The 143,562-nt window shown below is 34.4% G+C and overlaps 3 protein-coding genes across 4 annotated transcripts; 1 reads left to right on the top strand and 2 right to left on the bottom strand.

The window, feature by feature from the left end:
* Positions 1-26,643: 26,643 nt before the first annotated feature.
* LOC101887898 (protein lethal(3)malignant blood neoplasm 1) lies at positions 26,644-52,560 on the top strand. 2 transcript variants are annotated; one of them, XM_011293536.3, is made up of 7 exons: positions 26,644-27,149; positions 27,231-27,351; positions 45,894-46,031; positions 46,366-46,632; positions 51,196-51,606; positions 51,678-51,797; positions 51,874-52,560. In XM_011293536.3, exons 1-7 carry the CDS (start codon positions 27,117-27,119, stop codon positions 52,326-52,328), a joined length of 1,545 nt encoding a protein of 514 aa, XP_011291838.2. In that variant the 5' UTR covers positions 26,644-27,116; the 3' UTR covers positions 52,329-52,560. The 2 variants fall into 2 exon arrangements, with proteins under 2 accessions (XP_011291838.2, XP_005181967.2); XM_005181910.4 differs by lacking the exon at positions 51,196-51,606 and having other exon boundaries at positions 26,655-27,149.
* A 13,898-nt stretch (positions 52,561-66,458) lies between these two features.
* On the bottom strand, positions 66,459-66,938 carry LOC105261722 (uncharacterized). The gene has a single exon (XM_011293541.2). It carries the CDS (start codon positions 66,936-66,938, stop codon positions 66,459-66,461), a length of 480 nt encoding a protein of 159 aa, XP_011291843.2.
* Positions 66,939-66,995: 57 nt separating this feature from the next.
* LOC101887735 (DNA-binding protein D-ETS-3) lies at positions 66,996-126,146 on the bottom strand. The gene is made up of 7 exons (XM_059119570.1): positions 125,082-126,146; positions 120,043-120,093; positions 113,845-113,928; positions 101,066-101,113; positions 87,936-88,125; positions 74,791-74,999; positions 66,996-67,141 (listed from the first exon to the last, which is right to left on the bottom strand). Exons 1-7 carry the CDS (start codon positions 125,158-125,160, stop codon positions 67,008-67,010), a joined length of 795 nt encoding a protein of 264 aa, XP_058975553.1. The 5' UTR covers positions 125,161-126,146; the 3' UTR covers positions 66,996-67,007.
* Between the last annotated feature and the right edge of the window lie 17,416 nt (positions 126,147-143,562).

Genomic DNA, 143,562 nt, shown 5'->3' with positions numbered 1-143,562 from the left:
TATCACAGGCTATAGTACCTCCTACGAAGTTCAAATACGACATTTAAAACAATTTCGATAAATAAGATTGTAGTACCCAGTGCGAGGTTCAAATAACAAATTTGAAACAGTTTCGGTAAATAAGGTCGCTAAAATCATCAAAATACGGAATATCGGAGGTATCGTTATATGAGGACTATACGAAGACGTGGCCCTGCATAGACTATTTTCTGTCATAGGTTGTAGTACCCAGTGCGAAGTTAAAATAAGGAATTTGAAACAGTTTCGGTAAATAATTTCGCTAAAATCATCAAAATACCGAATATCGGGAGGTACCGTTATATGGGGGCTATAGGATATCGTGGACCTACATAGACAATTCTCTTCCAAGGGGTAAAGTATTTAGAAGGAACTCTTTATGTGAATTTTCAGACAATTCCATTAGTAAAATCATCAAAATACGGTGTATAGGGAGGCTCCGTTATATGGGGGCTATACGAAGACCTGGACCTGCATAGGCAATTTTCTGTCACAGGCTACAATACCTACTACGAAGTGCAAATATAAGAAAAAACAGTTTCGATAAATAATACCGCAAAAATCGTCTAAATACCGAATATCGGGGATATCGTTATATGGGGGCTATACGATATCCTAGATCGATATAGGCCATCTTCGAACTTGACCGAACTTGATAAAAGTCTAAACTGTGCAAAATTTTAGGATCCTATTTTAATTCGTTTTGACTCTAGCATGTTTACGACAGACGGATGGACGTACGAGCGGACAGGCCTAAATCATCTTAGAATTTTACGCTGATCAAAAATATATTACTTCGTTGGGTCTACAATTATTATTTCGATGAGTTACTAACGGAATGACGAAATATATTTCACTCCCATAAAAATTTCAAATATAATACCACCAACATTTTATCCATCAAGGCCGATCCCTTCGAAATTGATTATCAAGGTTTCAATCGTTTTAGAATTGTCCCTTCGAAATCTTTCCCTTCGATCTCTTCGAAATTGATTATCAAGGTCTCAATCGTTTTAGAATTTTCCGCTGATCCCGAATATATATACTTTGTTGGGTCTTAAATGATTATTTCCATGGGTTACCAACGGAATGCCAAACTTATTATACCCTCCAATAATTATGTCCTCCAAAACAATTCTCTAACCACATGACAGGCGTTTCGTATTCCCAAAGCTCCGATGAAAAGTTGTTGCCTGGAAGATCACCTGCCACCTCTCACCACCACCCAGCACTGGTGTCAATAACTCCATCAATCTTTCAAAATCTCTATCAAAACAAATGAAATAAATGACCATTGGATAATTGGATGCGGTGGCGATGGTCATTGCCATATTTGCAAAACATGATTTGATGGCAATGATTTTTAATTAAATGCCATTTAACTAAGTTTGTTTAGAAATACGGATGAGTAGTTGTTGCGACTAAAAGTATGTTCGAATGTGAGTAGGTATGTATGCGTGTAGTTAGCATAGAAATGCAACTGAAAGTGCAATAGCGGAGAGTTCCCGCAAATCACTCACCATTGATTCATTGCTCATCAATCATGACAATTTTCTGTAGATTACATGTATTGAAATGTCCGATAATTGCAATAACGGTATAGTTAGTGGGTTTTCCAGGTTTTTTTTTTTCAGAGAATCAAGTTATTGTTTTGCTGTGGGCCTGATATTTTTAATTTTAACAATAATTTGCAATGGTGGCAAATTATAGGTCCATAGTTCCGAAAATCATAAATTCAGCAGATAGTCCCAATAATTCAATTGCTCAATTTTCAAAAAATCTTCTCCAAATGTTGTTAGCATTTACTGGGATAAGGAGAAGACTGCCATTTTTTATACCCTCAGCTATACGGCTACAAAGGCTGTATATCATTTAAAACAGCCAAAACGCGCCTCATCGAAATAACCGCTTTAGACCCTAGATCTCTTTGGACCAAATCCGTTTCAGGACATTAGGAGTCGATCTAAGGGTGTCCGTCCCCCTGTCTGGCTGGCTGGTGCACACAATTAATTTTAAAGGGAGTATCCGATTTTATACAAACTTGGTACATCGTAATATTGTTGTCAAACTTAGATCGAGTTCAGAGATGGGCAATATCGACCCGCTCCTTCTGGTACCTCCCCCACTACAGCTAAAAATGTTCGTAGAAAATAATTTACTCCATAGAAAGAGAAAGTATCATACCATTTTGTGCAAACTTTGCAAATCCCAATAATTTTGTCACTGCTAGGTCAGGTGCGAAAATGGACAATATCCACTCCATCAAGTACCTCCTTCACAAAGGGTCAATATTTTGAATAATTAAATCTCTCATAAAATTCGAAATAAGCATCCGATTCTCTTTAAATTTCACAAAATCCAATATTATACCCTCCACCATTCTATGAAGGGTATATTAACTTTGTCATTCCGTTTGTAACTCCTCGAAATATTCATAAAATACCCTACAAAGTATATATATTCTGAATCAGCGCTATCTAACTAACGAATTGAGATAGAAGGCTAAAATTTTGCATACATGCATAAATTCGTAAATGGGCCATGTCGGTCGACGTTTTCGTATAGCCCCCATATAACGGTACCTCCCGATATTCGGTATTTTCATGATTTTAGCGACATTGTTTACCGGAATCATTTAAAATTTCGTATTTGAAGTTCGTACTGGGTACTATAGCATATGACAAAAATGTTTGTATGCTGGTCCAAGTCCTCGTATAGCCCCCATATAACGGTAACTCCCCAGATTCGGTTTTTTGATGATTTCAAACTGCAACAAAGTCAAACGCCATCATTTTTATTTAATTGAATGAAAGCAAAAATGTGTCGGAAATACCATCAAATTTTAGAATAAGTTTAGATATGCCCGAATTGGTCACCTTTGGCACGAATTATGGCCTTCAAACGGCCAATGAAACTGTCACAGGCTGCCCGAATGTTGCTCTGCGCAATTTTTAACCCATTCCCTACGAAACGCTTGCTTGAGGTGATCGACACTTTGGTATTTTTTACTGCCAACCTTGCTTTCCAAAATACTCCCGACACCATAGTCCAACGGATTGGTATCCAAAGATTTTGGTGGTCATTATGCGCTGAAAATGAAGCGAGGAACCTCATTTTGTAACCATTCTTGGGTGGCGCGTGCTAAGTGCGATGTTGCTGTTTTCCTGTCCTGTTGGAATATCCCAGGGTTGCGGCAAAATGTTTGCATGTCCAAGGCTGTAATAAACCTCCAGAATATTTTCGCGATAATATTCGCCATTTTTTTCTGATGCCACGGTCGATTAATACGAGCGAAGAGCGACCATCGGCTGTTATGGCGACCCACACCATCACCATGGCCGGCGCTTGAGTTCTGGTGGCCAACCGAAGGTGCACATTTTCAGTTGACCTCGTTGGCAAGTAAACACGATCATTTTGTTTGTTTACAAACTGCTGGACAACGAATGTTTTCTCATCGAAGAAAACCAAATTCGGCAGTTCACAACTTTCGACCAAGTGAAGCACTCTTAAGCTCTTTTGAGTCTATTTTTATACCTTCCACCATAATATGGAGGTACATTAAGTTTGTCATTCCGTTCGTAACACCTCGAAATACACATTTTAGACCCCAAAAAATATATATTTTTGATCAACATAAAATTCAATGTCGATTTAGTGATGTCCGTCCGTCTGTCCGTCTGTGGAAATCACTCTAGCTTCCGAACGTATTGAAGTAGATTTATAAAATTTTGCTCAAATGTATGTTATGTCTGCAGGATTTTTGGTATTGAAAATGGGTCATATAGGACAACGTTTTGGTATAGCCCCCACATAACGGTATAGGCCCATATAACGGTACCTCCCGATATTCGGTATTTTAATGATTTTATGGACATTTTTCACCAGAATTGTTTCAAATTTTGTATTTCAAGTTCGTAATGAATACTACAGCCGTTGACAGAAAATTGAGGGATCCACGTCCTCGTAAAGCCCCCATATAACGGTACCTCCCTATATTCGGTATTTTGATGATTTTAGCGAATTTATTCACCGGAATTTTGTATCTGAAGTTCATGATGGATACTACAGTCTAAGACAGAAAATTGTCTGTGCAGGTCCACGTCTTCGTATAGCCCCCATATAACAGTACCTCTCGATATTCTGTATTTTAATGATTTAAGGGACATTTTCATAAGATTTGTTTTAAATTTGGCATTTTAAGTTCATGATGGATACTACAGCCTGAGACAGAAATTTGTCTGTGCAGGTCCACCTCTTCGTAAAGTCCCCATTTAACGGTACCTCCCAATATTCTGTATTTTAATGATTTTAGGGACATTTTTTACCATTGTTTCAAATTTGATATTTGAAGTTCGTAATGGATACCTTAGCCTAGACAGAAATTTGTCTGTGCAGGTCCAGGTCTTCGTCTAGCCCCCACATAACTTTACCTCCGGATATTCGGTATTTTGATTTTATCGACATTATAACCGATTTTTTCATACCCTCCACCATACTATGGAGGGTATATTAACTTTGTCATTCCGTTTGTAACTCCTCGAAATACTCATATCAGACCCAACAAAGTACATATATTCTTGATCAGCGTAAAATTCTAAGTCGATTTAGCGATGTCCGTCTGTCTGTCTGTCTGTCTGTCCGTCTGTCTGTTGTAATCACGCTATCTTTCGAATGATTTGAGATAGGTGGCTAAAATTTTGCACACATGTTTATTTTTCCAGTAGGCAGGTTAAGTTCGTAAATGGACCATGTAGGTCCACGTTTTCATATAGCCCCCATATAACGGTACCTACCGATATTCGGTATTTTGATGATTTTAGCGACATTATTCACGGGAATTGTTTCAAATTTGGTATTTAGAGTTCGTAATGGGAACTACAGTCTGTGACAGAAAATTGTCTGTGCAGGTCCACGTCTTCGTATAGCCCCCATATAACGGTACCGCCCTATATTCGATATTTTGATGATTTTAGCAACATTATTCACGGGAATTGTTTCAAATTTGGTATTTGAAGTTCAAAATGGATACCACACGCTAAGACGGAAAATTATCTGTGCAGGTCCACGTCTTCGTATAGCCCCCATATAACGGTACCTCCCTATATTCGATATTTTGATGATTTTAGCGACATTATTCACGGGAATTGTTTCAAATTTGGTATTTGAAGTTCAAAATGGATACTACACGCTAAGACGGAAAATTATCTGTGCAGGTCCACGTCTTCGTATAGCCCCCATATAACGGTACCTACCGATATTCGGTATTTTGATGATTTTAGCGACATTATTCACGGGAATTGTTTCAAATTTGGTATTTAGAGTTCGTAATGGGAACTACAGTCTGTGACAGAAAATTGTCTGTGCAGGTCCACGTCTTCGTATAGCCCCCATATAACGGTACCTCCCTATATTCGATATTTTGATGATTTTAGCGACATTATTCACGGGAATTGTTTCAAATTTGGTATTTGAAGTTCAAAATGGATACTACACGCTAAGACGGAAAATTATCTGTGCAGGTCCACGTCTTCGTATAGCCCCCATATAACGGTACCTACCGATATTCGGTATTTTGATGATTTTAGCGACATTATTCACGGGAATTGTTTCAAATTTGGTATTTAGAGTTCGTAATGGGAACTACAGTCTGTGACAGAAAATTGTCTGTGCGGGTCCAGGTCTTCGTATAGCCCCATATATCAGTACCTCCCTACATTCGGTATTTTGACGATTTTAGGTACAATACCCACCGAAATTGTTTGATATGTGGTATTTGAAGTTCGTAATAGATGCTACAGCCTGTGACAGAAAATTGTCTATGCTGGTCCAGGTCTTCGCACAGCTCCAATTTAACGGTACCTCCTTATATACAATATTTTGATGATTTTAGCTACATTATTCACCGTTTATTTCAAGTTTCGAATTTGAATATGGTAATGGCGTATGACAAACAATGCCTATGTATGTCCACGTCGTATAGACCCCAAAATAACGGCTATATTCGGTATTTTTAAAATTTTAACAGAATTGTTTAAGGATTTTATTTTTTGAAAATTTCCAAATTCGTTGCAAATGGTGGAGGGTATTAAAAGTTCGGCCCGGCCGAACTTACTGCTTTTTAACTTGTTAAGTTTCGCATTTGAATATTGTAATGGCTTATGACAAATGTTACCTACGCAGGTTTATGTCGTCGTATAGACCCTAATATAATAGCTACATTCGGTATTTTTAAGATTTTAATAGAACTTTAACGGTTTTTATTGTTTTGAGAATTGCCAAATTCGTTCCAAATGGTGGAGGGTATTCAAAGTTCGGCCTGGTTTTTTACTTGTTTTTCTTTCTTTCTATAGCGGTGTAAGTTCATGCCCTTTTTGGAATTTCAATGGCTTTATCGAATGGAATATTGCTTTATGTTCAGCTCACGAGCCATTTTTCGGCCACTGCGACGCGGGTTTCGGTCAAGAGCCTTTTTAGTTTTCGAACCATTTCTGCTGATGTTGCTGTTTTTTCCGTCCCTTTCCTTGAGGAGGTAACTTCAGTCCGTCGAACTGTTTCCCTACTTTCTCTCTCTCCTCAGTAAGTGTGTGTGCTACGGGAAGGATTAAGTCTATATATTTCATATTCATATCAGATCTCTAGTTGAGAAAGGTATGTTAATACACCAAGTTTGAAAAGAATAGCCGACTTGGTTCGTAAGATATGAAAATTGTGCACCATTGTGGGAGAGGTAGACCGACATCTATCATCTTCACACCATATCTTGTGTTAGTAGATATATTGGGATGATCGTGTTTACTTGCCAAAGAGGTCAGCTGAAAAATGTAAAAATTGTAAAGGGTATATTTCGAGGTGTTACAAACGGAATGACAAACTTAATATACCCTCCATACTACGATGGAGGGTATAAAAAGCGAGATATGTTAATTCAGTAAAATTACCTTTTAATGGGGAGGAAAAAATGATTATATAATCCATAGCATCAGATGTTTATGTTTATTTACCAAGTTTGTCGAGATTCCTGCACTCTGCTCGGTCTCCCTCATTTTCAGGTCATGTGTTCTGTTTAATCCCGTTTATATCCAGCTCCTTGTATGTTGCTCTCTCGATACTTCTCAGATGTAATGTAACATCTTCTCTCTCTCTCTCTCTCTCTCTTTGTTCTATTTTTTTTATTATTCCCGAAAAACTCACATTGTGTCTGAAATTATATTTCGAATTTCTCGATTGTATTAATTCTTCGTTTATAAATTCCCCAAAAATTCTCCATCCATCCCACTGTACCAACTTGGTTTCACAATTATAATTATTAATATATTAAATCTTTCAAAATCTCTCTCTGGGTAAATCAAATGTCAATACAATGATGAATATGCAATTTCTATGGAACCAGGAAACGGTTTAACTCATTTTCCCTGCAACACTGATGACCTTCAGCAGTCGTGTGTGCATGCATCATCATGAATGTTAAATTACAAAACAACATGTTCGGCAGGTAAGTATTTTACGATTTTTGCAAGAATCTCATTTGTTATTGAAATCTGCAGTAGAGATTGTTTAAATTAGCCATATGTTAATATAATTAACATAATAACAGATAATAAATTGTCAAGCCAGGCATTTGACAACAACAATGGGTATTTGAATCGTCATCTGCATCAGCATCAATAGCATAATTATCATTAGGAAGATAGTTAATGACTGCTGATGCTGGTGTCAGCGATGACGACTGTGACTCTATAAATGGCACACAAATTAATTCATTAATGCAAATGACAGACAACCGAGACATGTAAAACAAGATTAAACGAAATGTAGCTGAGGCAATAAAACGTTGTTAACCCATTGAGGGGGCACAAAATTAGATTTATTATAAATATTTTTTTGTTTTTTTTTTTTGGTTTGAAATATAAGAATGTAAGTGGGTGTGTGCGCAGCAATAAACTGCACAGTATTTTGAAACCGTTCAAGAGCGAATATTTCCGATGACTTTTTAAAGACTACACAGTGCAAAATATAATTTTAGGAAAAAAACCAATAGATTATGAAAGAAGAGCTAAACAAGTAATAAAGCTTTAAGTTCGGCCGGGCCGAGCTTTGAATGCCCTCCACCAGTTGGAACGAATTTTAAAAAAATATTTTAGAGGACCTATAAATAGTCGTGGATTTTTTAAAAAATATTTTGGAGGACTTATAAATAGTCGTGGATTTTTTAAAAAAATATTTTGGAGGACCTATAAATAATCGTGGATTTTTTAAAAAATATTTTGGAGGTCCTATAAATAATCGCGGATATTTTAAAAATATTTCTGAGAACCTATACATAATCGTGGATTTTTTAAAAAATATTTTGGAGGACCTATAAATAATAGCGGATTTTTTAAAAATATTTCTGAGAACCTATACATAATCGTGGATTTTTTAAAAAATATTTTGGAGGACCTATAAATAATCGCGGATTTTTTAAAAATATTTCTGAGAACCTATACATAATCGTGGATTTTTTTTTAATATTTTTGAGAATCGTGGATTTTTTAAAAATGTTTTTGGAGGACCTATAAATAGTCGTGGATTTTTTTTAATATTTTTGAGAATCGTGGATTTATGAATAATCGTGGATTTTTAAAAACATTTTTTCGAGGACCTATAAATATTCATGGATTTTTTAAAAGTATTTTCGGAGGATCTATGAATAATCGTGGATTTTTATAAAATATTTTCTGAGGATCTATGAATAATCGTGGATTTTTAAAAAAATATTTTCGGAGGACCTATGAATAATCGAGGATTTTTATAAAATATTTTCTGAGGATCTATGAATAATCGTGGATTTTTAAAAAAATATTTTCGGAGGATCTATGAATAATCGTGGATTTTAAAAAACATTTTTTCGTGGATCTATGAATAATCGTGGATTTTAAAAAACATTTTTTTGTGGATCTATGAATAATCGTGGATTTTAAAAAACATTTTTTCGTGGACCTATACATAATCATGGATTTTTTAAAAATTCCACAATCGTGGATTTTTTAAAAATTCCACAATCGTGGATTTTTGAAAACATTTTTCCGAGGACCTAAAAATAATCATGGATTTTTTAAAAATATTTTCGGAGTATCTATGAATAATCGTGGATTTTTATAAAATATTTTCGGAGGATCTATGAATAATCGTGGATTTTTAAAAAATATTTTTGGAGTATTTATGAATAATCGTGGATTTTTAAAAAATATTTTTGGATATTTATGAATAATCGTGGATTTTTAAAAACATTTTTTCGAGGACCTACAAATAATCATGGATTTTTAAAAAGTATTTTCGGAGGATCTATGAATAATCGTGAATTTTTAAAAATTATTTTGGAGAACAGCACGATGGAGTGCGTAAATATTGTCCCTGGCCAAAATGCTAAGGGTAATATATGGCCAGTGCTCTATGACATAATTTCAAATGCGAAATTTTCCAAAATTTGAACATAATGGGGCTTCTAACATATTGTTGTTTATCGGCCCCGCACGACAATAGCCTTTGCTTACTTGTTTTCATATACAGTAGAAAAAACCTTTCTTTGGCGAATATAAAAAATTTCAATGTACTTGACATCTGCATGTATTTTAGTAAGTTTTCGATGTAAACTTTCGATACTCGAAACTTTTTTCTCTACTTTCATAATCTGTTGGATTTTCCCCGCGACTAACACATTTAAGTCACTCTTCTCTCTATCATCATAATATTCGTAATAATATCCCCATGTCATGTCATCATTTTTTTTTTCATAACAACAAAATATGTTTAATTAAACAATTCATTTGAATTGGTCACAACAATCATAAAAATAATGACAATTTCCACTTTACTTCACAATTAAATTATTTTTAATTTACATAAAATTTTGTAATTAATATTAAGTAATTTTAGAAAAAAAAAATAATAAATAATTTTGCAATGCCAACAACGCAACACTGTGCCTCCAGGCATCCATTATTGCCTCTGATTTTAATTTTATTTTCTTTTGTTTGCATTTTTTTTCTTCATCTCTCAATTGAAAGCCAATTCAATTTGTCAATAGACCAACACCAACAACAAATAGATATGTTAACTGCTTTATTCGTTGTTTAGCGGCACATTAACTAAATAAAATACAAGATTATCGATAAAAACAACAATAATAACAACAACAGCAACAACATCAAAAGCAATAATAACAATAAAAACAAAACATAAATAAATAGCTGATCAAGTCAATTGTACGACTTTTGTGAGGTGAATTGTGGTAGTGGTGCAGTTTTAAATATTGGTTTGCTGAATGCACAGTGGTTTCTTGATTAAAAAAAAAATATATATATACGAGGTTTAGGTCGAACTGAGTATTAAATTTGTTCTGAATTTTGCAAAACATAATATATAGGAATAAGAAAGTTTAATCGAATAAGAAGATGGGGAACTTAGCAAAAAAAAAAAAATAAATAAATAAATAAAAATTGAACTTCCTCAGCAATATAAATTTCCTCTGATAAAATTCTGATAAAATCTTAAAAATTCCGAATATAGCCTTGATATTGGGGTCTATACGAAGACCTGAACCAGTATATACAATTTTCCAGTGAATAATGTCTCTAAAATCGGGAAAATACCGAATATCGGGAGCTACCGTTACCGATATGGTACCGATTTTCAGAAATATGAAATATTAAAACTAGTCTAAAATTATTATTTCGATGAGTTACTAACGGGATGGCGAACTTAATGTACCCTCCATACTATGTATGGTGGAGGGTACAAAAAAAAAAACAAAAATCTCATGTTTAAACTAAGCCTATGGGAAACTTTCGGAGGGGCCAGTAAGTAACCGTGCGAAATAATAATTTTAGACATAACAAAGTATATATATATATATATATATATATATATATATATATATATATATATATATATATATATATATATATATATATATATAAGTTAACGTTAACTTCTTTATTTCTGTTTCTGTTGCGCGTGCAAGTTCAATGGCACTTAAATATGCTTGCAAAATGCTTACAATGCATTCATGTCATTCATTCGTATAAACAACAGATAAATGCTTACATTTTAAGAAACCTAACTCTAAGAAATAATTAAATTAAAAGTGCTAACGTTGCACTAAATACATTGCCCAACAAAACTTAATTTTAAGAATAAAGGAAAAATAAAGTTAGTCCCATTTTGTCACTCGAAAAAGAACGTTATGTTTAATTGGCGCCCAACAAAAAATTAAAAGCACCCAAACGGCTGCAAAGTTAATAAAGGCACCTCATGAAGCTGCAAACTGTCAACTAAAAATTAAAGCACCCAAACGGCTGCAAATTAATAAAGGCACCTCATAAGCTGCAAACTGCTAACTAAAAACATCAAAACCTGTGGAAGAAGGCACCTCATAAAGCTGCGTACTGGTAACTAAAAACATCAATAACCTGTTGAAGAAGACACCCTATAAAGGCTGTAAATCAACACTAAATCCCCAAAAGCTGTGGGAAAAACTTGTGGAGTACGAGAGAGTCAACGACATCCAGCCGGCTCAAAAGATTGAAGACACCCCCTTAGTAGCAGAAGCAAAAAGGAATACGGAGAATCAACAGGAGACGGCATGCTCTACAAAGTTTTATTGTAAGTTTAGAAAAAAAAGTGATAGTGTTTAAGTGAAGAAAAAAAACTAAAAACATTGATAAAAACAACTTCCCTATTATTAATTTTGAAAAGTTAAAACAAAACAGACGGCATGCTCTATAAAGTTGTATTGTAAATTTAGAGATAAAAAGTGATAGCGTTTAAGAAAAAAAAACCCAAAAACTAAAAACATTGATAAAACAATTTTCCTATTATTAATTCTGAAAAGTTAAAACAAAACAAAATTGTAAAAATATAATTTGTGTTCTAAAAGGTTAACAACTAAATAGTGATCGTTTAAAATGTCCAACCCAAATAACCTTATCCGACCACCCATCCTTAACGTCAATAACTCCGACGGACAAAATAATAACGGACAGAATAATAATAACAATAATAGCGCAATAAATTCAGCAAACATGGAACAAACCATTGCCAGAATCTGTGCACAGCAATGCCAAATTGCCATAGCCCAATTTTTAAGACCTAGTTCAGACATAGCAGGCGAAGACGAAACTATCGACGTCAGATATAGAGAGAACTTGACAGATTTAGATAAAGTACCCGACGTAGTGAGAAGCTTGAGAGAATTTTCAGGAAAAGCATCGGAATTCAGCTCTTGGAAAAAGAGTGTCGAAAGGATCCTTAAGTTATACGAATCTACAAAAGGTACCCCAAAATACTTTGCCATCCTTAACACCATAAGGAATAAAATCATCGGTAATGCCGATGCGGCCTTAGAGTCTTACAATACACCCCTTAATTGGAGTAGTATTTCAAAGTGTCTAACGCTTCACTACGCAGATAAGCGTGATCTTACGACACTAGAATATCAAATGACAACCTTAATACAAGGTAACAACAGTATCCAAGATTTTTATCAAGAAGTGTATTCACACCTTACGCTTATTATGAACAAATTGTCATGTCTCGATGTAGGTAAAGAAGCTCTAGATATCCTAGCCCAAACTTATAGGGATAAAGCTTTAGACATTTTCATAAGAGGACTAAAAGGACAAATGTCAATTCATCTTGGCATGAAAGAACCGACGGATCTCCCACAAGCACTACAATTATGTCTCAAAATGGAAAATCAATTCGCTAGAGCACAATTTGCTAACTCACACAATCCAACAATTAAAAATAATAGACTAAATTTTCAGAAACCACCCCATCCAAAAACTCATTTTCAAAATACGAATCAGATGCCATTTTACCCACAATTGGCATATTTGCCACAACACTCTGGTGTTCGACAAAATAATTCTAATCCTCCTATTTATCCTCGTAATAATTATAATCAACATAATTACCCCCAAAATCAAAATTTGCAACCACCAAGACCAACAGCACCAAAACCTCAGCCCAAGCCTGAGCCGATGGAAATAGATGCTTCCATGCAATCCCGAGCTGTTAACTACATGAATAGGCCAGCACAAAATAATAGATTTTATGGAAAGAGACCATCAGAACATTCTGACCAATTTAGGAGACCTGATAAGGCACAAAGAAATTTTCATGTAGACACAGATGAATTAGGTCCCACCGCCGAAGAATACGAAACAATGTTAGAGCAGTATGAAAATCAAGAACAATTATCTGATCTCAATGATTACATAAAAAATCAATATGATGTTCTTGACAACGATGACAAAGAAGATACACAAGAATTCGTAGATATTCATTTTTTAGATTAACGAATTCGTCCTTACCTTATTTTGAATGTAGGACGAATTCAGGGCAAATTCTTAAAATCTTGATTGATACGGGTTCAAATAAAAACTATATCCAACCTGGACTTATAAAAAATCCTTTAGAAAATAAAACCCCGTTTTTTGCAAACTCAGTAGGAGGAAAAACAGCAATAACACAACACACTTTTATTAATCTTTTTGACAAAAATTGTTGCCCTCTACAATTCTTCCTTTTACCAACCCTTAAATCTTTTGACGGAATTTTAGGAAACGATAGCTTAAAAAAATTATCTGCTGTCATTTATACGTCAAAAGACTACATGCTTATAGACAATAGAATAAAAGTGAAAATAAAGCAGAAATTATCTAGATCTGTGAACACTATCGACCTTAGGACAGACCATTTAACCCCACAAGAGAAACAAAAATTAGATCTAGTGATCCAAAGGCATAAATCACTCTTTGGGGAACCAAATCAAAAACTTACTTACACTACGACAGTAGTCGCCGATATTCAGACTACCAATGTCGAACCAGTTTATTCAAAATTTTATCCCTACCCTATGCATTTGAAAGGAGAAGTAGAAAAACAGATAAAGGAACTCCTCGATCAAGGTATAATTAGACCTTCACGGTCACCATACAATTCACCCATCTGGATCGTGCCAAAAAAATCGGATGCATCAGGCAAAGTGAAATACAGAATGGTGATAGACTATAGAAAATTAAATAAGGAGACAATTCGAGATAGATATCCCATCCCAGAAATAAATGAAATCCTACCACAAATAGGAAAAAATAAACTGTTTAGTGTATTAGATTTAAAAAGTGGATTTCACCAAATATTACTTAGGGAAAGTGATAGAGAAAAAACTGCCTTTTCTATTAATAATGCAAAATACGAATTCACTCGACTTCCATTTGGTTTGAAAAATGCTCCGTCCATATTCCAACGAGCCTTGGACGACATTCTTAGGGAGCACATTGGCAAAATATGTTTCATCTATATGGATGATATAATAATATTCGCAGAGGATGAAGATTCACATCTCAAGAATATTTCAACCATATTCGAGACATTAGAGAAAGCCAATATAAAGGTACAACTCGACAAATGTGAATTTTTGAAAAAAGAAGTTGAATTCCTAGGTTTCATAATATCCGATTCCGGTATAAAAACAAACCCAAAAAGGGTTGAAGCAATAGAAAAATTTCCACTTCCGTTAACACTAAAAGACTTAAGATCATTTTTAGGACTTTGTAATTTCTACAGACGCTTTATTAGAGATTATGCCAAAATTTCTAAACCTCTGACAATATATTTAAGGGGGGAGGCAGGACGTGCGTCCAAATACGTTTCCAATAAAATGGCCATAGATCTCGATCAAGAAGCAGTAGAAGCTTTTAATAAATTAAAGAGAATATTGTCATCGGAAGACGTAATATTGGCATATCCCGATTTTAATAAAGAATTTGAACTTACTACTGACGCTTCGCACTATGCAATGGGCGCAGTGCTTTCACAAGATAATAAACCAATTGTATTTTTGTCTAAAACTTTCAAAAAGGAAGAGGAACATTATGCAACAAACGAAAAGGAGATGCTTGCAATTACTTGGGCTCTCAAATCCCTCAGAAACTACCTTTACGGTTCTGCCAAACTTAAAATTTATACCGATCACCTTCCACTGACATACGCATTGAATAATAAAACAGCTAATTTCAAGCTAAGAAGATGGAAAGCCTTCCTTGAGGAATTCAATTACGAATTACTATACAAACCCGGTAGTACAAATGTAGTTGCCGATACACTATCAAGACCTCCTAAAGAACCAGAAGAGATAAATGCTCTGACTTCGACCCAACACAGTCATGAAAGCTCATCTCATAATTTAATACAATACACTGACGCTCCGATAAACGCATTTAAGAATCAAATTCTCATCTCTTCAGAAGATGATGAACCATCTTATAAATTTGAAATTGTCTTTCCAACTTATCACAGACATACTATAAATGAACGAAATATTACACCAGAATTTCTCAGAGACATTTTGAAGAAATATTTAAACCCATCGGTAACAAACTGCTTAAAGACTAATGACGAAATCTTGGGAGTATTGCAAGAAGTGTTCCGTGATAATTTCACACACTACAAAGTCAAATATTCAAGACAAATGGTAACCGACTTGAAAAATGATGAAGACCAAGAAAACAAGATTATTGCTGAACATAATAGAGCACACCGAAATAGCGTAGAAAATAAAGCACAGTTATTGACAAAGTACTACTTTCCCAGAATGCAAGCTAAAATTAAGAAAATAGTCGATCAATGTAAAGTTTGCAAAGAAAACAAATACGATAGACATCCTAATAAGATAGGCCTACAGGAAACACCTATCCCACAAAATCCTGGACAGATTGTTCACATAGACATTTACATAACCGAAAAGACATCCGTATTGACGGCTATAGACAAGTTTTCTAAATACGCTCAAGCAAAAATTCTGAAATCAAGATCAGCAGAAGACATTAAAGAACCACTTAGGGAATTAGTCATATCCTTTGGAATTCCTGAAATAATAGTTATCGACAACGAAAGATCTTTTAATTCCAAAGCAATAGTTTTCATGTTAGAAAATCAGTACAACATCAAATTGTTCAAAATCCCGCCGTACAGTAGTACTGTAAATGGGCAAATTGAGCGGTTCCACTCTACACTGTCAGAGATAATGCGATGTCTAAAAGCACAGAACTTACACAAATCCTTCTCAGAGCTTTTACATAGATCCATTTACGAATATAATAACACAATACACTCAAGCATTCAAAAGAAACCAGTTGAAGCATTTCTTGGAAAAAGGGCAAACATGAGTCAGGATGATATAGAGAAAGAAAGATCCGAAATTGCCCAAAGGCTTAAAGAAAAACAAGCAGAAGATATTAACTACCACAATAAGAAAAGGACTCAACCAAAAACCTATACGCCAGGAGAAATCATATTCGTAAAAGAGAATAGGAGACTTGGGACAAAGTTAAGTAAGGCATACAGACAAGAAATAGTAAAAGAAAACCAAAATACAACTGTTATTACAGAATCAGGAAAAACCGTACACAAAAACAATATCAGAAATTAAGAAATCAAATATTTTCAGATTTTTATTCGCCACGGCGACCGCCTATGTCAAGATTTTGGACTATACAAACTCTCAAATTGTTGCGTTTGATTCCGGTTTGGCAAAAATTCAAGATGGTAACTTCAGGATAATTCATATCATTGACATCGACAAATATCAAGAAACAATAAATTCCCTACAAAACATCCTTTCCCAGAACATAACCAAACACCATTTCCTTCATCCCTTCCTAACCCATGAGCTGACAGAGATTCAAGGATACTTGGACCGTTTGAAGCCAAACGTGAAAAATAAACGATCATTGAATTTTATAGGTTCAGCGTGGAAATGGATTGCTGGAAATCCAGACCACGATGATTTTGAAATAATAACTCAGAAAACTAATGAAGTTCTAGAAAACAATAATAAACAAGTTGTAATTAACAAATTGTCATTGAGAAAAATTAATGAGTTAACACAAATAACTAATGAAATAATAAAAAGTATAAATTACAGTGATGTAAACAGAGATAGATTAAGTTCAAAATTAAAATTTAAAATAGAAATATTAAAACAAGAAATTGTAAATATTCAATACGCTATCCATTGGGCAAAAATAGGAATTGTAAACTCATTCATACTTTCATCTGACGAGATAAATATTATTAAAAATATAATTGAAAAAGATTCAATACCGTTTGTTAATGTAGAAGAAATTTTTGAATTTGCTCAAATAAAAATCGCAACTAATAATCAATCTATCATTTATATTATTAGAATACCAATGACAGACAACAAAGTTTGTAATAGATTATTACTGAAACCTATAAAATTTGAGAAGTTCGTCAATAAATTAAAATTCGAAAATGTAATAATGTGCAAACAAGATTTAAAATTATACGGAATCAAGAGTGAATGCATGAAATACAATAATATAAGTATCTGTAATAGCATAAACTTAGAAGCTATAGAGAATAACACCTGTATTTCTAATTTGTTAAATAGCAAGACATCGAATTGCACGGTAACTGATAACAAAACAGTACCAACAGTTGAAGAAGTTTCTCCAGGGGTAATCCTGTTAAATAATTTCAATGAAACAATCCTAATAAATAATGTTACACAAAGACTTATTGGATCGTATGTCATCCAATATAGCAACACTACACTAAGTATTTCCGACAAATCATATTCCTTTTTGAAATAAGCCATATTCAACCATTACCGGCGATTCTGCAACCTAGGGAGTCTGTTCTCAGTATAGAAGAGACGCTCTCTTTAGAGTCAATTAAAGAAATTCAAATTAGTAACACAAAAGCCATAAATTTATTGGGAGGCAAATACGAGTGGGGTCAAACCACAAATTTTGGACTTACCTCCTTCGCGATAATATTGATAATCGTTTTCATTATAAGGTCCAAGATCTGCAAAAGGGGAAAAGAAATTATACTCACCCCGTCTATAGCAGATTCATGTCCGTATGACGCACGTAATCGTGTTCCTATGCCGGAAGTAGTGGAATTGCCGGGAATACGAAGAATTTCTCATATTCCCTATTTTTGACCGATCGAGGACGCTCGGTTTAAAGAGGGGAGGAGTTAACGTTAACTTCTTTATTTCTGTTTCTGTTGCGCGTGCAAGTTCAATGGCACTTAAATATGCTTGCAAAATGCTTACAATGCATTCATGTCATTCATTCGTATAAACAACAGATAAATGCTTACATTTTAAGAAACCTAACTCTAAGAAATAATAAAATCAAAAGTGCTAACGTTGCACTAAATACATTGTCCAACAAAACTTAATTTTAAGAATAAAGGAAAAATAAAGTTAGTCCCATTTTGTCACTCGAAAAAGAACGTTATGTTTAATTTATATATATATATATACAGGATGAGGTGAAAAAACTGCAGCCAACTTCAGACTGCTGTAATTTCTAAGTCACTCATCCGACAGCTGTTAAAATTATTCTAGTAACAGCTCATTATATTATTTACCAGTGTACAAAAGCATTTTGGTGAGAATTTTCCAGAAAAAAAAAGGTATTCGTGATGGAATTCAAGCGTGATATGATGTGATTTCTTTTTATATGGCTGGTAAACCACAAGTGGCTATCGTTAGAGCATATAAATGTAAATAAATCTTTTGTGTCTCGTACCATCGCTTGCTACCGTGATACTGGTAGCGTAGGCCGACGCCAAGGAAGTGGATGGAAGAAACCAGCAACATCAGCAGAAATGGTTCGAAAAGAAAGGCAAAAAGTAAAGTAGCGACTTGATCGAAACACGCGTAGCAGTGAGCTAAACATTTCGCAATTTTTCATTCCGCAAATGTTGGCAAATGAGCTCGTGGTAAAGCCATTGAAATTGCAAAAAGTGCAAGAACTTACACCGCAACAGAAAGAAAATAGACTCAAAAGAGCCAAATAATCGCTTGGTCGAAAGTGGTGTACTGCCGAATATGGGTTTCTCCGATGGCCCAGCAGTTTGTAAATAAACAAATGATCGTGTTTACTTGCCAAAGAGGTCACCTGAAAATGTGCACCTTTGGTTGGCCACCAGAACTCAAGCGCCGGCCATGGTGATGTTCTCCGGTCATATTAATAGACCGTGGCATCAAAAAAAAAATGGCGAATGTTATGGCGAAAATATTCTGGAGGGTGTATTAAAGACTTGGGCACGCAAACATTTTGGCCGCAGTCCTTGGACATTCCAACAGAACTCAGCACCATCGAACTCAGCGCGCGCCACGCAAGAATGGTTACAAAATGATGTTCCTCGCATCATTCCACCAAAATCTTCGGATACCAATTCGAAGCAAGCGCTTCGCCGGGAAGGGGCCAAAATTCCGTAGAGCAACATTCAGGCAGCGTGTAACGGTTTCATTGGCCGTATTAAGGTCATAATTCGTGCCAAAGGTGACCAATTCGAACAAATCTAAACTTTTTTAAAATTTGATGCTTTTTACGACATTTTTATACCCTCCACCATAGTATGGAGGGTATATTAAGTTTGTCATCCCGTTTGTAACACCCCGAAATATACATTTTAGACCCCACAAAGTATATATATATATTCTGGATCAGCATAAAATGCTATGTCGCTTAAGTGATGTCCGTCCGTCTGTTCGTCTATCCGTCTGTGGAAATCACTCTAGCTTCCGAACGAAATGAAGTAGGTTAGTAAAATTTTACTCAAATGTGTATTATGTCTGCAGGTATTGAAAATGGGCCATGTAGTATTGGTATTGAAAATGGGCCATGTAGGTTCACGTTTTGGTAGAGCTCCCATTTAATGATACCACCCTAATGGCATTTTGACGATTTCAGCAACATTATTCACCGGAAACGTTTCAAATTTGGTATTAGAGATTCGTAATGGGTACTACAGCCTATGACAGAAAATTGTCTGTGCAGGTCTACGTCTTCGTATAGCCCCGATATAACAGTACCTCCTGATATTCGGTATTTTGGTGATTTATGCGATTATTCACCAGAAATGTTTCAATTTCAGCCTAAGTCAGAAAATTGTCTGCACAGGTCCAAGTCTTCTTATAGCCCCCATATAATGGTACCCCTCGATATTCGGTACTTTGGTGATTTAAGTGACATTATTTACCGGAAATGTTTCAAATTTGGTATTTGAAGTTCGTAATGGGTACTACAGCCTAAGACAGAAAATTGTCCGTGCAGGTCCAAGCCTTCGTATGGCCCCCATATAAACGCTCCACCTGATATTCGGTATTTTGATGATTTTAGCGACATTATTCACCGGAATTGTTTCAAATTTGGTATTCGATGTTCGTAATGGGTACTACAGCCTAAGACAGAAAATTTTTGGTATTTTGATGATTTTACCTACATTATTCACCGAATTTTTTTATTCAAGTTTCGCATTTTAATATTGTAATGGTTGATGACAAAAATTGCCTATGCAGGTCCGCGTCGTGGTGTAGACCCCAATATAACGGCTATATTCGGTATTTTTGAGATTTTAACAGAATTTATAAATGATTTTTTTTTTTTTTTTTTGAAAATTGTCAAAAATCGTTCCAAATTGTGGAGGGAAATTAAAGATCGGCTCGGCCGAACTTACTTCTTTCGTACTTGTTTGCTTTCATTCAATAAAATTAAAAAAAATGTAAAAATTATGGCCTTTGACTTTGTTGCAGTTTTTTTTTATCTCACCCTGTACATGAAATGCTCGGATCTCGAGAGGTCTTTATTCGAAAATTTCAAAAAGTGTGGAAAAGGGGGTAACTTGCCCCCTCCCTCTATTTTGGGTACTTTTGGACGTAAACTTTCAAAATGCCTATTCTTTAATTATTAAAATTTAAAAACAAAATTTGATTTTCGCACAATTTTTTCAATTTTTTCACACAGTGTTATATTTTCACCTGCCATGCAACTCCCTATATAAAACGACCATAACATCCCACCCTACTCCAAACCACTGTCATTGTCATCTGGATCCGGTTGCATTTTGTTATTTACACAGCCCCCACAAAGTCCACGACCAGCAGCAGCTCATCTTTGAAATGTTGTACCCGCACTCAGAAGACAAGGCATGCGTGCAACCATTGATGCATGCATGCATGAGTTGTGATGTACAGCTGTGTGTTGTTTGTGTGTTCGCTAAAATCTACATAATTTTGAATAGATAGACCATAAATTTAGGAGCGAGTGAGAACGTGTGAAATATGATGTTTGAATGCTGATGACTTGGAGTGAGATAAATCATGCGTATGAGTGGATGGATGGTTAGATGGATGGCTGGTTGGTTGGTTTGCAGGTTACAAGTCTGAGGTGTTTTCGTGGTTGTCATCACCCAGAAATACAAAATGGATATTTTGTTTTTTTAAATTTCCGCATATGAATACCTCAAAAAATTAAAAAAACCCAAACACATTTTGACACTAATGACGTTGAGCCTTGTCAAAATATATTTAGCAGCCTCCTATCAGCTGTGAGATCAATCAAAGTGATTTGTTGTCCACCAGGTTGTTGTGTATCTTGTTTTAGAAGCTCCATTGCGATCATTGCTCAAGAGAGCAATGTTAGACATTTCATTCTCTTCATGTCTAGATGATGCTGATGTTGATGATGACGACGGCGGCGATGTGATTGACTGATAGAATAATAAATTCGAAAAATGTTGTTCAGGAACTTTACTTAAACAAGTGCGGAAAATAATATCTTTATTTGAGTTCATGTTTTGATGTCTTAATTAGGAGATGGTTTTGAGTTTAAAATTGAAATCTTTTGCAAAATTAGTGTAAGGGAAATAAAAATTGAAATAATTATCTCGGAAGTTAAACATTCATAAAAATAGGTGAAATGTCGAAGGCTTTTTGAAAATTTGTACAAAATTATTATAAATAACTGTAGTTTGGGCTTAGTTAGATACTAATCACCTAGGAGCAAATTTTATATTAGATACAAGAATTCAAAAATTTAATTTGAATTTTTTAGCCAAACAGGACAGGTCTCCCTGGTTAACATAACAGTCTTGGCTGATTCGATATAAAACAAGTTAAGTAGTATCAGTCGGTTTTGCCGACAGATGAATATCCCCAGCCTTGAGTTATGATTATTCTGGCTATATCTGTCCTAAGTCTGATATATATATTACAACTTGCCATATTTGGACCATATCGTCCAGTTCCTATACTTTATATGCGGTATGTGCAAATTTTGGGAAAATGTGGAAATATGCGAGAGGTACCAGATATAGCCAATCGAACTATGACAAATATAAGTATTGAAAATTGGGAACCTTGAAGTACCGGGTTGGATTTTGCGTTTGCAAAACTGTTTGGATGTGTGAAATTTGAAGAGAATTAGAGGTTAATTTCGTGTTTTATGGGCGTTTTGTTTTTCAAAATTTTGAAACCATTGTGGGGGAAGTATCAGAAATACTGCACCGATATATCCTATTTTCACAACAGATAATGTGTTAAAAAAATAATAGAATGTGTGAATTTTGAAGAGAACCGGATGTTTATTTCGGATTTTATGATCGTTTTGGATATTCAAAATTTTGACACTTTGTAGGGGGAGATACCAGAAGAAATGTTTCGATCTCTACCATTTCTATAACAAATCTTGTGTTGATAGAAATATTGAGATGTCCCAAGTCTGAATGGATTCGGATGTTGATTTCGCGTTTTATAAGCTTCATGAATATTCAAAATTTTGTCCCTTTGTGGGAGAGGTACCAGAAGGAGTGGAACGATATTTTTACACCAGACATTGGGTAAATAAAAACATTGTTATGTGTGTTATTTGAAGACAATCGGACTCTTACATCACATTTTATAAGAGTTAAAAATATTCAAAATGTTGACCCTTTGTGGGGGAGGTACTTGATGGAGTGGGTCGATATTGTCCATATTCTCGCCTGACCAAGCATTGATGCAAATATTAGGATTGGATAATCATTTCTCTTTCTTTCTTTAAAGTATTATTATTTTTTTTTTTTTTTGAAAATATTAGCCCTTTGCGGGGGCCAGGAGTGGACCGACACTGTCCATCTCTGAACTCGATCTATGTTTCTTATTAATATTACGATGTACCAAGTTTGGATTAAATCGGATAATCCGTTTGAGAGTTATCGCGCGCACCAACCAGACAGAGAGACGGACGGATGAAAAAATATCTCTAGTCCGATTCCTAATGTCATGAAACGGATTTGGTCCAAAGATACCTGGGTCTTAAACCGTTATTTTGATTAGGCACGTTTTGGCCGTATCAAATGATATGTACCCTCTGTAGCCATATGGCTATGGTGTCTACGAATTTTTTGAAGATTTTTAAGATTCCCGGGGCAAATAAAATGTTGTGGAAATTTTTTCATGTTCCACATTTGACGGAACATTGTTAATAATGTCCGGAATAATCATAATTTTTAGCCCATTCGAACTTGTAAAAATAAAATTTAATAATATTTGTTAAATACCTTTCAAACTGAAAATTTAAAGAACATTTCTCGGACCCGTGGTTATTTGAGGCCTAAAATTACTTTTATTACAACTTATGGAAACCCGCTGATCCTAAAAATTTTTCAGGACCCCAGCCCCTTACAAATATTGTACAGAACATTATTAAAAGACCACAGATTTGTTTAGACAATGTAATGAAAACAATTGGCCTAACAATTGAAACTATTTTTTTTTACGAATTACACTGTGCGACAATTTTAGGATCATGATATGGGGTGGTGGGAAATTCCAAGTGGAGGTGATGGTATCTCAGCACATCTCAGCAAAATATAGATTATGTCGGTACACTTTGTGGTATAGCCCCCATATAAGTGTATATCCCGATTTCAAGTATTTTTTTCATATTTCTATACCCTCCACCACACTAATGGAGGATATATTAAGTTTGACATTCCGTTTGTAACTCCTCGAAATACTCATGTCAAACCCAACAACGTAAAATTCTAAGTCGATTTAGCGATGTCCGTCTCTCTGTTTTTATCACGCTATATTTCGATCGAATTGAATGATACGGCTAAAATTTCGCACAGATGTGTATTTTGCCAGTAGGCAGGTTCAGTTCGTAAATGGTCCAAGTCGGTCCGCGTTTTCGTACAGAGTTCCTCCCGATATTCGGTATTTTGATGATTTTAGCGACAGCATTCACAGGAATTATTTCAAACTTTGTATATGAAAGGGTTCCAAAGGGTTCTACAACCTATGACGGAAAATTGTCAATGTAGGTTCTCGTCTTCGTATAGCTACCATACAATAATTTATTTTTTGACGGAATTTTTTTAAAATTTTTCAAGTTCCTTCAAAAGGGTGGAGGGTATTACAAGTTAGGACCAGCCGAACTTAGCTGCTTTTTTACTCTTTTTATACTTATATCGGCAAATTTTGGTAATTTGAGTTATTTGTAAGGAACAATCCTTGCAAAAAATGATCAATTGGTATAAACCTCGCATGAAGGTATCACCTGATACCAGATAAATCCGGTGTCTTGGCAACACATTTCAAATGATTTGGCCATTATTTGGCATCTTGTTTTTTAAGAGGGTAGAAAACCTATTCGAAAAAAAAATTTCAATGTAGTTCAATATTTTGGAGTAGAGCCCAAATAGAGATACATCCAGATTTTATCCGTTATGAGGGTCTTGGCCATATTTCTCTAACAATTTGGCTAAAAAATTGTATTTAGTCTACTTTAGGAACATTTTCAGAATAGGTATATATTTTGCTATAGTCCCCATATAACGGTACCTACCAGGCCCATTTCCCAACCAATTTTGTCTGGAGGTTGAAAAATTCTAAGTGGAGGTAATTCCAGCGAATTCCTTAAAATACCTCAATATCTAGGGTTATATAGATAGCCCAACACATATGACCAATCTTCCGAATTTTTGGGATTTTTTTTTTTGAGTTTCATATTTGCTTCCACTTAAAAAGGCCTAGCAAACAACTGGCCCCAATATCTATTCTGTTCCAATTTTTGTACCCTCCACCACAGTATGGAGGGTATATTTAGTTTGTCATTCCATTTGTAACACCTCGAAACTCAAATGTATATCATGTCTGCAGGACTTTTGGTATCGAAAATGGGCCATGTAAGTCCACGTTTTTTTATAGCCACCCTATAACGGTATCTCCCGATATTCGGTATATTGACGATTTTAGCGACATTATTCCCCGGAATGGTTTCAAATTTGGTATTTGGAGTTCGTAATGGATACTACAGCCCAAGACAGAAAATTGTCGGTGCAGGTCCCCGTCTTCGTGCAGCCCCCATTATAACGGTGCCTCCCGATATTCGGTATTTTGGTGATTTTAGCGACATTATTAACCGGCATTCTTTCAAATTTGGTATTTGATGTTCATAATGTATGCTAAAGCCTATGACAGGAGATTGTCTGTGCATGTCCTCGTCTTCGCATAGCCCCCATATAACGGTACCTCCCGATATTCGGTATTTTGATGATTTTAGCGACATTATTCACCGGAATTGTTTCAATTTTGGTATTTGAAGTTCGTAATGGATACTACAGCATGGGACAGAAAATTGTCTGTGCAGTTCCACGTCTTCGTATAGCCCCCATATGATGGTACCTCCGGATTTTCGGTATTTTGATGGTTTTAGCGATTTATTTCTATTTTGGTATTTGAACTTCGTAATGGATACCACAGCCTATGACGGAAAATTGTCTGTGCATGTCCCCGTCTTCGTATAGCCCCCATTATAACTGTACCTCCCGATATTCGGTATTTTTATGATTTTATCGACTTTATTCACCGGATTTGCTTCAAATTTGGTATTTGAAGTAATAGATACTACAGCCTAAGACAAAAAATTCTCTGTGCAGGTCCACGTTTTGTTATAGCCCCCATATAAAGGGATCTCCCTATATCTTGATGATTTTAGCTGAATTATTCACCGATTTTTTTTTTCAAGTTTCGTATTTGAATATTGTCATGCCTTATGACAAAGATTGCCTATGCAGATCTACGTCGTCGTACAGATCCTAATATAATCGCTACATTCGATACTTTTAAAATTTTAATACAATTTTAAACGGATTTTATTTTTTTTAATTGCCAAATTAGCTCCAAATTGTGGAAGGTATTTAAAGTTCGGTCCGTCTGAACTTACAGTTTTTTACTTATTTTTACTCATAGACTTCCCTGCCTCTATAAAAAGGCCTAGCAAACAACTGGCCCCAATTAATTTCATCTCCAATCATAGACATCCCTGCCTTCTTAATCTAATTAATTCATAATTTCAAATAAAAAGTTCAAAACGCTTATTAATAAACAAAAACGAAAATCGAATTCAAATGACAACAAATTGGAGACCTGGTATTAACCAGGTGATATTCTCTATCGGACGAATAAATTATCTGCCGGAGAAGAGAAAAGAAAATTATTCAAAAATTTTGCAGCCCATAAAATCTCTCAAAGTTCTAAGCTCTGACAGACGTACTCAATGAGTTATCAACGACGATTTCCATGTGACAGCAATACGTTATGCACAATTATCGATGTATGCGTGAGTTTTAATGCTAAAACATTAGAGTAGCCTGACATTTTTGCTAGCCAGAACCGCTAAGAAAAAAACAGTAAAAAACAATGGCTGGGGTAGGCGGTATGGTGGCATCTGCCATCATAGACAGCCTGAGATAGAGAATCTCCACCACACCACCCGTTTGTGGGGCTGTTCTGTGGTGGTGCTGGTGTTGTGTGAGGAGATGTTTCGCTGTTTAAGAGGCTATAAACAGATTTTTTACGATTCTAATGTTTTAAAATGTTTACCTAATGCTCTGAGCCCAGTCAATATCGAAACGGCAGTCGTAAGGTGTGTTTCACAAGTGGCCAGCTTCCAAAAAGGAATAACGAGACAACAAACAACAACAAAAAAAAGAAAGAAAATATTTATTAAAATTATTACAAAAACAAACGAAACGTAATAAGTGAATCAATAAAAAAACAACAACAAAAGTGAGGCAGATTTGTGGAACCTAGACTTAAACAAAAATAGAAAACCGTGATTTTTAATTAAAACTTATGTTTACGACTCGGAATTAAAATTGCAAAAGAAAATTGAAAAAAAAAAAATCTAAAAATTCCAAAAAATTCAGAAAAATTTCCAGTTCTTTACATTTAAGCCGAGATTATGCAAAGGCTTTACCTAAGCACTGCCAGTGTTGTAAGTCTCACAAACAAAAAAAAGAAAACAAAAATCATCCTCCCCTAATTATCCTCTCAAATTTCATCGTCTCATTTCAAGTTCATTGCGGCAGTGTGCTGCAGTTTTCTGCTGCCTCAATGCTCAGCGCAATCGACAACAGTGCGTCCTTACAAATTTGGCTTTACCATCGACGAGCAGCAACATCGGCGTGAACAAAGAGGTTCGTATGAAGGCCATTTGGGCCATATATAAAATTAAGTTTTTTTTTCAATTTTGGCAAATCTCTTACCGGTCCGAAATATTGTGACACCGCCAGCATGGGCCAGCGCCATCATCATCATCATCTGAGGCAGCAAATGTTGCATGGTAATGGCCATATTGGCCAATAGGTTAAAGTGAATAGCCAGCGTTTATATTAAGTGTCATCATTATAGTAAAACAAAAACAACAAACATTACCGTAAAATAACAACAATAACAAGAAATTCAACCCGGATCATTTATGACCAAGTCATGCTGCCGACTGGCGGATTGGCTTGTTGGTCTGACAGATATTTCCATAATTATCAATGGTCAAACTGGCTGGTGGCAAATGTTGCATAAATATTGTTATTTTTTGTCAATATTTGCAGCAACAAAAAAGTTTATAACGCCAGTCATTTGTTGTAATAATACGCACAGTGGGTGATATTTTATAAGAAAAACAAATTAAAAAGCAGAAAGTTCGGCCGGGCGGAACTTAGAATACGCTTCACAAAAAAAAAAAAAAAAAAAAACAAAAAAACAAATATGAATCCATTTAAATATTAAAAATACCAAATACAGAGAGTTAGCGTTAATTTGGGTGGAAGACCTGGACCTGCATAGGCAATGTTCTGTTATAGGCTGTATTACCCACTAGAAACTTCAAATGCGAAATTTGAAAAATTGTGGTGAATAATTCCGCTAAAATCAGTAAAATAGCGAATATAGGAAGACCCCGTTATAGAAATAGACCTGCATGCCCAATTTTCTGTCACAGGCTGTAGTACCCATTATGAACATAAAATACCAAATTTAAAACAATTGCTGTATATAATTCCGCTAAAATCATGAAAATACCGAATATAGGGAGACCCCGTTATATAGGGGCTATAGGAACCTAGACCTGCATACCCAATTTTCTGTAACGGGCTGTAGTACCCACTAGGAACTTCAAATAAGAAATTTGAAACAATTCTGGTGAAAACTGTCCCTAAAATCATTAAAATACCGAATATCCGAGGGTACCGTTATATGAGGGCTATACGAAGACCTGGAGATGCATAGACAATTTTCTGTCATAAGCTGCATTATCCGTTACGAACTTCAAAAACCAAATTTGAAACGATTCCGGTGAATAATATCGCTAAAATCATTAAAATACCGAATATCGGGAGGTGCCTTTATATGGGGGCTATACGAAGACGTGAACCTTAACATACAATTTTCTTTCTTAGGCTGTAGTATCCATTTCGAACTTCAAATGCGAAATTTGAAACAATTCCGGTGAATAATGTCGCTGAAATCAAGAAAGTACCGAATATCGGGAGGTACCGTTATATGGGGGCTAAACGAAGACGTCGCCCTGCACAGACAATTTTCTGTCATGGGCTGTAATATTCATTACGAACTTCAAATTCTAAATTTGAAATAGTTCCGGTAAATAATGTCGCTAAAATCATCAAAATACCGAATATTGGGAGGTACCGTTATATGGAGGCTATACCTAAGTGTGGACCTGTAGCCCATTTTCAATACCAAAAATTCTGCAGTCCAAAGACACATCTGAGTAATATTTATCAACCTACTTTAATTTTTCCTTGATATTTCGAGGTTTTACAAACGGAATGACAAACTTAATATACCCTCCATACTAAGGTGGAGAGTATACAAATCAAGTGGTTTGGGGGGGTATGTGTAATGATATTGTGTATGCGCATCAGTGACAACATTTAACAAGTAGGGAAAGGACAAAAGTCAGCAGGGGCCAACAATATTTTACCCTACCCCATTTTGCATATCTCGAGGAGATTTCCGTAAATAAAATTGAGCGCTAATATTGGAAGTTTGTGTAAAGACAATCATTGAATGAAAGAAATACCGCTTAGCAGGTCGGATAGTATTTCAAAAATTTTTTTACAAATATTCACACTGTTGACTTTTATAGTCACTCATAAAATATTTATAGTTAAAAGATATTCTTAAAGAATCCACGTTTCTGGCTTCAATAGTCCCTTAATATGTTCTCAAAGGATACACGTATGTGGCTCCTCAAGAATATTCTTAAAACAATAAAAGTTTCTGGCTCCGATAGTATTTAAAAAAATTTTAAATTTTAAATAATCCTCGTTCGTGGTTCCATAATATTGTCTAAAATATCTTTGAAAATCAACGATTCTGATAGTCTGATAGTCTCTTTGAAAATATTTTTAAGAACCCTTTCCATAATTATTCTAAAAAAATGAATTTCAAGCTCTAATAATCGCTCAAAAAATATTCGTGAAAAATTTACATTTTTATGGTTGATAGGTCGCCAGAAAATATCGTTAAAAATCCACAATTCCGTCTTTAATAGTCCCTCAAAATTTTTTCTAAAATCCCCTCCCAAATTATTCAAAAAAAAAAAAGTTTATGGCTTTGAGAAGTTACTTAAAAAATGTTCTTTAAAATATTGAGAGTGTCAAAAAAACCAAAAATATATTCTTAAACGATCGACATTTTAGGCTTTAAAAACCTTTTTGAAATTACTCTGAAAATCCTTGCTTCCTTGAAAATATTCAAAAATATATTCTAAAATAATATTTTTAGCTTTTTTCCCATTCAAAATTATTTTCAATAAATTATTTCAAATTGGTCCTAATTTGTGTCATAGGCTGTAGTAACGGTTCCGAACTTTATATGCTAAATTTGAAATAATTCCGGTGAATAAAGTCGCAATATTCATGAAAATACTGAATATCTTGAGGTACCGTATATGGGCGCTATACTTAAACGCGGACCTATTTAGACAATTTTCTTCTAAGGGATAAAGTACTCAGCAGGAACCCTTGTGTGGATTTTAAGACAATTCCATTGAAAAACTTGGCTGAAATCAAAAAAAAATACCAAATATTGGAAAGTGCCGTTATATGGGGGATATACGATGTCGTGGACCTATATAAACAATTCTCTTCCAGGGGGTAAAGAAAAACTCCTTGTGTAGAATTTCAGACAATTTCATTGAAAAATGTGGCTAAAATCATCAAAATACCGAATATCGGGGGGTACCTTTGTATGGGGGAGATACGGTATCGTGGATCGATATAGTCCATCGTCGAACTTGACTTGACTGCACACAAAATACAGATCTGTGCAAAAATTTAACTTCCTTTCGTTTTAATTGTAGCGCGATTGCCATAGGCGGACAGACGGAAAGGGGTAAATCGTCTTAGAATATTACCCTGATGAAGAATATATATATATATATACTTTGTTGAGTCTAAAATTATTATTTCGATGAGTTACAAACAGAATGACGAGCTCAATATACCCTCCACTATGTATGGTGGAGAGTATACAAATATATATCGGAGCCGAGTTTCACAAAATGGAAATGTACGTCCGGAAATGCACTCCATTTGGGCAGATAATAGCCATTATTTGCTCAATTAACCTGAAATCGGATTAAGGATATATATATGGGAACTATACCCAAATCTTAGCCGATCTCGATAAAATTTGGCAAAGATATTTCTGAGCTCTATAAGATATCTGGTACGAAATATCATTGTTGACAAATACATATTACGAATGTGAGGGACTTAAACACCAAATCGGATGAAACATATATATGGGAGCTATAGCTATAGCTGGACCCATTTTGTACCCAATTTGATTTACTTGCTTCTAGACTGAATTCGGTCGGATGTTTAGTTTTTTAGTTTGACCCTCCCTTTTATTCGGTATTGCGACGATTTAACGACACTATTCACCCCCTATATTTCGCACCGTTTACAATAATTAGTTATGTCGCTAATTTCATCCAATTCCACCCCATTATTAAGCATAGACTTTTTAAGAAAACTATCAGAACTATAAATGTGAATTCTTGAAAAAAACATGTTATTGAAGATCGCCAAAGCTAAAAATTTTGAGGATTTTTTAGAATAAACTAAGAGCATGCATTTTTGTAAAAACGTTTGAAAAACAGCAGAATACATAGATTTTTAAGAACACATTTTAGAAGATTGTGACATCTGCATATATATCAGATCAATAAACCTGGATTTTAGAAGAACGTTTTTAGAGAACGTTCAGAAACCTAAACTTGATTTTTTTAAAAGGACTATCAGAGCTTTTAAAGCGGATTTTTGAAGGAAAATTAAAAAAAAAAAAACATTTTTTGAGGAACCGAATTGGTAAAAAATATTTTTAGACTGACTATTAGGTCTATAAAAGTGGATTTTTGAAGATTAATTATAAGAGAACCAGGATCCTTGAAAAATTTCGATTATAAATGATTTTTTAGAATATTTTTGGAGGAATATTCAAATTATATATTTTTAAGAACTGTCACATCCACAAATGTGGATCTGACTATCACAACCACAATCGTAGCGTTTTAGAATATTTTCTAGAGATTTTTAGGAATATTCTCGATTTCCAAGAATTCCATCGAAGTCATAATGTGGATTTATAAGAACTTTTTAGAGATTATCAGAGTTGCAAAAGTGAAATTTCACAGCAAGGAACGTGGGTTTTTGAGAATATTTTTTTGAATTTTAAAGAATGTATGGAAAAAACAAGTTAAACAGCAGTAACGTCGGCCGGGCCGAACTTAGAATACCCTTCACCATTTGGAACGAATTTAGAAAAAAAAAAATCTGTTAAAATTTTAAAAATACCGAATATAGCCGTTATTTTGGGGTCTATACGACGTGGACCTACATAGGCATTGTTTGTCATAAGCCATTACAATATTCAAATTCGAAACTTGAAATAAACGGTGAAAAATGTAGCTAAAATCATCAAAATCATCGGAGCTGTGCGAAGGCCTGCACCAGCACAGACAATTTTTTGTCACAGGTCTATTACGAACATCAAATACGACATCTCAAACAATTTCGGTTTGTATTGTACCTAAACTTGTCAAAATACCGAATATACGGAGGTACTGATATATGGGGCCTATACAAAAACCTGGACCTACATAGACAATTTTCTGTCATAGACTGTAGTTTCCATTACGAACTTTAAATACGTAATTTGAAACAATTCCGGTGAATAATGACGCTAAAATCATCAAAATACCGAATATCGGGAGGTACCGTTATATGGGGCTATACGAAGACGTGGACCTGCATAGACAACTTTCTGTCACAGGCTGTATTTCTCATTAGGAACTCTAAATACGTAATTTAAAACAATTCCGATGAATAATGTCGCTAAAATCATAAAAATGCCGAATATCAGGAGGAAAAATAAACATGTGTGCAAAATTTTAGCCTTTTATCTCAATACGTGATTACAACAGACAGACAGACGGACATTGCTAAATCGACTTAGAATTTTATGCTGAGTAAGAATATATATACTTTGTTGGGTCTGACATGAGTATTTCGAGGAGTTACAAACGGAATGACAAAGTTAATATACCCCCCATAGTATGGTGGAGGGTATATAAATGGATTTTTGAGGAATTACAGACAGTTTTTTTAAGAGGACTATGAGGGCCATATGCGTATATTTTAAAGAATATTTTTAGAGAACTACCCGACCTGTAAATAATTATTCTTAGAAATGTCCACTGTATTGCGGAGAATTCTCCCTAAACAAATTTGATTTTTTTGAGAGGATTTTGTGGAGACAAAGCTTTAACAATGCATTTTTAAATTAAATTTCCAATTTTATATTTTTTATACACTATTTTTTAATATGAAAGTAAAATTCAAATTTGTAAAGTCTATGACATTGAAAACATCAAACACCCCTTTAATCTACCTCAGAACTTCACGCTGACCATCATAAGAAAAAATCTTTAGTTAATAATCCCCCATTGTCCAAACTCCATACCTTGAGACTGTGCAACTCGTGGACATATCATGATGACAAACATATTCTTGATTGCTTAGCAGATCATGTGGCTTGGCATCGGTCATAATACTTCGGCTCAATGGAAAATGTTGCGAAACAAAATGATCGCCATAAAATAAAACGTACCCAACATCATCAATGCGACGTCAACACTGCCGTTGCTGTTGTTGTTCTTCTTGTCGGTTGTTGTAAATCATTGATATTAAAGAACTGGTGAACTTAGAACAAAGTCTGCATTCTATCGCCAGTGGCATGGCACTCGTCTGCCATCTGACTAACAGACTGACTGACCATATACTCTTTGAAATAATAATAAGATTTTGATTCTCGTAATTTATCTCCCTCATAGCAAACACCTGTACCTGTACATAACTAAATGCCAATTAAAATCTATGCAGATATAGAGATTCGTATTGGAATCTATGATCGGAAATGTCACTAATTCATGTTTTCCAATTACGTGTCCATTATGTAATCTTTAATTTGATGCTGATGTTTGGCACGGACCACCATAAACGATTGAATATAAATTGCAATCGAAGGCATTTCAATTGGGGGGTTTTCATAAGGCGGTTATGCATTCATTTATTTTTTAATAAACAATTAGCGGTGCTTATATGTTGGTTGTGAAATATTAATTCTCTAAATTTAATTAACACTATTTGCTTTTAGAGGAACTATGTTTTGTCACCAATGCTAAAGAGCTCCGGTAAACGTCAGTACAATCCGGACCTTAGAGATAATTAGCAGCATAACGTTCAACCTCTGAGTTATGATGGTGATGCTATTTTAAGAATATTTTTGGATGAACTATCAGGGATACAAATGAAGAATAGTTTATAGAGGGTCGGTCAGAGCAACAAATTTGGGATTTTTAAGAATTTTTAAGGACTATTAGAAGTTCAAACGAGGATTTTTTACGATTTTTTAAGATTTCATGAGAATACTTTTTTCAGGGTCTGCAAAATCCTGAAACATAGGAATAGGAATATTTTTAGGAATATTTTTAAGGGATTGTCAGAATTTTAATCGTTGACTTTTTAATAATACTTTTTAAGCCGAAAATTGGATTTTTTTAACAAATATATTTGGGCTCAACTGAATCGATTTTCCAGAGCATTTTTCTGGGATTGTCAGAGCTACAAAATTGGATATTTTCAAGAATACCTTAAAGAGAGAAACGTGGACTCTTATACAACATTTTGAGGGATCATTAGGGTCTCAAATGTGGATTTTTAACAACATTTTAAGAGACCATAAGAAAAATATTGTAAAGACTGTTTAGGACACAAATTCAGATTTTTGCAGACCATTAGAGCAGCGATTACAAGAGATTATTCGTCGGAGAACTTCCAAGTTGGATTTTTTAATAAGATTTTTTGAAGTTCTAACAGACTATCAGATACACAAATTTTGATTTTGCACAATATTTTTTGCAGCGACTATCAATGATTATTTTTCGAAGGACCATCAGAACTTCAAAGTAGAATTTTTTAATAAAAATTTTGCAATACTAACAGAGGCACAAACACAGACCATCAGAGCTTCCAACGTTGATTTGTTTATTTTATTTGTAATATTTTTTTAATAATTAATTATTTAATAATTACCTGAGACGCAAATGTGGGATATTTAAGAATATTGTTTAAGGGACCATTAGAACTTCCAATGTAGATTTTTTAAGATATTTTTTTGGAAGGGACTATCAGAGCTGCAAGCGTGGATTATTGAAAAAATATTTTAAGAACTATTGGAGACACAAATTTTTACAGAATATTTTTTGCAGCTACTATAGGAAATTAATTTTCGAAGGACCATCAGAACTTCAAAGTTGAATTTTTTAATAATACTTTTTGAAGTATTAACAGAGACACAAATATGGATTTATGGGGGAGACCATCAGAGCCTCCAATGTAAATATTTAAGAATTATCTAAGACACAAATGTAGAATTTTTAAGAATATTTTTGAAGAGACTCTCAGAGCTCCAAAAGTGGTTTTAAGAAATAATTGGTTGTAAAATCTGAGAAATAAACATGGATTTCGGGGAATATTTTTTTTTAAATTATCTTTGACACAAATTTGGGTTATTTAGGCTTATTGCATGAGAGGCTATCAGAACTACCAATGTGGAATATTTTGGAATTACCTAAAAAAGCCACAAAGGTAGATTTTTGAAGAATATTATTTAAAAACTGTCGGGGCGGGAATAGGGGATTTTCAGGAATATTTTTTTCTGTGGAAATCACTCTAACTTCCGAACGAAATGAAGTAGATTAATAACATTTTACTTAAATGTATATGTAAAATGTATAAATGTATGCAGGACATTTGGTATTAAAAATGGGCCATGTAGGTCCACGTTTTCGTATAGACCCCATAAAATGCAACCTCCCGATATTCCGTATTTTTATGATTTTAGCGACATTATTCACCGAAATTGTTTCAAATTCGGTATTTGAAGTTCATAATGGATACTAATGCCTAAGAGAGAAAATTTTCTGTGCAGGTCCACGTCATATTATAGCTCCATATAACGGCACCTCCCTATATTCGGTACTTAGATGATTTCAGCGACATTATTCACCGCAATTGTTTCAAATTTGGTGTTTAACGTTGGTAATGGTTACTACAACCTATGACAGAAATGTATCTGTGCAGGTCCACGTCTTCGTATAGCCCCCATATAACGTCACCTTCCGATATTCGGTATTTTGATGATTTTAGCGACATTATTCACCGGAAATGTTTCAAATTTGGTATTTGAAGTTCATAATGGATACTACAGCCTAAGAGAGAAAACTGTCTGTGCTGGTCCACGTCTTCATATAGCTCCCATATAACGGGGTCTCCCGATATTTTGATGATTTAAGCGACATTATTTACCGGAACTATTTTAAATTTAGTATTTGAAGTTCGTAATGATTACTGCAGCTTATGACAGAAAATTGTCTGTGCAGGCTTACGACAAAAGTTGCGGATGCAGGTCCACGGCGTTATATAGACCCTAGTATACGGTTACATTCCGTATTTTTAAAATTTTTAAAGAATTTTTAATGGATTTTAATTTTTTGAAAATTGCCAAATTTTTACCATTTAAAGTTAGGCCCGAACGAACTTACATCTTTTTTACTTGTTTTTTTATACCCTACAACACTATGTGTTGGGGGTATAATAAGTTTGATTGGGCCAGGATTTATGTAACACCTCGAAATATTGGTTTCCCATATAGGAAAGTATATATGGATCTTCCTAGCTCGCCGAGCTGAGTCGATCTAGCTATGTATGTCCGTCTGTCCGTCTGTCCATGTTATTTTGTAATCACTCTACAGGTCGCAATTATGGCCCGATCTTCACGAAATTTAGTATGGAGGTGGGGTTAATGTCAGAATAGAACCCTATTTCTTTTGGAGATGGAAAGAAATGGACCAAATACTGTCGGATTTTGCAGTAGCTATACAGGTCGCATTTATAGACCAATTGACGCGGAATTTCGCATGTATCTAGAGTTTAGGGCGGGGAAGAAGCCTACCAATTTGGGTGGTCATCGGATAATATTTAGTGGGTAAAATAGACCATATCTTTTGTGTTGAAAAAATTCAAAATTTTTCATTAAACCGCGAATATTTTAAATCCCTGCGAAATCACGAAGCCATGACAAGGTTACTTCTGACCTTTACATTGATGTTAACATCCAACAAATCGGATATATAGCAAAATATGTGCGATATATATGTCTATCAAAGAAGATATGCTTGAAAAATCTCTTATATGTCGAGAACGGCTGAACGGATTTCGACAGTTCTCATTAATTCAGAATGGCCTCTTGGCAGGAAAGAAACAACGTCTAAAAAATCGCATAAAAATATCTCTCTAAAGATGAAAATATTGATTTTGTACAATTTTCTCATATTTTTTCAATTTTGTTATATTTTTGGCATATTTTCATTTTGAATTAAACATTTGGTAATATTTCTACAGCTAACAAAACTAAGTAGGTAGGATATCAGGATATCATATACAGATCGCATTTATTGTCCTATCCTTATGAAATTTTGCATGGGGATAAGATGAGGGTCAGAATAGAAGCCTACTCTTTTTGGAGATGATCGCCATATATTTAGGGGTTGAAATGGACCAAAAAAACTGCAAAATTGTCAGCAGGTCGTAATTATTGCCCGATCCTCACGCACATTTGAATGGGGGTTACCGGGCATTGCAAAAGCCACGCAGTTTTGGATGGCCATCCAAAAATATTCGATGTGTAAAGGAGTTTGCCAACTTTTGTAGACAAAATACGAAAATATTCATTCTAGTTTTTTTGTAGAATTCACAAATACAGGAAAGACGCACTTCTGACTATTTAGTTAAGGCTGATTTCGTTGAAGAATATAGTCAAATGTCTGTATCTCATATAGATGCGTTTTAGTCAAAAACCAATAATAAATGTTAATCTTTTGCCACTTCTGAGAGATTATAGGTCTTTGGGAAAGATCATCTACCTATAAATTGGAAATGAGCAAATTAGTTCAAGTTTCTATTATTCGAAAATAAGAGAACGAAAGCTGATGGTTTTCTTTTATTATTTGTCACAATATCTTGTGGAATTCTTTCGAGTATCATTTATTATAGTGTTATAGGGTATTCAACGGTCGGCCCCGCTCGACTGTAGCCTTTGCTTACTTGTTTTTTTTTTTTTTTTTTTTTTTTGAACATTTACAATTTCTTTTTAAATTTGTGAAGGGTATTCAAAGATTGGTCCGGCCGAACTTACAGCTTTTTTACTTGTTTTAATTGTTCGAGGTTACTTTGCGATATATACTTTCAAACGGCAATATACTTGCCTTCTATTTGTAGTATTTTTCCTGCAATTGTGAGAAAAAATTGTCGCATAGTATTTTCCAAGGATTCTCAAGCTGCAATAATTCACTAATTAATAGCCACGAATTTTTCAAAAATATATATGGGAGTTCCAAGTGGAATTTTTTTTCGAGGACATATCAGAATTACAAACGTGGATTCCCTTAGCGCAATTTTTCAGAAATGGGCAGATTTTGAAGGGTGCATTTTTTTGACAGGCTCCTATAGCTCTCGTGGATATTTAATACATTTTTGCGGGTCTTTTACAACCGCAACCTTGGATTTTAAGGACCTTCGTGTGGTGAATTTTAAATTCATTTTTGCGGATTTTTTAAAATTAATTTCAGTGCACTCAAAATACAATTCTCAATTCTCCCTTATTGTTGTTGTTCTTGTTTTTATTTCGTGGGATTATATCGACTCACTGATATTATATAAATCAAACTAATTAACTGCCATAGAATTATAATTCAACCATTTCTATTCGCAATAACCAGTGAATTTCAAATTTGGAACCTGTATTCAAATTTGAATATTAAATTCTGATGCAGTGCATGGTCTCCAAGTTCAACTGGGTTGATAAAATATATATCTCTTTGTTTACATTTTCTCGTGTATAGCTTCTTAAGCGATCCTTGGCAAAACGAGAAACATGATTTCGAACTTAAAAAAATTGGTTTTGGCAAAAAATTGTTGGTTTAAAATATAGTTTGTTTATTTTGATCGGTTCTTTCCATGAAACATAAATTGGCTTGAAATATCCAGTTCCGACTATGCATTTTCAGGATATATCATTTATAAACTTAAAATGTATTCAAAATGTATTTAAATCCCTGAAACGTCAAATAAAACCCGCTTTGTTGTCTAAATATCAACTGGTATCGAAAACAAATATCTCTTATCGGATAATCAAAAAATATTTTATGGCAAATTCACAGCTCTTATATCACATAATAGAAGTTCTCCTCAGTCAGTCAGTTTATCTATCACTTTCATTTAATGGTTGATAAGCAGCATCATGCCAATATTTATTTATTTATTTATCTATTTTTTTTAAATAAATCGATTAGCATAAATCACTCCCACAGCAATGCAGAGCGACAATCTGTGTATCCTCCAATTAGCCATGACCAGTTGATCTAGTTCGAATTTGGAATCGGATTAATTGAATGTAATTTGTCGACAGAATTTGCGCAGCTGCTATTCCATGCAATCAATTATTATCTGCTTTATTATTGGGTAGTAGGGGCTTTTATTTTGTGGTAACACATTAAAATAAAGTAGAGCATCTGTTTCTGGATTTTTTGAAGATCATAAAATTCAGACAGTTTCTAATTAGAATAATTAAATTATTTAAGACAAATAAAAATAGAAAAAGACTGACGTATATTTGTTTTTTAATTAAATTTTGTTTTATTTTAACAATTGTAAAATCTTTTTAATTTTTGAAAGGGCGAAAATGTCAGATTTCACTTTCTGGGAGAAAGTGTTTAAAAGTGGAAGCAAAAAATCCTTGAGAACAAGTAAAAAACAATCAGTCGGTTTTTCCATAATAAGGTCCTAAAAATCCAAGGTAGGGTTTTTATAAAAGACCCGCAAAAATGTATTAAATATTCTTAAGAGCAATGAGAGCTTTCAACATAATTTTAAAAATTAAAAGGACACTTCTAAATCTATTCATTTTCGAAAAAGACTTTTGAGAAAATCCACGTTTGTACTCTGATATATTCTCGAAAATTCTTACTTTGAAGCTCTCATATATTCTTGAAAAATCCACGTCTGGGGCCATTATATATAGAATTCTAATTATTGAAGCTTTAATTGTCTCTTGGAGAACACTGCAAGACAATTTTTTTTTTTCAAATTGCCGAAAATGTTCAACAGATTTAAAAGGAGAGCTCAACATAGGCGACACGTGTGTCGACATTCATATCACACAGTAACCTAAAAAAATTTAAAAATTATCAGTCGGTTTTTACCCTGACCCAACGAAAAATATATACCCTGACCCAATGTTCAAATATTTAAAAATATTTTGACTGTTGTTATGGCCATTCAAATTATTGACCCCCTATGGAATGGGTTCCGAAAGAATGAACCAAAATTGTTCATTTCGTATCGGACCTAAATAAATATGATATTAATATTCACTTAAAATATACTTATTATACTTCTTAGAAAATGTTAAAATGTGCGTGAGGTACAGGTATAGTCGACCGAATTATTAAATTTTCATGCTTCATCTTATACAGATAAAAATATTGCTATGGGCAAATTAACAAGAAAATCGGACATTTATATCCAATTTAATGCGAAACCATAAATTCCATACTCATCGCAGGTTTTGGTTGAGAGAAATATTTAGGTATAACAAGTTGTAAGGATTTGCTGACTTGTTTCGCAAGTTATGGCAGTTAAAAGTATTGAAAATTGTGACCCCTTGTGGGCAGGTACCAGAGGGAGTTGGCAGATATATATAACTTATATAGCAAAAATGTTTGTATGTTTAAAATTTGAAGAGAGTTGGATGCTTATATCACTTTCTTTGAGCGTTTTGTTTTACCATGTCTGAATGGAATCGGATTTCGCGTTTTATGCCCTTCATGGTTATTCAAAACGTTGACGCTTTGTGTGGGAGGTACCAGCAGGAATTGTTCGATCTTCACAATTTTAATAAAAGGTCTTGTGTTAATAGAGATATTGAGATGTGACAAGTTTGAATGGAATCGGATGTTATTTTCACGCTTTATCATGGATATTTAAAATGTTGACCTTTTTGGAGGGAGGTACCAGAAGGAGTGGACGGGTTTATTTCATCTTCACAGCAGTCCTTGGACTAATAAAAATATTGTGATGTGTGTAATTTGAAGAGAACCGGATGCTTATTTCGTATTTTATGATCGTTTTTTTTACTCAAAATTTTGACCCTTTGTGGGGGAGGTACCAGAAGAAATAGTTCGATCAATACCATCTTTATAACAGATCTTGTATCAATGGAAATATTCAAATGCACCAAGTCTGAATGGAATCAGATGTTAATTTCGTGTTTTATGAGCTTCATGCGCGTTCAAAATTTTTGAAGGGAGGAGTTGACCGCTATATTCCATCTTCGCACCAGACTTTGGGTTAATAAAATTATTGGGATGTGTGGAGTTTGAAGGCAATCGGACACTTACATAACATTTCATAAGAGTAGTTCAAAATGTTGACCCTTTGTGGGAGAGTCACTTGATAGAGTGGACCGATATTGATCATTATCGCACCTGACCTAGCACTGACGCAAATATTAGGATTTGCAAAGTTGGAGCAAAATTGGATTATCTTTTCTCTTTCTTTGCAAAAAATATATTTTTTGAAAATTTCCACCTTTTGTGGGGGAGGTACCAGGCGGAGTGGACCCATCTCCGAACTCTATCAGAGTTTGACAAAAAATATTACGATGTACCAAGTTTTTACCAAATCGGATATTCCCTTCGAGAGTTATCGTGCGCGCCAGCCAGCCAGATAGACAGAAGGATGGACGGACGGACGGACATCGCTAGATCGACCCAAAATGCTCTGAAACATTTTGGTATTTTTACACCGTTTCACCCTTTAAACATTATTCGATGACCACATAGCTAGATCAACTTAGCTCGGCGATATAGGAAGATTGATATATACCATAGTTGGTCTAGATATTACTAGTCGCAATAAACTTTTTGGTCCAATCCAAATTATAATACCACCAACACAAAGTGTTATAAGATAAAAACGGAAGTTCTTGAAAAATTTATTTAACAAAAAAAAAAAAAAACATAATTTTTCAAGAATCCTAAAAAAAAATAATCCAAAAAGTTTCAACTCTTTCATATCATAACACCTTCGAGAAAAGAGCTTGTAGGACTATCCAAAACATCGAATTTTCGAAAGTATTTTTGGGGACTATCAAGGGATTTTGAAATTTTTTTCAAAATTAATTTTTAAGAAAATTATTTGAGGGAATATAGTCATCCTTAAACTTGGATGTACTATCAGTCCTTTAAATGTTGAATTTTAACTAAATTATTTCAGAATATAATATAGCATAGTATTTTCGGGCCATAAACGCTAACTATTCATAATTGTGAACTTAGCATTACATATTTTTTGAAGCACTATCGCAAATCCAAATTTTGGTTTCTTAACATCTTCGGTTAACTATCAATGATGGCTTACTACACCCTTCACCATACTATGCGGGGTATATTAACTTTGTCATTCCGTTTGCAACTCCTCGAAATAGTCATGTCAGACCCAACAAAGTTCTAGATCAACGTAAAATTTTGAGTCCATTTAGCGATTCCTATCTGTCTGTGGTTTTCTTAAAGCCCCCATACAACGGTACCTCTCAAAATTCGGTTTGTTGATGATTTTAGAAACATTATAGACCGGAATTGTTTCAAATTTGGGATTTAAAGTTCATAATGGGTACTACAGCCTATGACTAAAAATTGCGTGTACAAGTCCACGTCTTTGTATGGACCCCATGTAACGATGCCTCACATCACATTGTTTCAGGTTCCTTCCAAATGGTGGAGGGTATTAAAAGTTCGTGCCGGCCGAATTAAGGCACTTTTATTTTTTTGCTCGGAGACTCGCAATTAAATGTTCTCTGGAATACTTCCTCCCTTCTCTAAAAGTGGGAGATTTTGACTTAATGTGGAACAGGGTTAAATTAGCAGTGAAAATGCAAATCCTTCTAAAATCATGCTTTGTACGAAAAGTTTGCATAAAATTACTTGCCCTGGCGTTTATATAAGTTTTATATTTTAATGTAATCTGGGACTTATAATAAATTTTTATGTCAAATTATTTTATAAAATATTTCGACTTTCTACGACCCAGGTTTAGGGGACCACTTTTGGTGAAGGTTGAAATAATAATCCTTGTGTTGTTATCAGTAGTATTGTCGATTCCATGATGCGAAAATTAATTTCAAAAATGTGGGGTGTGAACTTACCGGCTGTATTTAGATTACTTTGCGATGAAAACTTTCCAAACGACGATGCACGTGGTTTCAATATTTAGCTCTATCTTCATAATTCATTGGATTTTTTATACAACTATTGTATAATTTGTAGTATAATGAAATCGTGAGATTTTTCGCATTCCATTTTCAATTTTTTGAGAGATTTTTAAAATTGCTAATTTTGAAAATAAATTAATGGAGACTTGGCCAAATCGAGAATTGTTAAAATAAATTTTAGTTGTTTTCCATATTTTGAAATAAATTTCTTACTGAATTTTCATAATTGCGGATTTTTTTAAATACTTTTTTGAGCGATTTTTCAATTTTCAATTTTATAATAATTAAAAAAAATTATATTCTCAAATAATTTTGTGGAAATTTTTCAGAAATCTGCACCACAAGGTGGTCAGGGTATTGTGTCTTGGTGCATTTCTTTATAACAGTTCTTCTGATGATCTGCATAGAATCACAATCTGAGTCGATTGTCCGTCCGTCTGTCCATGTATTTTTGTGAACAAAGTACAGTTCGCATTTATTTCCCGATCCAGATGAAATTTTGCACAAATCATTTGTTTGACCCAAGGACTAACCCTATTGAAATTGGAAGTAATCGGTCAAAGTTTAGATATAGCTCCCATATATATCTTCGTCCGATTTGCTTTTTATTGTGCACCAAACGTGTAATATCAACCCGAATAGTGTGGAATTTTGCACATACAACCAAATTAGGCCTAAAAATAAGTATGCCAAATTTGATCGAAATCGGTTGAGATATAGCTATAGCCCCTATATATATTGTTCATCCGATTTGTTATTTTAGTCCTCCGCAGCCGTAATATGCACTTTGTAACAACAATATTTGGGGAAATATATCAAATACAGCTCAGAAATACCTTTGCTAAATTTTATCGAGATCGGTTCCGATTTGGATATAGCTCCCATATATAACTTCGTCCGATTTACCTTTTATTGTGCACCAAACGTCTAATATTTGCCCAAATGGGATGAAATTTGGCACTTACGACCTAATTGATCCTAGAAGCTAGTATATCAAATTTGGTTCAAATCGGTTTAGATATAGCTTTAGCTCCCTTATATATATTGTTCATCCGATTTGCTATATTTGTTACCCACAGCCGTAATATGCACTCCGTAACAACGATATTCAGGGAAATATATGAAGTACAGCTCAGAAATATCTTTGCCAAATTTTATGAAGATCGGTTCAGCTTTGAATATAGCTCCCATATATCAAATGGGCAATACAAGTCCGAATTTAAAATCGCAAAATATTTAGAAAAACGGTCACACAATTGAAGTTAAGGACAGGGAAGAACTTTAGCATTTTGGATGACCATTAAATATTATTTAGCTGTAAAATGGATCGCCACAACTAACAGCACGACGGAGTGCGTAAGTATTGGACAAATGTCCCTGGTCAAATTGCTAAGGGTAATAAATGCCATTGTTCCATGACATAATTTCAAAAGCAAAACCTTCCAAAATGGATTTGGACATAAGGGGACTTCTAAAATATTGTAGTGTTGTAGAGTATCACATGGTCGGCCCGCACGGCTATAGCCTTTGTTAATTGTTTTTTAAATAAACTTTTAGTTTTTTTTTTTAAAAAATAATATAATATAATAATATTTCAATATTTTGATAATTTTCACTCCTGATCTATATATATATATATATATATATATATATATATATATATATATATATATATATATATATATATATATATATATATATATATATATATATAGATATATATATATATATATATATATATATATATATATATATATATATATATATATATATATATATATATATATATATATATATATATATATATATATATATATATATAATATTTATATAATATTTATAAATAAATATATTTTTATGCGAAAAAATTTTGAAGAAAATTAATTATGATATTTTTTTATTTTTTGTAATACCTAAGCTATCGTATATATATATATATATATATATATATATATATATATATATATATATATATATATATATACGTTTTTTTTTTTTTGTATAGAGCTACCGCTCAAACAAACCTAATCTAGTTATGTTAAAAAAAATCAAAAAAAAAGTATTTATTTTATGATTCCAGACAAACATAATAATCGAATCCATAATATTTTATTATACAATTTCATTAAGAAAATGTCAATAAATTAAATATTATGCTAGTTTTATGACAATTTTATGAATACATAATTTCGTGATAAAATGATTTTCAAATAAAAAGACATAATCTCCAATCAAAATCATAACAAGTGGATATTTAAATATCGTACCATGTATTTAAATTCAAACATATTCAAAGCGTATAACGGAGAATTCAAATGAAACTGTTAGAATTATTCATAAATGATTACCATGCGATATGGAATAAAGTTTTATAATCGTAAAACTAGAATTGGTATCAAAAAAAATCTATTCTGAAGCAACATATAACCACCTAGAACACGCACACACACACACACATGTTGTTCGTACCTCTAATATCTCACCTAATTTAAACATTTCTTAAGCATCGTCTCCATGGCAATTAGTGGCCATTTAAAAATTAAATCAGGTCTATCTAGTTAAGTTTGTTAATGTCCAAAGAGAAATTTATGTATTTTTGTTTTTATTTTGAATACAAATGTTATGAAATTTATAGTTTTTTTTTTTTTTTTTTGTTGCAAAATTAAAAAAATCATAATGGACATGTGTTTCAAACATTTCATAAATTCTTATTTTTAATATTCATGTTTTATGGATTTTTTTTCGCTTTTTCGCTTTTTTACAGATGAAAAGGGCATTGTTATGGGAGAATTTGGTTTCATAACTGCCGATGGCATCTACCATGTGACTGTCTATGCCACCGATGAACAGGGCCGATTCCGCATCTTGGCCATGAAAAATTATCCTTATGAGTCGCCACCAAGTAAGTACAAGCAATTAAATAGAAGGTGAGGAAGAAAAGAGACGTTAAGATAGACCGGGTCGACCTAGATGTAAAAACAAAATCCAAATAGCAAAATATAATGGGGTTATTGTCCGTTCAAAAATTGAGTATCACCAAATATTGAACCTATGTTGAACTGGGAGAAATTCGCGAGTTCAGAGTTAAAAAATATCAAAATTCAAAATTCTCCGATTCTGGGAAAATTTGAAAATGGATAGAATAAAATTTATATCAAAATTCCAGAAAAACTCCATCTCTATAGATTTGTTAATTTATTCCGCATTTTGTAATAATTAATTGCGATTCTCTTCAGAAACTGTCGACATAACCGTGAAGCCTAAACCCAAACCCAGCACTACGACGGCAAAACCCAAAGAAGACTTGCCACATCATAATTTCTACAATGAAGCGTGCTCCGGTTGTTTCTTATCGAATGGTAAAAAGGAACCAGCCAAACCGAAAGGATCCGGAGAGACGCCAAAGACTGGAATTCGGACGTTATCGAAAGAGTTGCCCAACTCAAGCCCAGATAAGGCTAGCGGTACAAAAACAACAGCAGGAGCAAAGCCCAGTGTAACAGGTAATATTTTTTTCATAATTTTCTCACTACATGGAAATAATTATAATTGAAGTTATATTAATTAGAGAGCATTAACAAACTTCAAAAAAATTCAAGTCAATTTTTTTTTAATTTTTACATTATTTGTTGAAAATATTTCTACGGGAAAGAAACTAAAATCTAAAAAAATTTATTAGAAAATTTAAAAATTTTTTTTTTTTTTGGCCTGTTTTTTTGACGAGAAAATATTTTGAATTTAAGCTAGTTTATACACCATGTTGGTGTCATATGTAAAGTGATTTTGACCACCTTTATAGTTAGGATTTTTAAAGCATAATTTTTGGCGCTGCCATATTTTGTTTTCAACTAAAAAGAAATATTTTAAAACATGAAGCGTAAATTACATTTAATAAGTAAAACAAGTAAAAAATTTGTAAGTTCGGCCGGGCCGAACTTTTAATACCCTCCACCATTTAGTACAAATTTGGCAATTTCCAAAAAAAAAAAAAATCCGTTTAAAATTCTGTTAAAATCTTAAAAATACCGAATGCCTATGCGACGACGTAGACCTGCATAGGCAACTTCTGTCATAAGTTGTTACAATATTTAAATGCGAAACTTGAAGAAAAATCTGTTTATAATGTAGCTAAAATCATGAAAACACCGAATATAGGGGGTACCGTTATATGGGGGCTATACGAAGACGTGGACCTGCACAGACTATTTTCTGGCATGGGCTGAAGTATCCATTACGAACTTCACATGCGAAATTTTAAACAATCCCGGTAAATAATGTCGCTAAAATCATCAAAATACCGAATATCGGGAGGTATGGTATATGGGGGCTATACGAAGACGTGGACCTACATGGCCCATTTTCTGTTTTATACTGCAGCATCTATTACGAACTTCAAATGCCAACTTTGAAACGATTCCGGTAAATAATGTCGCTAAAATCATCAAAATACCGAATATCGGGGGGTATGGTATATGGGGGCTATACGAAGACGTGGACCTACATGGCCCATTTTCTGTTTTATGCGGAAGTATCTATTACGAACTTCAAATACCAAATTTGAAACAATTCCGGTGAATAGTGTTGCTAAAATCATCAGAACACCGAATATCGGGAGGTATTGTTATATGGGGGCAATACTAAAACTTGGACCCGCACAGACAATTTTCTGTCTTAGGCTGTAGTATCCATTACGAACTTTAAATACCAAATTTGAAACAATTCCGGTGAATAATGTCGCTAATATCATCAAAATACAGAATATAGGGAGGTACCGATATATGGAAGCTGGCTATACGAGAACGTGAGTCTGCATGGACAATTCTCTGTCAGGGGCTGTAGTACCAATTGCGAATTCTATAAACGAAATTTGAAAGAACTACGGTGAATAATTTCTCTACATATCATCATCAAAATACCGAATATCGGGGGCTATATAATATCGTGGACCGATATATCCCATCATCGAACTTGATCTGCCTGCAGAGAAAAGACTGATCTGTGTAATATTTTAGCTTCCTGTTTTTATTCGTTTTGACTCTAGCGTTATTACAACAAATGGACATATGAACAAACGGACATGCGGACAGGGCTAAATCGTATTTGTTTTACCCTCCACCTTGGAAAGGAGGGTATATTAAATTTGTCATTCCGTTTGTAATATCCCTAAATATTCGTCGTAGACCCCATAATGTATATATATTCATAATCAGCATAAAATTCTAAGCCGACTTAACAATGTCCCTATGTCTGTCTGTCCGACTGTCGGTCTGCCTGTCTGTTAAAATCACGATACAGGCCACATTATATGAAGTAGAGTGTCAAAATTTAGCAGAATAATTTGTATTGTGTCTAGGATGGTTGGTATTTAAAATGAGATATATCGGTCCACGTTTTGGTATAATCCCCATATAACGGTACCTCCCGTTATTCGGTATTTTGATTATTTTTGCCACATTTTTTCACGGATTTGTCTGAAATTTGGTATTTGTAGGTCATAATGGGTTCTAGCTTTGGTGGCAAAACATTGTATGTATAGGTCCACGTTTTGGTATAGCCCCCATATAACGGTACCTCCCGATATTCGGTATTTTGATAATTGTTGCCACATTTTTTCACTGATTTGTTTGAAAATTGGTATTTGTAGGTCATAATGGGTTCTAGCTTCGTATGGCGAAACATTGTATGTATAGGTCCACGATTTGGTATAGCCCCCATATAACGGTACCTCCCGATATTCGGTATTTTGATAATTGTTGCCACATTTCTTCACCGATTTGTTTTAAAATTGGTATTTGTAGGTCATAGTGGGTCCTAGTTCGAATGGCGAAACATTGCATGTATAGGTCGTCTTTTTTTTGTATAGCTCTATATATAGCGGTACCTCCCGATATTCAGTGTTTTGATGATTTTTGCCACATTTTCTCACGAATATGTCTAAAATTTGGTATTAGTGGGTCACAATTGTTTCTAATGTTTCCATTACCCTTAGGTGGAGGGTATTAAAAGTTTGGCCCGGTCGAACTTAATGTTTTTTTACTTGTTATACTCTCAGCCATATGGCTAGAAAGGGTATATATAATTTGATACCGCCAAAACGTCATCGAAATAACTGTTTTAGACCCTAGATCTCTTAGGACCAAATCCGTTCAGGCCATTTGGTGTCGATCTAGGGATGTCCATCCGTCCGTCTGTCTGTCTGGCTGGTGCTCACGATAACTCTCGAAGGGAGTATTCGATTTGATCCAATTTTCGTACATCGTAATATTTATATCAAACATAGATCGGGTTAGGAGATGGGCAATATCGCGCCACTCCTTCTGGTATATCCCCAACCAAATGTTAACATTTTCAAAGAAGAAAATAATGTAATGCACAGAAAGAGAAAGGATAAGTATACCAGCTATGGTATGAAGGTGTTATGTGTCGGTCCACACCTTCGGGTACCTCCCCCACAAAGGGTCAAGATTTTGAATAATAAAAAAGATTATATACAGGGTTGCCCCTATTCGACGGACCCATGTTTTTTTTCAGCCAATTCGATGACTCTTTGGACCCATTCCAATCGACGAGGCTTGTCCGCAGGCAACATTCTTTGCGTCAATTGAATTTTGTACGGGAACAAATGTAAATCAATGCGAATAAACCGTTGTAAAGTGGACCGAGTCATGCCCAACTGCTGAGAACGGCGTTTTTGGGATGTTCTTGGGGACCTCTCAACACTGGCTCATACGGCAGCGATATTCTCGGCCGATCGCCTTGGTCGACTTTTATATGGCCTCTTCGGATTAGAAAGAGCCTTACCAGTCGAAAATTTTTCGTATAAACGCTTAATGGTGTTCTTAGAAGGCGCTCTTCTCACATTTTTTAATGTTTTAAAAGCACTTAGAGTTTTCACAATTGACTTCTTCTGTTGAATGTAAATTTCAACTATTTCAGAGCGCTCGCGTGGCGTGTATTGGTTCCTGGTAAAAATCTGCTTGGACTGACGCTTCAAACGCGGTATGTCATTAAGCGATGTGACATCTCTGTCAAAAGTTATGGCGTTGCCAGATGGGTCCGTCGAATATGGGCAACCCTGTAATCCGAAATAAGCATCCGATTCTCTTCATATTTCACACATCCCATTATTTCTACTAACACAAAAAATGTTTGTGAATATGGGTTATATCGGTCCACTCCTTCTGGTACCTCCCTTACAAAGGGTCACAATTTGGAATAGCCATAGAGCTCTTAAAACGAGAAATAAGCATCTGATTCTCTCCAAATTTCAGATATTTCAAAACATCTACTATCAAAAGATCTGCTGTAAAGATGGTATATATTGGGGTACTCCTTCTGGCACCTCCCCCACAGAGGGCCAAAATCCTGAATATCTATTTATATATCATATATCTCATATAAAGTGAAGGAAGTAACCAATATAGTCCAAACCTGACACGTCACAATAATTATATTATATTTATTTAGGTAGGATAGGAAATGGACAATATTGGTCCATTCCTTCGGAACCTACACCATGGAGGGTGAAAAATTTGAATTATCATAATAGGGATCTAAAAATATTTAAAGAATCGAACATTGGCTGAGGGCATGGTAGAAAAATACAGGTATATATAATATACCTGTATAAGTAGATTTTTATATGTTTTCTTATACGACGTCACTCGGAAGTTATTATGATTCCCGTTTTTCAACAATTTTTACAAATTTAAATAATTTTTCATTCAACATTTTCCATTCCAAAATTGGTTTGACACTTCATTGTCCCAGCAGCTGTGTCGATACGTCTACCTATATTCTTCTACCATGGCTGAGGGTTTACATCTGTCAACAATAGCGCCTGATACTTTATAACTTGTTTTATTCCAGTTTTTTAATATGTTTTTTGTGATCGCCTAAAAGTATGCTTCGAAATATACAATATAAATACAAAAAAGTCAATTTACATATGACTCTAATATTATGTGTAGTCTATACACAAACCAAATGCCTCAACTTCCACAAAACAGAATTAAACTTCACAATTTCTTACACATCCTCCCACACACCCCTTTTTCCTTTTACAGGACTCGCAAAACCTACCACACCAACAAAAGTAACACAGACACAAGCCAAAGTTCCACCAACTCCACACGTTAAGACGACAGAATTCACAAAACCAACAACAAAAACGAAAATAGCAACTACACAAACCAAACCTTCAAAAGGACCTACACAATCCAATACACCAAAAACAAAACCAACAACAACTCAAACAAAATCCACAGGACTCAGTAAATCCATTACACCCAATGTAATACCAAAACCCGATACACCAACCAATTCCAAACCCCAGCAGAAGAAAACACCAACACAAGTTGCTAAAATCCTTCCATCCTCAAATCCTGTGGCTGCCACAACAGTTGTGCGTAAAGTTGCGGCCATACCTAGCACCACCCAATTAACTCCTATTCTTAGCACCGGCACAAACCTTTCAAGTAGTTTTGCTTTAAACCTTCAAGAAAAGGACTTGTAGGATATTGACAAATTTTCAAATTTATTTCCACAGATAAAAATACCAAACTAGCCAAGACACCAACCAGTGAAAAGGACATTATGGATTTGATTGTGAACAAGGTATTGCCAGCTGCCATGGGTGGCAAGGGAGTGGTGGTGAAACCACCCGGTGGTAAGTTTTGCCATAAAAGGATATTTTAGGGCATTATGTTTTCTACTAAAATTTGCTATAATTTTCAATACCCCAGCGCCCTCGGTTAAGAATCCAATTGAAAGTGCTGCTAAAACACCCTCAAAAGCGGGCACACCAACTGGAAGTGGTGGCAATTCCCTGGCCCCGGGCAAAGGAGTCAATGCCAATTTCAACCCCAAAACGACAGGCTCTTCTGCTGGCCCACGAGGCGGCGCTGGCTCCGGCAGTGGCAGCTCTGCCAACGTCGGCGGCGGCGGTGATGGTGATTTATATCACTTCAAATACCTACTCGACTATCACGGTCACGAGGAGACTGGCAAACGTAACGGCAACAAAGAGGGCAATTACTTTGCCATTGGCGATGACGACGTTGAGCGCACCATCGAGTATGTGGCTAATGAAAATGGCTACCAGCCGCGCGTAAACTGGCGCAAACGAACCGACAAGGATAATCTGCCGAAGGAGAACAATTTGAAGGAGTACGAATTTGTTTGGTTCTATGACAAATAGTTCAATAGGCAAACCCAGGTAGTCAAGCGACTCCAAAGGACTTAGATAAAAATCGCACAAAACGATGTAATTAATCGTATCGAATTGTGTTCATAATTTTTTTCTTGATTTTGATTTGTACAATAATATTTTTTTTTAATTTTTTTATTATTATTAATTTATTAATTTTAGTGTTGTTGTAGTCGTTAGATACTTTTAAATTATTTTGCGAAATATACAAAAACAAACAAGAAGAAATATACAACTACAAAATATAAAATGAAGATGACAACAAATTTTGGAGTTGAGAAATGTTTTGGCCAACATTTCAGAAGAGAGGAAAATAATTTGACGATGGAGAGATAAAAGAGAGAAGAAAGACTTCTCTATAGAGAAGATATTTTCGAAAGTGGTCTATATGTGTATGACTTTGAGAATGTCTTCTAATTAGGGTAAGTGTCTTTTATTCCTAACTTTCAAGGTCTTCGAAAAAGAAGACGACAAATTTAAAAGCGATTTTTTTTTTAATTTTATTATAGAAAAATCGGAAAATTGCATATAGAAAATCCACAAAGGCCTTCTATATATAAGGGACCTATAGAAGTCCTTTTATATAAAGACGTACTGTAGATAGTCTCCACTGTATGGAAGAAGTTGACAAGACATGCTCTTCCTATATAAAGAAGTCCTGTTGAAATCTTATTTGTACAGTTGGGAGGACCTGTTGAGGGTCGTCTATGCATAGAAGATTATAAAAGATTTTTCCCTGGAAGGGACCTATAGAAAGCCTCTTATGTAAAGACGACCTGTAAATAGTCTCATATGCATAGACGAAGGGAGTATCCGATTTGATCCAAACTTGGTGCATTGTTATATTATTGTCAAACTTAGATCGAGTTCGGAGATGGGCAATATCGGTACACTCCTTCTGGTACCTCCCACACGAAATGTCAATATTTTCAAAGAAAATAATTTACTGCACTGAAAACGAAAGGATAATCCGATTATGCTCCAACTTTGCGAATCCTAAAATTTACATCAGTGGTAGGTCAGGTGCGAAAATGAACAATATCGGTCCACTCCATCAATTACCTTCCCCACAAAGGGTCAAAATTTTGAATAATTAGTGATGTGATGTTAGTGTCCGATTGTCTTCAAATTAAACACATCACAATATTTTTATTAACCCAATGTCTGGTGTGAAGATGGAATATATCGGTCCACTCCTCCTGGTACCTCCTCCACACGGGGGTCAAAATTTGTAATATACATGAAGCTCATAAAACACGAAATTGGCATCCAATTCCATTCCGTCTTTATACATCTCAAGAGAAAGATGGGAGAGATCGAACCATGCCTTCCTCGAACCATGGTACCTGCCCCACAAAGGGTCGAAGTTTTGAATAACCAAGCGATCATAAAATCCGATATAAGCATCCGGTTCTCTTCAAATTACACAAATCACAATATTTTTATTAATTAAATGATTAAAATGGGATATATCGGCTTATTCTTTTCTGGTACCTCCCCATAAAGGGTCAAATTTTTGAGTAACCATGAAGCTCATAAAACGCGAAATTAACATCCGATTTCATTAAGACATGGTTCATCTCAATATTTCCATAGATTATAAAGGTGGTGCGGATCGTACCATTTCTTCTGGTACCTCCCCCACATAGGGTTCAAGATTTTTAAAAAACAAAACGCTCAAAGAAAACGACATAAGCATCCAAATTTCTTCAAAATTCACACATCCAAATGTTTTTTTATGTAAGACCTGTTGTGAAGATGAAATATATCTGTGAACCACTTCCAGTACCTCATCTGCAAAGGGTCACCGTTTTCAATACTTTTATCTGTGAAACAAGTCAGCTTTATTACAACTTGCTATATCTAAATATTTCTCTTAACCAGAAATCTGATCTGAATATGTAATTTATCGGAATTAATGATATCGCATAAAATTGGATATAAATTTTCGATTTCCTTGAAATTTTGCACATACCAATATTTTTTTCTGCATATATATAGGTCATCTCACTTATATTTCCGCATTTTCCAAAATTTTTCACATATTTTATATAAAGTTTAGGAGCTAGTCTGGCACATTTTAATATTTATATCAGTCTTAATTCGAATTGGTCAATATTGGCCAACGGCTTACGAACCTCACGCATAAAGAATGAAGAGTTTGAATAATCAAAATACAATACTGGAGGTACAGATCTGTCGGAAAAGCCGACTGATACTATTTTACTTGTTTTCATACAAATCGACTGGAAAATATGACCAAAACTAAGGTCGGTACCAAAAGGTATGTATAAATAGCGTTTCAACAAAATAAGATCTCAAAATGACAAAATGTCACGACATTTAATAGAAAACATGGCCAAAATTTAAAAAGTACTTGCAATCGGATTTATGCTTAATCGGGGCTTTTGCAAAAAGTGGGCATATCAGCCCATTTTCTGTACCAATAATTCCGGAAGTAATTCAAAGATCACTACCAAAGCTCTACATTAAATGTTGCGAAATATATGTCAAAATATAAGAGTCCCTTCGTTATAGTCAGAACAAAATAAAAGTCTTAACAACCCGAAATTCCTTTGGGGTTTCTACACACGAGTTCTATTAAGTTCACTTGGAATTTTTTACAATCCAGATTAGCTGTTGTACACTGAAATGTTGAGGAAATTTGCAGCACATTTGGAAAAAGTGCTTAATTTTTCAAATATATACAAGGTTTTGATTAACAAATATTTATGATATAAATATAGAAATATTTTCTAGATTTTTGAGAAAAGTGATGTAAATATTTTTTTGATCCACAATAAAAATATAGATTTAATTTCTTAAGTAACTTATAGTGAAATTTGATGAAGAATATTTTTGTCTTTGACGTCATCCTTCTAATATGATGCTTTCTTGAGGATATTTGCATATTCGCAAAGTATGGCTTTAACCCTAAAATGACTCTTTAATATTTATTAATATCTAGTGTTTAGGTAAGACTAAGACTTTTGCCGTTTTCTGGGACTCAAAGTACAATTTTATGATAAATAATTTTCTAGAATATTTTAACTTGCTACGATCCCGGTTAAAGGGAATTATTAACCATATTTTAAAAAAGGAACAAAACGACCCCTTTGTTGACTCGCCATATTTTTATCTGAAATATTGCCGAAGATACTATATACCCAAAATCGACGGATTCCATGGAATCTTAATCCAAAAAATTTTCAAAAGGATTGAAGAGGAGTGGATCTTGCCCCTACTATTTAAGTTGTCTTAGCTTTGTAAACTTTCAAAACTCCGATCCACGTGTCATATTTTTTATCTGCTTTATTTCCCATAATTATTTTTATATGTTGCACAAGAAGGGGTGGGGGCAAGCTCTCCTTCTCTACCTAACATTACGATGCAAATTTTCAAAACACCTATACACGTTTTACATGTTTAGTCAACTTTCATAAAATGGGTACAGGAACTTTTGGGAAAAAAATTTGCCTCACAGTAAACTTTTAAGAAAATCTTCGAAGCGACTTCTCCTCCATAGTGGAATATATGTCATATTAAGAAAGCATTATAGTTTTTTTAATCAAATATTTTTTTTATTTTTTTTTTTTGATCGAAAATCGCATAAACTAATCATTTATTTTATGTTGATGTGACATTTGAAAATAATTTCGATTTAAATAAGCTACTGAAAAAAATACCATACATACGCATAACGGTGAAATAAAAAATATTTTGGAAAAATAAGCACCGTTTTTTGCTCTTCTTATGCGGAACAAGTTTGATGATAAAAAAATTAGCGCAATACGAAAACATGAATGACTAGATTAATTAATGAAGCTAATCGCTTATTAAAGACGACACACAGCATTTGATGATGCGATTTTATGTTTTGAAACAAAAAAAATAAAACAAAATAAATAAATGAAACAAAATAAAAAAATAATAACAACATTTGTTTATTAGTGGAGAACAATGGTAATGTTTACCAGGAGGTAAGGCAGGGAATACCTAGGTTTCGGAAAGAGCCACCAATCCTCATCAGTTCCCTTGTTTTTTGTCTGGGATATTCTCCCCAGAAATTATTTTAAAAGAGATGAAAAAACTGCAACCAAATTCAGACAGCTGTCATTTCTAAGCCACTCGTCCGACAGCTGTTAAAATTATTCCAGTGAAAGCTCATTATATTGTTTACAGGCATACAAAAGCATTTTGGTGAACATTTTCCAGAAAAAAAAGTTATTCGTGATGGAATTCAAGCGTGATAGTGAGATCTCTTAATATTTGGCTGGAAAACCACAAATGGCTATCGTTAGAGCACTCCAGCATTTAAATGTGAATAAATCTTTTGTGTCTCGTACCATCGCTCGTTACCGTCACGCCAACGAAGTGGACGGAAGAAAATAGTAACCCCAGCAGAAATGGTTCGAAAAGTAAAGAAGCGACTTGATTGAAACCCGCGTCGCAGTGGCCGAAAAATGGCTCGTGAGCTGAAGACATCGCAATATTCCATTCGGCAAATATCGAAAAAAGAGCTCGGGGTAAAGCCATTAAAATTCCAAAAAGTGCAAGAACCTACACCCCGAACAGAAAGAAAATAGACTCAAAAGAACTAAAGAGTTGCTTCGCTTGGCCAAAAGTTTTGAACTGTCAAATTTGGTTTTCTCCGTCTCCGATGAGAAAATATTCGTTGTCCAGCAGTTTGTAAACAACAACAACAAAATGATCGTGTTTACTTGCCAAAGAGGTCAGCTGAAAATATGCATCTTCTGAAAATGGCCACCAGAACTCAAGCGCCGGCCATGGTGATGGTGTGGGCCCCCATAACAGCCGATGGTCGCCCTCCGCTCGTATTAATCGACCGTGGCATTAGAATATATGCCGAATATTATCGCGAAAATATTCTGGAGGGTGTATTAAAGCCTTGGGCACGCAAACATTTTGGCCGCAGACCTTGGACATTCCAACAGGACTCAGCACCATCGAACTCAGCACGCGCCACCCAAGAGTGGTTACAAGATGAGGTTCCTCGCATCTCCGAACAAATCTAAACTTATTCTACAATTTTCTTTCATTCAATAAAATTTAAATAAAATGTAAAAATAATGGCGGTTGACTTTGTTGCATTTTTTTATCTCACCCTGTAGTAATGAATGAAGGGGTTATTACACTGTGCGAAAAAAATATTTTTTTCAATAATTACATTATAGTCCCAGCAGATTACGAATTTTAGAGCTAAATATTTAAGCCTCGAGTATCGGCGGAAAGTTCCAGCCCCATCCCCTCCCACTTCCACATTTTTTTTAGAAATGTTCGAATTGAAATTCCTTTAATTTAGTGTCAGTAATATATCCGAAGAATTCAATTACGTTCGACAATGTTAACCCTCAAGTGAACCATTAAAAGGATCTGATTGTTTTTTTTTTTAATTATGGTTAAAAACCACCTTCGAGCGGGATCTTAGCCGTTGTCGTAGCAGAAGTCACCAAATACCCCCTTGAAATCCTTATCTCTACGGTAAAAATGTTTACTCTCATAAGGAGATCTTTTTATACCCTCCACCAAAAAAGGTATGGAGGGTATATTAATCTCGTCATTCCGTTTGTAACTCATCGAAATAATCATTTTAGACCCAACAAAGTATATATATTCTTGATCAGCGTAAAATTCTAAGACGATTTAGCCCTGTCCGTCCGTCTGTCCGTCTGTTGTAATCACGCTACAGTCTAAACGAATTAAGATAGGAAGCTAAAATTTTGCACAGATCTCTCTTTTGTCTGCAGGCAGGTCAAGTTCGAAGATGGGCTATATCGGTCCACGATATCGTATAGCCCCCATTTAACGGTACCCCCCGATATTCGGTATTTTGATGATTTTACCCACATTTTTCAACGGAATTGTCTGAAAATCCACACAAGGAGTTCCTTGTGGGTACTTTATACCTCGGCAGAGAATTGTCCATATAGGTCCACGGGTACCCCCATGTAACGGTACCCCCCGATATTCGGTATTTTGATGATGTTAGCCACATTTTTCAATGGAATTGTCTGAAAATCCACACAAGAAATTCCTTGTGGGTACTTTATACCTCGGCAGAGAATTATCTATATAGGTCCACGATATCGTATAGCCCCCATATAACGGTACCCCCGATTTTTGGTATTTTGATGATTTTATCCACATTTTTCAATGGAATTGTCTAAAATTCCACAAAAGGAGTCCCTTGTGGGAATTTTACCCCCTCAAAAAGAATTGTCTATATAGGTCCACGATATCGTATATCCCCCATATAACTGTACCCCCCGATATTCGGTATTTTGATGATGTTAGCCATATTTCCCAATGGAATTATCTGAAAATCCACAGTTCCTTGTGAGTACTTTACCCCCAGACATAGATTTGTCTAAATAGGTCCACAATAGCGTATGTCCCCCCATATATCGGCACCTTCCGATATTAGGTATTTTAAAGATTTTAACAGAATTTTTAATGGATTTTATTTTTTTGAATATTTTCTAATTCTTTCTAAATGGTGGAGGGTATTCAAAGTTCGTCCCGGCCGAACTTACTGCTTTTTTACTTTTTATAGTTAAAATTTGTGGCCATTTACGTAGCGTATATCCCCAAATATTCCCTTAAAATCCTTTCCTCCACAATAAAACACTAAAATTTAGATCTTCCCAAAAATTTTAATTTTTTTGTTGTTGTTTTATTTTTTCTTTATTATTTTTGTTAAAGACTTAACTAATCTAAAAATCGAGTTTTTTTATTGGTTTATGTTTTTTCTTTTTGTATTTTTCTTGGTTTGGGGGAGGAGGGTTTCTCTTCTTAATTTTCATTTGTATTTTACACACAGACAAGATTAAAAATATATTACATGAATTCTTATAACTAATATTAGATTTTTTGTTTGAAAGAAATCCTTAATCATTACATACATTTATTATATAAATTTATTTAGATTTTTTCTTTGTTTTTTTTTTAATTTCATTAAATTACATTACATTTGTAAACATACAAATTACATTTAGATATATTTTGAGAAAATTAGTCGATTCCTATTTAAAATGTAACTGATGATCATTTTTTTTTGGTTGTGGATGTGGAAAGGAATAGGGGTGAGGGGCAGAAAGAAGGGGGATATAATGATTATATTTTACAACAATGTTAAAATCTAAAAGACATATTATTTTCAATGAGAAAAAAAATTCGATATTAAAAATCAAGCTATAATTAAGAAAGATTTGACTAGTAGAGCTTTTCTGTAATTGTATAATAACATATGTAGAAATTATTATGTGTGCTGCATACTTTTAGGAGTCTTGTTGATAACAGCTGTTCAGATATATACTAGTATTTCACTAATAGCAAAGATTATAAAGGGAATTATGTTTTGAGCCGAAATATTCCACAAAAATTTAAAAATCTTGAAGCATTAAAATCACAGAACCCGATTTGCTTGAAACTTAGCCCATTGTAATATTTTGATTATACTTAGAAGTTGCACCGAATGAACAATATCTGTTCACTTTTTCTCGAGCTACTCCACAATATCCGTAAAAGTTAAAAATTTCAATATCCACCGAAGGTGAAAATTTCTATATTCTAGGACCTCCTGCACAAATGGTAAATTATGGATAATCAACTTGGGTTAAGTACTAAAAGGTTCACCCCCTGCAAAGTGATATTATTTTATCGTGGTAAGTACTTACAAACCATCCTTCTAATCAATTATTTTTATAGGGACATGACACACGAAGTATGTGGTAATTCCTTAGCCACTAATATTAATCTCAGTGTCTTCCAGTTTTTTGCTGGGATGAAGTAACATATGAAAAAATATTGATATCCTCCATTAAATACTGTATTAACATTCTGTGCGGATTGTGATATTTTAATTTTTTGCATTCAGGTTAGAAGTTAAAGGTGGAAGATTTGCCTATTTCCCTACAACACTACAATTTCCGGTAAAGTTTCGGTAGATCTGAACCCCCTTTGACTAGCATGAAGATTCCCTTAAGAAATATTCGCATATCTACTACATAATAAGAGCAACTGTTGAATCTTATCATCATACATGGTGAGATGAAAAAACCAATTTCAGACTGCTGTCATTTCAAAGGCACTCGTACGAAAGCTGTTCAAATTATTCCAGTGATAGCTCATTATATTGTTTACAAGCGTCCAAAAGCATTTTCCAGAAAAAATGTTATTCGTGATGGAATATCGCAGAGCAACATTTGGGCAGCGTGTGACGGTTTCATTGACAGTTTGAAGACCATAATTCGTGCCAAAGGTGACTCACAATATATATGGGAGCTATAGCCATATTTGAACCGATTTCGATCACATATGACATACTTATTTTCAGGCCTAACTTGGTGGTATGTGCAAAATTCCATACTATTCGCGCTGATATTACACATTTGGTGCAGAATAAGAAGCAAATAGGAAGAAGATGAATATGGGAGCTATATCTAAATGTTGACCGATTATCTCTAATTTTAATAGCGTTTGTCCCTGGGCCAAATAAACGAATTGTGCAAAATTTCATCTGGATCGGGCAATAAATGCGACCTGTACTTGGCTTACAAAAACACATGGACAGACGGGCGGATTAGCGGACAGACGGGCGGATTAGCGGACAGACGGACATGCATAAATCGACTCAGAATGTGATTCTATGCAGATTATCAAAATCCTTGTGGTGTAGGGTATAATTAAGTCCTTGATATCTCTCACAGAGGCCTATAAAAGACCCAAAAGGTGTTTTAATTAATTTTAGTGTCTTATTGGGCTTCCGTCTATAGACGAGCTAAATGTGGGTCATATTGATTTTTTCATAGAAGATTTTAGATGCCTTCTACCACCAAAGAATTCTGTAGTCTTATGTAAGGAAGACCTCAGAATGATTTATGGGCGGCCATGAAGACCATGGCAGTATTGTTTCCAGAGAAATTCTTAGAGGATTGTTAGAGATTGTTTGGAAAATTTCATATCAGTCGGATAATAAATGCGACCTGCATTTTCATTACAGAATTTCACATTGTGATTCTATGCAGATCATCAAAATGAACTATGGGTCTGTCTCGTTCCCTTTTGCCTGTTGCAAACAAATGCACAATGGCATAATACCCTTGCCATTATGGTGAAGGGTATAAAAATTATAATTCGAAATTAAGCTCATCAATAGATATAAAAGTAGATTTTCTTGTCAAAATTCCTATAGTTGACTTTTTCCTTTGAAGGCGACTATCACCTTCGTGCATTTAATATAAGCCCTAGTAAGATTAAATAATTATTTTTCAAAGTAATTTTTTTTTTTAGTTTTTTTTTAACATCAAATTGTTGTTTATTTTATTATATTTTGTAGCATACTTTTAGGGTTTTTTCTTTTTGAAAACAGCTGTTTTGTCAAAAAAGGTTCATATTTTCGTGAATACATTTTAATAAATAATTTAACTTCAAAACAAATAAATACAAAAAAAAAACGTATTACATTAAATTAACAATAATTTTCATTACTGATATTTAAAAATGTTACATACATTTTAAATGAATATGGTAAGTTGTTGAAATTTTGCTTTAAATTACATACTTAAATACTAGCTTGATTTAAATATTAAAACTTTTTTCTCATTGAATTTTTATTCTCATTATGTTTTAATGTTATAATTAAAATGTACTTAAATCGTGTATATATATTTTTTCATTTGTTTTTTGTTTTGTGTCCATTAAATAAATTTGTTTTGTATTGATAAACTGTACATTTCACTATCACAGTCATCCAGTTTAAGATAAAATTCCATTTAATTTAAACTGTCAAGAAAAGAGACGTCAAACGCAGCTCACCACAAAATTTACAAAGGCAATGCCCGAAGGCATTGCCATTCAAGTTAGGGAGAGAGAGAGAGAGGGAGAGAGTTGAAGTACTTCATTTGTCTCTTTTGAGATAATATTAAAATTTAATTAAGACATATTTATTTTGTTTTTGTTTTAATGGGAAATTATTGCTACAAATACACGTTGTTATTATATATGTTTAAAAAATCTTCTATATAATAAATATTAATTATCATTTTTTGTTTTTTTTTTTTTTTTGATACATACATTCAAGTGGATATTTACAGAGAGCTTCATTTTACAAAAGTAATGGAATATTAACTTTTTTTTTGTAATGTTATTAAATACTATTATTAACTAGAGCTAAAAATTGTTTATATTTTAGTTTTTGTTTTTATTTATTAATAATTTTTTAATTATTATTTTTTGTTTCAATCAGTTAAAAACAACATTTATGACTAGAAGAGAATTTGAAAGTTAGAGAGACTTTAATTTTTGTATTCTCTATGATTATTTTTTGCTTTATTTGTGGAGGATAGGGTGGCTCCAAAGAAAATTGGTTCAAATGGTTATCTGGACAAGAAAAACTTTCCCAGTCGGTGGAAGTTTTTCTATCCCATCAACGTGTAACAGGTAATAACGCGGGGCAAAACAAAAAGATATTATGGGAAAAATACAGCCAATGAAAAAAGAAGGTGTTTTGAGAGTTTACATAGCCAAGTAAGAGGGGGAACAAGTTTCCCCCCTCTTCCATACTTTTGGAAATATTCGGATTAAGAATACTCGGAATCTGTGAATTTTAGGTATATAATGTCTTTGGCAATATTGCAGATAAAAATGTGAGGGATGTTTTGGTCAACAGTTTTAGCCCTCAAACGGGTTAAAGTCCAAAGGGGTCTTTTTTTCGCTGTAATTATTGATAAAATTGAATTCTGTCTCACGTGTAATCGTGATTTACTTTAAATATTTTTTTCTAGGACCGTGAATGGTGGATTTTTGTTTTTAAATATTTTTTTTTTTCAAGATTTTTAAAACTAGCTGTCCCGGACATAAGAAAAAATGTTTTTTCAAAGATCTTCTGGTTTAAAATAAAAAAAACAAAAATCTGAAGAATGCCCTGGATACCTAAAATTTTTTTTTTTTAAATTTAATAAAATCTTCTTTTTCAAAGGATTTTAAGATTAGCAGTCCTAGATCTAAGAATACTTTTTAAGGTTTAAAACAGAAAAAAACTTCTAAAGAATGTCCTGGATTCTTAAAAAAATATTTTTTTTTAAATTTAAAAAAAATTCTTTTTCAAAGGATTTTCAAACTAGCAGTCCTAGATAAAAGAATATTTTTTAAGGATTTTCCGACTAACAGTCCCGGGATTTTTAGACTAGCTGTGTTTGATTTACAAAAAAAAAAAGATACTTTTCCAAGGATCACTCTTTTCTAAAATTTCGTTTTCCAGGATCGTGGAAACATTTTTTCAAGAACCAAGTATGATATTTGAAACTAGCTGTCCTAAATTAAAAAAAATTCAAGGATCTCCTTAAAAAAATATTTTTTCTAGAACGTCCTGGATTCTTAAAATTTTCTCAATAATTTAAAAATATATATTTTTTATCCTGGGATTTTTAAGACTAGCAGTCCTGGATTCAAAAATATTTTTCAGGATTTTCTAATTGACAGTCCTGGCATTTTATAAAATTGTTTTTTTTTTAAGATCTCCAGGTTTAAAAAAAATATTTTCCCAAGGATATTCTGTATTTTTAAAAAATATTATCTTAAAAATTTAAAAAATATATATTTTTTTTTTTTCAAAAGATTTTAAGACTAACAGTCCAAGATTAAAAAATAATTTTCAAAGATTTTCAGACACAGTCCTGGGTCAGATGTCCTTGATTTACAAAAAAAAAATATATTTTATCTTTTAGGATCTCCTGGTTTAAAACAAAAAAAAAAAAAAATCAAAGATGTCCTGCATTTTTCAAAAAAATATGTCCTCAAAAATCTAAAAAAAAATATTTCTTTTTCAAAGATTTTAAGACTAGCAGTTCTGGGATTTTTAAGAATAGCTGTCCTTGATTTACAAAAATATATATATATATATTTTTTTTTCTAGAATATTCTGGTTTTAAAAAATATTCTCAATGATTGAAAAAAATCTTTTCAAGGATTTTCAGACCATCAGTTCAAGTTAAAAAAAATGTTTTTTTTAAATTTTTAAGACTAACAGTCCTGGGATTTTTAAGTCTAGCTGTCCTTAAATAACAAAAGAAAGAGATTTTTTTAAGATCTCCTTGTTTAAAAACAAAAAAATATTTCCTAAAGAATGTCCTGCATTTTTGAAAAATATTTTCTCAAAAATTTAAAAAAAAAAAATATTTTCAAGGATTTTAAGACTGGCAGTTCTGGGATTTTTAAGAATAGCTGTCCTTGATTTAAAAAAATATTTTATAAAGGATTTCCGGGTTTAAGGAAAAATAATTTCTTAAGGATGTCCTGGATCATTAAAACATATTTTCTCACTAATTTTAAAAAATGTTGTTTTTAAGGATTTTAATACCAGCAGTTCTAGAATAAAAAATATTTTCAAGGATTTTCAGACTATTTCCTCAAGGATGTGCAGGATTCTTAAAACATATTTTTTCGAAAATTTAAAAAAAATATATTTTTTCAAGGATTTCAAGATTAACAGTCCAGGATTTTTTAAACTATCTGTCCTTGATTTAAAAAAAAAACATTTTATCAGGGATTTCCAGTATTAAAGAAAAATAATTTCTCATGGATGTCCATTATTAAATAATATTTTCTCACAAATTTTAAAAAATATTGTTTTCAAGGAATTTAAGATCAGCAGTTCTAGAATAAAAAATATTTTTCAAGGATTTTCAGACTAATAGTCCTGGGATTTTGTAGACTAACTGTTATTGATTAACAAGAATATTCAAGGATCTTCTGGTTTAAAAACAAAAAAAATATTTCCTCCAGGATGTTCTGGATTCTTAAAAAATATTTTTCCAAAAACTTATAAAAAATATTTTTTCTAGGATTTTAAGACTAACTGTCCTTGATTTACAAAAAATGTTTTTTTCAAGGATCTCCAGATTTAAAAACCAAAAATATTTTTTCAAGGATATCCTGGATCCCTAAAATATATTTTCTCACTAATTTTAAAAAATATTCTTTTCAAGGATTTTGAGACTTCACTTTTTAAGACTTTTTTTAAAATCAAAGAAAACCTTGAAAAATATTTTTTAATCTAGGACTGAAAAATATATTTCAGGATTTGCTTTGATTTAAAAAAATTATCAGGGATCCCTGGTTAAAAAATAATCTCAAGGATATTCTGGATAAAAGATATTTTCTCAATTACTTAAAAAAATTCTGTCAAGGATTTTAAGACTAGCAGTCCAAGAATAAGAAATATTTTTTTGGGATTTTTCAGTCTAGCAGTCCTTGAAATTTTAAGACCAACTGCCCTTGATTTGCAAAAAAAAAATATTTTTTTAAGGATCTCCAGGTTTAAAAAAATATTTTCACGAGAATATCCTGGATTCGTAAAGATTTTTTTTTTTTTTCAAAAATTTAAAAAAATATGTTTTTCAAGGTTTTTTTAGACTACCAGTGCTTGATTTAAAAAAAAATAAGGTTCTCTAGGCTTAAAAAAATATTTCCTCAATAATTTTAAAATAATATTTTTTCACGGATTTTAAAACTAACAGTCCTGGGTTTAAAAATAAAACATTTTTAAGGCTAGAAGTACTCGATTTAAACAAAAAAATTAAGAATTTCCAAACCTGAATTAAAAAAAACATTTAATACAAGTTACCCAATTGAACCATTTCGAAACCAACTTTCTTTGGACTAACCCAAGTGGGGAGGATTTATGTTTTCTTTTATAGACAAGTAATAACCTTTATCGTCCATCCGCTTGAACTTATTTATAACAACATTTAAAAATTCGTTAGTATTTTCATATTTTGGAGGGGAATTGTTTTTTTTCTTTCGGAACGGTAAGAGAGAGGATTTTTGAGTGGGGTGAGGAGGGGTTCCTCTTACATTTTTTTCTGGGGGTATGTACGTTATTTCTGTTACTGTTGCTGTTGGTGGTTTCGTGGTTCAATATGGTTGTTCACCTTTGATGTGCCTGTAAAATGTTGGCGCCTCTGGAAACGGAGGACTGTATGTGGTGGGTGCCAGTGGTTCGATTGCATTAATTACCGCCGCCGCTGCTGCCGTCGTCGAACGCCCATCGCCGACATTGTTGGCGCCGCTCAAGCTCAGACCGTAGTCAGCCATATGTTATCATTTGAGTATTGTCGTCAGACCCGTATTCATTAGACGATTACCCACAACGAGCGAATTCAAATTACTGCCACCCACCCCGACACCGACGCCAACACCCAGAGCCCCAAAACCACTGCCCGCTCCCACACCCATGCCATGCGAATGACTGGCCGTTAAAGAGGCTGCTGTTGCTATATTCAGATGGTTGCCATTGATGAGACTGTTGCTGCCACCGCTGTTGCTGTTGTTGCTTAGACTGAGGCTATTGTGGTTCAAACTACTGCCCGTTTGGAGGGCACTATTCAAGCCGCCAACAACACCGCCGACACCGCTGCCACCGCCGCCGACGCCACTGCTCGAGTTGTTGGTTAGACCGCTCGACATATTGGTGCTGGAACTAACCGCCGACTGGAGATTGTGTAGGGTGGCAGCATTAATGGCTGCCGCCGCAGCACTCGATGTTGTTCCAGCTGTTGTACCGACGCCACTTGAATGCATTGAATGTGCCCCACTGCTGCCAGCGATGGCGTTGCTCTCATATTAGAAGCCACCACCGGACGATGATGGTCATGCGTAATGGGGATATGAGCTCAGATGGGGAGCAACGTGGGAGGGTGTTACATGACCCATCGAATGGGGTTGATACAAATTCGAGTGATTACCCCAGTTACCCCAGGAGGCGGCCGACGGGAAGATGGAAGCTAAAAATAGATGGAGATGGAGAGACGAAATTAGTAAATGACAAAGTTATAATGAAAAAAATATTGAAAATATTCGAAATAAAAATAAGGATAGGATTTGAAAGGCTACAAACATGCATGACGTTTTGAAAAAATATTTAAATATAAAAACGCGCACAAGGACTATTCGATGAAATTGATTTTTTAAGATTTCTTTAAAGAGTACAAATATGTCATCGAGAATTTCTTGATTTTTTTTTTTTTTTTTGAAATTTTTAATTTTATTTAATTAACAATTTTTAAGGATTTCATTTGAAAAATAAAGAGCCACAAAAGGGAGTTTCTTAGAGCAAATAGGATAGTAGTTTTTAAGGACTCAAGGTCAATTAAAAGCGAATTTCTAAGAATATTTTTCGAGTACAAAAAGGAGTATTTTTATAGACTCAAGGATCATTGAAAATGTAATTTTAAGAATATTTTTTTTAAAAAAATATTTTTTTAAATGGGTTAGAGAAAAATACTATCGATATTTTCTCAAGGATATCCTGGGTTCTTGAAAGATATTTTCTCAAAAATTTAATTTTTTTTAAAGACTAGCAGTCCTAAATTGAAAATTATTTCTCAGGATTTTCTTTGATTTAAAAAAAAATATTTTATCAAGGATCTCCTGGTTAAAAGAAATATTTTCTTAAGGATATCCTGGATAAAAGATATTTTCTCAATTACTTAATTTTTTTAAGGATTTTAAGACTTGCAGTCCTAGATTAAAAAAAAAATAATTTTTAGGGATTTTCAATCCTGGCAATTCCTTGTCCTTCTTCCTAGTCGTCCTTGATTTACAAAAAAATATTTTTTCAAGGATCTCCTGGATTCTTAAAAGATATTTAATTTAAAAAACGTATTTTTTCAAGGATTTTAAGACTAACGGTCCTTGATTTAGAATAAAATAAAATTTCAAGGATCTCCTGGTTTAAAAACAAAAAATATTTTCTCTAGGATATCCTGGATTCTTAAAAGATATTTAATTAAAAAAATATTTTTCAGGATTTTCAGACTAACAGTCCTGGCATTTTTAAGACTATCTGTCTTTAATACAAAAAAACGTATTTTATCAAGGATCCCCTGTTTAAAAAAATATATCGATTTTTTAAGAAAATATGTTTGAAACCAAAATATGTGAATTTTTAAGAATATTTTTCAGGGACATTTAAGGACCGTCGTATTTAAAAAAAATCATGGCTTAAATAATCAAAAAAAAAAAAAAAAACATGTATTATTTAAATGTTTTCCAAGGACCCAATGATCAATAACAAACTGGATTTTTAAAGAATAAATATTATTTAAAGTACCAGGTTAAGCCAGGTGGGTTTTTAAGTGACATACGGATCAAAAAAGTCTATTTTCCAGAATATAAATTCAATAACTATTAGGGCAGTAGAATTTGATTTCAGGATATTTTGAAGGACAAACAGACAAAAAACTATGGAAAATTGCTTAAGGATTTTTCAAGATTTTTTTTTTTCAGGACCAAAAGTAGATTTTGATGATTTTTTTCTAGACCTAACAGAACAAGCAGCGTATATTTTTTAGAGGGTTTGTCCAGAACTTACATATTAAAAATATTGAGTTTATAATGCATTTTTTTCAAAATAAGTTTGTTCTAGACCGAACAGACGAATGACCCAGATTATTTAAGAATTTGTTAATAGATTGATAATTTAGAAGGTTCTACATTTTTGAAGGACTTTTAGGATGTTCAATGTTTTAAGAATTAGTTTTAAGGACTCAGAAATTTATATTAAGGATTTGATTGGAATGACATTAAAGCCTAAACATATTACGATTTTGTTCGAAGAACTGGATTTTGTAAAAGAACCTTTTTTGTGTGGAATCTTAAAGGACCCCTGAAACTGACAATTACCATATTTTTAATAGATAGATTGTAGATCCATAACACCGATAATTATGCATTTAAGGACCTCTTTGAAGGACTCTATCTTCTAAAAATTTAGAATTTTGTAAAGAATTTTATTAAAAAACCCTGAACACCAAGCACTCCGGATTGAATAAATTTATGAATTTTCTTAGAATTTTTAAACCAAAAATTATGGATTTTTTAAAGAAATTTTAAAGGATATTTTAAACAATTTTTTTAAGGACCTTCAGCAGCTTTCATTATGAGTTTTCTAAGAAAAATCTTGAAGTTTAACCATTTTTTAAGAACTTTTAATACCAAAATTTTATGATTTTTTTAAATAATTTTTTAACGAACAAGCTTGGATCCTTTAGGGACTTCTTGTAAAAAGCCTCAAAGGGTACTTAAAAACGACAAATTCTTCATTTTTAATCAATTTTTAAAGGTCCATTGGAAAATTCTGCAAATCCTTTAAGAATTTGGATTTTCTTTACAAATCCTGAATTTTTTAAAGGAGTATCCCAGGACTCTCAACACCTTAATCAAGGAGTTAATTTAAATTTTTGACGTAGAAAATTTGAAACAAATAATCCTGGATTCTTTAATAACGTTCTTAATGAATTTCTGAAGATTTTTTTGAGGGACATTAAGAATTTTCGAAGAGAAGTCCTTAAATTTATTTGAATGACCTTTGAGACCAGTAGTCAGCGAATTAAAAATAATATTGGAACGATTTTTTAAATATTTTTTAAAGGATCCATACCACCAACCCCAAATTCAGGTGTGAAGATGGAATATATCGGTCCACTCTATCTGGTACTCTCCACACAAAGGGTTAACATTTTGAATATACATGAAGCTCATAAAACGCAAAATTTACAAGCGATTCCATTTAGACTTGACATATATCTATATTTCTATCAACAGAAGATCGGTTATAAATATCATAAAGATCGGATCATTACTTCTGGTACTTCCCCCACAAAGGGTCAACATTTTCAATAACCAAAACGATCCTAAAATACAAAATTAACATCTGGTTCTCTTCATATTTCACATATTCCATTATTTCTACTAACAGTAGATCTGCAGTGAAGATGGTATATATTGGTCCACTCCTTCTTGCACCTTTCCGACAAAGGGTGAACATTTTGGCATAATTCAAACTCGAATAAAATACGAAATAAGCATTCGCTTCTGTTCAAATTTCGCACATTCCAATATTTCTTCCAACACAAGATCTGGTGTACCGATGGTAGATTTCGACCCACCCATTCTGATACCTCTCCCCCCCACAAAGGGTCACAATTTTCAAGGAGCCTTTGAAACCGGAAATTATGACCTTTTTCATAACGAAGTAATCGTGAAATATTTTTGAAGGAGCTTTAGAATCAACCTCCGTTGATTATAATTTGTGAAAGTCCTTTGGAGGAAACCATTGTGGATTTTCTTAGACGAAACTGTTGAGGATTTGAAAGATTCACCTGGACTTTTTGAATGATTTTCTTAAGAACCTATCAAAGCAATTTTGAAGAGAAGCAATGAGAGAAGAGAAGCAGTGAAACTAAGGACGTTTTAACGAATTGATATTTTTTTAATTTTTAAAGCTCTAATCATGTTCCTTACTTCAAATGTTTAAAGGGTCTCCTAATGCCTAGAATCATGTACAATTTTATATTTTACGTGAAGGACAGTTGAGGCCAGCAATTGTGGATATTTTTTAACGCAATTATTCTTTTTTTTTGTCAATATTAGGGAATTTTTTCAAAGAACTTTAGAACTAAATTTCAAAATATCTAATATTTCTTTATTTATTTAAAGGACTTAGACTTGCAATGGTGAATTTTCATGTAAAATTTAAAAAAGGTTTCAACGAATTTATATACGGAATTTAAAATGTATTTAGGTTTTTATTTTTTGTGAGGTCAATATTAGTGAAGATTTTACAATTTTTTTAAAGAAATTAAGAACCAAGTTTGAGGCTAAAAATTGTGGGAATCTTTGTAGAGATTAGCTATCCAAGTTTTTCAAAATATAAATGAAACATATTTCAACGAATTTGCGAACGACATTTAAAAAATATAGCCATGTTCCATATTACGAAGTGTTTACAGGTATCCTTAATCCTTATAACCTTTGGGAAGGACCTTTAAAGCCAATAATCGTGGATTTTCGTATATTTTTTATTTTTTCAATTTCTTTAAGACTTTTTTTCCTGGTTCATGCTAATGACCTTTAAGGCCAACATTTACGGATATTCGGTTTGTAGATTTTCCGATTTAAAATTTTTTTGAAGGAACTTTAAGAACTAGCCATTTAGTCATCTTGCATATTTAAGTTGTTGAAAAGTTGAAAGGCATTCTTTTAGAACATGTTTTTAATTTTATGAAGGACTTCTTTTCCAATATATTTTTTAATTTTTATATAATTTCTGAAGGATATTTAAGTTTTTTTTAAGGAATCCTGATTCTTTTCACAATTTTTTTAAGAGCTTCATGAAATTTCCAACCCTTTTTGTTTGAACATCCTTAAAATTGATTTTTTTAATAATAATTTTGAAGGACCTTCCAGGTCAGTAGTTGTGATTTTAATTGAATTTTTTAAAGGATTTTTAAGGCCATCAATTCTTTTAACGATTTCTTGTTTGTGACAAGACATTAAGACAAGACATTGTGGATTTTGTTGTCCATTGTTTTAGGGTATATTTTTTGGATGACCTTAAAAATTCTAAACAAAAATTTCATTGAAAATCACAACTACTATCCTGCAAGGTTTTTCAAAATTATAACTAAAAATTAATTTTTAAATGTGTTTAAAATGCACAGGGTTGGCAAATTCATGAATTTTGTTTTTACATCTCATTAAAAAATTCACGAAAACTCAAAGAAAAATTAAAAAAAAAATAGCGAAATTGTTCTAAATATTCTTCAAAATTTTTTTCTGAAAATTTATTAAAGAAAATTATAATATGACTAAAAATGTTAAAAAATTCTTTTTTACAATTTTATAATTTTTTTTTTCTATTTTTTTTTTTTATGAATAACTTTTAATACCAATATCTAACAATTTTTCTGTTACCAAAACCCGTTTTCATTCCGCTCCAAATAATCCCCTAAGAATTATTGCGCTTACTTCCCCATGTCTCCACAACGTCTGCCGGAACCCAATCATCCAATAAATTAGCTAATTAGTAGCCAATTCAATCACTCAAACAATACACCCCCATAATTCAAAACCAAACTCTGTTTGTTTATATTTCAAGATTTGGAATTCACGTTTTAGACTTTTTTTTGAAATGTTAGTTGATCGAACAACGATCGAAACGATATCAAAAAAAAAAAAATGGCTCATAAATCTAGCCATAAATTATAACCAGTTTATGGTGCGCGAATGGCACAATAAAACCGCACAAAACAGAGACACAAGGTAGCTATAAAACATAAATACGATTAACTATTTATTTTTATATTAGCATAAATGATTTTGAAATTTTCGATTCGATTTTAAAGGCATCATTGTTTGAATATGATCTAATAAGATGGGTGGCAAATTTTGGGAAAAAATTAAGACAATGTTGGAAAATGACAAGAAGCTGTAAATCAAAATTTAAAGTTAAAAAAAATATGTTTGAATTTATTAATTGATGGATGATGGGAATCTATGGCTGTAAATCAAAATTTAAATTTAAAAATAAATTTTGATTTTAATAACATCAATTTGGATTGATGATGGAAATCTAAGGCCAGACCAGAAGCTGTAAATCAAAATTTAAAAATAAATTTTGAATTTATTTAATTCAATTTGGATTGATGATGGGAATCTAAGACACTTCGCAATGTCTAAGGTGGATTTCAGGGAATTTTTGGAATAAATTTTTCCACAAGATTTTTTTTTCAGAATTTCAAATAATATTTTCAAATGCAATCTTACACAGCCGAGGAATTTTTGAGAATATTTCTTAAGGTCAAACTGCTCAATTGTTATGAACTTATCCCGATTTATGAATAATTATTAAATTTCATTATTTAATGAAAATGTGATTTTTTGAGATTTTATTGTCAAGACTGAGAATTTATTGTCGAAGCAGAGTTGAGGTTTTGAAATAATTTTCAAGGAATCTGAGATCCTCGGAAATCGATTTTAATGGTTTCATAAAAGAAAATACTTTGAAATAAATGCTAGTTCTCAATGGCACACAATAATAATAATTGACAAACATTAAAGCATACTTTTAGGCCCCTTACAGTTAGAGCTTCAATAGAGCAATAAGGGAATTTTCAATTTTTATTGTGGTAAATTTATATTTACAGGGTGAGACGAAAAAATTGCAACCAACCAACAAACAGTCGGAGAGCGACCATCGGCGTCGTATTAATCGACCATAGCATCACAATAAATGCCGAAAATTATCAATAAAAAAATATAAAAAAAAAATATAATAAAAAAAATTCAGACTGATGTCATTTCTAAGCCACTCGTCCGACAGCTGTTAAAATTATTCCAGTGATAGTTCATTATATTGTTTACCAACGTACAAAAGCATTTTGGTGAAATATTTCCAGAAAAAAAGTTATTCGTGATGGAATTCAAGCGTGATATGATGTGATTTCTTTATATTTGTCTGGAAACCCGCAGGTGGCTATCGTTAGAGCACTCCAGCATTTAAATGTGAAAAAATCGTTTGTGACTCATACCATCGCTCGTTACAGTGATACCGGGTAGCATAGCCCGACGTCAAGGAAGTGGACGGAAGAAAACAGCAACATCAGCAGAAATGGCTCGAAAAATAAAAGAAGCGACTTGATCGAAACCCACGTCGCTGTGGCCGCAAAATGGCTCGTGAGCTGAACATATCACAATATTCCATTCGGCAAATATTGAAAAATTAGCTTGGCGTAAAGCCATTGAAATTCCAAAAAGTGCATGAACCTACACCCCGAACAGAAAGAAAATAGACTCAAAAGAGCTAAAGAGTTGCATCGCTTGGCCGAAAGTGGTGAACAGCCGAATTTGGTTTTCTCCGATGAGAAAACATTCGTTGTCTAGCAGTTTGTAAACAAACAAAATTATCGCGTTTACTTGCCAAACAGGTCAGCTGAAAATATGCACCTTCGGTAGGTTGGCCACCAGAACTCAAGCGCCGGCCATGGTGATGGTGTGGGCCGCCATATCAGCCGATAGTCGCTCTCCGCTCGTATTAATCGACTGTGGTATCAGAATAAATGTCAAATATTATCGCGAAAAAAAATTCTGGAGGGTATATTAAAGCCTTGGGCACGCAAATGACCTTCGACATTCCAACAGGACTCAGCACCATTGCACTCAGCACGCGCCACCACAGAAATGGTTACAAAATGAGGTTCCTCGCTTCATTTCCAGCGCACAATGGCCACCAAAATCTCTGGATACCAATCCGTTGGACTTTTGTGTCTGGAGTATTTTGGAAAGCAAGGGTGGCACTAAAAAATAACAAAGTGTCGATCACCTCAAGCAAGTGCTTCGCCGGGAATGGGCCAAAACACCGCAGAGCAACATTCGGACAGCGTGTGACGGTCTCATTGGCCGTTTGAAGGCCATAATTTGTGCTGAAGGTTACCAGTTCGAACAAATCTAAACTTATTCTAAAATTTGATGCTATTTCCGACATTTTTTGCTTTCATTTAATAAAATTTAAAAAAAAAGTCTAAAAATGTTGGCATTTGATTTTGTTGCAGTTTTTATCTCACCCTGTATATATATATTGTTCTCATCTTACCTGATGACGATGTCATTCCATGATGCGGACTCATAAACGAGCTCAATTTGGCGCTATGATGATATGGTGTCATAAATAAATCACTTTGATATTTATAGGTGGGATCGCTGGCCGCCGGCTGGGTGGCGGCGGCAAGTCCTTGAAAATCAAATTTATAGGCATAACGTTTGCCATGGACCTTGGTCATAATATTTTTGTCGTAATAGTATCTGAAAGGGAAAGAGAAAGAAAAAATACAATTAAAATCTCAACACATTACAAGATAATACATCAAATCAACATCTCCCCAGGGAGGGAAGAGGGAAATTGAGACCCCCCCTCCCCTCTCGACACTTTGTCTTTATTGTTTACACTTCCCACACTTTACACCAAACACATTTCGCAACCATTATTCTAAATTCTATGGTCGACAGCCACTGTTTGTTTGTTGGCAAATAAAAATGAAATGTTTGCCAGGGCCAAGAAAATCAAATGTCTGTCATTTTAAATAAAGAAAAACAAAACTTCCTTGGTACCTCCCCCCAGCCCGGGCATAAAACAACCCAGACATCTTTAACTTATTCTGCAAAAGTTCTCATCTCCTCAAATCATTCCCCTCCCCCAAAATTCTCCACCTCATTCATCACTTTTAATACAACTCTACGTTTGCTATGGCCATTCGTGTAATGCAATTAAATCAGACCATAAATCTTAAATAAATATACGGCCAGTGTCCTTCTTTTGTGTCCGAAATCCAACAGTGAGCGTAACCTTTGTGGTAAATTAGGGAGGATTTTCCAGGGGTTTCATTGTGTCATGCATTAATTTCAGCCCCATACTTAAAACATGAAACTGAATTTGGAATAAAAATTAAATAGTGCTCACTTTATGACCTTAGCCTTCAGCAAAAGCATAATTAGCGTCAGATTATAATTATGGCTTGGATGGATTTGGAAGAAGCGAAAAAAAAACAAAACTCCCTTTTCACAAATCATTCATAGAGGTTATGGTTATTAAAAGTTGCTTAAATTACTGCTGACGGACACTTCATGGCTAGGAAATAAGAGAGTGACTTTAATAAGGTTTAAGTAAACGGAAACAATGTCAGAAAAAAACATTCAAGATCTTCTAGTGTCCATAGCGAAGCTACAGGTCTCCTAAGGTCCATAAAAGACCTGAAAGACGTCTAATGTCCTTAGAAAATCTGGAGGTATTTTAGTGCCTTTAGAAAAGCTAAAGGTATTCTAGTGTCCTAAGAAGAGCTGAAGGTCTTCTAGTTTCCTCTGGTGTCCTTAGAAGACCTGGAGGTCTGCTAGATTCCTCAGAATACCAAGAGGTCTTCTAGTGTTTTTAGAAGACCTGGAGGTACCCTAATGTCCTCAGAAGACCTGAAGGTTTTCTAGTGTCCTTAGAAGACTTTGAGAATCGTTAAAAGATCTTGAGGTGTTCAAAAGTCCTTTGAAAACTAAGAAATCTTCTAGTGACTTTAGAAGGCCTGGAGGTCTCCTAGGGTCCTTTAAAAGCCTGGAGGTCTCTTAGGGTCATTTGAAGACCTGGAGGACTACTAATATCCATAAAAGACCTGGAGGTCTTCTGGTGTCCTTAGAAAGCCTGGAGGTCTTCTAGTGTCCTTAGAAGACCTGGAGATCTTCTAGTGTCATTAAGAGACCTGGAGGTCTTTTAGCGTCCTTCAAAGACCTGGGGGTCTTCTAGTGTCCTTAGAAGACGTAAATGTTTTCGGTTGTCCTTAAAGGACCTGGAGGCCTTCTTGTCTCCCTTGAAGACCTGGAGGTCTTCAAGTGGCCTTAGAAGACCTGTAGGTGTTCTAGTGTCCTTAAAAGACCTGGAGGTCTTCTAGTGTCCTTAGAAGACCTGGAGGTCTTCTAGTGTCCTTAGAAGACCTGGAGATCTTCTAGTGTCCTTAGAAGACCTGGAGGTCTTCTAGTGTCCTTAGAAGACCTGGAGACCTTCTAGTGTCATTAAGAGACCTGGAGGTCTTTTAGCGTCCTTCAAAGACCTGGGGGTCTTCTATTGTCCTTAGAAGACGTAAATGTTTTGGGGTGTCCTTAAAGGACCTGGAGACCTTCTTGTTTCCCTTGAAGACCTGGAGGTCTTCTAGTGGCCTTAGAAGACCTGGAGGTTTTTAAGTGTCCTTGAGAGACCTGGAGGTCTTCTAGTGTCCTCAGAAGACCTGGAGGTCTTCTAGTGTCTTCAGAAGAACTGGAGGTCTTCTAGTGTCCTTAGAAGACCTGGAAGTCTTCTAGTGTCATAAGAAGACCAGGAGGCCTTCTAGTGTCCTGAGAAGACCTCAAGGTATTCTAGTGTCCTTGGAAGACAAGGTCTTCTAGTATCCTTGGAAGATTTGGAGGTCTTTGGAGGGAGACCTGGAGGTCCTCTAGTGTCCTTAGAAGAGCTGGAGGTTTTCTAGTGTCCTGAAAAGAGGTCTTCTAGTGTATATACGAGACTTGGAGGTCTTTTAGCATCCTTCAAAGACTTGGGGGTCTTTTAGTATCCTTTAAAGACCCAGAGGTCTTTAAGTGTCCTTGGAAGACATGGAGGTCTAGCAGTGTCCTTAGAAGACCTAGAGGTCTTCTAGTGTCCTTAGAAGAAATGTAGGTCTACTAGTGTCCTAAGAAGAGCTGAAGGTCTTCTAGAGTGCTTAGAAGACTTTAACTATCCTTGGAAGACCTTGAGGTCTTTCAATGTCCTGTGAAGATCTGAAGGTCTCCTTGGGTCCTTTGCAGACCTGGAGGTCTTGTAGTGTCCTTAGGAGACCTGGAGTCTCCTTTTAGAGTCCTTAAAAGACCTGGAAGTGTTCTTCTGGGAATAAAAGTCCATGTGGACTTATTTTTTTCATAGAGGTATCCTTATGACCTTTAGACATTTTTGAAAATTGGCTGATCCTTAAAAAATGAAAATATATTCTTAAATAGTCAGTGTTTATTAGTCTTTGAAAAAAATTATGCATTTAAAATATTTGTCTGCTTTTCCCTAAAAGAAATTCCTTAGAAAAAACAGGAATCCTCAACATTTTCTCCCATTTACCTTCCCCTTTCCCTTCAGTGATTGTCTGTCATTTGCACTCGTCCTTGTAACCTGTTAAAAGTCTCTCTTTTTTTTGTCAATTTGACAACATCTTTGTCAATACGCAAATAAGCCAAATTGTCAAATTGAACAGAGGCTTATCCTTGTTCTTGTTGTTATCTTCTTATTTGCTTATATCCTTTGCAAAAAAAAAAAAAACAATTCCAAGACACATTCACGAAAAGGATACCAATCAACCATGTAAATTGCCATCGGCCAAAAGGGGCGACGACGCGACGAGGAGATGCCAATTTTTGTTTGAAGTTGTTGCCTCGGTGAAATATTTTAACAACACTTGCCAAATTACGGTGTTAATGCAATTTACTTTGGAAGAAAAACGAAGAGGAATGATTTAAATGGTATGAGGGGAGGAAGAGTTGGTGAGATCAAAGGAATTGTTATCCTGTTGTTGTTTGTGGGGAATTTAAGATATAAAAGCATTGCTCTTTTAGCAACCCCTCCTCCCACACACTCAATCCTTTTTCAGTATTGACAGCAGCATCTTCATCGTCATCGGCATCATCGGCAGCAACACCAAACATAAATCCTTTAATGCTTCATTTACTTTTATTTTGGTCCTTGTTTGTATTTGTATTGGGTGGGCAAACATGCATGAATCTCCACATAGGACATATGTGTTATTTGGATGATTGGTGTTGATGGTGTTGATGATGATGGACACTTGTATGTGTCAAATAAATAGCTTTCTTTAATCCTTTTTTTCTCTCTCCCTCCCTCTCTCCCCTCATACTCAAAGTGCTGCTGTAGAAATCTGTTGAGTTTGGATGCCGTTTTGAGGTTATGTTTACCAATTGTTTCCCATTTACAAAGGACTATTCTGCCTTTGCCATTCATTTACCCAATGGGGAAGACAATCACTGGCTGATTGCCTCGGATTGATGATGTCAATGACGATGATGATGCTGATGTATTTGTTTGTTGTTTTGATTTCCAAAAAAAGGGTTTTTATTTTCGTATTTCTGCTACTGATTGAATGTGTAAATAGCCAGGGATAGTATTGGCAAATAGTGCTGAAAGCAATCCTTATTTTTGTAGTGGACAGCCGAGAGGATTTGGGACATGTTTCATATTTTGAAGGATAAGATTTTAAGAAAAGCCAATTTTCTTGAATTTTAATCCTTTGTTGTTTAAAGAAAAAAAACTTCACGGAAAACTCTCTCATATTATCCTAAAAAGACCAGAAGTGCAACCAGGACATAGAGAATAGTAGACTTTAGGGCATACTATAGAGAAACGGAGGCAAGGTCTTCTACAGAGAAAGGAGATCCCAAGACCCCTGACCCAAGCTCTAATATGTACAATGGGAGACCTCAAGTTCTAATATGGACAATGTCTTTTATAGACAATAGAAGACCTCCAGGTCTTCTTTAGACAATAGAAGACCTCCAGGTCTTCTGTAGACAATGGGAGACCTTCAGGTCTTCTATAAACAGTAGGACACCCATAAACAGTAGGACACCTCCAGGTCTTCCATAGACAATAGGAGACCTCCAGGTCTTCTATAGGCAATAGGAGACCTCCAGGTCTTCTATAGGCAATAGGAGACCTCCAGGTCTTCTATAGGCAATAGGAGACCTCCAGGTCTTCTATAGGCAATAGAAGACCTCCAGGTCTTCTATAGACAATAGGAGAACTCCAGGTCTTCTATAGGCAATAGGAGTCATCCAGGTCTTCTATAGGCAATAGAAGACCACCAGATCTTCCATAGAAAATAGAAGATCTCCAGTTCTTCCATAGACAATAGAAGACCTCCAGGTATTCTATATACAATAAAAGACCACCAGGTCTTCTACAGACAAAAGCAGACCACCAGGTCTTCTGCAGACAAAAGCAGACCACTAGGTCTTCTATAGAAAATAAAAGACCTCAAGGTCTTCTATAGGCAATAGAAGACCTCCAGGTCTTCTAAGGACACTTGAAAACCTCCAGGTCTTCTAAGGACAGTCTTCTATTGACAGTAGAAGACCTTCAGGTCTTCTAAGGACAGTAGAAGACCTCCAGATCTTCTAAGGACAGTAGAAGACCTCCAGATCTTCTAAGGACAGTAGAAAACCTGCATTTCTTCTAAGGATAGTAGGAGTCCTCTATTTCTTCTAAGAACAGTAGGAGTCCTCCATTTCTTCTAAAGACCGTAGAAGACCATCAGGTCTTCTAAGGACAGTCGAAGACCACCAGGTCTTCTAAGGACAGTAGAAGACCTCCCGGTATTCTAAGGACAGTAGAAGACATCCTGGTCTTCTAAGGACAATAAAAGACATCCAAGTGTTTTATAGACAATAGAAGACCTCCAGGTCTTCTATAGACAATAGAAGACCTCCAGGTCTTCTATAGACAATAGAAGACCTCCAGGTCTTCTATGGCCAATAGGAGACCTCCAGCTCTCCTATGGCCAATGGGAGACCTCCAGCTCTCCTATGGCCAATGGGAGACCTCCAGCTCTCCTATGGCCAATGGGAGACCTCCAGCTCTCCTATGGCCAATGGGAGACCTCCAGCTCTCCTATGGCCAATAGGGGACCTCCAGCTCTCCTATGGCCAATGGGAGACCTCCAGCTCTCCTATGGCCAATAGGGGACCTCCAGCTCTCCTATGGCCAATAGGAGACCTCCAGCTCTCCTATGGCCAATAGGAGACCTCCAGCTCTCCTATGGCCAATAGGAGACCTCCAGCTCTCCTATGGCCAATAGGAGACCTCCAGCTCTCCTATGGCCAATAGGAGACCTCCAGCTCTCCTATGGCCAATAGGAGACCTCCAGCTCTCCTATGGCCAATAGGAGACCTCCAGCTCTCCTATGGCCAATAGGAGACCTCCAGCTCTCCTATGGCCAATAGGAGACCTCCAGCTCTCCTATGGCCAATAGGAGACCTCCAGCTCTCCTATGGCCAATTGAAGACCTCCAGATCTCCTATGGCCAATAGGAGACCTCCAGCTCTCCTATGGCCAATATGAGACCTCCAGCTCTCCTATGGCCAATAGGAGACCTTAAGCTCTCCTATGGCCAATAGGAGACCTCCAGCTCTCCTATGGGCAATAGGAGACCTCCAGCTCTCCTATGGCCAATTGAAGACCTCCAGATCTCCTATGGACAATAGAAGACCTCCAGCTCTCCTATGAATAGGCTTTATAAGATTTTCGAAGTGATTTTTTTTAAATACATTTTGTCTGCTTGAATTTCGTATTGCCACACTCCCATCCCTGCAGGCATGTGCATGAAATATGACTTTCCTTAATCTACATCAATATTTTTGCAAGAATATACAACTAATTCATTATCCTCCAAAGGAAACTGCGGTAGTTTTGTGATTGGCATAACAAGTGTATGCAACGGCCAACTGAACCCTCCTTTGCCCCTGCCTCTGTTTTTCCGCTTCATTTTCATTAGCTGCAATAGTTCAGCAGGTCATCAAGGGAGATGTGACCTAACGATAAAAATCGTAGCACATGTTAAAGGCCAAATAATTGAATCGATTGATTAGTCGTCTGCATCATTGATTGATTATTATCTTGGCGAAGTAAAAGAGGAAAATTCTGAGATTTTTTATGGGAAAAATCAAAGAAAATTGCCCAAAAATTGAGAAGGCTGGCAAAAAAAAAATCAGAAAATCATTTTCGATTTAAAGATTGGCCAAATGTTGTGACTTTAATGCCAACTTTTTTGGATAGGAAAGCTGTGGCCATCAGACATCATGTGTCACATGGCATGAGGGGTAGAGAGGGGTGGGGGAGAATGTTTGTTTTCCTCACTGGCCTAATGATAACAAATGTTCTGCCCTGCCTCACAACATGTGTGTGGAAGGTTGGATGGTTGAATAAGAGAAAGGTTGGCCGTTTTGTTTTTTTGGGGTGGCAGCTTCTTTTGTATTGCCGTATAGAAATCGAATTAAGCCCACTGCTGAGTTTACTCCTGGCGCTACTGCCTTTGGAATTAGAATTGAAATTGTAATAAAATTGGAAATGTAATGAAATTTGCCAGAAATAATGTCAAACGACGGAGAATAATAATGCGACCATAAATGACAATTTGAGCCGAGAAGAGAAATTGTGTTTGTTTAGGGGTTAGGAGGGGGGTCAAATGATGTTTACTTAAACATGATTGTAATTGATTTGTACAATATTTTGCAGCAGCAATGTTCACCACCCACTGTGCCAACTCAACACTCAATTAATATTTAAATTGAAATAAGTTTTGGAAAAAATTCGTTCTTTGTATTTTTTCCACAGCCATAAAAAATACAATGCGGAACCTTTAACGGCCAACACTTTCTTTGGAAATTTGATTTTTTTTTCCTTTTTGTTTTTGATATTTTTGGTTCGCTGTGTTGCATATCAGAACAAAAGTTCGCTGAAGTCTGATGGAGATGGAAATCATTGCAAAAAAACAACGGACGACCCTCAATGATGAATGGCACCGAAATATGGTCCTCGTGCCATGGCATGGTGAGGCATGGCAAAAAAAATGTCAGATGCAAGATTTTATTTCGTTAACGTCAGAGGTAGTAGGAACAGAAGCAGCAGTAGTAGTAGTGCGAGATGTTGGCGGTCACTTCCGGTCCAAATGAATGCCTGAATTGCCACAATTCACAAGAGCGAATGACAAACGAATACACTCACACACAGACACCATCACAACAAAAACAACAGCAGCAAATTAAAAGAGGAGCCAGCAAACATAATGGCCATTTTTATTATTCATTGCATTTACAGAACCCCCCTTACCCCTCTCCTTGTATTCCCAAGCTCTCTGGCTGCCATTGCAACTGCTGTTGGCTACTGGCTGCTACTGCACAACACAATAATGCGATGCTGCTGCTGTTCAATGAAATTGCCACGAATTTCATTTGACATCACAATTATTGTGTGACAGTCATTGTTTTCGATTCAATGGAAAATGAAAATAGAGGAAAATGGGAAAAATGAAAATTGCACAAAAAATCGCCATGGACATGCAGATAAAAAAGTTCTGCATTCTTTGTTTCGAAAGTAGCTGCAAAAATAGCATCGGGCATCAGCAAATTATTGCTAATTACCATTGACAATGACTTCGACCATGAATAGGTGCAGGGCCATTATGGCGATGGCGATTTTTTTTTTCGTTGTTGTTTGGAAATTTTTTTGATTGGCCAATTAAAAAAAAAAAAAAGAAAAACGCATTATTGGCTGGCATGTGAGGGAAGGGAGGAAAGAATAAATGGTTAATTCGGAGAAAATTATAGAGGATTTTCAAAAATGTTTTTTGTCATAGAAGTTATTTTTGAAATAACTTCTGGGGAGAATATCCCAGACAAAAAACAAGGAAGCTGATGAGGATTGGTGGCTCTTTCCGAAACCTAAGTATTCCCTGCCTTACCCCCTGGTATACATTATCATCATTCTCCACTAATAAACAAACGTTGTTTTTATAAAAACAAAAAAAAAGGATAAAGCCTGACCATTTTGCAACAACGAAATACTACGGTATCCCGAACAAACAAGCCAACACTGTTCTATTTTCAAAAAAAAAATTGAAGTGCTTTAAAAATTTTTTTTGAAGCCAATGATACTATACGACGCGGAAACGTCACAAAAAGAAAAACACTCAATCGGCTGGCATTTGAAGAAAGGACAGCGAATAAATGGTAAATTAGGAGCAAATTTTACAAAATTTTCCAAAAAATTTTTTTTTTCAAAAGCTTCAAAAAATTATTTTCAGGTCAACGCAGAAAAACAAAACTTCGAAAGTGGCTCACGGTGGAATTTTTATACCCTCGACCATACACATCATGGAGGGTATATTAAGTTCGTCATTCTGTTTTTAACTCATCGAAATAATAATTTTAAACCTAAAAGAGAATATATATTCTTCATCACCGTAAAATTCTAAGACAATTTAGCCCTGTCCCTCCGTCAACCCGTCTGTTGTAATCACGCTAGAGTCAAAACGAATTAAGATAGGATGCTAAAATTTTACATCATTTAGTCTTTTGTCTGCAGGCAGGTCAAGTTCGAGCATGGGCCATATCGGTCCACGATAGTCCGCGTATAGCCCTCATTTAACGGTACTTCCCGATATTCGGTATTTGTATGATTTTAGCCACACTTTTCAATGAAATTATTTCAAATTTCGTATTTGAAGTTCCTAATGGGCACTTCAACGTATGACGGAAATTTTTCTAAACAGATTCACGTCTTCGTATAGACCCCACATAACGATACGTCCCGATATTGGGTATTTTGATTATTTTAGCGACACCTGATTCTTTCAAATTTCGTATTTGAAGTTCGGAATCGTTACAACAGCCTTTGACAAAATTCGTATAGCCACCATATATAAGTTTTCATTTGGACGGATTTTTTTAATTTTTTGAAGTTTCTTCTGAATGGTGGAGGGTATAAAAAGTTCAGTCCAGCCGAACTTAGCTTGTTTATTTTCATGATTCATTGTATTGTCCATCCATTTTTTGGTGGCTTAAAGTTTGGTGTCGTTCTTCTAAAAGCTATTTTTATACCCTCCACCATACTATGGGGGGTACATTAATTTTGTCATTCCGTTTGTAACTTCTCGAAATAATCATGTCAGACCCAACAAAGTATATATATTCTTGATCAGCGTAAAATTCTAAGTCGATTTAGCGATGTCCGTCCGTCTGTCTGTTGTAATCACGCTATCTTTCGAACCAATTGAGATAGAAGGCTAAAATTTTGCACACATGTTTATTTTTCCAGTAGGCAGGTTAAGTTTGTAAATGGGCCATGTAGGTCCACGGTTTCATATAGCCCCCATATAACGGTACCTCCCGATATTCGGTATTTTAATGATTTTAACGACATTATTCACCGGAATTGTTTTAAATTTGGTACTTGAAGTTCAATATGGATACTACACCCTACGACAGAAAATTGTCTGTGCAGGTCCACGTCTCCATATAGCCCCCATTTAACGGTACCTCACAATATTCGGTATTTTGATGATTTTAGCAACATTATTCACCGGAATTGTTTCAAATTACTTATTTAGAGTTCGTAATAAGAACTACAGTCTGTGAGAGAAAATTGTGTATGCAGGTCCAGGTCTTCGTATAGGCCCCATATATCAGTACCTCCCTATATTCGATATTTTGACAATTTTAGGTATAACACTCATCGAAATAGTTTGAGTTTGTCGTATTTGAAGTTCGTAATGGATGCTACAGCCTATGAAAGAATATTGTCTATACTGGTCCAGGTCTTCGCACAGCTCCGATATAACGGTACCTCCCTATATTTTGATGATTTCAGCTACATTATTCACCGTTTATTTCAAGTTTCGAATTTGAATATGGTAATGACTTATGACAAGCAATACCTATGTAGGTCCACGTCGTATAGAATAACGGCATTATTCGTTCTTTTTTTTCAAATTTTAACAGAATTTTTAACGGATTTTATTTTTGGAAAATTTCCAAATTCGTTCCAAATGGTGGAGGGTATTCAAAGTTCGGAACTTACTGCTTTCTAACTTGTTTTTGACTAAAAGTGAAATTTAATGAGATATTTTTTCCTCTTTGGTGTCATCCATCTAAAATTAATTTTTCCTAAACTCATATCAGGTACGGCTTTAACCCTAAAATTAGTTTTTAATACTTATAAATTCCGTGCGTTAAGGTTAAATTCAGAGCTTCGTTGAATTCCATGAATTATGCTACAATTTTATGACGAATAATTTTGCAAAATATTTTGACTAGCTATGACCCGCCTAAAAGGCCGTTTTAATTTACATTTTGACAAAAAGGATCAAAAAGACCCATTTTATGAGTCAAAAGTCCTGATTTTGTTATTAGTAATACAAGCTCTCCCATTGGCAATGGGAGACCTCAAGCTCTCTTACGAAAAATAGGAGACCTTCGAGCTCTGTCGATTGAGTAGGATTTTTACGGCTTTAAAGTGAATTTTTCAGAATACATTTTGGCCGCAGACCTTGGACATTCCAACAGGACAGGACAGGACGCGCCACCCAAGAATGGTTATTAAATGAGGTCCCTCGCAGAGCAACATTCGGGCAGTGTGTGACGGTTTCATTGGCCATTTGAAGACCATAATTCGTGCCAAAGGTGACCAATTCGAAGAAATCTAAACTTATTCTAAAAGTTGATGCTATTTCCGACATTTTTTGCTTTCATTCAATAAAATTTAAAAAATAAAATGTAAACATTATGGCGTTTGACTTTGTTGCAGTTTTTTTTATTTCACCCTGTACATTTTTTAAGAGACAAAGAATTGAGGATTTTTAAAAAATTAAAAAAATATTTTTAATTTTTTTAAGTAATTTTTTCAAGGATCAACCATAATAGATTAAAAAAGAGCGAGATCCGCACATTTTTTTTTTTTTTTGAAATTTTTTTTTTCAGGAATCTACAGGCCAATCCTCAGGGATTTTTACAACATTTTTTTCCAAAACCTATTAATTTTAATTTTTTAAAAATATCTTTCACGGATCAAAAGCCCAAATATCTTTCACGGATCCCATTCAAGGACCAACCCATGTTGGTATTTAACAGATTTTTTTTTTTTTTAAATATTAATAATGTATTTGTTTTTTTAAGACTTTTATGTTCATGGATGTTTTAAAAAACATTTTTAAAAGAACTTCTAGGTGATTAACAATCGTTGATTTTTTTTATCAAAAAATTCCTTCAAGGATATCCAGGTCAGCAATCTTGAATATTTGCAATAAAATATATTTTTTGAAGGATTTTTTTAAATATTTATTCAATGACAAGAACACAACTTTTTTAGGGATTTTTTGATTATCAAATACACACCTCCAGAAACCTGTAGACCAATCCTCAGATATGTTTTGCAATATTTTCCAAAACCATCAATTTTGTTTTTTTTTTATAAATATTCTTTGCCCAATAAATGTGGATTGTTTTCAAGGATAAAAAAAGGGTTATTTTTAAACAAACAAATCCATATTTTTTAAAAGTAAAAATCCTTTTCAAGGACCATCAAAGGTTGGGTTTTTAACAATGTAATAATAATAATAATAATAATAATAATAATAATAATAATAATAATAATAATAATAATAATAATAATAATAATAATAATAATAATAATACTAATAATAATAATAATAATAATAATAATAATAATAATAATAATAATAATAATAATAATAATAATAATAATAATAACAATAATAATAATAATAATAATAATAATAATAAAATAATAATAATAATAATAATCTAAAATAATAATTTAAATTTCTTTTCTAATACTCTTATGTCACCAATCGCCTTTTCTAGGATTTTCAGGACATTTTTCAAATATTCAATGACAAGGACGCAAAAAAAACATTGGATGTTTTATGAATATATTTTTTAAGGACTTTCTGAACCTCAAACGTAAATTTTGTACAAAAATCTTTTGAAGGATTTTTTACAAAAAAAAAAAAAAAAAACTTTCCGACCATTATTATTGGTTATGAAATTTTTTAAAAATGTTTTTTTTAAGAAATTCTGGCGGTTTATTTAGAAACTGTTTTAAAAGATTTTCCTCTCCTTTTTACAAACGTTTTCGAAGGAATTTCCGAACTCCAAACGGAGATTTAGAAGAAATTTTTTTTTTCTAAAATCCTCAGGACCATCGAAAGGATCAAGATTTGACTAAAAGGACTTTTATACCAATAACCATGGATTTAAAGGACTATTCGACCATCGAACGTAGATTGTTCTGAAAATGTTTCTTAAAAAATTTTTATACCAAAATTCGATGATTTAAAAAATGTGCTTTGCAGACTATTTTGAAACCAAAACCAAAGAAGATTTTCATAATTTTTGAAATATTTTCATTAAAGGGATTTTGAATGTTGGTATGGCAATTTTTCCAAAAAAATAAAAAATAAATAAATAAAAAATAATAATAATAATACTACTTTAATAATCAACATTTACTTTTTAATAATTGTCATAGATTGTAGTTTGAATTTTTTAAAAATTTTCCAAATTTACTAGAAAATATTTTTCCAATTTCTTAGCAAAAAAGGGTCAAAGGTTTCCTTTCTTATATTTTTTTTTTAAATTTTGCATTCATTTACTCACCTCAATGCCCGACTCAATTTATCGTAGTTCATATTCGGCTTGGATTTCCTTTCACCCCAACGACGGGCAACCTCATCGGGATCGGTTAATTTGAATTCACCATTTGTACCCTCCCAGGTTATGCAGCCGGCATTGCTGGAATCTGAGAGTAGCTCCAATAGAAATTGCCATAATTGGATTTGACCAGAACCTGCAAGGAAAATAATATACAAAAACAAAATAAATACAAGGCAACGGAATTGGAAAGGATTTCAAGGAAAACCAGATATAAAAAAAATATTTACATGAACCCAAAGTAAAAATGTGTCCTAATTGTTCTGCCAATTTCAAGCATCAACAGACAAACTCTAATTGGGAAGATATCAAAAAATAGTCCTCAAAAGTTGGGAAAAAATACGACATCTGTTGCAACCCGAAATATTTTGACAACAAGTGTCACAATTTTCCTCTTAAGGCCCAAAGACCTCCCATGGTTCGATTTACGTTTTATTATTTATTTTTTTCCTCACTTTGATTTGCAAAGCGTGACAAAAGCCCTTTGGCTAAACAACAACAACAAAAACACCCGAAGAGAATTCGTTGAAATCCTTTAACTCTTCAAGAAATTAAAAACAACCGCAAATAATTCTCGACAACTTGATGAGGCCATTATTCGATTCGTTAGGCACTTCAAACAATCAGCGACGAACATCATAAATCGTTTAATCATTTGGCAATTAGGTATTGTTCTCTATCTCTCTGTGTGTGTGTGGTGGGGTGGAAGGGAAAGGGGATGAAGCCAAAGGCATTTAAGGGATGATTTGTTGTCTGTGTTACTTTTTTTTATTCCCTCAACACAAAGTGAGTCAGTCAGATAAGCAACAACAACAGCAACAATCAAGTAATGACTTTTCGGATGAGTGACTAGCAAACTCGATGGATGAATGAATGAATAAAGGAATGAATGAATGAATTGTGTTAATTGCAAATCACAACCGCTAAGTGAAGCTTTAAGTCTTACACTCTTCTTCTTCTTCTCCTTGTTTTTTGGTTAGCTTCGAGGTTGGGGGGTGTTGAGTTAAAAGGTTAGGCCTAGCCACACGTGTTCCTTGCTAATGGATGTTAATGTTGCATCCAGCGGCAATTTTCCATGCCATTTGAAAAATGAAAATTTTTAACCTTTTTCTTTGGCAGTTTTGCACACAAAACATGTTAATATGTGTTAGTATGTGTGTGTGTGTGTGCACGCCTAAATGCCTTATAATTGTTTTGGCCGTTTTGTTGCGACATCCTCTCGTCGCCGCCATCAGGTTTTTTGCCACCGTGGTCTCAGTGGTCTCCATTTAAATTTTTCACCAACACTTGCACTAATTTTGATTTCCGTCATTTTCCCGCTGCAGCTACTGCCGCAGCTGCGTCGTCTTTTATGGCAACGATAACAACTTTTCCTTTGACTTTCTGGCCAAAGCTGAGCGGATAGTAATTTTAATTTAACAAAAAACGCATGTCGTTGCTAATATTTTAATTACCAACATGCAATGTTTTCTATGTTTTTTTTTTCGCTCTCAGATCCTATGAAGCAAGAATGAGGTTTGAGTCCTTAAATAACAGTTTTTGTTTAGGAAGCTAATCAACCACTATTTTTTTAAATAATTAATATTTTTAATTATTTTATTTATATTTTATTTCAAGGATTTTCATGGATTGAAACGTGAATTTCAATCTATAAAAATCCTTGAAATAAAATATATATAAAAAAAAATAAATAAAATAACTAAAAATATGACAAAGAGGCAAAAAAACGTGGAATTTTTGCAGATATTTTTTAAGAAGCAATAAAATTGGACATTATGATAATATTTTTTTAAGGACCAAAAATCGTAGATTTCAGCTCAAATATATTTTCACAAAAAAAAAAAATATTTTTAAACAAATATTGAACTAGTGTGGATTTTTTTTTAATATTTTCTTAGAAATATAGAAAAGTGGAGGTTTTGGTTCAGCTTCTTTTCCAAAGCCCAAGAACTTCGAAATTTTGTAATATTTTTGCAAGGTCCAATAAACATGAATTTTTTATAATGCAGAATATTTTTAAGATAAAAGTAGACATTTTTTTGAAGAATATAAAATTTGAATATAATTTTCATAAAAAAAACTATTGTATGCAGGTATATAATTTATCCTGAGATCTATAGTGAAATTTGGTGTTGAATATTTCTTCTTTTGTCACCTTTCGGCTAAAATGATTATTTTATGTTATTTATTTATTTATTTTTTTATATTTATTTATTTATTTTATTGTTTTTTTTTTTTTTTTTTTTGAACAGTGTTGGCTTGTTTGTTCGGGATATCATAGTATTTTGTTGTTGTAAAAACGTTAGGCTTAATCCCTTTATTGTTGTTTTTATAAAAACAACATTTGTTTATTAGTGGAGAACGATGGTAATGTTTACCAGGGGGATGGCAGGGATTGCCTAGGTTTAGGAAAGAGCCATAAACCCTCTTCAGTTCCCTTGTTGTTTTTTTTTTTTTTTTTTTTTTTTTTTTTTGAGAAAATTGAGGCAATTATTTGTTTGATAAGCAGTAAAAATCTTCATTTCTTTTCTGTGGAGACTTTCAGTAAAATTTAATGAAGAATATTTTTGTCTTTGACGTCATCCTTCCAAAATGGTGCTTTGTTGGAGATTTTTGAATAAATTCAAATGAAGTATGGGATTAACACAATAGGTTTTAATAATTTAGGTATTTCTGGCGTTAAGGCAAGATTTAGACTTTTGACGTCTTCTAGGACCTATTGTAGAATTTGTAGAAATATTTTTTTAGAATATTTGAACTTATTACGATCCCGTTTAAAGGGACTTTACAACCATATTTTAGAAAAAAAAGGACCAAATAGCAACATACAGGGCAAGATGAAAAAATTACAACCAAATTCAGACTGTTGTCATTTCTAAGCCACTAGTCCGACAGCTGTTAAAATAATTCCAATGACAGTTCATTATATTGTTTACAAGCGTACAAAAGCATTTTGGTGAGAACTTTCCAGAAAAAAGTTATTTGTGATGGAACTCTAGCGTTGAAGTGTGATTTCTTTATATTTGGCTGGAAAACCACAAATGGGTATCGTTAGAACACTCCAGCATTTAAATGTGAATAAATCTTTTGTGTCTCGTACCATCGCTCGTTATAGTGATTCTGGGTAGGCTACCGGGTAGCCCGACGTCAAAGAACTGGACGGAAGAAAACAGCAACATCTGCAGAAATGGTTCGAAAAGTAAAGAAGCGACTTGATCGAAACCCACGTCGCAGTGGCCCAAAAGATGAGCTGAACATAACAATATTTCATTCGGCAAATATTAAAAAACTAGCTCGGGGTAAAGCCATTTCAATTCCAAAAAGTGCAAGAAGTTACACAGCACCAGAAAGAAAATAGACTTAAAAGAGCTAAAGAGTTGCTTCGCTTGGGCGAAAGTGGTGAACTGCCGATTTTGGTTTTCTCCAACTCCGATAAGAAAACATTCATTGTCCAGCAGTTTGTAAACAAACAAAATGATCGTGTTTACTTGCCAAAGAGGTCAGCTGAAAATGTGCACCTTCGGTTGGCCACCAAAACTCAAGCGCCGGCCATGGTAATGGTGTGGGCCGCCATAACAGCCGAAGGTCGCTCTCCGCTCGTATTAATCGGCCGTGGCATCAGAATAAATACCGAATATTATCGCGAAAATATTCTGGAGGATGTATTAAAGCCTATGACACGCAAACATTTTGGCCGCAGACCTTGGAAATTCCAACAGGACTCAGCACCATCTCACTCAGCACGCACCACCCAAGAATGTTTATAAAATGAGGTTCCTCGCTTCATTTCCAGCGCACAGTGCCCACCAAAAATTTCCGGATACCAATCCGTTGGACTATTGTGTCTGGAGTATTTTGAAAAGCAAGGTTGGCAGTAAAAAATACCAAAGTGTCGGTCACATCAAGCAAGCGCTTCGCTGGGAATGGGCCAAAATATCACAGAGCAAAATTCGGGCAGCGTGTGACGGTTTCATTGGCCGTTTAAAGGCCATAATTCGTGCCAAACTTATTCTAAAATTTGATGCTATTTCCGACATTTTTTGCTTTCATTCAATAAAATTTAACAAAAAATCCAAAAATTATGGCGTTTGATTTTGTTGCAGTTTTTTATCTCACCCCGCATATATGAATTCATGACGTTTACGTAAGACTTACACTCTTAACTTCTTTGAGAGGTTGCGACCGGATTTTAAGACATCATTTAGCCAGGTATTGAAAAAAAAAAGCTTTTGTTGACTTTACGGGCTTCGAGGAATCTCAATCTAAAAATGTAGAAGAGGGGGGGGGGGGAGGAAACTTGTCCTCTCTATTCAGGTTACTTAACAATTTAATCTTTTATAGCGCCGATATTTTTAGCTCTACTTACATTATTTGCTGGATTTTTCTTTTAATTATTAAAAAATCTAATATTAGTGGAACCGAGATTTGTTAAATCATGTTTTTTTCAAGGACAAACTGACCAATAATCATATTTTTAAACATTTTTTATTTCTCTCTTCCTAAAGCAGCACTAAAACAAGTGTGTGCATTGGAAGCAATGTAGTTGTTGTGGACAAAAAATCCATCACTACAAAAAACAAAACGTTGCTGTGAAAAAAGATCTGCCAATAGAACTTGAGTCGAACCTGGAGAGTTTCTAGTGTATAATTCGCATATGCTAATTTGCAATAAGTTCGAAATATATACTACTTTCCAGAGAACGGCCCTTGTAAGCCATCATCCACATCAAATATGCCTGATGAGCCGCTTAACCAACGGCGAAACGCGTCGCATAGTGGTGAGTGTGTGATAGTGTCTATCTGGCTTTCCTTTTCACTGCAAATTTCAGATCATTAAGCTCGTCTCGAAAGAGAAAACAAACACTTAAATCATAAAACATATGATCTTCGCCTTAACAAGGCAAAACTCGAGAATTATTATTACTATTTATTTATTTATTTATTTTTTTTTTTTTTTGACTATACTTATTCTATCTTTTTTCTAAGGCCTTTCAACAAACTCCCAAAACTGTTGTCTGTTATAAAATATAAACATAGTCTCCATTTAACGGCCTTTATCATAAATATATAAATAACTATTTTCTTAAATATATCACCTTACCGGCAAATACAAAATATATAACATTTAAAATTATTGGCAACAACCTGACAAAAAAAACTTCGACTGGACTATAAAATAAAATGCCAAACTTTAAATGTTGAGAATAGTTTCAAGAGCCCAACAATGATTTATGACACCTTTAAGGTATACCAATGCCTCTCTCCTCTCTTTTTCCCCCCACCCCCTTCTCGTTAGCCACCAAAAAGTTATAACTTTCCTTAGCTGATTATTGCAAGGAATGTTGACCCTAATTCAAGAAATCAACCACCCACAGACAGTGGCAACAACTACAACAACAACAGCAACGAATTGGAAAAAGAAGTTAAAATAAATGTTAGAAAATAAAAAAAGAAAACAATGCCAAAGTTCGACAAAAAAAGCAAACCTCGGCACTAGTCAACCATTTCTACAGCTGTCTCATGTAAAGGCAATGAATGAATGGCCGCTTGTGAAATATTTTACTAAGCAGTTGGGTGTATTTATTTGTTGTAGTACGATTTTTTATGTTGTTGTATGTATTTTGTTGGCTACATCAACGAAGGTAAAACTCAACCGGAATTAGCATAAAACAGGCACACAATCGCCCACCATTTGGCGACGCGACATTTAAATGCTTTGTTTCACCCACAAAACAACAAATTCAAGAACAATACATAAAAATGAAAAAGACACAAAAAAAAGCAATATACATATATATTTACTGTACAAAAGGACAAGTGGAGGAAAACGGGTATGTTAGGGTGAGAAAAACAATTTTTGGAAAATATCAACAAAAAAAAATCATCAACTATGGTCCTTGATTTAAAGTAAAAAAATCCTAGATTATTGGTTGGAGAAACCTTTAAAATAATTATCAGAAAATCCATGATTATTTCTCAGCAGGCCTTTAAAAAATACAGTATTATTGGCCGCCATATACATATATATTCGCTGGAGAAGGAAAGGTGGGTATATTGAGAAAATGAAATTGGCTTGGTGGTCCTTATTTTTTTTTTTTTAACCAACTTGAAATTAAGTTACAAAACTCCTAGATTATTGACTAGATTGTGCTTTGAAGGAATTTTTAGGAAACTCATGATTTTGGCCAGCTGATCCTTGAAAATAATTGTAAAAAATCCGCATTTATAGGTTGAATGCATAGTTCTAGGAAAAACATTTTTCAGATGATTTTTAGAAAATTCTCTTAAAAATTAAAGACAATTGTCCGCTTAGCCATAAAAAAAAAAAATGCGGAGAATTGTGTTAAATTGAGATTTGAAAAATTGTTAAAAAATTCACGATTATTGTTGAAGGGAATTTTTAAAAAAAAAATTCTAAGATCTTCTACAAAACAATGCAATTTTTGTTTTAAGTATTTTAAAGAACGTTTTGACCAATAATCTTGGTCGCCTTTAGTTCTTCAAGGACCTTCTGTTTTATACTTGTGTAGTTCGATTTACGACTTAATTCATTAATTAAATTTCCAAGGTTCTTTAAAGAAATTCTTGAAACAAAGACTTTAATTAAACTAAGCGTTCTTGTATAAAATGTTGGTTGGTCTTCAGGTCCCTGAGAGACTAAAAAATCCAAGTTTAAAAAATTAAAAAAAAATTACATTAGTGAGCCTGAGGATCCTTGAAAATTTCTCTAGAAATCCACGTTGGTTAGAGTCATAGTCCTTGGGAAATTTATTTAAAGAAAACCTAGGTTGTTTGGCCTGGTATTGGCCCTTGGGAAAAAATTCTTTAAAAAAGAAATCATATTGGTACCTCAGAGGGCCCTGGGAAATTTTTCTTTAAAAAATCAAAATTGTTTGGTCCTAAGGACCTTGGAAAAATTTCTTAAAAAAATCCAAATTGTTTGGTCTGCAGATCCTTTGAAGAAAAGTATCTAAAAAATACACGTTGATTGATTGCTCTTATAACTTTTGAAAAAAAGGATGTTTATTTGACTTAAGATCCTCCGAAAAATATTTGTATAAAAATGGTAGTTGGGTTATCTAAAGATCCATGAAAAATTTCTTTAAAAAATCCAGGTAGGTTATAATAAATGCCCTTTGAAAGTGAAAAAATCATTAGAAAAATTCACGTTGTTTGGTCTGAAGGTCCTTGGAAAAATTCATTAAGAAGTCCACGTTATTTTGTCCGAAGGTCCTTTAACAAATAATATAAGAAATCAAAGCTCTCTAAGCTGTTTGGGCAAAAGGTCCTCTAAAAAATTATTAAAAAATCCAGGTTGTTTGAAATGTCCTTGGAAAAAATTCTGTAAAAACTACGCTGTTTGGTCTAAGATCCTTTGAATAATCCACGTTATTTGGTTTAAAGGTCCTTTAAAAAATTCATTACAAAAATCCACTTTATTTGACCTGAAGGTCTTTGGAAAAATCATAAAAAGTTCTTAGAATAAAATTCTTGAGGAATCTACGTGTCATAATCTTTGACAAACATGATTGCTGATCTGGCATGGATGTTTTTTTTATTACCCATGTTGGTTGGTCTAAGTCATTTAAAAAAAAAAATATTCAAAAAAATCCACGTAGTTTGTTCTGAAAAATAAAAATTATTTTAAAAAATCCACGCTGTTAGGAATCTCCTTGGAAAGAAATCTGTAAAAACCACGTTGTTTGGTCTAAGACCCGTTGAAAAATTCATTTGAAAAATCCTCATTATTTAGTTTGAAGGCCTTTAAAACTAATTCATAAAAACACATTGGTTGGGCTAAAGGTCCTTGAAAAAATTCATAAAAAGTTCTTAGAATAAAATTCTTTGAAAAACTACATCTCATAACATTTGACAAACATGATTCCTTGGAAGTTTATTCCACGTTGTTAGATCTAAGGTCCTTAAAAAAATTATTTGAAAAATTCCCGCTGTTTGGTCTGAATATCCTTGGAAAAAAATCTGTAAAAGAACGCTTCAAAGTTATTTTGTTTGAGGATCCTTTCAAACAGCTACGTTGGTTAACCTGAAGGTCCTTGCAAAAATTCATAAAAAAGTTCTTAGAATAAAATTCCTGAAAAATCTGGTTGGTCTTATAATCCGAGCTAATAAAAGATTCACGTTTGCATGTCAGATAGTCTTTGACAAACATGGTAGCTGATGTGACAGTCCTTAAATGTTTTTTTTTTTCCTTGCAAAAATTCTTAAAATTTCGCGACGATTTCCAGTATGGTCCATCATCTACTTCTTGAGAAAAAAAAATGTTTAAAAAAATCCACGCTGGTTTATCCAATATAGTCTTTGAATAAATCTCAAAAAAATATGAAAAGGATCTATAAAAAATGCATGTTGATTTATTTTTTAGTCCTTGAGAAAATTTTTCCAAAAAAGTCCTTATTGCTTGATCATTTTTGGAAATAAATTTAAAAAAAATTCGTTGTTGGTCTAAATATTCCTGGGAAAACTCTTTAAAAATATTCGAGTTGGTTGATAAAAGAGTCCTTGAATATATTCCTAAAAAATCACGTTGGTTGGTCTGCGGGCAAATTTCTAAAAAAAACCCTTTTTAAAAAATAAAAATTAGTTGTTTTTTTAAAGTCCTTGAAAAGAAATCCTTAAAAATCAATGTTTGTTGGTCGGAAAAAATATTTAAAAAAATCTCGTTGGGTTTTTAAATGCTTTTTAACCCAAAGTTGATGTATGAAAAAATGCTTAAATCCGTATTGGTCCAAGGATTTTTTTTAATTGACATTAGCTATTGGAAAAAATCTTTAAAAAATCCACATTGTCCTTGGAAAAAAGTTCTTTAGAATACCTGTAAACAACCCTTTAACAACCCTTAAACAATTTTAAACAAAAAAACATAAAAACATTTTTTTTAATTACTTTGAGGCTTTTAGAAAAATTTAATTGGTCCTTTAAAAAAATCTTCAAAGATTTTACCTTTGAAAATAAATTCTTAAAAATTTGGTATCTAAAAAAATATTTTTAAATTTTTGCCATTCTGTCCATTGTTGCTACCCACCCTATAATATTTAATGTTTCTGCTAAAGAATATAAAATCCCGTGGGTATTTCTTAGCCATGTTTTTTTCGCTACTAGCCACATTTATTCTTTAAAGAAAATAAATGACGTATACACCATTACAAGGGTTTACAAGAGTTGCGGTTCATGTAGTTACATGTAGCTGCTTTATAACTCCAAGTACCTCGTGTGGAAACTACTGTAATATGAATCCATAGAAAACACTCAACTCACTCCAACTATTTAGAAGAAATGAAAAAAGACTACAGCAAGGCACGCGAATTTTTATAGTTACGAATTTGGAAGAAAAGGGCAAGAGGAGGGCATATGTGGGAGTTCTGGTGATTGTATAAAAATCACCTCCAACTGTGATTCATACAACAACTACAAGACCACTTTCTCCTTACATCATAGAGTATGTATGTATGTATGCACGTCAGTGTGTCGGTGTGAGTGAGTTTCATGTTAAAACCCGTCTAGATGCGATGGTGGCAAAAATGCTGTTTTGATTAATTATAGCTTCCTCTAAACACGGAACCGCTTTGTTACTCCAAGTCCGGTGCAACAATAACATCAGCAGCCATGGCAGCTACAACAATGATGACGACAATGGAAATAATGGCATTCTAAAGATTCAGTGAAAATTTAAATGTTCTTAGCATGCAACTTGTTGTAAGGATGGAATAAAGAAAGAGAGAGAGAGAGAGAGAGAAAGAGACAGTGAAAGGAACCTCAAGGAACAGGCAACATGCACTCGGACAACAGCAATTTATGGCCATCACTTAAAAAAAAAATGAAGTTAACTCTAAAAAATAATGGCAAAAGAAAGCTGAACAACAAAATATGTGGTTACTCCCATCTTAACAATGTCGAAGAAGACTTTTCTTCCTTTTTTCCCTCAACTTAAATAAGAAATTATCCAAGGAGAGAAAAAAAGTGGTTTTGGGAAAACTCAAGGATTTGTGATAATTTTTTTTGTATTGTTACATATATTTTTTTGAAATTTAATTAACATTGTTTGGTATGTTGTTTTTCCCCGGACATAACTTTTTGACATTCTGTAAAAATTATTTTTCGACTTCGCCTCTGGTGAGCTGCGGGCAAGAGTGATATGAAAATTACAAAAGTACAACCAAGTAATTATTTCCGCAAAATGGAAGCGAAATTAAATTAACATTCTTAAGGGACGATCAAAGGAGGAAATTTGTTTTTTGGAAGAGAAAGGGAAAAATGAAGAAAGAGAAAATATGTTATTCTTAACCACTTTTACCACCAATAAGCTCTCTATGTAACTCTAGGACTTATTCTTTCATATTCAAGTTCAATAAAAGATAAATAGATCTCAATACCAAATTTGAGGATTTAAGCACTATCCCTTCCCCCCAATATTCAAATTAGTACTTTTCGCAAAAATATAGTACACATTTCCAAAAAACCACATCTATTTCTTAACCACAGAGACCTACATTGACCTTAATCTCAAATTTCAGTATTTCAGCATTATTCATTTGTCCAATACCAAATTTAGTACTTCTCGTACAATTATAGTATACATTTCCAAAATAAATCTCCATATCTCAACCCCTTTAAAAACAGAGACCTCAACATAAAATTTCGGAATTTCAGCTCTAACCTTTTACCCAATACCAAATTTAGTACCATGTAGTACTTTTTATACAATTATAGTACACATTTTAAAAACCACCTCCATAACTCAATTCCAGATACCATCTGAGACTTCACTGTAAAATTTCGGGACTCCAGCTCTATTTCTACACCCAATACCAAATCTGGTACCATTTAGTACTTTTCAAACACATATGGTACACATTTCCAAGACCATCTCCATATCTCAATTCCAGATACCAACATCAAAGTTGGAGATTCCCAAATTTCCCAATACCAAATTTAGTACCACTTAGTACTCTTCGTACAAATATGGTGCGCATTTGCAAACCCGTTCCATATCTCTATCCTATCCTCAATCCAACAAAAATCTCAAGATCATATTACGGAATTTCAACTCTAACCCTTTACCCAATACCAAATTTAGAACCATTTAGTACTTTTCGTACAATTATAGTACACATTTCCAAAATAAACCTAAACCAGCTCCATTGGTTCACCTAAATGCAAAGTGTACTAAATTTAGTACCATTTAGTTCACATAAGTACAATTTTCCAAAACTATGTAATAGTAATCATATTTCCAATTTTCAGAATTTCAGCTCTATCGGTTCACCCAAATCGAAATTGTACCAAATTTGGTACCATTTGGTACTTTTCTTGCACATAAGTACCCATTTCGAAAACTTCCTCCATATCCCAAGGGTACACTCTGCCACTAATGGTAATTTCAAATTTTAGGATTCCAGCACCGTCCGTTCCTGCAAATTCAAATTGTACTAAATTTTGTACCCGTTAGTACTTTTCTTATACATGTGTACACACTTCCAAACCTACCTCTTTACATCGACTCTACTCCTCATCCTTGATTTACGATCCAATTTTCAAGTTTTTAGCTTTAACCGTTCACATGAAACAAAATAGTACCAAATGTAGTACATCTTAGTACTTTACGAATTTTTAAAAAACCCTTTGGTACATCTATCCTGCACTTAATCAATGACCTTCATTCCAAATTTGAAAACTGCACCTTCATCCGTTCATTCCAAACCAAACCGTTCCAAAATGAGTACCATTTAGTACAATTTCAATTTTTAGTACATTTTAGTACTTTTCGTACATTTTAAATACGAATTTCCAAAAACCCAGTCTTATAACTCTCCTACGCACCAAGATTGAACTGCAAAAATTCAAGATTCTAGCTTCAGCTGTTTCGCCCCGGGCGCTGATTCTCAGTCAGTTCGTCGGTAGATATCAGCAGTTTGGCCCATAAAATCAATGTCAGATGGTGCGAAAGTCCTTTAAAATAAAATTAGTTAAATTTTTTTTTTCATGTTCGAAAATGCCCTGAAAAATTATTCTATTCTTATTATATTCTACAACGACTGCTAATCCAGTTTTTTTCCAAAAAAAAACCTAATGACTTTCGAATTAACTCTTTTTCCCATGCCAGACATTGCTCTCTTGTGATTTATGATTGCTATTTTTGGGGAAATCACGCCCCTTATGGGCGTAGCCCACAGGATGATGAATAACAAATATTTCATACATTGTAACCCTTTTTCCCTTGTGCATTATGAATTTTTAATAAACTCCAACGAAAATGACGAAACAGAGAAAATCATTAACACCCGTGACTAGTGTGGAACATAACCCTTTCCCAAAAAAATTAAACGAAGAAAAAAACACCATTTGATCCTTAGCCAAAGATCGGCACGTGTAACATGGCACTCCTTGGCTTATTTCATATGCTCGGGCAATGAATAAGGATTTTTTTTCGTTGGCAATCTTTTAAAACGGTACATAAAAACACCCCACCAACAAAAGGGCTATACTTTTATTTTTTTGTTCCACCAAAAAACACCTTTTCCCTGTTTGCCTCACACCCCAATTTCTGCCACCATGAGTGCGTGTCGTTACAGACAATCAAAGGTGAAACTTAAGGGATAATTTTAATTTGATTTGTTAATAACAATAATAAATTTGTTGCATTTCAATGAACTCGGCACCAAAAGGTGGGGTGTAGGAGGTGTTGCCTTCCATTCACTTTCATTTCATGTTACCGATTGAAAAAGAGAAAAAGGGGGAAATCTCTCGTGGAAAAATTGCATGTAAAACGCAGATCACCGTAATATGCAAATATGGTCGGTCATATGAATTACAGAAAATTACAAAAACAACAACAATACTGAAAATAGTCAAAAAGTCGAACAAATGTAACACTGGAACACGTGCTGTTTTTGGATTCAAACTAAGGGCTGTAACTAATCTTAGCACCTGTATCTTTATGCCTTTTTGGAAAAATATTCGAAATTTAAATTGTCAAGTGTTGTGTAAAGGGGGGAAATTTTGAGGTCCTTAAGGCTATATTTTAATAGTACAAAGCATGTGGTTGTAAGGGATACTTACCAGAACTTGCTAGACGACTGCTGGTCGCTCCAAACATTTGATATGGATCTGAAAGGGAAAGAAAAAAAATAGAATCAATTAATTTCATTTTATTTATTTAATGTAAATAATTAATAATTAAAATAATAAATATAATAATAGCAATAACAATAATAATAATAATAATAATAATAATAATAAAAATAATAATAATAATTATAATAATAATAATAATAATAATAATAAAAATAATTATAATAGTAATAAAAATAATAATAATAATAATAATAATAATAATAATAATAATAATAATAATAACAAAAACAATTGTGTAATAAAAATTAATGAAAAATATTGATAATATAAAAATGAACAATAGAAATTGTTATACAATTTTTTTCTTCCTGTTAAATAAATTTCTTTGTTAGTGGTTTGAAACCCCTTAAAAAATAATAAAAATTATCCTCAATTTCTAGCTGGGAAACCCTTTACAAAAACCCCTAAAAATGAAAGGTTTTTTGTCCGAAAATAGTTTATAAAAAATTCTCAATTTAAATATTTAAGATCTTTAAAAAAAAAACAAGTATCCGACGATTCTACTATCAACGCTTCTCATTAATTTATTTCACAAAAATAAATAATACAACCAATATTAAAAAAAAAGAAAATAAAAAAACCCACACAAATCGTCATAAATAAAAAAAATCATTTACAAAAGTCCCGAAAAAAAATTTCAAAAGCCCAACATTTCGATTTAATTTTTTTTTTCGAAATCCATGTTTTGAAAGTCATTCAAAGTAATTTTTTTAAAATGAAATTTTTCTGTTTAATATTCCTTGAAAAAATTCTTAAAAATATTCACGGTTTCTAGTTTGAAAATTCTTCAAAAAATTAAAAAACACGGATTATACTTACTGAAAGTCCTTAGCAATATAATAAAAACAACGTTTGTTTATTAGTGAAGAACAATGGTACTGTTATAGGCAGGGAATACCTAGGTTTGGAAAAAAAACCACCAATCCTCATCAGTTCCCTTGTTTTTTGTCTGGAATATTCTCCCCAGGAGTTATTTTAAAAATAGCACCTCCATTTCCTTGGAAATTTTAGGATTTTTTTTGTACCCTACACCACATAGTGGTAAGGGTATTATATCTTTGTGCATTTCTTTGTAACATGGCGAAGAAAGCGAGATACACCCATAGTTACTCTTGAGGATCTTCATAGAATCACTTTCTGAGTCGATTTACGCATGTTAGTCCTTCTGTCCGACCGCCCATCTGTCTATGTATTTTTGTTAAAAAATTCAGGCTGCATTTATTATCCGATGGAGATGAAATTTTGCAAACAACATTTGTTTGGTCCAAGGACGAACCCTATTGAAATTGGTGAGAGTCGGTTCATATTTAGACATAGCTCCCGCATAAATCTTCAACCGATTTCGGGTTAATTGTGCACCAAATGGACAATATTTGTATATATTGCATTTTGGCACATCCGACCGAATTTAATGTAGAAGCAAGTACATCATCAGCAAATTTGGAGAAAATCGGTTCAGATATAGCTATAGCTCCCATATATATGTTTTATTCGATTTGGGATTTTAAGTCCGTCACATGTGTAATATGCTCTCCACAAGAGTGATATTCGGCACCAGATAACATATGGAGCTCAAAAATACCACTGTCAGAGTTTATCGAGATCGGACCAGATTAGGATATAGTTCCCATATATATACAGGGTGAGATGAAAAAACTGCAACCAACTTCAGACTGCTGTCATTTCTAAGAAACTCGTCCGACAGCTGTTAGAATTATTCCAATGACAGCTCATTATATTGTTGACCAGCGTGAAAAGCATTTTGGTGAGAATTTTCCAGAAAAAAGTTATTCGTGATGGAGTCACGCTTGATCTCCAGTGTGTGGCTGGAAAACCACAAGTGGCTATCATTAGAGCCCTACAGCATTTAAATGTGAATAAATCTTTTGTGTCTCGTACCATCGCTCGTTACCGTGTAACTGGTAGCGTAGCCCGTCGTCAAGGAAGTGGACGGAAGAAAACTGCAACATCAGCAGAAATGGTTCGAAAAGTAGAGAAGCGACTTGATCGAAACCTGCGTCGCATTGGCCGCAATATTCCATTCGGCAAATATTGAAAAATGAGCTCGGGGTAAAGCCATTGAAATTCCAAAAATTGCAAGAACTTACACCGCAACAGAGAGAAAATACTAAAGAATTGATTCGCTTGGCCGAAAGTGGTGAACCGAATTTGGTTTTCTCCAATGAGAAAACAACATTCCTTGTCCAGCTGTTTGTAAACAAGCAAAATAATCGTGTTTTCTTGCCAAAGAGGTCAGCTGGAAATCTGCACCTTCGGTTGGCCAGCAGAACTCAAGCGCCGGCCATGGTGATGGTGTGGACTGCCATAACTGCCAATGGTCGCTCTCCGCTCGTATTAATCGACTGTGGCATCAGAATAAAAGCCGAATATTATCGCGAAAATATTCTGCAGGGTGTATTAAAGTCTTGGGCACGCAAACATTTTGGCCGCAGACCTTGGACATTCCAACAGAACTCAGCACCATCGATCTCAGCACGCGCCACCCAAGGATGGTTACAAAATGAGGTTCCTCGCTTCATTTCCAGTGCACAATGGCCACCAAAATCTCCGGATACCAATCCGTTGGACTATTGGGTCTGGAGTATTTTAAAAAGCAAGGTTGGCACTAAAAACGAAGTGTCGAACACCCCAATCAAGCGCTTCGCCGGAAAGGGGCCAAAATACCGTAGAGAAATATTCGGGCAGAGTGTGACGGTTTCATTGGCCGTTTGAAGGCCATAATTCGTGCCAAAGGTGACCAATTCGAACAAATCTAAACTTATTCTTAAATTTGATGCCATTTCCGGTATTTTTTGGTTTCATCCAAATTTTTTTTGAAAAAAATGTAAAAATTATGGCGTTCGACTTTCTTGCAGTTTTTTATCTCACCCTGTATATGTATATATTTTTTTAAATTTCGAATTTATGCTCTGAAGGCCCTTGAAGAAATACTTATAAAAACCTTATGTATGTTAATCCCTTAATTGGTTTTTATGCATTTAAAAATAAAAATGCCAATATAAAAGTCCTTGAAAATGTATTGTTTTAGAATCCTGGCATAATGGCCTGAAAATTTATTAAAAAATATTATTAAAATCCAAATTGAAAAATATGTTGGTTCTGAAAAAAATAATCTTTTATAATCCGTAATTATAAATCTGTTAATCCTTAAGAAAATATTCCATAAAATACACTTTTAAAGTCTCTTCTCCATTGAAAATTGTCTTAAAAACCATATTTTTGTTGGTACTCAAAACAATCTAAAAATGTCCATGCTCAGTGATATGAAACTTCTTTAAAAAAAATATTTTAAAAATCCACATTTAAAATATCTGAAAGCCCTTGAAAGTACTCCTCAAATTTCCACGATTATTAAATTGTTAGTCATTATAAACATTTATTAAAAAATCAAATTCAAAAAAATATTCCTAAAAATTCCATGGCTATTGATCTGTGGCAGACAGATTGATGTGGTAGTCCTTAAAAATATTTTCCTAAGTATCCAGGTTCTTCGTATGTTGGTGATTGAAACAATATTCACAAAAATCCAGGTTTGTCGACATATTGGCTCTAAAAGAAAATATTCTTAAAAATCCACGATTTATGGTCCGTTAAACCTTGAAAAATATCCTTTAAGTATTCATGTCAATTGGTTCTTAGGAAATTTATTAAAAATTTGTAGAAGATGTTGGTCTATTGGTCCCTGATTTGTTTTTAAAAAAATGTAAGTCTATTAGTTTGCTGATCCTTGGTAAAATATTCTTAAAAATCTATGATTAGTTATTTTTTTGATCCTTGCAAGACTTTTAAAAATAGTAGTACAAATTCATTAACATTTCGGTTCTTAAAAATCTTTAAAAATTATGTTTGATAATCTTTTGATCCTCAATCGAACATATATTTAAAAAAAAACCTTTAAGGATTCATGTCAATTGGTTCTTTTTAAAAGATGTTGGTCTATTGGTACCTGATTTTTTTTAAATTAATTTTATTATTTTGCTAACCCTTGAAAAAATATTCCTAAAAATCTAGGATTATTAATTGTTGATCCTTGCAAGACTTTTGAAAAATGGTACCACAAATTCTTCGGTCTTTAAAAAATTCTCATTAAAATTAGGTTTGATAATCTTTCGATCCTTAATCAAAGATTCTCAAAGAAATATTTAAAAAAGTCCACTTTTCTTGCCCCTTTAGGTCTTCAAAAATATTTTGAAGGTTCCCCATGTTCATCCTGTTGATCCTTGTAATAATATCCCTCAAGAATTGTTGTGAATTGAAAAAAAAACTTGATATTCAGCTTCAAGTCTCCATATCAGACACATTTCTGAAATTGTTTGCATCTCACACCATCACATCAGCTTTTTTTGTCCAAATGGCAATTTCAAACAGCCGCTCACAAGTGGCACTTGAAAAGAAACAAATACGAGTACTTTAAATACCCATTCGTTGTGGTTGTTGTTCTTGGTATAGACGATGAAGACGACGACGACAACAACGACAGTGACTGTAAATACCATGACGAGGATAACAATTGAGGACGAACGACGCTGAGGACAATTCCAAAAACACTTGAAACGCATTTGCGGCAATGACACATTTAACCAAAAGCGAAAAGGAGTTTCAATTTTCAATTCCAACTCTCAGGGAACAGAAAAAAATATGGGAAGGAGTTCCATACGAAAGGGAAGGGTATATAAAAAAAACACTTCCAAAGTGGGAGATCTGCGTACAAAAAAATGAAAATACTTTCAACGCCAGGCCTGGCTATAAATGTCCTTGTTTTTTTTTTTTTTGGACGACTCGCAATGTAAACGTCAGTTCGGCTTGAATGCGTATTGAATTGTAATGAAATGAAATGGCAATTGAAATGAGTCCTACGTGTGCCGGGAGAGCGAGAGAGTGGTTGGGACTGCTATGTGTGTAGTAGTATTGGTGGTGTATTGTTATTGTTATGCTTTAGTGCCAACAAATAGTAATCCGCAATTAGAGTACTAGCAAATCTAGTTCACACAAAAATAGTAACAACAACAACAACAAAGAACAACAGGAATGTAGCAAAAGCAACAAAAAAAGAAAAAGAAAAACAACAAATAAATATCAGCTATTGTTGTTCCCTGACTTAATGTGATGTCGACCTGTCAAAAGTTGACGGTCACGAGCACCACTTTTTTCGGTTGGCTTTGGTTTGGGAAAACATTTTCACCAAAATAATCGATATGGAATTATTAAGCTTGTAATGCGGATTCGGTCACATGACCAAAAATAGTAATGCATGGTTGGGACTCTACTCTTTTTTTTCGGAACAATTCATTTGACTGGCAGTTCTATTCATAATTTGATGATTACCGTGAAAAAAACAGAAACAATAACAGATTAAGACGCGTGGCTTCATTCATAACTTGCTACGGTGTGTGTGTATGTTTGTTGTTTTTTCGCCAGATTTAAATACACACGCGACCGAAGAACTTCTGTTCTCTCCTGCAGCAATGTTTTGTCAACTCAACTTTCAAAATTTCATGTTTTTGCCAACGAAAACAATAGCTTCATCACTTGATTATAAAAGCCAACGATGGTTCCCCTTTCGACCTTTTCCACATCATTTTATTGTGTGCTTTAAAGTATATTTGCCACTTCTTCACTCCTCACCTCATCCTCCAAATTCCGTAATTATTTCGCCTCAAAATGTATTGTTGCAACGCAGTGTACTTCATCATATCAGAGTTGGGCCACAAATCATTTGTTTTGCAAGCCAACATGCAAATGTATGTGTATGTTTTGCAAACAAACTCTCTCACACATACAAACACATACTGGAGTTATAATATAATCAGTGGTCATACTATATACAAAAGGGTGGAAATCGGGTCTCAAGGTCCTGAAGAAATATCCTTGGAAATTCACTTTTGTTCATTACTGGTCCTTAATAAATTATTTCTAAACAAAGCACTTTGACCCTTGAATAAATATCCCTCAATTCGTCAGGGGCCCCTAAAACAGCACAATATTCCTTAAAAATAATTTTAAAACATTTAGATAGGTTCTCTAAAAGATAAGCTTAAAAAATAGAAGAATATTTTCTACAAATTTGTTTGAACAGTTTTATAGGTCCTCAATAAAAAAAAAACTAACAAATAGAGAAGCAGCTAAGCCGGGCCGAACTTTTAAGGAAGGAAATTGACAATTTTCAACAAATTCCGAAAAATACCTTTTATATGATCAACTTTATACGGGGCTATACGAAGGCGCGGACCTGTATAGGCTGTAGTACTCATTTGTCATAGGCTCTCCATTAAGATCTTCAAATACGAAATTTGAAACAATTCCGGTGAATAATGTCCATTAAATCATCAAAATACCGAATAAAGGAAAGTTCTGCCATATGTGGGCTATACGAAGATATGGACCTGCATACGAAATGTTTTTTTCATAGGCTGTACTACCCTTTACGAACTTTGAATGCGAAATATGAAACAATTCCGACGAATAATATCACTAAAATTATTAAAATACCAAATTCGGGACCGGTACCGTTATATCGAGGCTATACGAAGACCTGAAACTAGCATAGACAATTTTCCGTCACAGGATATAATACCCGTTAGAAACTTCAAATACGAAATTTAAAACAATTCGGATAAAAAATGTTGCTAAAATCATCAAAAAATCAAATATCGGTAGATACCGTTATATGGGGGCTGTACGAAGACGTGGACATGCATACGAAATTTTTAGGCATAGGCTGTGGTACCCATTACAAATTTCGAATACGAAATTTGAAACAATTCGGGTAAATTATGTCCTTAAAATCATCAATGGGGGCTATAAGAAAACGTGGACCGACATGGCCCATTTACGAAATTAAGCTTCCTACTGGCAAAATACAAATGTGTGCAAAATTTTAGCCTTCTATCTTAATTCGTCTGAGAGACAGTGTGATTACAACGATAGATAGACAGACAAACATCGCAAAATCGTTCTAGAATTTTATGCTAATCCAGAATATCAAGAATAAAAGAATCGTGGAGGGTATAAAAATGAAACAAGTCAAAAAATAACAGTCGGTTTTGCCCACGGATGTATACCCATATATTTGAGGGGGTTCCGAAGGAGTGGAACAATATTGTCCATTTAGTATCTGACCTAAATCTGATATGAATTAAAAAAAATAAATGTCCGTAAAAATTATATCTAGAATTTTGAAATTTTTGGCGAGGGTCACTCTTGCTTCGAAGTGGTCAGATAGGCTGGTTAATTTTGGAAATAAGTACTAGAACGTCACGAAAAGTATGAAAAGGTACTAAATATCATACCCTCTGTATCTGGGGAAATCTTAAAACCTTTTCAATTTGGAATGAGGGTCACTGATGGAGTGCATAGATAAAGGGTTTTTTTTTTGGAAATTCACACTATAAGTGTACGCAGAGTACTAAAATGTACTTCACTTGGTACAATTTCGTATCATGTGGACGCTTAAAGCTCAAAACTTGAAATTTGGAATGGTTGACAAGGTTGAGGAGTAGAGTCGATGTAAGGAGGTAACTTTGGAAGTGTGTACACATGTACAAGAAAAGTACTAAACCGGGATAAATTTAGTACAGTTTGAATTTTTAAGGAATAGATGGAGCTGGAATTCCAAAATTTGAAATTAACATTACTTATGAAGTGTAGGAATGGGAAGTTTTCAAAATTTGTACTTATGTGCACGAAAAGTACTAAATCGTACTAAATTTAGTACAATTTCGATTTGGCTGAACCGATAGAGTTAGAATTTTGAAATTTAGAAATAAGATTACGATTACATTCTAGGGCTGATGAATGTAGGCAGTATTGCAGATTCGTACTGATGTGTACTAAATTTGGTACAATTTAAATTTTTGGGAGAACCAATAGAGTTGGAACCCTGATACCAATAGAGCTGATATCCTGAAAATTGAAATGAAGATTACTGTCGGAGTGTAGAATAGGAATACGCAGGTAGTTTTGGAAATTTGTACTTGTATGTACTAAATTGTACTAAATTTGGTACAATTTAAGTGTTGAGTGACCCCTAGAGTTAGAACCCAAATATTGTGAAATAAGATTTAAAATGAAAATTAAATTTTGAAATTTTGTATTATGGTCCCTGTTGGTAGTAGGTCTTTGCATAAAGATGTGATTTTGGAAATCTGTACTACAAGTGCCCATAAAGTACTAAATAGTGTAATATTGCGTACAATTTGGTATTGGGTGAACATATAGGGCGTGAAACTGTAATTTGATATTGGGGTAGCTTTTCATGGGTAGACTGGTCATGTGGAGTTTGGTCCGGAAGTGTGTACTTTAATTGTACAAAAGTACTGAATGGTACTGTATTTGGTATTGGGTCAAGAGATAGACGCACAATTCTGAAGTTTTATTAGCTTACTGATGGTATCTGAGTTTGCGACTTAGAGGTGGTCTGGAAGTGTGTCCTATATGTGTACGAAAGGTACTTAATTTGGTATTGGGTGAAAAGATAGGGCTTGAAACCCGAAATTTGATATTGAGGTCTTTGTTGCAATATGGAATTTAGATATGTACCATAATTGTTCGAAAAGTACTAAATTGGGTGTAGAATAGAGGTGGAATCCCAAAATTTGGTACTGAGGTCTAAGTACTTTAATTGTTCAAAAGGACTAAGTTTTACGAAATTTGGTATTGGGTAAAGGGAAAGGAATATAATTCTGAAATTTGAAATTTAGAGTTGGCGGTGATTTGGCAATGTGTCCTGTAATTGTACGAAAAGTACTGAATGGTACTATATTTGGTATTAGGAGAAGGGATAAAGTAACATATCTGAAATTTGATATTGAGGTCACACCTGGTCTCATAAATGCAATTTTAATATTTTTTTAAATCCACCCTAATATACACAAATATTTTTATTCTTTATTTTTACAAAATATGTCCAAGTTCTTAATAAAGTACAATAAAATATTTTATAACTCTTTTGCTGTTTGTTGGCTGCTTGGCTGGCTGACAGACTGAATGCTATATTTGAGTGTGTGTTTGTGTTGTTGTTTCTGTTGTGGCTGTTCATTATTGCTTAATGGACACTTGAACATGCCTCTCAAGGTACCAGAAATGAAACTAACGTAACATTAAATACAACAACACAAAAACAATAAAGCAAACGCAATAAAGGATATGTGAATGGGCACACACAAACACACACACATAACCGCAAGCATTATGGGTTCTCTTATTCTGTTTTTCTCTCTCAGAGTGTGGGTTTGTGTGTCCGTAAGTGCCACGCCTTCAAAGACTCTTGACAAAATGTGCAAAAATTGTTCAAAAAAAAATAAAATAAAATAAAATATTTGGTATTTAGTTGTTGTATCCACTTTCCACTTGAGAATCCCTCTTCGTCTTCTTTATTTCCCATTATTTTTGAGGGGATTTCAAAAAACATTTGTTCAAAATGCAAATCCGCCAAACAATAAAAAACATTAACACAAATCATCATTTGGCATTATGAGTTTGGTATTTTTGTTGAAGTTTTGTTTTGAATGACGCGTGCCTCACTTTTGCCCTCTTCAGAGTTGCTAGCCACTTTTGAAGAGGTTCTCTTGCATTTGCACTCAGGCCAAGTTCTCCGGCCCATTTTGTAATGCATTTCCACACACCTACACCGCGTTTCAAGTGTTTGCTGCCATTCGTACCAGATGGACATTTGTTACAAATTGAATTTTCGTTACAAAAGAAGAACGGGATATTTGTTTTTGTTGAGGTAAAAACACTCACTTTATTTGAAATGAAAAAGAGTAAAGTTTCGGAAACGAAGGCGGATGTTTCGAACAATGGAGGTTTTAGTGAAAGCTCTTCAAGAGAGAGCATATATAAATAAGTTTTATATTTATTTTATAGTGAAGTGCATTAGTTTGGACTAAAAGCTTCCCATTTTGATAGGAACAATATATTTGCAAAAAATAAAAAATAATTATTATTAGAAATAAAATATTTTATATGATTTTTAAGACTTTTTCAAGGATCAATGGACTAATAATCTTTTATTTTGTCAAGGATATAGACGAAAGCCCGTGGATTTTTCGTAAAGCCCATAAAAAACTTGTTGGCTTTATAACTAAGTGCAGCGGGATTAACTAACAAAAAATTTTAAATTAAAAAAAAAAATAAGGACCTATTATCCTTGGGTTTTTAGAATATTTTTCAATACCCACGGTATGAATTTTGTTAGAACCAAAATATCAATAATCATAGATTCTGCTCTTTTTGGGGACCAATAATCGTGAATATTAAAGGATATCAAGAATGAATAATTTGAGGACTATTATAATTGAATTTTTCAAGGATCAAAAGAGATTAAGGATATTTTTTCAAGAATGTTTTTGCAAACGACAACCAACAGAATATTCTTTAAAAAAATTCCAAGGACTTTACCAACATAGATTTTTTTGAGAATATTTTCCAAGAACTTAACAAAGTGGATTTTTTTGTAGACCAGATTCTTCTGAACTGATTTTTTTTTTTTTTTTTTTGAAATATTTTCGAAGACATCCCGTTGTGGATCTTTTTTCAGAGAATTTTTAAGGCATCAACAACCGTAGATTCGTTGGCAAAATTTTCAAGACTTAACAACGGATTTTTAAATGTTTTTCCGAAAATTGTAGGTCAATTTTAAGAATATTTATTCAAGGACCAATAGGGCAACAATAGAGTTTCTTTAATTTTAAGATAATTTTTTGAATTTTATTATAGAACAGTATTGAATGTTTTTCCCAGAGGATTTTTATGATTAGGAACCGCAACACCAACATACGTCAACATTTAAGAAATATATTAATTAAGGATTTCTTAAAAAATGTCAAAGACCAAAAAATCTGGAATTTAAAAAATGACGGAACCAAGGACCAGCAGAGCAACAGATGTGCTATTTGTTATAAAAACAAGTAAAAAAGCTGTAAGTTCGTCTTGGCCGAACTTTGAATGCCCTCCAGAATTCGGAACGAATTTGGCAATTTTCAAAAAAATAAAATCCGTTAAGAATTCTGTTAAAATCTTAAAAATTCCGAATATAGCCATTATATTACTGTCTAAACGACGACGTGCGACCTGCGTATGCAACTTTTGTCATAAGCCATTACAATATTCAAATGCGAAACTTTAATAATGTAGCTAAAATCATCAAAGAACCGTATATGCATAGCTAATTTTCTGTCATAGGCTGAAATATAAATTACAAACTTCAAATACCAAATTTGAAACAATTCCGATGAATAATGTCGCTAAAATCATAATAATATCGGGAGGTATCATTATATGGGGTCTATACCAAAACGTGGACCTACATGGCTCATTTTTAATACCAAAAGACCTGCAGACATTATATACATTTGAGTAAAATTTTATCAAACTACTTCATTTCGTTCGGAAGCTAGAATGATTTCCATAGACGGACATCGCTTAATCGACATAGAATTTTATGCCGGTCAAGAATATATATATACTTTGTGGTGTCCAAAAACTATATTTCGAGGTGTTACAAACGGAATGATAAACTTAATATACACTCCATACTATGGTGGAGGATATAAAAACTGAAAGCATCAGCTGACCGAATAATTAGAATTTTTAGAAATATTTTATCGAGGACTAACATTCTAATAAAAGTTGACCTTCTTTTAAGGATCAACAAACTAAAAGACGTGGATTTTTTTTAATATTTTCCCAAGGACCAATAGATCAAAAATACTTTTTCAAGGATCGAAAAGGATTATCAGATTAATATACGTGGATTTTTAAAAATATTTTTTAGGGTCGACAAGAGTTAACAGACCATAAAACGTAAATTTTCAAACATATATTTTTAGAGATCGACAAAAATGAAGAAACCAATAAACGTGAATTTTCAAAAATATTTTTTTCAGGGACAAAAATACGTGGATTTTTATAAAATGTCTATTTTTTCAAGGATTAACGGACCACTAAATTTTTTTCTAATTTGTTTTCAAGAAACAATAAATTTGACTATTTTATTTTATTTTTTTATTCAAGGAACAACAGATTAAAAAAATGGATTTTTATAACCTTAGCCATATGGCTGCAGAAGGTATATATCATTTGATACGGCCAAAATGCCTTAAAAACCTAGGTCTTCTTTATCAACTTCGTTTCAGGACATTTGGAGTCGACCTAAGGGTGTCCGTCCGTCTATTTGGCTATAGAGTATAATAACTCTCAAAAGGAATATCCGATTTGGTTCAATGTGGGTACTTCGAAATATTATTGTCAAACTTAGATCTAATTCGGAGATGCGCAATATCTCTCCATTTCTTTAACAACATTTTCAAGAAAAAATTACCTTCTTCAACAAGAAAAGATTATATAATCCCAACATCGAATAAAAAGACCTTCTGGCACCTCCAACACAAATGGTAAAAATTTTGAATAACAAAATGGTCATAAAAACCAAGACAAGCATCTGATTATTTTAACATTTTACACATCCTAATATTTATACCAACAAAAGATCTGCCGGGAAGATGGGATGTATGGGACTACTCGGACGTTGATATTTAGGAATTTGAATAAAAAGGCAGCTCTTATCAATATCAATATTGCCTTTTAAGACCTTTTTTTTTTGTAGGCTAAAATTTGTCCTTTAAGCCTCTGATTATTTATTTTAATATTTTATGCAAAACAATTTCTGTACATAATTAACTTACCTGGCTGTCTTAAATGTGAATGTGGATCCAAGGATGATTTGCCAACACTGACTCCAACGCTGCTGAGGGCATTTGAACTGTATCCTGTAAAAACAAAAAATAAAACATTGTATGAGAAAAAAGTCCAAACTTTGACAAGCTGAAGGCCAGGGAGTCTCCATAGATGAGCTGAAGGCCAGGGAGTCTCTATAGACGAGCTGAAGGCCCAGGGAGTTTCTATAGACGAGGTGAAGTCCCAGGGAGTATCTATAGACGAGCTGAAGGCCCAGGGAGTCTCTATAGATGAGCTGAAGGCCCAGGGAGTATCTAAAGACGAGCTGAAGGCCCAGGGAGTCTCTATAGACGAGCTGAAGGTTCAGGGAGTCTCTATAGACGAGCTGTGAAGGCCAGGGAGTCTCTATAGACGAACTGAAGGCCCAGGGAGTCTCTATAGACGAGCTGAAGGCCCAGGAAGTCTCTATAAACGAGCTGTGAGGGCCAGTGAGTCTCTATAGACGAGCTGGTGGGCCAGATAATCTCTATAGACGAGCTGGTGGGCCAGAGAGTCTCTATAGACGAGCTGTGAAGGCCAGGGAGTCTCTATAGACGAGCTGTGAAGGCCAGGGAGTCTCTATAGACGAGCTGTGAAGGCCAGGGAGTCTCTATAGACGAGTCTTTATAGTTCAACATTCTCCTTTTTCCAATACCACCAAATATCTTCTTCTTCTGCTTGAATAAAATTGCCAAATTCCTTCTCTCTCCACCCCTCCACCCCACCCTCCTTTATTCGCCCTCATCATCACAATAACCTATCCTTGGGCAATTATGTTTATGATATGTGCAGTATATCAAGTCCTTTACACTAACATGATTTGTTTCACCAAAGTGTGTCCTTTGACACTCGCCTTTTGTCGCCTCAAAAAGAGAACAACAAAAAACTTTTCAAATTTAAAAATTTCTGCTTCGATGCGTTTTCAAGACTTCGGGGCAAAAATAACAATGGGGGCAAAAACACAACAATAGATGTTCACAGAAAAAAAATGAAAACCCCGAAAACCAAAATTCATATATGAGAAGTTTTGGAAGAAACCAGAGATAGAGAATGGGAGAGAACAAATTTTCGCCTCGCACAAGAGATAGTCCTTCTTTTGGGAAAAGATAACACAAGCATCGCCTTCTCATTGTTCATGTTTTACACGCTCAGTTGAGTTTTGCTTTTGTGTTGTTGGCATTGCTGTTTTCAAAGTGAATTTTCAAAAGAGTTTCAATTCTGTGTTTTTTTTTTTTTTTTTTTTTTTTGAAATGAGAACACAATTGCCGTTCATGGTGATGATGATGACGATGAAAATTTTATCACATCTTCAGGCTTTATCTTGTTTAGTCTTCTTGTAGAGCTTGTTTGTTGGCAGAGGATTGTGTGATGTGTTGCTATTTAACAGCTTTTATTGTTGGTTGGTTGGTTGTCACAAAAGAAGTGATAGCAAGGCAAAGCAAATACCTCCCACACCACACCTCTCTCTCTCACTGCTCGATAACAAACAACACCACCAAACAAAATCCAAACTCAATTCAACTGATTTCACACCATGAAGCCCTCAGGCTGTAATTTGTATTCTAGCACCATTTCTACTTCGCCGCAATGTGCGAATGTGCTTTTTCGGTCCACAGCCAAGGAGGTGGAGGGATGGCTCTTCTCTTGGCTGTGTGTCGTACGCCTGTGTTTTCAGACTCGAGGGCATAATTTTAAAATTGAATAAATAGCCATGGGCATTGTTTTGATTTCTTTGTAATCACAATTCATTAAAAATTCGAAAACAAGGAGGACTCTCGATAAAAGTATGCCCAGCAGTGAAGTAGTTATTCATACATGAGAAGACCCATAGCTCTTCAATGAGAATACTATGAGAAGAGTTAATTTTCTTCTATGAGAAAAGCTATTTATCTTCTGTGAAAAGAGTTGTTTCTCTTCTGAGAAAAGAACTGTTTCTCTTCTAATGGAAGAGGTTTTTCCTTTTTCATAGAAACAGCTCTTGTCTCTTCTATGAGAAGAGATATTTCTCTTCTATGAGAAGAGACATAGAAAAGAGCTATTTCTCTTCTATGAGAATATATATACAGCTCTTCTATTCGAAAAGCCATAGCTCTTCCATGAGAAGAGCTATTTCACTTCTTTTTCCTATGACTGCTCATTATATTGTTTACAAGTGTACAAAAGCATTTTGGTGAGAATTTTCCAGACAAAAAGTTCTTCGTGATGGAATTCAAGCGTGATAGTGTGATTTCTTTATATTTGGCTGGAAAACCACAAGTGGCTATGCCTAGAGCACTCCAGCATTTAAATGTGAATAAATCTTTTGTGTCTCGTACCATCGCTCTTTACCGTGACACTGGTAGCGTAGCTCGACGTCAAGAAAGTAGACGGAAGAAAACAGCAACATCAGCAGAAATGGTTCGAAAAGTAAAGAAGCGACTTGATCGAAACCCGCGTCGCAGTGGCCGAAAGATGGCTCGAGAGCTGAACATATCGCAATATTCCATTCGGCAAATATTGAAAAATGAGCTCGGGGTAAAGCCATTAGAATTCAAAAAAGTACATGAACTTATACCGCAACAGAAAGAAAATAGACTCAAAAGAGCTAAAGAGTTGCTTCGCTTGGCCGAAAGTGGTGAACTGCCGAATTTGGTTGTCTTCGATGAGAAAACATTCGTTGTCCAGCAGCTTGTAGACAAACAAAATGATCGTGTTTACTTGCCAAAGAGGTCAGCTGAAAATGTGCACCTTCGGTCGGTTGGCCACCAGAACTCAAGCGCCGGCCATAGTGATGGTGTGGGCCGCCATAACAGCCCATGCTCGCTCTCCACTCGTATTAATCGTCCATGGCCTCAGAATAAATGCCAAATATTATCGCGAAAATATTCTGGAGGGTGTATTATGAGCCTTGGGCACGCACACATTTTGCCCGCATACCTTGGACATTCCAACAGGACTCAGCAGCATCGCACTCAGCATGCGTCACCCAAGAATGGTTACAAAATGAGGTTCGTCGCTTCATTTCCATTACACAATGGCCACCAAAATCTGTGGATACCAATCCGTTGGACTATTGTGTCTGGAGTATTTTGGAAAGCAAGGTTGGAACTGAAAAATACCAAAATGTCGATCACCTCAAGTAAGCGCTTCGCCGGGAATGGGCCAAAATATTGCAGAGAAACATTCGGGCAGTGTGTGACGGTTTTATTGGCCGTTTGAAGGCCATAATTCGTGCCAAAGGTGACCAATTCGAACAAATCTAAACTTATTCTAAAATCTGATGCTATTTCCGACCTTTTTTGCTTTCATTCGAAAAAAAAATTAAAATTATGGCGTTTGACTTTGTTTTTTTATCCCTGTAGACCCTGTACCCCATAGTTCTTCTATGAGAAGAAGACCTATAACTCTTCTATGAGAAGAAGACCTATAACTCTTCTATGAGAAGAAGACCTATAGCTTTTCTATGAGAAGAAGACCTATAGCTCTTCTATGAGAAGAAGATCTATAGCTCTTCTATGAGAAGAAGACCTATAGCTCTTCTATGAGAAGAAGACCTATAGCTCTTCTATGAGAAGAAGACCTATAGCTCTTCTATGAGAAGAAGACCTATAGCTCTTCTATGAGAAGAAGACCTATAGCTCTTCTATGAGAAGAAGACCTATAGCTCTTCTGTGAGAAGAAGACCTATTGCTCTTCTGTGAGAAGAAGACCTATAGCTCTTCTGTGAGAAGAAGACCTATAGCTCTTCTGTGAGAAGAAGACCTATAGCTCTTCTATGGGAAGACATTTAGCTCTTCTATGAGAAGAGACCTATAGCTCTTCTATGAGAAGAAGACATATAGCTCTTCTATGAGAAGAAGACATATAGCTCTTCTATGAGAAGAAGACATATAGCTCTTCTATGAGAAGAAGACCTATAGCTCTTCTGTGAGAAGAAGACCTATAGCTCTTCTATGAGAAGACCTATTGCTCTTCTATGAGAAGAAGACCTATAGCTCTTCTATGAGAAGACCTATAGCTCTTCTATGAGAAGACCTTTAGCTCTTCTGTGAGAAGAAGACCTATAGCTCTTCTATGAGAAGAGCCATAGCTCTTCTATGAGAAGAGCCATATCTCTTCTATGAGAAGAGCCATAGCTCTTCTATGAGAAGAGCCATAGCAATTCTATGAGAAGAGCCAATGCTCTTCTATGAGAACAGCCAATTCTCTTCTATGAGAAGAGCTAAGAGCCATTGCTGCGGCTCTTCTACTGAGAAGAGCTGTTGCAGCTCTTTCGTGAGTAGATTTAGACCATCCAGTGCTTTTTTAACAAGAAAAGAGGCTGCTCTTCCAGGGGAAGAACTCTTTTATGAACTCTTTTATGATCAGAGCTTCTGGATTTCTATGAGAAGACTTTCTTGTCTTCCCGGCTCCTTCCTGAGAACTTCTGCTCTTCTATTTGAAAACCAACTGTTGTTCTCTGAAAAGACCTTGTGGTCTTCTATAGCAATACTATTTTCTCTTCAATAAGAAGACCTTCCATTCTCCTCAGAGCAGATCTATTGCCCTTCTCGGAGAAATTTTGTGGATCTTCTTTGAGAAGATCTTCTGCTTTTTTATGAGAAAAGTTCTTGGTCATCTGTGATAACACCTTTTACTTCTCAACAAGAAGACTTTTTGATCTTCTCTAAAAAGGCCTTCTACACCTCTCTGAGAATTTCTGATCTTTTATTTGAAAACCAAGTATTTTTTCTTTGAGGGAACATTTTGGCCTTAAACTCTCCTCTGAGTAGTCCTTTCCTCAAACCTTTGCTCTTCTCTGAGAAGACCTTTAACTCTTTCTGGTAAGGCTTTCTGCTCTTTGCTGAGAAGAACTTCTGTACTCCTCTGATAATCTACCTACTTCGTGCACTTCCTCTGATAACCTACTGAACTCTTAAGACCTACTATAGTTCTAATAAATTCTCACAAGTGGCAATTTTCTGGTCTTCGTTTCTTTTGGGAAACATTCTGGCTTTCTACGGGATGTCCTTTTAGTTTTTATCAATACACCACTCTGCGTTCTTTAGGATGCAATTTTGGTCTTTAAACGGAACATCTTCTGGAATTTTTATAACAGCTTCTCATTGGTAATGTGGCTCATATTTCCATACAATCTAGATTTTTGGAATATATATTCTCCCCTCGTTCTCAGACAACAATTTCCTCCGCCTTCACCCCTTTGTAATGAAAATCAATTACCTCGAACTGTTGATCATAACTCATTAGGCAAACAATATGAACAACAATATAACAACAACAACAACAATAATGATATAAATAATCAATAACAGTAACATAACATATTCATACAAACATTCCTGCCATGCATAATAATGAACCCCCATCCACCCCTCGTCCCCTTCGCATGAGACCATAACTAACATAACCGTCAATTAAGGATATTCTGTCGCGCACCAAAACAACTGTAAACGTGTGTAAATTTGTGTGACAAACGATTTGTATCATCGTTGAAAGCCAAGCGCAAATAAAACATAACTTGTTATTGATTGATTGTCGATTATTGTTGAGTAAATATACGCTTGGGTGAATGCATTAAAAACCCTATCGAACTACAAAAAGCCACTACCAACCACCACCACCTGCAGCAACACCTTTTGACTTTATCACCCCCCACCACGAGAAGACCTCCGTTAAAAAGGTTGCTATCGGCTGATATTAGCACGTACTAATATTTGTTTTTGTGGGAGTTGGAACACCTTAACGGTGCGTGCATGTATGCGAATGTGCCACACATACACCACACCCTATGCCACACAACCTTCTCCACATTTTGTTCATTACCAACCAATGACTCCTGCCAAAAAAAAGCCAATCATACATTTTGACACCTTTCACGACGATTTTTGATTTTTCCATATTTCTTTCTGGTCCCTTGAATTTTCTTGCATTTTTTAGTGGCGATGTTGTTGTACTATGCATGTTGTATACGTGTTCGAATGTGTGTATGATTTGTTTGTCTCCCGGAAATGAAGACATTTTTGTGGGAGCGCTGTTTCTTTTTCTGCTTCGTTGTGTGCATAGGAAAATTGGGTGTGTTAATTTTTTTTCTGAGGAATCATGGGATTGAAATTTGTTTCGCCGAGAGTTTTAGCGTTGAAGAAATTGACTTTTAAGTAATTGGAAAGTGTTGTTTTTTTGGAACTTACCTTGTGACTGTGTTGAACCGTGGGATCCCCACGAGGATTTGTACGAAGAGTCTGCAATGAAAGAGAAAAAGTTGGATTATTAGTAACAATTTAAAAAATGGATATGAAATTCGCGCTGCATATTTTATGAGGTGTATTTTGGGAGAATAAACATCAAAACATGAATTTTTGGAACAATTTTAAACAAATAGAAAGACAAACTGATATGATAAAATGAATACTTCTTAAATTGTTGGGTTCGATCAAGTTCTCTGTGTTTTTATGAAATCTAAATTTTATTATTCTAACGAGAGGTAATGAAGGAATTTTTAACCATATTCAGCCTCAGCTCCACGACCAAAAAAAGTAACAGAAGTGACTCGCCGTCTTTCCCTTTCTCATAAAATTTTCTAATTATGGGCCCTCGATTTCTAAAGTGATAGTTTGGTTTGTAAACCATTTAAAATTTCGATTATCTTTCTAAGAAAAAGTTATAGCTCTTATTATAAAATATTTATATAAGCATATAAATACAATAAAATTCCACCTTCAATAAAATACCAATAATAGTTTTTTTTTCATTTTTTTCTCTGGCTGTGATCTACAGATACAAAAGCGTAAAAAATTAAAACAAATTGCCAACAACGATAATATAACCACTTCGGATCAAATAATACATCCCCCCTGTCCCAATAATGCTGAAGGCATTAAATATATTTTTATTATTATTATTATTATTATTATTATTATTATTATTATTATTAAATTAGTATTATTATTATTATTATTATTATTATTATTATTATTATTATTATTATTATTATTATTATTATTATTATTATATTATTATTATTATTATTATTATTATTATTATTATTATTATTATTATTATTATTATTATTATTATTATTATTATTATTATTATTATTATTATTATTATTATTATTATTATTATTATTATTATTATTATTATTATTATTGTTACTAATTTTATTATTGTTATATATTTTTTATTTATTTATTTTTATTTTATTATTATTTTTTTTTAATTTTTTTTATTTTAGAGGATTTTTCCCGCTGTTATTGTCGGACAATTTAGCTTAAGTCGGATTCTAAGTCAAAAAAAATATTTATTATATATGTATATCTATTTTTTATTAGTTTCTGGAATATAAATATATAATTACAACCACTAGGCTTTTACATTTTACCTAAGAGGGTTCCTAGTTTATGCGACTAGGACATTTACAATTACACCCATGGGAAAAGCTCATACATTTCTTGATTACAAATGGAATAAGAATTTGAAATATATGTTCTAAGCTGGAGGAGTTACAAAAAGAGATTGGCGATATTTATGTATAATTCCCACCCATTGAATAAAAATAGACTTTCCGAGACAAATTTGAATTTTAGATTGCCATTTATTAAAATGAGAAAGTTAAAATGCCGACAAACGCATACCCTCAGCCTATGTCGTTTTATTAATGTATGTCCGAATTAGTGGACCAATATAATCCACTTCTCATCTGAACTATTTTTGATTTATACATAACATCGTGCCCAATTTACTTCACTTTATATGAGATATTTGTACAAAATTTTAAGAAATGACCAATTTTTCGGTAATTACTGTTAATCATAATATTTAGCTTTTGTGGGCGAGGTACAAGAAGGAGTGAGCCGATAAATTCTATATTAACAAATCAGATATTTTATTGAGAAGAATATGTAGATATGCCAAGTTAAATAAGAATCGTCGACTTGTTCGTATATTATGACAGATATAAGTATTGCAAATCGTAAACCTTCGCGAGAGAAGTGCGAGAAAGGGTACGTCGATATCTGTAATTTTCACATTGGAACTTGTGTTAATAAAAATATTGAGATATTTGGAATTTGAAGAGAATCGAATGCTTATTTCTCAAATAATATAAGAGATGTAATTATTTAAAAGTTAGACCCTTTGTGGAGGAGGTACCAGAAGGAGTTGACCGACATTTTCCATCTTCACACCTGATCTTTTGTTAGTCTAACTACTGTGATGTGCGAAAATTGAAGAGAATCGAATGTTTATTTCGTATGTTATGATTTTATGACTCCAAATGTCCTCAAACGTATTTGATCCATAGGGACACATGGTATAAAACCGTTATTTCAATTAGGACCTTTTTGGATGTATCAAATTACCTTTTTGGACCTTTTTGGATGTATATATACACTCTTTAGCCATATGGCTGAGGGTATAAAATATTCTTTAAATAGGGTTTGTGAGTATATAACATAGGCATAGAGAATTTGAAGTAAAATACCATTTTAAATAAGTCAGATCTTAAAATTAAGAATTCAAAACTAAATTTTAAAATTATGATTCATGTGTATATATTGTTGTATCTCCGATTTCATACTTTTTCAGCCACTTTTATGTACTAGTGATTTCGTCGAAAACTGGAATTTCCGAATTAAACATTTTGACGCTTGAATGTAAGTTTAAAATGTATCACACCCGCTTAATGATGACCGTCCAAAATGCTAGGTTTCTGCCCTCTGCCCAATTCTAACCCTACAAAAAATTCGATATATTGTTACCTATAGATCTAGAATCTCAGAAAATGTTTTGTAATCACAGCAATATCCTTCCATATTCCTGAGGATAGGGCCATAATTGCGACCTGTGACGTAATAACCATAAACAAATGGACAAACAGGCGGACGGACACACATAGCTAGATGGGTGAGATAAGAAGATAGATACATAACATCGTGGATCTACGACGAATATTTCGAGATGTTACAAATTTTTTCGCCGAAGCAAACCTATAATGTTGAGGGACATTATAGGGAGCTTTGAAGCCTATAAAAATATGTACCAACTTTTTTAACATATAAGTGCATAACATTGAAATATGAAATATTTGAAATATATTTTAGTGTTTTATTATTTTTTTATTAAAAAGACGCGAACAAAAATGTGGATAGCAAGAGAAGACTTCGTGGTTAGAATGACCATTGTCATTCTCTTCGGCCATATTGAATTGACATTGAGTTTTTTTATTTGTATTTTTTTTAAATCAAAAATTTGAAAAACACAGTTGAAATGTGTTTCCCGTTTGAATTTAAATAATTCCAAATATAATTTGAATATTTTTTTAAATTATATTCTTTAGCAGAAAATTTGAAGTAAAATATTTTGATAACGATGGATTTGCAATAAAATATTTTACTAAAAATTGCATAAAAATTTATGAAAATTTGCAATCATAAAAAATGTTCAAAACATAAAGGAATTCACATTTTCGATGGGTCTTGAATTCATAAAAACCGCCCACATATCTTAATCCAAAATACCAACAGAGACCACAGTGTCAAATTTCAGACTTGTATCTCTATCCTTCAGCAAATACCCAAATTAGAAGCAATAGTACTTTTCGAACAGTTATAGTACAATTTTTTAAAAACTTCTCCATATTTCAATTCCAAAAATTCAAATTTGAGGATTCTAGTCCTATCCCTTCTTCAGCCAATATCAAAACTAATACCATTGAGTACTTTTCGTATAATTATATTACACATTTCCGAAACCACCTCCATACGTCCAGGCTAGACATGAACAGCGGTTCTAATTCAACTTTCAGATTTTAAGGACTTTCTGTTCAACCAGTACCAAATTATAACAAATATAGTACTATTTATTAATTTTCGTACACTTGTAGTACATATTTTCAAAACCTACTACCAACAGGGACTCCAAATTTAGTATGCATTTCCAAAAACAACTTCATATATAAGTTTGTTTTTCAAATTTTTAGCTCTATTCGTTCACCTAATAGCAAATTGTACAATTTTTGCAGTTTAGTACCATTTTAGAACTTTTCGTAACCTTGAAGTTTGAATTTCCAAAAAAATCTTTTAGTACATCTATCCCGCACTGCATCGGTGACTCTCATCCAAATTTCAGAACTCTAACTCATTTTATTTGTCCAATACAAAATATTCAATTTTAAGTACATTTCATTACTTTTCGTACCCACACGCCAGCCTTTATATGGGCGCTATTTCAAAACATTGACCGTCATTGAAAATTTTCTACAGGGATTTTGCCTGCCCCAAGATGCCAAAACAACGGCCAAAACAATTGAAAAATATGGCTAAGACTCTGGACGTAGCTGAAATCAGGGGATACCTTCATTATATAGTTATACCAGAACATGTAACCCATAGGCCTGTAAAAACTCTATCCTAAATTTTGCAAAGTAAATTATTTGAGGGTTTTTGTGTATGGTCAAAAGTGTACAGGGTCCACTTGGAATTTTCCACAGCCCAGGCTGGCTCTTGGACAGAGAAATACTCTGTTTGATGGTAGGAGACGAAAAAAATAAGGTTGTATGTATATAGGTACACATTACATTTTTATGTATGTAACAATTGAATATTCAAATTTCTTTTGTTCTGAGACCCCCAATAAAATTTGATGTGGAATAATTCTTCCTTTAACACTTTCTGCAAAAAATGTGGCTTAAAAGGAGATTTTGATTCGGATTGGATATGTGTTAAACTTACTGTAATATAAAGCAGTACATAAATTTCGAATGCAATTTTCTTTAAAAAATATCGAACTTAGATATATGATTTATTACTGGATATATAAGGAATTTTTGTGTAGAATATTTCTTCTTTTGACATTTTTTGCAAAAAACGAAATTTTATGTCACTTTCAGGTGTCAATTCGAAAAAAGGCAGAGGAAAATTTGCTAAAAAAAAAATAATGAAATATTTTCGAGTTTTTCGAAATCTTTAATGCAACTTTTTTTTAATATCTAGTGGAATTAGAGATTCCCTGTATTTGGTGACTTATAGTAAAATTTAATAAAGAATATTTTTGTCTTTGAGATTATCCTTCAAAAATGATGTTTTGTAGGAGATTTTTTCATAAATTCATAGTAATAGGGAAATGTTTACATCACTTTGTTTTATTTTATCAATATTTTATTTAATTTCACACATTTCCCATTCTCGGATCCACAAAATGTTTTTATAAAAAAAAAAGTTGTCCATCTTACCTGCGAATAACATTGAAAAATTGCTAAAGCTTCCGGTCGAACGGGATAAATAATCAGCGGATGGTTTAATATCGAGCATGTTGTGTGGCACAAGAAAGGACTAACGACGGTACGGTTTGGTGGCCGCTTTTGCAAAGCCGCCGACGGAAAAAAAACTCGTCTTGCGATATGCGTTGGTCAAATACTGATACTTGATTTTCAGAATAAGAACACAAACACAAATCAAAGAATACAAAATTGTTTAAATTTATTTTCGAAACTGATTTTATTTAATATTCAAAAATTGAGCACGGCATTGTTGGTGTCAGCTTCACTTGGTTTTTGTTTTGTCGGTGGTCAATGAAATGGCGACAAATTATTGGTAATAATTTTTTTCTATTCTGTTTTTTGATTTAGTTTTAGTTTAGCTGAATTATTTTTTTTTTCCGCTAATATTGTTGTTGTTATGTATTTCACTTTCACGTTTTGTTGTTTTTTTTTTTTTTTTCTCCTTTTTTCTTTTTTTTGTTAAAAAAGGGCTAAACTGTTCCAATGTCTGTTTGCTTCGATTGGCTGTTTGTTGCTGTTCAATGTCAAAAGCGGAACAGGAAAAGGAACGGGAAAAGTAACGATCGGAACCGGTTACCGTTACCGGACACCTCGACTTCCGGACAACTTTGGTAGGCGAAAATAAATATATATATGTGTGTGTGCGAAGCTCTCTGTGCGACTGGATGTGAGAGTTGGATACGCGCTTCTAAATTTCGCTTGGCAAAAATTACTCTATTAGCCTTGGCTAATTTCGGTTTTTTTATTTTTTGGAATATTGTTTTTTTTTCGATTTTTTATAAATTATTTTTTCCTTTGAAGTCCTGGTAGGCTTTGTGGCGGAAAAAAATTACGTCAAAACACTTTTTATTTTGTTGTGAAGTTGCGTTTTTTTTTTTTTTCTTCTTTCGAGGCTCAGTTCAATATTCATGGGCTGTAAACTGCAATGGTTTTGTTGGCTGGTTCGGTTGGTTTGTTCGATGGTTGTGTGACACCGGATTGCGACTGATCTGTGGCACGGTAACGTAACAATTGATTTCATTCCGTCGTCAAATCGCACATATCCTGCCAGCTACCGGCGCGTAGTAGTGATTTCATTTTTGCAACCCCCTCGACATGGTGTGTGTGTGTGTTTGTGTGTGCGGCGCTGTGGCTTGAACACTTTTTTTTTGGGAATTTTTCCCTCCCATACTGAGACAGGGATTTACAAAAGTTTTCAAATTATTTGTCCAAACCTAGCAGGGTATATGTGTATGTGTGTGTGAGTGTGTTTGAATAGACATCAATCTCTGAACTTGTTGTCTCTACAATTCCCTCTACATGGGGGTGGGTGGGCTGTGTTGTTATTGTAAAACAACAACAATAATGTGAGGGGTGAAATAAGCTCGCCCTGTGGTTGGGTGGTGAGTGGGTGGTTGGTTGGTTGTCGGGTTGCTTGCTGGCTGGCTCCTTCACACAAAACTGCGCCTGTGTATGTCTCAGCAGCACTCACACACACAATAGCCTCCATGTCTATGAAACCAACTAAAAGCAAGAGAGTGAGTGAGAGCTGGCTGGCTGGATGGCTGACAGCGCTGCCGGCGCGTGCCACACAATGTGGCACCGGCAGTACTTACATTTATAATCCGCAACCAACACCCGTTTTCCGTTCAAACACCAATCAGGGCTAAGGCAAGGTGTGGCTTGTTGGCTTTACAGAGCCAGAGCCAGAGCCATTGCCAGCCAGCCAGCCATAAGGGAAGCTTGCACAACATTTCAAAATTCATTTTTGTTACCCCCTCCAACCCATCCCCCCCCCCCTCTCCCTGGAAAATGCCAAACAAAAAGGCTGTCATGTCATGTAATTAAAAGCTTTTCTGATTTTCCACACACAGAACGCTTCAGCGAATTCGTTAATATACTTGAAGCCCATACCCCTCCACCCCCCTCTCTCCCACTCCCTCCACCACCCCCCCTCCACAATCTTAAATCATCGTCATAATCAAAAAAATGCAAAAAACAGCACATAGTGGGAGCATTAAAACAAACATTGAAACGCTTAAAGCAAACCAGCAGAACAAAACAAAAAAATTTATTCATACAGCTCAGCGAACATCAGCGGATATTTTTTGTCAAATTGCTACCTCTCTAAGGAAGAGAGGGATTTTACAGTTTACAACACCTACACTACTAGAAAATTTGTTTACATTTTCTTTTGGGCAGGGGGGGGGTCCTAACTGACCCTTCTCGCCGCTGACTTTAAGGAATGGGAAATAAATATCAACAAATTCGTGGTCAAAATGACAATATTCATATATTCATGGCGAACAATTGTGGCTAGTTTGGTGATATTTTTTTGGTGGGAATAAAGTGAAGCTGAAGCGATTTAGGTAAATTTCGAACAATATTTGCATATTTGGAAGTATTTCGTAAATCGATTTTATTTTATACTCTCCACCATACCATGGAGGGTATATAAGTTTGTCATTCCGTTTGTAATACCCCGAAATAGGCAAAGTATATATATATTCTTGATTAGCATAGAATTCTATGTCGATTTAACGATGACCATCCGTCAATATGCCCGCCCGTCTGTAGAAATCACTCTAGTTTCCGAACGAATTGAAGTAGGTTAATAAAATTTTATTCAAATGTGTGTTTCGTCTGCAGGACTTTTGGTATTGAAAATGAGACCACATTTAGTTATGGCCCCCATATAACAGGTACCTCCCCATATTTGGTACTTCGATGATTTTACCGACATTGTTCAGCGGAATCGTTTCAAATTTCGTATTTGAACATGGAAATGTCATATGACAATAAAAATTGTCTATGCAGGTCCAGGTCTCCGAATAGCCCCCATATATGTGTACATCTCTATATTCGGCATTTTGATGATTTTAGTGGCATCGGAATGGTTTCAAATTTCGTATTTGAAGATCCTAATGTGTACTACAGAATATGACAGAAAATTGTCTCTGCAGGTCCAGGTCTCCAAATAGCCTCCATATATGTGTACCCTCTATATTCGGCATTTTGACGATTTTAGAGGCATTGGTATGATTTCAAATGTCGTATTTTAAGTTCCTAATGGGCACTACAGTATATGACAAAAAATTGTCTATGCATGTTCAGATCTTCGTATAGCCCCTAAACATCGGTACCTCCCTATATTCGGCATTTTGATGTTTTTTGCGACATTATTCACCGGAATTGTTTCAAGTTTCGTATTTAAATATTGAAATGACAGGCATTTGAATATTGAAATATAACGGCTACATTCGGTAATTTTAAGATTTTAGCAAAACTTTTACCCTAACACGAACTGTTTAGATTAACTTTCTTCAAAAATATTCAACATAGATATAACCCTCATATTACAGAGCCAACGATTTTAGCGCAGCGAATAAAAACAATTTAGCTCCAAGAAAGAAAAAAACTTAAAAATACGGGTTCTGTTCAAAAAATCAATAGACAATATTTTCTTAAAAAATTCTACATTTTTTGCCTGGAGGTCATTGAAAAATGTTTTAGATTTTTTCCAGGTAGTCCTTAATTTTTTTTATCAGGAAAGCCTTAAAAAGTGAACAATTGTATGAGATTCCATAAATATTTCTTCAATTATAGGAAGGGTAAGGAAGAGAATTATAGGGTAACCGAATGTGCTCTGGAGTTCATTGAAATAAATAGTTTTAAACACCACAATTTTAAACAAATCCTAAAATTTCACAGTTCTTTTTTATCAGAAAATCTTAAAAAATCCAAAAATTTTGAAAAAAAGGTTCTTTAAAGCCGATTTCTTGCCAGGACGTCCCTGAAAAATGTTATTAAAACCACTCGAATGTTTTTTTTTTTTTTTTTTGTCGGGAACGGTTTAAAAACTTAGATGTTTTGGGACTCTTAATATTTTCCGTTAGTTACCGATTTTGACAAATGACCTCTAAGGCCATTTGAAATTAGCTTGCTTTCTTCAAAAAATCCTTAATTTTATGAGAATTCTAATTATATTCTTCAATTTTAGGAATTTTTGAGGGTAACCGCATTTGATTATTTTGCTCTGAAGGCCATTTAAACCATTTCACTATTAAAAAATTTAAAAAAAAAATAATTAAAAAACAACGTTTTTTATTAGAAAATCCTTGAAATTTTTTTCTTAAAAAATCCAGGTTTGTCTAAAAGGAACTCCTTGATTTTTTTTTTTTTTTTGGTAGGAAACATGTCCTTAAAACATCCCAATATTTTTTTTTTTTATTTATTTTCAAGCCCTCATAAAATATCCACCAATTTTAAAAATATTCTTTAATATTAGGAAATTTTAGGTTATACAATTTTGCATTGGAAGTAATTATAAATATTTAAAAAATCCATGAATTTGAAAAAAAATATATAAAAATTGATAATTTTGAATAAAAAAAAATACTTGCAAAAACGGAAGTTGTTAAAAAAAAGTCCAGGATTTTAAGAACATTGTCTTAAAAATCCATGATTTTTGGATTGGAGTTCCAAAAGCTATTTTTCTGAAACTATGATTGATTCTTGTTCAAGAAAAACTTAAAAAATCCAAAATTTTTGTTCCATATTTTTTTCGAGGGTGCTTTTATGTAGCTGGATTTAATCTATGATTTTTGGTTAGGAGTTTTTAAAAAAAAAATCTAACTATTAACTACTTTTGGTTTATAAAAATTGTTTTTGTTTAAAACCTATATTTCTCAACTTTACATAAGAACCAGTATTAGTTGTAAAATGGCAGAAGACGATGTTTAACCTAGGAATAATTCCGCAGTCTCTGAAAATTATGATTATATTTTATACCCTCAGCATTTGATTCGGCCAAAACGTGCCTTACAAAATAAGGATTCTTCAAAAAAAAAGAAAAAAAACTTACTACACAGAAATAGATAGAATAATACAACTTTGCAAATCCTAAAATTTACTGCATTGCTAGGTCAGCCGCGAAAATGGACAATATCGGTCCACTCCATCAAATTTACCTCCCCCACAAAGTGTCAAAATTTTGAATAATTATAATTCTTATAAAAATGAGATGTAAGAGTCCGATTGTCTTCAAATTATACAAATCACAATACTTGTATTAGGCCAAGGTCTCGTGTGAAGATGGAATATATCGGTCAAGTCCTTCCGGAATATATCGGTCTCCTTCCTCCCCCACAAAAGGCTCAACATTGTCAATATCCATGAAGCTTATAAAACGCGAAATTAACATCCGATTCCATTTAGACTTGGTACATCTCAATAACTCTTTCCACACAACGGATCTAAGTTTGAATAAAAACGATTATAAAATCCGAAATAAGCATACGGTTCTCTTCATATTTCACAAATCCCATTACTGATGTGAATGTGGGATATATCGGCCTATTCCTTCTGGTACCTCCCCACAAAAGGGTCAACATTGTCAATATCCATGAAGCTCTTAAAACGCGAAATTAACATCCGATTCCATTTAGACTTGACAAAACTCAATATTTTCATCAACACAAAAGCAGTTATAAAGATGATAAAGATCGGATCATATCTTCTGGTACCTCTCTCAAGATTTTGAAAAACAAAACGCTCAAAGAAAGCGAAATAAGCATCCAACTCACTTTCAAATTGCTAATACAAGCTCTGTTGTGAAGATGATATATATGTGCTAACCTCTTCTGGTACCTCACCCACAAAGGGTCGCAAATTTCATTTTTTTCTCACCTATGTTGAGAAACTTGAGATTAATTTGAAATTTATGATTTTGCATAAAATTCGATATATATGTTCGATTTTCTTGTAATTTTGACCATACCAATATTTTATCTGTATTAGATGTACAGGGCAAGAGAAAAAAACTGCCCCAAATTCAAACGCCATACTTTTATTAATTTTTTTAATTTTATTGAATGAAAGTAAAAATGTCGGAAATAGCTTCAAATTTTAGAATAAGTTTAGATTCGTTTGAATTGGTCACCTTTGGCACGAATTTTGGCCTTAAAACAGCCCGAATGTTGCTCTACGGTAATTTCGCCCATACCCGGCGAAGCGCTTAGTTGAAGAGATCGACACTTTGGTATTTTTTAGTGGCAACCTTGCTTTCCAAAATACTCCAGACACAATAGTACAACGGATTGGTATCCGGATATTTTAGTGGACACTGTGCGCTGGAAATGAAGCGAGGAACCTCATTTTGTAACCATTCTTGGGTGGCGCGTGCTGAGTGTGATGGTGCTGAGTCCTGTTAGAATGTTCAAGGTCTGCGGAAAAAATGCTTGCATGCCCAAGGCTTTAATATACCCTCCAGAATATTTTTGGACCATCGGATGTTATGGCGGCCCACACCATCACTATGGCCGGCGCTTGAGTTCAGGTGGCCAACCGAAGGTGGACATTTTCAGCTGACCTCTTTGGCAAGTAAACACGATCATTTTGTTTGTTTAAAACTGCTGGACAACGAAGGTTTTCCCATTGGAGACGGAGAAAACCAAATTCGGCAGTTCGCCACTTTCGGCCAAGCGAAGCAACTCTTTAGCTCTTTTGAGTCTATTTTCTTCCTGTTGCGGTATAAGGTCTTGCACTTTTTGGAATTTCAATGGCTTTACCCCGAGCTCATTTTTTTAATATTTGCCGAATGGAAATATTGCAATATGTTCAGCTCACGAGCCATTTTGCGGCCACTGCGACGCGGGTTTCGATCAAGTCGCTTCTTTACTTTTCGAACTATTTCTGCTGGTGTTGCTGTTTTCTTCCGTCCACTTCCTTGACGTCGGGCAACGCTACCCGGTATCACGGTAACGAGCGATGGTACGAGGCACAAAATATTTATTCCCTTTTAAATGCTGGATTTCTCTAACGATAGCCACTTGTGCTTTTCCAGCCAAATATAAAGAAATCACAGCATATCACGCTTGAATTCCATCACGATTAACTTTTGTGTCTGGAAAATTCTCACCAAAATGCTTTTGTATGCTTGTGAACAATATAATGAGCTGTCACTGGAATAATTTTAACAGCTGTAGGATGAGTTGCTTGGCAATGACAGCAATCTGAAGTTGGTTGCAGTTTTTTTCGTCTCATCCTGTAAATGTTCGATTTTTTTTTAATTTTGTCCATAGCAATATTTTTGTTTGCATTAGTTGAAGTATGAAAATGGAATACTTCCGTCGACTATATCGGATACCTCACATCTTACCAATTTCTAACAATTAAAAATTAAAAATTTCAATTTAAAAATTTTCCAATTATAGAGTGAAGGAAGTTGTCGATTAGTTCAAACCTGGCACTTCGTAATATTCATATCATATTTATTTAAGTCCGATACGAAATAAACAAATATTCCTTCGAAACCTACTCCATAGAGGGTCAACGGTTTAAAAAATCATTACACAAGTCGAAATATGTTAAAATAACCGAACATTGCCTGAGGGTATACATCTGTGTTTTTAACTTGTTTTTTTGTAAAAAAATGTTTTTTATAGAAATTCACAAAAAAGGGAGGTTTTAGCAGATCAGATTTTTTTACATTATATAAAGATCCGTATAATATTTCAAAACTTTAGCCCTCAATAATTATTAAACAGGGCTGATTTTTTACAGATTATTAACCTAAAAAAACTTTTGTCCTACAATCTAACATCGAGACTAAGTTTGGACAAGTTTTTCCTTACAAAGTCTAGAACTTGCCTCACTGTGGCACTTGGTACAAATTTCCAACAGGGATTAAGTAAAAGCTTCCGCATACAACAGCGTAACATATCCTTTTCTTTTGCTCACCAAGTCATGCCTTCCCTTTCGTACACACACAATGGCATAAAAGAGCTTTTCTCCAGCTAGTACTAGTACATTTGTATGAGTGTGAGAGAGTGTGAGGATACGATTTCCAAACCAACAAATATGGAGGATGTAACAGTTTTCATCGGAGTTTAAAACTCTCGAACAACCACAATTTTGGCTGAGAACGTGAAAAGCGGGCACATACGTACTTGTGTGTGTGTGAGTGGCTGTGAGAATTTCTCTCTCACGTAATTGCATGAGAAAATAATAATGTGCTGCTCCTGCTTATGACTTTGGCTTTAGTGAATGTATCATTTTCCACACACACTCGCACTCACACAACGGCCACTCAAACTCACCAGAAGTCTTGTTTAGTGGGTGACACGAAGCAACAAGGACGGATGTATTATCCACTTCCTTTTTCCTTCCACCAAACACAAGGATATTACCGTTTCGTCGTCGTTTTATGAATACGACAGTAGCAACAGCAAACACCAACAACCGAAGCGACAGCAGTAGTGGCAGAGTCCAACCAGCAAAAAATCCGGTAGTTGGAGATCATGCTCTAGCTCCACCTGCCTAGCCCCACACCGCACCGCACCTCAATGACCCTCTAGGGTTTTTGCACTTGGAAGTTAGGTAGCTGCTGCTGCTGCTAGCACTCCAGTGCCAAGTACTCGAATAAAATCGGAGAATAACCGGCTCCCTGTGAATACAGACCAGTTACGAAGTGTGGAAAACCCGAAAAAAAACAAATGCTGTAGAATAGAGTTTCTGTTGTGTGGAGCTAAATGACAGCCAGTTGTTGATAATACTCACATACAATTAAAGGCACACACACACACACATGTTCGTACACACCTCTACTCCCACACACCACAATACTTACGACGATGATGATGATGACTGCTGCTATTACCACAGATACACAGAACGTGTTTTGGAGACAGCTTATGACGAGGGGGAGAGTGTGTGTGTGTGTGTGTGTGGGGAAGGTTTTCATAAAGTTGAGGTGCTAAAATATTCCTCCCCTCTACCCAGCCCTCCACTTTTCTCTTACACCCGCCAATCGCACAATGAAATGTATGTAAAGGATACTCTGCCTAGTTAATGGCTGATGACAGAGGAAGGAACGAACGCTTAAGTGTTGCACACTCTTGCCACCAATTCCTGCCGATTGTCGTTCTGGGCTCGTCGGCTGGGGGTACTCTTTCATGTTTAGCAACGCCTGTAAAATTATGAGACGCACAGATGCCTACATCGCACTCATACCCGACCCACCGGCAGACCCACCATCACCGTCATCATCATCACATCCGCCAGTTATCCTGCTATCGTAGACAAAATGACACATAATACTTATGTAAGTGTATGAAATTTTGAGAAGGGGCTGTGTGTGTGTGTGTGTGTGAAGTGTAGCTGTGTGGGTGTGTGTAAGTGTGAACACTTCTCGTTGAGGATATTAGTATGTGGCGGTGCTTCATGGTCTTGTTCTTCATCTCTGCTGGGACTTAATTAATTTTTGATATCAACGCCAAAATCGCTAGAGGGGAGGAGGTGGGGAGCCGCCTTGTCTCTACTGGCTGTTCCAAAGTTATCAAAAAGCTTCTTGAAATGAACAAATTTACATTGGAATTTTGTTTTTTTTTTCGAGCTGTAAGCGTAACGACATGGCAAAGAGATTTTGTTCATAGCCTCTGGGTTGAGGAACAAACGTAAATGTGAAGAAAAAATAATATTTAAAATATGACAAATCTTTAATGGGAGGACAGAGATTCAGCCCTGACCCTGAACCTTTTTTTTATCAAAAATATTAATTTTTGTTTCGAAAAAAATAGTTCATGCCATGAAAACTTTTATTTTAAAAATTTTATATTTACAGTCCCTAAAAAGTCTCTCATAATATTTTTCAGGAAAAAAAAATAATTAATTTCCCTTGACAAATCTGCAAGGACCCAATTATATAGATACATCTTCAATAAGGCTTCAAATTTTTATCTCCATTAATAAGAGTTTATTCAGTGAACTATTCACTGACTGACTGATTTATCAATGGAATGTTGGCAGAATGAAGAATCTTGTAATTTTGGGTGAGGGTCAACCTTGAGCCGGAGATTCAAGATAAAGTTGGTCTTTTTTCGAAATTCGTACTATAAGGGTAGGAAAAGTACAAAGAGGTACTAATTATGGTGTCGTCAATGTCGAACGATGTCCGAGCTCTTGTAATTTTGGGTGAGGGTCAACCTTGAGGCAGAGATTCAAGATAAAGTTGGTCTTTTTTCGAAATTCGTACTATAAGGGTAGGAAAAGTACAAAGAGGTACTAATTATGGTGTCGTCAATGTCGAACGATGTCCAAGCTCTGAATTTTTGTATGTAGGTTTGTCTGTATGTTAAACAAAAAAAAAGGCACGCGGAATGTATGATGTAGGGCTGGCTTACAAATATTAACACCCTCAGCCATATGGCTACTATATACCCTTCTGTAGGGTGAGATAAAAAAAACTGCAACAAAAATCAAACGCCATAATTTTTAATTTTTTTTTTTTTAAATTTTATTGAATGAAAGGCAAAAATGTCGAAAATAACATCACATTTTAGAATAAGTTTAGATTTGTTCGAATTGATCACCATTGGCACGAATTATGGCCTTCAAACGGCCAATGTAACCGTCACACACTGCCCGAATGTTGTTTTGCGGTATTTTGGCCCATTACCGGCGAAGCGCTTGTTTGAGGTGATCGACACTTTGGTATTTTTAGTGCCAACCTTGCTTTCCAAAATTTTCGAGACACAATAGTCCAACGCATTGGTAACCGGAGATTTTGATGGCCAATATGCGCTGGAAATGAAGTGAAGAACCTCATTTTGTAACCATTCTTGGGAGTGTGATGGTGCTGAGTCCTGTTGGAATGTCCAAGGTCTGCGGCCAAAATGTTTGCATGCCGAAGGCTTTAATACACCCTCCAGAATATTTTCGCGATAATATTCGGCATTTATTCTGATGCCATGGTCAATTAATACAAGCGGAGAGCGACCATCGGTTATTATGGCGGCCCACACCATTACCATGGCCGGGGCTTGAGTTCTGGGGGCCAACTGAAGGTGAATATTTTCAGCTAACCTCTTTGGCAAGAAAACATGATCATTTTGTTTGTTTACAAACTGCAGCGAAGGTTTTCTCATTGGAGACGGAGAAAACCAAATTCGGCAGTTCACCCCTTTCGGCCAAGCAAAGCAACTCTTCAGCTCTTTCGAGTCTATTTTCTTTCTGTTGCAGTGTAAGTTATTGCACTTTATGGAATTTCAATGGCTTTACCGCGAGTTCATTTCTCAATATTTGCCGAATGGAATATTGCGATATGTTCAGCTCACGAGCCATTTTTCGGCCACTGCAAAGCGGGTTTCGATCAAGTCGCTTCTTTAATTTTCGAACCATTTCTGATGATGTTGCTGTTTTCTTCCGTCCCCTTCTTTGACGTCGGGCTACGCTACCAGTATCACGGAAACGAGCAATGGTATGAGACACAAAAAATGTATTCACATTTAAATGCTGGAGTGCTCTAACGATAGCCACTTGTGGGTTTCCAGCAAAATATAAAGAAATCACACCATCACGCTTGAATTTCCATCACGATTAACTTTTGTGGCTGGAAAATTCTCATTAAAATGCTTTTGCACGCTTGTAAACAATATAATGAGCTGTCACTGGAATAATTTTAAAAACAGCTTTCGAACGAGTGGCTTAGAATTTTTTTTTTTGCGGACCCTTAATAAAAAAATCCCTACAAATCGCATGTAAAATTAAGAAACTATACAATTTATAGAAAAACATAATTTTGTGGTCTTTTATTCCAGAAGCTTTAGATCAGTTGACTCAAAATATTGTGTTAGTTAGTTAGAAAACTGAAATTAAATTAAATTAAAAAAAAAAAAAAAACAAATAAATAATGAATGAAAAAATAAAATAAATAATGAAAATGAGTAGTGTCAAAACTCCATACCCACCTCCACCCAGCATGAGGCAAAGTATACAAATTAGAAAAGTTCTCTCTATTCACATTTCATTTTAATGACATCGAAAAGCAATTCAATGTTTCTCCAACTCGAGCATTCATTTGCGTCGAGCGTAACAAACACCGTCAACGTCAATGGGAATTGTGTTGTAACATCTTCCAGCGATGAAGAATGGATGATGAAACTTAAATTCTAGCAACTAGTATATAATTCATACAAATGCTATCAGCATTTGGAATACAGTTAAAGGGCATATTTTAATTGATGTGAATTTTTATTTACGTTTTAAAAACGTAAATGTTGATATTTCGAATTTACCTAGCTAAGATAACTGAAAAATTAAATTCGGTCGATAAATTTAAATTTTAGTATTTTTGCTTGGGTAATCATTTTTAATAAAGTAGATAAAGCGAAAAAGGAAGATGGACCTTAAACAGTATCTTTTCTTTCTCATCATCACTTTCTTCTAAGCTGCGAAAAGGAAAGAATCTCCACCTTCGAATGATTGAGTTAAACTGAGGCAAATACAAAGTATATTCCCTCAAACTCGAACTTGGAAACGGTAAGGCAAATGTTCTGCAAAATCCTGGAGATTGCAAAAAAAAAGCATAGGGTTGCCGACATTAACACGAAGTGCCGACATTATAGGGAAGAAATTCGAAATTCAGTGATCGACACCAACAGTAATTGTTGCGAACAAATGAACTCGAGAATAAATTTTTTTTTTTTTTTTTTTTTTTTAACTATAACCATGTGAAAAATTTACTCATCGAAGGTAGAACCCATTATGATCTACAAAGGCTAATTTTTAGACAAATTCGTGAAAAAAAAAATGTGGCAAAAATCATTAAAATACCGAATATCGGGAGGTACCGATATATGGGTGCTAAACGAAAACGAAAACAATGTTTCGCCACCGGAGCTAAAACCCATTATGAACTATAAATACCAATTTTTAGACAAATCCGTGAAAAATGTGACAATAATCATCAAAATACCGAATGTCGGGGGGGATCCACCACCGGAGGTAGAACACATTACGAACTACAAATACCAATTTTTAGACAAATCCGTGAAAAAATGTGGCAAAAATCATCAAAATACCCAATATCGGAAGGTACCGTTTTATGTGGGCTACACCAACAAAACATGGACTTATACATACAATATTTCGCCACCGAAGCTAGAACCCATTACGAACTACAAATGCCAATTTTTAGACAAATTCGTACAAAAATGTGGCAAAAATCATCAAAATACCGAATATCTAGAGGTACCATTATATGGGGGCTATACGAAAACGTGGACCCATACATACAATGTTCAGCCCCCGGATCTAGAAACCATTAAGAACTAAAGATGCCAATTTTTATACAAACACGTGGGAAAATATCAGGAGGTACCATTGTATAGGGACTATACCAAAACGTCGACCAATATATGTCATTTTCAATACCAACCATCCTAGACACAATACAAACTGTTCTGCCAACTTTTTTAGCTCTACGTCAATTAATGTGGTCTATATCGTGATTTCAACAGACAGACGGACAGAGAAACAGACGGACATCGTTAAATCGACTTAGAATTTTATGCTGATTATGAGTATATGTAAATACTTTATGGGGTCTACGAAGAATATTTAGGGATGTAACAAACGGAATAACAAAGTTAATATGCCCTCTTTCCAAGGTGGAGGGTATAAAAAGTTCGGTTAGGCTGCTAAAATCATAAAAAAATACCGAATATGAGGAGTTACCGTTATATTAGACCTATACGAAGACGAGGACCTCTAAAAATGAAATTTTCGTCATAGGCTATTACGATATGAATACGAAACTTGAAACAATCCTGGTGAATAATGTCGCTAAAATAATCAAAATACCGAATATAGGGAGGTATCATTATATGGGGAGACTACTAAGACCTGGACCTGCATATGCAATTTTCCCTTCGTAGGCTCTAATTTAAACTTTAAATTGCAAATTTGAAGCATTTCCGGTGAACGTGTGAAACAAATCATTAAAATATCGAATATCCCGACGTACAATTATATGAGGACTATATCAAAATAGGTTTATATTTTGATATAGTCCTCATATAATTGTACGTCGGGATGTTCGATATTTTAATGATTTGTTTCACACATTCACCGGAAATGCTTCAAATTTGCAAAAAAAATGAAATGAAAAAACTGCAACCAACATCAGACTGTTGTCATTTCTAAGCCACTCGTCCGACAGCTGTTAAAATTATTCCAGTGACAGCTCATTCTTTTGTTTACAAGCATACAAAAGCATTTTGGTAAGTATTTTCCAGAAAAAAAAGTTATTCGTGATAGAATTCAAGCGTGATAGTGTGATTTCTTTATATTTGGCTGGAAAACCACAAGATGCTATCGTTAGAGCACTCCAGCATTCAAATGTGAATAAAAATGGCTCGCTATATTCCATTCGGCAAAAATTGAAAAATGAGCTCGGGTAAAGTTATTGAAATTCCAAAAAGTGCAAGAACTTAAAATGCAGCAGGAAAGAAAATAGACTCAAAAAAACGAAAGAGTTGTTTCGCTTGGCCGAAAGTGGTTAACTGCCGATGAGAAAACATTCGTTGTCCAGCAGTTTGTAAACAAACAAAATGATCGTGTTTACTTGCCAAAGAATTCAGCTGAAAATGTGCACCTTCGGTTGGCCACCAGAACTCAAGCGCCGGCCATGGTCATGGTGTGGGCCGCCATAACAGCCGATGGTCGCTCTCCACTCGTATTAATTGACCGTGGCATTAGAATGAATGCCGAATATTATCGCTAAAATATTCTGGAGGGTGTACTAAAGCCTTTGGCACGCAAACATTTTGGCTGCAGACTTTGGACAATCCAACAGGACTCAGCACGCGTCACCCAAGAATGGTGGCACAATGGCCACCAAAATCTCCGGATACCAATCCATTGGACTATTGTGTTTGGAGTATTTAGGAAAGCAAGGTTGGCACTAAAAAATACCAAAGTGTCGATCACATCAAGCAAGCGCTTCGCCAGGAATGGACCAAAATACCGCACAGTAACATTCGGGCAGCGTGTGACGGATTCTTTGGCCGTTTGAAGGCCATAATTCGTGCCAAAGTTAACCAATTCGAACAAATCGAAAGTTATTCTAAAATTGGATGCTATTTCCGAAATTTTTTGCTTTCATTCAATAACATTAAAAAAAGAATTGTAAAAATGATGGCGTTTGACTTTGTTGCAGTTTTTTTATCTCACCCTGTATACCCTCTCTAGCCATAAGGGCATAAAAAGGCCTCTGGGAGAATTTCTATCGAATACGCGCGGCAGCTTCAAAATATACATTTTCTTAAGAGTCTCCTTTAAATCAGACATCCTCTTAAAGAGCTTCGTTACAGTTGAAGGTCTTTCGAAAGTCTTCTTTAGAATGAGAGACTTGTTAAGAGGTTTCAATACCAAATAAGACCTCGAAAGGGATTTTCATTAAAACATAAATCATCTTAAGGATCTTTTATGATCTTTTATATGAGGTATTTTAAAGGACTTCTTTAATACATGTCCCAGGAGGCCTAAGAAAAATTTTTAGAAAATATTTTCAACATTATTTTGAAAAAAATATGAAACCCATCCTTATTATAATTTATTTCAGTACCAAAGTTTCAACTTAAATGGTCTCTCATTCAAACATCAGGATCAAGATTGGCATTTCTAGAAATCAACATGGAAAAAAACTGCCATGAAGAAAGATTGAATGAATGAATGAACGAAACGCACTACCAAAACGACACGTGTCATTCGCGTGTTACGTCATTCATACGTCATTAGGCGGCACGTGTGTGTGTCTCTCCTCTATAAATACATGAAAATAAAAATAACAACAGCACGCCAAGTACACACACACAGAGACAGAAACATACTTGCCAAAAAGTCAGTCAGCCAATATAAAAAAGCTAGCAAAGCAATGTCTTAGCCATTTCGTGGATACAACCGAACGATCAACCAACCGACGCTAAAGAAATCAAAGGACATCAAACTTACAGTTGATATTATTAGCCTTGTGCCAGTGTCAATGTTGCCGTTGTAGTGGTGGTAGTAATAACATTTGTTGTTGCTGTACACATTTAACTTTTTCTTGTATTTGGAGTGTGTTGATGTATGCTTGAGAGTGTGTGTGAGGGTCCTGTCTTATAACAACAAATCGCCGTTTGATTGAGTCGCAAGATTGCGACTAAAAGCAGCGTAAAAATCATAAGTTTTGCGTTCGAAATGTTTGCCCAGCCATCAGCGAAACAAAAACACAATTCAGCGTCAATGTAAACTTGACTTGATTTCTGTTTTGTTATTGTTTTTTTTTGTCGTCTTTTTCTTTTCGCCATTTGTGTTATCAAATATATGTCGATCTATGTTTGGGTTTTTTTTGCTGTTTTTCTTAGACGTCTTGTATTACATATGAGTGTTATTGTTGGTGGCTTGTCGATGTTGTTGTTTTTGTTGTTATTGTCATCCACATAACACGGCATATTTCATATCTGTAGGCAATATGTTTTGTGTCATTCATCGCACTATCGCTATCACGTCGTCACATCACATCACACCACACCACGCCGCAAACGTTGCTCGGTGGCGGATACTTGATTAAATTTATCCAGGCGTTTACTATCCTGTTTATTAGTCGGAATATTGCATAGCATGATTTGTTTTGTATGTGTGAGTAGTAATGCCAATGTTATTGTGGTTATGCTCAGATAGATCTTGGAAAAATAAAATCTAGAGATTAGAGACGGTTGAAAGAATCCACAACAAAGTCTGCCCTGTTTATTTATTCATTTAATATAACCTCCACCACAGTATGGAGGGTATATTAAGTTTGTCATTTCGTTTGTAACACCTCGAAATATACATTTTAGACCCCAAAAAATGTATATATATTTTTGATCAGCCTAAAATTCTATATCGATTTAGCCGTCTATGGAAATCACTCTAGCTTCCGAACGAATTGAAGTAAATTGATAAAATTTTGCTCAAATGTATATTATGTCTGCCGGACTTTTGGTATTGAAAATGGGTCATGTAGGTCAACGTTTTGGTATAGCCCCCATATAACAATACCTCCCGATATTCGGAATTTTGATGATTTTAGCGACATTATTCACCGGAATTGTTTCAAATTTGGTATTTGAAGTTCGTAATGGATATTACAGCCTATGACAGAAGATTGTCTGTGCAGGTCCACGTCTTCGTATAGCCCCCATATAACGGTACCTCCCTATATTCGGTATTTTGATGATTTTAGCGACATTATTCACCGGAATTGTTTCAAATGTGTCAGGTGCGAAAACGGTCAATATCGGTTTACTCTATCAAGTACATCCCCCACAAAGGGTAAATATTTAGAATAAATATAACTCATTTAAATGTGATGTAAGAGTCGGATTGTCTTCAATTACACATATCAAAAATATTTTCAATAACCCAAGGTCTGGCGTGAAATTGGGATATATTGGTTGACTCCTTCTGTTACCTCCCCCACATAGTCAATAGGTCAAAGGTTTAAATATCCATGAATCTCAAAAAAAAAAGGTGAAATTAACATCCGATTCCATTCAGACTTTTCACATTCCAATATTCCTATCAGCACAAGATTTGTTATAAAGATGGTGGAGATCGGACCATTTCTTCCGGTACCTCCCCTACAAAGGGTCGAAACGACCATAAAATAAGCACCCGGTTCTCTTCAAATTACACACATCAAACTACTTTTATTAACCCAAGGTCTGGCGTGAAATCGGAATATATTGGTCCACTCCTTCTGTTACCTCCCCTACAAAGGGTCAACATTTAGAATATCCATGAAGCTCATAAAACGCGAAATTACCATCCGATTCCATTTAGACTTGGTACATATTAATATTTCTATCAACACAAGGTCTGTTATAAAGATGGTATAGATCGGACTGATACCTCCCCACAAATGGTTAACATTTAACAATAACCAAAATAATCATCAAATTCGAAATTAGCATCCAGTTCTCTTCAAATTTCACACATGCCATTATTTTTACTAACACATCTCTTGTGAAAATGGGATATAACGGTCCACTCAATCAAGTACCTCCCCCAAAAAGGGTCAACATTTTGAAAATCTAAAAAAAATAATATTCGATTAAATTTAGACTTAGCAGACCTCAATATTTCCATTATAAAGATGGCAGAGATCGGACCATTTCTTCTGGTACCTCCCCCGCAAAGGGTTCAGAAAACGCTCAAAGAAAGCGAAATAAGCATCCAATTCCATACAGGGTCACACTACCCAATACTAATATCTGTCATAACTTGCGAAACAAGTCGGTGATTCTCTGCAACTTGTTATATCTAAATATTTCTCTCAACCAGAAACCTAGTACGAATATGGAAGTTATCGGAGTTTATGATTTCGCATAAAATTTGATATAAATGTTCGATTTTCTTGTAATTTTGCCCATACCATATTCTTGGGTGGCGCGTGCTGAGTGTGATGGTGCTGAGTTCAGTTGGAATGTCCAAGGTCTGCGGCCAAAATGTTTGCGTGCCCAAGGCTTAAATACACCCTCCAGAATATTTTCGTGATAATATTCGGCATTTAGTCTGCTGCCACGGTCTATTAATACGAGCAGAGAACGACCATGGGCTGTTATGGCGGCCCACACCATCATCATGGCTG

This window comes from Musca domestica, unplaced genomic scaffold, assembly GCF_030504385.1.
Source record: "Musca domestica strain aabys unplaced genomic scaffold, Musca_domestica.polishedcontigs.V.1.1 15, whole genome shotgun sequence".
In the NCBI taxonomy this organism is placed as follows: domain Eukaryota; kingdom Metazoa; phylum Arthropoda; class Insecta; order Diptera; family Muscidae; genus Musca; species Musca domestica.
The sequence above is the reverse complement of the archived record's forward strand: the minus strand, read 5'-3'. Positions and strand labels throughout refer to the sequence as shown.

Excerpts from the sequence above, each read along its gene's own strand:
- LOC101887898 (XM_011293536.3), top strand. The coding sequence starts at position 27,117 with ATGCAAAGGCTTTACCTAAGCACTGCCAGTGTT. Across the intron at positions 27,150-27,230 it reads ACCTAAGCACTGCCAGTGTT|TTCATTGCGGCAGTGTGCTG; the intron begins GTAAGTCTCACA and ends TCTCATTTCAAG. Across the intron at positions 27,352-45,893 it reads ACATCGGCGTGAACAAAGAG|ATGAAAAGGGCATTGTTATG; the intron begins GTTCGTATGAAG and ends GCTTTTTTACAG.
- LOC105261722 (XM_011293541.2), bottom strand. The coding sequence starts at position 66,938 with ATGCATTCAAGTGGCGTCGGTACAACAGCTGGAACAACATCGAGTGCT.
- LOC101887735 (XM_059119570.1), bottom strand. The coding sequence starts at position 125,160 with ATGCTCGATATTAAACCATCCGCTGATTATTTATCCCGTTCGACCGGA. Across the intron at positions 120,094-125,081 it reads TTTTTCAATGTTATTCGCAG|ACTCTTCGTACAAATCCTCG; the intron begins GTAAGATGGACA and ends CTTTCATTGCAG. Across the intron at positions 75,000-87,935 it reads AAATTGAGTCGGGCATTGAG|ATACTATTACGACAAAAATA; the intron begins GTGAGTAAATGA and ends TTTCCCTTTCAG.